The following is a 117,514-nucleotide window of genomic DNA, read 5'->3' on the forward strand; positions in this document are numbered from 1 at the left end:
GTATGTGGAAATAGTAAGCTGTTAAATGAAAAGATCACAGCATAATATCTAAATCATTGGCTTCAAAGGAAATAAGGCACTGGAGCTACTCTTAGTATACTTAGAGTAAAAACTAAACAGAAAACTTGCACAGATAATCACTCTAGGATAAGGCTATTTAACTTTATCCTAGAAATTGTAAACATATATGCTTTTCACATTGCACAGTTAAGGGACTCTTAGGGAAAGTTACAAGCTTTGGTAAAATTATTTAATACAATATAAAGCTTTCAATTTTATAGAAATACATTGGAAGAGTGATCCACTTGGAAACTGCCAACCTCTATATTTTGGACCCATTCATTGCATGGGCTACTTGCCTCTCATCTGTAGCTCATTTAACTGCAAATCAGGCAATTTATGTGTCCACAAACAGAAGCTTGCTGTTTGTGTATAGGAGTAGGGTAAATCCTTAAACAGAAGCCTAGGGATGATCTTTGTTAAGGTGCATCTTACGTTGTATCAGATCCTCTGAACTGCTGAAAAATAGCTTCCTTTTACTGTAGACATACAGATTAAATTAAATGAAGTAAATTGTATTCAAGAAACTCCAAGTAAGAAATTTTAATATTTTCTTCCCTGCTTTGCCTAAGAAATTTCAGACTGACTCCATCTCAAGTGTCATATAATTTGCTCTTTTTAAAAGCTGTAGCACTTCCCTGTATTAGCATAAACATTGAGTTACTACCAGCTTCATAGAGTATCTTTCTTTCCCGAGGCAGCTGGTGATGGTGACCATGCTTCCCAGTTCAGCATACAGAGTTGCCCTTTTAAGTTTCTGAGCAAAATTGTTACTTGGAATCTCAGATGTCCAACTTCAAGTATTTGTCTTCTCATATAGCTGTTATATAGAATTAAATCTGTTTTTCAGGCTAAAATTTCATAACTGTTGCAGATGTGTACTGTAATACTTTGTTACCTATAGTTTCCAGCTAAATAATGCAACCAAAGTTAACCAAAGTTAAATGAAGTCACATAAACAATAACTTGTGACACAAGATCCATGTGTCAATGGTCATTCATAATTAATGCATCCACTTAATTTGTATCAATAACTAAGTGGCGCTGGTGGTCAGACAGTAGTTTTTTTCTTGAGTTAAAATATGTGGAAGGAAAATGGGAGGAAAGTTGACTTCTGATAAATTTAACCAGATGATAAAAGGCAATGTGGGCATATTTGACAATGGGGTATAAAATATATATGTTAAAACTGAATGATTGGTGTTATTACACGTTTCAGAAATTAATTGCATGTGTTCTGATGGCCATTAACAAAAGATCTTGAAGATGTTCTGCGAGGTTATATTTGGATATTTTTGTTGTGTTTTTTAGATGTATAGTTTGTAGTTTCACTTCTGTGACTCACTTTTAAAAACTCAGTTAATGTAGTCTATGAATCTGGAATTAAAATAGAATTCTGTGATTCTGTATTAAATGGCCGCAGTGATGAAGTAAGCCTGTGGTATGACTGAGTTTGCCTTCCTCTGTCAGTAGTGAAGGCAACACTGATGGCTGCCAGGTGGGCAAATTGTGACAATATGAAAAGGGACGCTAAAAACCAACCCTCCTCCTTGGAAAATGAGAATTGTCTGGTTTGGGCTGAAGCAAATAACTATAGGCAATGGAGACGGTGCTTATAAAACTTAAAACAATACAGAGGCTGCAACAGTCATGCTAACTATGTTACATGGAAGAGTGGAAATAATCTTTCCTAACATTTGAAGGCTGAGGAACATTAAAGCTATTGAAAATAACTGCAGGGGAAAACAGTCTGGCTACAAGGAAACAGGCCACCGAGAGGAGTAACGAAGACTGATTCCATGTGTTTCTGAGGAGAAAGATTTTTCCAGTAGCTTCCCTCTTAGAGGAGAAACCAAGAAAACCAATGCGTAGAGGATTATTTTTAAATATGCAGTGCTCTTTGTTTAGAAATATTCCCAGCTAGACGATTACCTGAGGGAGGCTCGCTGTGCCCGCGGGATCCCAGCCCTGCAGCGGGGCTCTCCAGTTCGGCTGGCCAGCTGCTGCCACAAGCTTGATCTGAGGTAAAATTTTCCTCAAAACAGTGTTCTTTGAAGTTGTGATCCAAAATGAAGGTTAAAGTGAGGTGAGCAACTGACTGCAGCTGAGGTAGCCCCGCAGCTGTGGCTGGGGAAGAGGGATGAGGGCTGAGGTGGTGCCTTGGGAGGGCTGAGGAAGATGGCGGAGCAGCATGAGGAGGGTGGCTGTGTGTTGCCGGGGCGGGAAGGGTGCAGGAAGATCAAGCCTTGACTAAAGGTAGGTGGTATGAGCTGCTTGAGCTCTTTTGGTGTGAATTTCAGCAGGCTGTTTCTTTGGGTTTTGTTCCTTTTGTCGAGGGGAATTTGTAGCTTGGGGAGAGGGGCTCAGGCCGTGAGGAACCTGTGTGGCGAGAGGGCTGAAGGCACAGACGGAGGTGCCTGCGTTTTGAGGGTGTGAGTCCGGGCTGTCTCTGTTCTGAAGCAAAAATCCTCACCAATGTAGGCAAAGTCCCTTGCCCTGTAAATATTGGTGTGAACTTAATGCTCAGGGGACCTGCAGGATGCGTACCAAGAAATAACTTGGTCTTCACTGAAAAGGTCTTTGTCCTCTTGAACAAAAGCTCCTCAACCTGGTATAGTTAAGGGGGTGTGTTACAACAAAAGCACTCTTTTTATTTATTTTTTATTTTACTTTCCTGGAAATCTTTGAAGAAGATCAATAATGACTTTTATTTACTGTAAGCTGCAGTAAGTAAAATTAAACTCTAAGTCACTTCAGCTTCGTTTCTGTAAGACCCTGAGGCCTGTGGGAGCAGAACCTCATTTTTCAAGTTTAAGGTGGCTGAGGATGTTGCTTTTCTCTCACTTTCTGCTTCTGGCACACTCAGTAAATACATGACAAGGCTCAGAGGTTACTGACTTGGGGCCCCTGAGAGCCTTTCCTAATGTTTTTGCAGGGCTAATTCCACCTGACCTCAGGAGTTTTCAAAAATACTAATGGAAGGTGAGTGTTTTTGGGGTACAATGTTTTGGGGTACACCTGCCAATAATGCACAGCAGGTGACTTCCCTCCTCTCCCCTTAGCTGATTCTCAGCAAAATGTGTGCTTTTCAACTTCAGTGTTTCTCATTTGTATTTTGTCATTTTCATAAATATAGCAATTTTCAAATATGCAGATGATCTCCTTCCCCTGAGGAGAGTTGTTGTACAAGTAGCAGGAAAGCAATGGAGAAAAATTAAAACTTAGACTTTATTTTAGCTTAACATTTGCAGCCTTACTAGTCTAGATCAATGCTGCTGTCAATAATTCCCTTGCATGATTTCAAGTGAATAGCATGTAATTACTTTTCTAGAAGAGGAAAATTTTATACTGAACAAAACCTCAATTTAATCAGTGGTTTTAATGGCTACATCTAGTAGTTGTTTTGTCTCCTAGAGAAGACTTGCAGAATTTCATATCTTGTTTTAAAGTGCTCTGTCACTATACTTGTTATGCTAAAACGTATAACTAGAAGTTACAAAGATTCAGGCTTATGTATATTTAGCACCAAAACACCTAAGCTGGAATGATCTTCTAGGAGAAGGGAACTCTTTGTCTCAGACCCCGCAAAATGCAGCAACTACAACAAACCTCTGTAAGTTCTCTGAGCTTTCTGCAGCGCTGCACAGTTGGCATGACTTGCCAAATTAAGCACATCTCCCAGGCAGTATTTCAGTGGTGACTCAGGTGGCTGGGTGCAGCTGGGCTCAGGAAGATTTTTTGGATTCTTCTTAAACTAAGAGGGTGTTTCTCTATTTTCCATACAGTGGGCTGTGTGAAGTGTGACTATGAAGTGTTTGGTGTGGGTACGATGGAGAGAATGAGCAGTGGGACAGTGTGCTTCCTCCCAGGAAGTCTGGGAAAATGGATGGGTAGTTACTTAATGAGAGTTTCCCCCAAATTACTAGTTCTAGTCTTTATTCTTTGTGCGTGTGTGTATAAATGCAGAAGCTATTGTTTTGTTGGGAATATTGATTTCAGGATTGACACTTGAAACTGGAAAGATTTTTAGAAAACCTTGGTGGCCTCAATATATTTTGTTAAACCAAAAAAAAAAAAAACAAACCACCCCACTAAACAACTCCAAATTTCTAGATTTACTGTCTGGCTCACCAGTATATTACAGAACAACTGATTTGGCTTTTTCCATGAAATTGTGTTTTACATTGACATTTTTTTTTTTAAAAGGGGGTTGTGTGTACTTAAGTATTAAACAGATGACAGAACACTACAGTTAAAATCAGTAGAATGTAGACTCTTCCCATAGCCTAGAGCATGCTGACAAGCTTGCAGTTAAAGGTGGTTGAAAGCTTCTGCTCATAATGATTTTTGGTGGAAATGCTTGTTTCCCAAACTGAAAAGTTTTGCTGAAAATAACTGGCTAGCTGCTTGGGACAAAAGGGGGGAGAGAAAAGGGCAATATCCTCAGCTCTAACTTAAAATGGAATTTGTTTAGAACGATATGTAATTATTCATATGTAATTATGCCATCCAGAGGGACCTCGACAGGCTGGAGAGGTGGGCCCGTACCAACCTCATGAAGTTTAACCAGGCCAAATGCAAGGTCCTACATCTGGGTCATGGCAATCCCAGGCACAAATACAGACTGGGCGGAGAATGGATCGAGAGCAGCCCTGAGGAGAAGGACTTGGGAGTACTGGTGGACGAGAAGCTCAATATGAGCCGGCAATGTGCTCTTGCGGCCCAGAAGGCCAACCGCGTCCTGGGCTGCATCAAGAGGAGCGTGGCCAGCAGGTCGAGGGAGGTGATTCTCTCCCTCTACTCTGCCCTTGTGAGACCTCACTTGGAGTATTGTGTCCAGTTCTGGAGTCCCCAACATAAGAAGGACATGGACCAGTTGGAGAGGGTCCAGAGGAGGGCCACAAAGATGATAAGAGGGCTGGAGCACCTTTCCTATGAGGACAGGCTGAAAGAGTTGGGGCTGTTCAGCCTGGAGAAGAGGAGGCTCCGGGGTGACCTTATAGCGGTCTTCCAGTACCTCAAGGGGGCCTACAAGAAAGATGGGGAGAGGCTGTTCAGGAGGGCCAGTTGTGATAGGATAAGGGGTAATGGTTTTAAAATAGAGGTTCAGGTTGGATATTAGGAAAAAATTTTATACCATGAGAGTGGTAGAACACTGGAACAGGTTGCCCAGAGAGGTGGTGGATGCTCCATCCCTGGAGACGTTCAAGGCCAGGTTGGACGAGGCCCTGAGCAACCTGATCTAGTTGGAGATATCCCTGTTCCTTGCAGGGGGGTTGGACTAGATGACCTTTGAAGGTCCCTTCCAGCCCTAACCATTCTATGATTCTATGATTCTATGATTCTATTCTTGTTAACAAAATATTGTAATATACGAATAGTGCTATATACAACTTCAATGATGTTTATGCAGAAATATCTTTGGGATTTTCTTATGTCTTGAGAGCAAAATTTATAATAATTATAATTAGCAGAACAAGTAGCAATAGCAGAATACTAGAAACTTTTCTCATACTCTTCTACTATGTTAAAAAACAACTTAAAAAAAAAAAATCCAGAAGATATCATCCTCTCTGCCACGACAGTTTGGCTGCTGTTATGTGACGATAGATTTGAAGCATTCTGTGGAGACAGTCTTAAGCACTAGTGAACGCTGTAACGTGAAGGTCACACCTAGTAACATTTTTGATACTGATAGCAATGTGAATGACTTCAGTGGATGAAATGCTCCTGTCCTTCCTGAGCTGTACCATCTTCCATTTCCCCAGAATAATCCTGAGAGTAAACACAAGGTTTTTTTTTTTTGTTGTAGAAAATCAGTAGGAATGCAAACATTACATGGGCCAAGGCATAGAAACGTAATTTGCAATGCTGCATTCATGAATGTCAGTCCCTTTACATCCCGGAAAGATTTAGGCTAGATCTATACTTAACCTTATACCAGCAGAGCTGTGAGCGCAGGGGTAAAACATCTCCAAAAACTCTAGCTGCTATATTTCAGGGCATGAGCTCCAAAGGCTTACTCAGGCCTGGGTCAGGGATTACCTGGATATCACCTGCAGATCAGAGACGATGATTTTTAGGCATCCCCCAAAAACTCAGAGGAAAAAATCAACCCATTATTAGGTGGCGGAAATGAAGCTAACTAAGGAGACTTGTCCTTAATTGGGTTTTCTTGGATACTTGTGCTGAGCGGGAAGCCCAGCATTCAGTGGAGCTTTCTGCCCTGCATGGCTGTGGGTGCCTAATATCACAAGGGCAGCTGGTGCTTTAAATAGATATGAATGGCTTTGCTCTTGCTGAACAATTGGAGTGGAAAGTGGGAGAAATAGAGCTTTGAGAATTCTGCTTTTAAACAGGAAAGAGTGCTTATATAGGAATCAGTCCTGCGTGGGAAAATAATTTTTTAAGTACTTTTTTTTAAAAAAAAACAAAACTGTTTCGGGAAGCCTTTTTAGTTATAATTCCCAAAATGAGTAGGGAACAACTGCTGTTGACAAGGCTTTTTGTGATCTCTTCTGTTGCTTTTTGAAAATATTTTTTTTCTTGGTTCGGGGGGAAAAACAACAACCAACCAACCACCCATCTGAAGCAAGCTAGTTTACATCCTGGTTCACAGAAATGACCTATAGTCCTGACAATTAGCAATCTGTCTTTAGATCACAGAGTAGGCATGATTTTAATTGGAAAGCTCCTGCCACCTTGTGGCAAGAACTTTCACCTTTCTTGAATCAAAAGAATTACAATGTATACCTGATACCTTTGTAGAACAAATGTGTAGCTAAACAAACAGAAAGCAGGGAGACCAGACGCTTTATTTGGTGTGCTTTACTATTTGGGCATTATCACTTGTAAATATCACTAGTATTTTAAAATAAGCATAATTGAATTTTAAAATAAGCATAATTGAATAGATAAGTTTATTGCAGCTTGTTTTTCTGCAGCTGCTTCCTCCATCTTTCTTTCCAACACGTTACAGAAATTAGTTCTGTGGAAGTAGCATATTGAGCCAGAAGAACCCACAACAACTTTGGTACTTGTATAAAAAGTTGTTGACAGGAGTTGTTGATGGTGTTTGTGTTCATCCTGCAAGGTATCTGCTTTCATTAGGGCATTATTTGCTTTCAACTAATTGCTTTTCAACTTTCAAACGTTCAGCCATAGCTTCCTTCCTAGTGACTACAAAGCTTTTGTGACATCTTGATGTGCTTCATGAAGCCTTTTCTCTGTTCAGAACACGGGAAAATAAAAACTGCATCTGTGAAGATGAAGCAATTAATCTTTGCAGTCCTTCCTGTCTCTTTTGCATTTGGTAATCAATGTCAACTGATGTGGTTCTGTACGTACGTATCCTGAGAGTATATGGCATTGTCTGAAGTGTTTTCACAGATGCTGGTCAAACTAGGGTTGTCAAACTGTGGCAACTTCAGCCACCCACAAGACAGAGCAAGATGGGGGAAAGAGTAGTTTTTTACTGACTTGCTTTGTAAACTCTTTGATTTCCCAAGCTTAGATTAATATTTCTTGCAAGGTCTTATCTGAGAAATATGTTGCAACCATGCTGATTTAAACACAGATGCTTTATCTATGCGCCTCCCATCACCACTCCCCCTCCAAGTGCAAACTCACTCCATTTTAGGACTTGAAACTAGTACTGAGATCAGAAAAAAACAGATGGAATTTAATTTGCAATAGTTAAGACTGCCTGTATTGTTATTTTTATGCAAACAGAAATCTTGATACATGGGATTTCCTCTTCCTAACATGTTGTAACAACTTCTAATTAAAACACTGATGCCTGCACTCAAGAAATGCTAAACTGACAGTCTTGGAGATTGCAATCTTTACATGGAAGTAAGATACCAAGCTCAGATACTTGATAAGCAGCGTTTATAATACTGTGTTAATGGGGGTTGTCCCTAAGCTGTTTCACTGTTTGTGGGTTTAAAGCATACTCCCACACGAAACTACATCCACACCAAATGCTGGAGTGCTATTATATATTGTAGATGATGCTACAAGCTGGGAAAATATAAGGATTTTATGGAGAAACCAAACTGCAGTTAAAAATGGCTGCCACAGCAGGCATCTGCATTTGCAAAACCCGACTTTCCCAACTGTAGTCATATAGAATTTAACCTGTGCTGGTAGGGAAAACACTAGTGCTTTGGATGTGTAAGTACTGAAATTAGTGAAGCTGCTCTGTGGCCAGAACAAGCCTTCCTAGCGTGAAAAATAGTTCCAACGTGTAATGTTACCCCTCTGTGTCCTGACAGCAGCTGGTATGAGTGCAAGTGCTGCAGTTATTTTACAGCTTCTCAGCTTGCTCCAAAATATGTCTGAGGTGAATACAACATGATCTAAACGTACCGAGATAGCTATTATCAGGGAGAGGCAGTTGTGTAACAATATTCTGGACAATAAAGATCGCTCTCAGGATATTTGTTAAGAGAACAGTCTGGCCAGATGGACTCTGCAGAAGAATATACATCACAAATGCCACATTATAAGAATTATTATACACATACAGCTGCTAAGGCTCTTCCAGGGCTATTGGAACAAAAAGACAGAAGAAACCTGACTTTGGGTCAAAAGAAGAATTTGGCTTTCAGCAGCTTTAAAAAAAATCAGTTACATTCTGAATCTGCAAAGAGGTGAGCTGTTAAAAATCTGAGCAGGAGCTTGGTGGCTCAGCAAAAATTGTTTTTGAACAAGGAGTTTTGGCGAGCTTAATTTTCTTGGAGGCATGCAAAACCAGAGTTTTAGGTAGAAATCAGATCAGAGGTGAAACTTGACTTTGCAAGGAGGGAAAATAGAGGAAATAGGAAAAACAAGTTGCAAGCAATGATGGTTATGTGATATTAGTCATTTTGGAAGAAGAGGACGAGAATTTGAAAAGTTGAAAGTTAACAAGGAAACATGAGCTAGAACTAGACCACAAGTGGGAAAAAGAATCTGAGCTTGTTATTTGCTCCTTTAAATTAAGCTCGGGAGATAGTTTCCTGACATAGGCATAAAAATGGACCTGGTCTCGATCGAGCTTCAGATTAGGTAGAGGCTATTTTCTAGAAAAAATATTTGTCTTTTCTCCTGAAATTAAGTTTGTAACATTTGAGGTTCTTTAGTCCACTTGAGTTGATAGTAAACGTTTATAAGTGAAGTTCACCAAATTAGGCATGTGTGGCAGATTTCCAAGTGATGTGGAAATTTCTATTTAAGTTTTTCAGTTACTGGGAACTTGAGGATGATGACAGATGTATGTTCCAGTTAACCCATGACTTGCATAACAGCTCTGTGAGAGTTTTGATTGTGAGACTTGGTTGTTTCTCTACAATGGAATCATAAACAAAGGATGATGCCCTTTTGGCTTTCTGTACCCAGTATGAAGTAAAATAAAAATTACGATAAGCAAACTTTACTTCTTGTGAAACTGCAAGATCGTGTTTTTGCACGTATTTCTTTGTTTCCAAACTGTCAGCTCTCACAAAGGGAGTGAAAAATCCTGGTAGGTTCAGGGACATAAGTATAGTTAAAAACATTACCTGTAACCTGTGAGTGTTTTGACCTTTACAAATATCACACAATGGCACTGGAAGTCCTGATTAAAATCCAGAAGGTATAGTAACAAAGGGCAGACATTTATTGGCTTAGGTATAGTCAATGTGGCCAAACTGGGTCAGCAGTAAGGTGCATACTGGTACCTATGTTTACTGTAAGTTCAAATCTAAGAGATGCTTCTCAGAGCAGGTTAGCAAGAGGATGAGAGGCAACCATTACAGACTGCAGCAAGGGAGGTTCCAGTTGAATATACGGAAAAAAATAATAATCGCAATCTGAATAAGCAAGCACTGGAACAGGGGCCCGAAAAGGTTGTATAATCTTTTTCCTTGAAGACATCAAAACCTCCACTGGACAAGGGCCTGAGCAACCTGATCTGACTTTGAAGTTACTTTAGCGGGGATCAGGTGGCTGAACTAGATGACATCGCACCAGAAATCCCTTCTGACCTAAATTATTCTGTGATGAGGGGCACCTCTTTCTAAGACAGTATAAACAGAGCGGTGTTAAACACATCATATGTTAGTTAGCAGATGCACGATGGACAGCAAAAACAGCCTGCTGCAAGAGGGAGGAAATGCCGGGTTTTGAACACGGCACAGCACAAGGCTTGTGGGTTCCTGGGCGGGCGGCAGCGGAGCTGAAAGCTCTCTCACAGATCTGACATCTCTGAAAGCGGCAATCTCCAAATGCCTGTTGGGTGTGAAGCCTGTGATGTGAGCTAAGAAACAGAGGACGTTTCTTGGTTGCTGCTCTGATGCCAGGAGGACCTGGTGCCAAGCTTTAGCTGTTGTACCCACTGCAGTGGAGTGTGGATTTCGACTCCGCTGCATTTTCCTAAGAAGGTAACCTGCTCCAAGGAGCCTTTCGATAAACAAGAAGCAGCTATAAATCTCATGTCAACTTCCACTTTTCAACTCTGCTCAGTCAGCATGGAAAAAAGCTGTGTGGGTTTTGTATTTTAAATGTTGTTTAAATGGGGGTGCCTAATATACTACGTTCTTAATTTTGTGTAGCGCTTGCAGTACTCCTTTGATTTTTGAGAACTGATTTCTGAGTGATGAGATACTTAGGTGTCTTTTCTTACCTAAATAATTTCAAAAGCAAACAAGTCTTACTGTCAAAGTATAAAGAATATTTTGAACGAAACCTAGAAGGTACTTTTATAGCAAATCTATAGGAAATTCCTGTAGCTACCCAGAAGAGCATTTCTGCACAAATACACAGAATGGAGATTTAGTAATTTATAGGTAAGTGTAGTTTCTATTAGCAGCGAAACCGCTTGAAGAACATATAGGTATACTTACTACTTAAAAATCTTCCTGAAAATAGCTACAGAATTAATATTGATGGGATAATAGTAAATATTTGGACCAAAATTTATGATGTGTAGCAGTTTTATAGCATCAGAACAGTGTTATTGTGTGAACAAGGCTTGCGACTTGCTCATTAAGTATTTTGAACTGACAGATTATGTGGATTTCTGGAATAGCAGTTATACTGTACAATGCTACAGAGTACATAATAAGCTATAAAATGTTAGTGTTCCCTTTAGAGTCATTTTGTCAGGATCTGGCAGAGTTCCAGAGATACAGGTTGCAGATCTGATCTATATTTTTAGTTTGAGTAATTTGAAACTGAAGAATGCCTGCATAAACTGATTTGCCTTTGTGGTGCCACCTTGCCAGAATTCTAATGCTTGGGCAATTTTTTGACCTTTCCTTTTTAATGTTTTGCTTGCAGAGCTGCCACAAACAAATGTAACATTTTCTAGATTAGAGATACAATGGTTTTTCTCACTGCAGTAACAAAGTCTGTATTTGTGGTAAAAAGAAACAACTTCTAATTGCTATTTATCCTTCACAGTTCTGTAGAAGTGCTGTTTCACTAACGTTTTTGAGTCCCATAAAGCATGTGTATTTCTGATGCATGTTTATGGAAGAAAAACTTCTCTAAGACTGCACTCCCATCTGAGGAAGATTTTGAAGATGCTTGTGTTTCTAGTAATTGCTGTCCCTGAAAATCTTTAATTTGCATGCCATGAGCAGAAGAAAACAGAAGTACTCTCTTTTAGATCGGAAAAATGTGAGCGGCACAAAAAAAAAGCACCTGTGGTGTGTTTGAAAATGCTCTCTTTTTAAAACTGTTCATGGCCACCTGTACTGCGAGTTCTTAGTTGAGTATGCTGCTTAACACAGCTATGCGGGAAAGGCAGGTAAACTCCACTGTGGCCCGAGTGCTCAGAGGCTTCCTTGTGCTGAAGCAAAGTTCGTTCCTTCCTGTGAGAGCAATAAGAAAGTAATAAGACTGCATCCGTTACGGCAAAACTTGGTTGTTAATGCTCAGTCATGGTCATGCTTGTGGCCTTTGTCTGTGTCTCTCACTATTTTGCAGCATTGTCTTTTGAAAGCAGTATCCAAACATTTCTGGAATATTAGAAATGTTTTGGAACTGGGCAAAAGCCCTGCTGAAAAGAATGGGTCTGTCAGGAGTAGGGGCTGGAGGGGACACAGCTTTCACTGACCCTGGAATGGAGAAGAGCACCTGTTAAACAAAGGACAGGAGCATGGGACAGGAGGCCCAAATGGGAGGCCAACCAGCTGTTGGTGGGGGAAGGAATTTCAAGCAAAAATTGAGAAAGATTTGAAAGACGGTCTTGATGACAAGGTGAATTTCAAAGAGATCGATATTTTTTCTTAAAAACATACTTCATAGTATGATGCATGTGTTCTGCTCCTAGAAGTATGTGTAATATTTATGCATTACTGATTATGTTTATTTATTATTTGGGAGAATCCATGCTTTTGCCAGCAATCATCAGAGAAGTTTTTACATAGGGTCTTGGTCACCTTGTGTTTTCTGCGCTGCTGTAACTAAGCTGCCGCCATGATCTGAGGTAGTTAATCCAGAGCTACACTAGGATTATCTACATGAGCTCTCAGCATAACGGGACTGGGAGGGCGGTGTGTGAACCTTCTTCATTTTTCAGGATATGGTACTATCTTGAGCTGTGAGCTCTATTTTATTGCACTTCATATATTTGGTTGGGCACAGTAATTCTACAAATTCGAGTCTTAAAGTAATGACTGTCGTGAAGTCTTTTAATAAAGAATAAGATGGAAAATAAGGACTTCAAACGGGATGAAAGGAATGCCGTTCCTAACTGAGATTTGCTGCACTTAAATAGCAGCTGTTTACTGAACCTTCTGCACTGAGGTCTGGCCTGCCTGCTGGAAAGGAGAAGAGGGGCCAGGCAGCTTGCCCGTAATTCCAAAGATGGTAAATGACAGAAGCATGCAGAAAATCTTTACTTTTTTTTTTACTGTGAAACTTTCCACTGAGATGTATCTATTTTAAAAGAGCAACCCCCCCCTTTGTTGCATCCTTATATGGCAGATATGACCATCGTGCTTCATTGTAGCTCGTTCTCCCTGGTGTGGGAACACTCAGCGTAATGTACGTTTTCTCAGCATTCATGTTCTATTGATAGTAACTTCCTAGCTGCTCATTGAGCTTGGAGAATGTAAACCAATGGTAGACGCTAACTAGTGTGAAGTAGTAAAGCTTTATTTCTGCAGCGTGTGTCTGCAAAGACTCACTCTGCGCCTATTGCAGCTCTCCGGGGACTGTCATTGTTTATTTTGGGCTGGGGGCTGATGGGTTTTCTAAGTCTGATGCCCCAAAACTGCTGCACCTATCCTCTGTGCAGAGGTATGGTGGGGATGAAAAGCAGTTATGCTGTCAAGGAGAGATGCAAAGGTAGATATGGAAACAGAAGTTTTGGCGTGGAAGAAGAGAACGAGCTGCATTTTGCACCTCCCTCCTTACCTCTTCCCCACTGTATGTCTCTGTGTGTTGTAAGCCTGTGATGTTTTGTGTAGCTGGAGGGGAGCTGAAAGTCAGAAGGAAGTTTTCTCTTTGTGCTCATTGTCCCTTGCAGTGTTACATATATTTCTTTGGGACAGACTTTTGGTCTGTGGGGGACTACGCCACAGTGCTTAACTCGGAATGGGAGAGACGGATTTCAGTTCCTGGAGCAGCATGAGACTGCCTCTGGGTTTGTCTCCTGGGGAATAACTGTGCACTTTGCTTTACGTACCCCAGGGCTGGGAGACAGGAGCTTGGCAAGAGAAGTAGCGGGCTGTTGGGCCTGGTTTACTTTATATCCCCACCGCATAGTACCTTCCATTTTTCTGCATGAGGTTAATTAAAATAAATCGACAGAAGGCAAACTGCTGCCATTTTAAATGCATATAAGATTTCAGTAGGATTCTGTTTATCTTTTCTTTTTGGAAAGTGCCCTCTTGGGTAAATGGATTTTGTTGAAAACAAGTAAGAGAAGGATATCAAACACCACATCATAGTAGCACAACAGGGCTTGTAGTTTGAACATGGATTTCGCCGTACCTAGATATAATATGTAAGCCCATGTACCTGTGAGCTGCCTCATTTTTTCCCGAATACATAATCTATAAATGCTCAATTTCTTTGAGTAAAAGTGGTAGCAGAGACCAACTTGTTCAGCATTGACACATCACAGTTGTTTCCAATGACATTCCAAATATTTTTCTGCTGAAGGCAATATTAAAAAAAAAAGATAGAAAATGACCCTTCCACTAATTTTTTCTCTGTATACAAATACAAAACTGTGGCAATTAATAAAAGCAGAAAAATCTCCCACCCAATCAGTCAATGTGGGAAGAACACAGAAGGTTGCCTTGGTTATTGTGCAGACATGAGAGGAATAAGAGCCTCCTCTATCAGCTATGGTTAGAATCCTGGAAAAATTAAAGTATTGCCAGGGAGTCAATTGTGCGGTGGCGAAGGACAGTCTGAGAGTATCATCCCAGTCTTGGAAAGTCTGGTCCTTATTCTGACCCCAGGAGAAGTAGAAGGGCCTGCAGCAAACCGTTCTTATGAGAAAACCCAGATGTGTGAACTTATGACGTCATTTGATCCCCATATTGTCCCTAAGGGCTTAGCCAGAAACTCTTTTAAGTTTTGCACACAGGAGAACAAACTTGGAGTCTGTCGCTTCTTTTATGTTTGTTAATGAATGAGAACATAGACTGTTAAGCATCTGTGAAGTTTGAATCTATTTCCAGAGTGCTTTCCTCTGTGTAGCCTTAGGCCTCTGTACTTCACAAATACTCTTTATGCTATTTCTTACATTATGTTTTTCTTGTAGGAAACATTAAGGGATGAGGATTATTAATTTTCTGTAGATAGTGTCCCCTGGTACCATATTTATATTGAATCTTCATTTGTGCCTGCGTACTACTGTCTTTATTTAGCTGTCCTAGAGCTTCTTTCTGAGATCACTTCAGGGCTGATTTTAAACCTGCTTCCCCATCTACACTCCCTTTTGTATAAGCTTGTATGTTCCTACTGTTTGAAAGCACTTCATGCCAGATAGTCCCATAATTTAATTCATTCCCGAATCTTGTGAAACAGAAAAAGCCTAAGCCAGTTCTTCAAAAGAGAAATTTTTGTCAAAGTTAAGGAATTTTTTTAGAATAGCACTTTGCATCTTTCTAAACCCAAGTTGTGAGGTAATTTCTTAACCTTTTTTTTTTTTTAAAAAAAACTTTTACATTGTTTTGATTTAAAGGTAAAATACATGCAAAATGGATTAATCTTTATTTTACAAAATCTTAATTGCACAGCTTAATTAAACTTATACTGGCTTATTAAATATAATTCCTTTGTGAACATATTTACATTTTATTAGGCATAGGCAGGGCAAATAAACCAGTTAACTTTTCCCTTGATTTACACTCCACATATTGCAGATGGCAGGAAAACGGTTTAATATATAGACTGGAAAGATAAGAATTTTAATAACATGATTTTCACTGTGCTGCTTTTCAATATCCTGGTTACAGGCATACTCTTATTTTGGCTTTGATTTTTATAATCAAAATGTTCTAGTAAAGGGAAGAAAGAAATGTTTAGAACAGGATGTGATCAATAGATAATTGGCTTAGCATGACTAGAATTTGCATCCAATGCCACCATCACCTATGGATCTGCCATGAGATATCTATGGCTTTTTGGATGAATATGTGGCTTTATATCAGGAAAACATTACCTGGGTTGTTATGTCCACCTCCTGTTGCTTTAGAAAATTTGCTTGAAGACAAGAGAAGCAAAGCATGCAGGTGAATTGCCATGCCTATTTTATCATATCTTGGATATTTGCTATTCCTCTGCAGACAAGGAATACATAAAAACAACTTTATTAGTAAAAATAAACTTTTTGCTGCCAGAAGAAAGCTTATAAATGTAAACTTCACTGACTCAGAGTGGAAAACAGATGAAAAGTCAATGTTATTTTTCTCTTTTTTTGTTGTCTTTTGGAAAAATCTGAGCATTGGCTCTGCAATATTAGAATTCTAGCCAAGCTTCTTTGATTTGAAAGAATTCACAGGGTACATGCATCTAATTAATGAAGAAGGTGACTGCTCCTCAGCTTTATAAGTAATGCTGCCAGTAACTCTGAATGTGGGGAAAAAAAAACCCTTAGCTTTTCCCTGCAAAGGTATTTTCACCTCCTAGCAGATTTTATATTTACTGTACATAGAACAGGAGCTATTTCTAATCTGTTTGTAAAAATGCTTTTTGACTGACACCTGAAAGGCTGTTGTCCAAGTGTTTGAGTACTACATTTTAGAAAAGAGTTGGGAGTGCTTAGATTACTCTTGAAGTTGTTGCCATACCCATTTGCTCATGGAAATAAAGTGACCGTTTCAGGTATGGCACATATTGTCCCTGCTAAGGTATGGAAAAGTGTTCGATTTCAATAGCTTTCTTCTGAAAATACTCTGAATTGCTGTGTGTTTTAACAATACAGTTTATGCAGAAGCAGCTGATTTTTGGAATTTCTCAAAACCAGTTTCAGTGTTGTTTCAGTATGAGATTTCCCAAAAACAACACACCAATTAATGTAATGAGGAAACTGTTTTTTTACTCTGAGAGCTGCTTTTTGGGAGGTGTGATTCCAGGGTCTGTCAGGCTCACCCTGGCAGCTCTGACTGAGGAGTTGTTTACCTGCAGTAGTCAGCTGGTGGCAGCAGCAGAGTTTAAGAAGTGGTTATATGTGCAAAAACACAATATTCGGAGACCTTAAAATCTTTGGGAGAAGGTAGCGGGTTTACAGTTTCTGCTGCTCCCTTCCCTTCTGTTTATTCTTCTTTCTTTCTTCTTTTTCCTCCTGCAGAATTCACACCAGCCTTACCAGAAGGAGAGGCACTTCAACTCTGACTGTACTATTCAGCCCCCAACCTCTGCAGACTGGAAATTTTGCTGTTTCATTGTCATCAGCAAATAATCGTGACATCTCTTTGTTTTAGCAAACCGGAAAACGGAAATGAAGATAAATACAACAAAGTTTTTGTGGCTGTTGATGTTGTTCTCTGATACTGTGACATTCAGCTATGAGAAATCAATGAGAGAGAGAGCTATTGAGCTGATGCAAGACGCACGTTTAATCGATGGGTATATAAAATACGTTCAACTAAACCCTCTTTGTAAATCTTGACAAGTGAGGAGGAAATGCTAAACTGTGTTTGGATCAGTAGAGACATAAGCTGTTACTAGCAGGTAGCAGTTAGTTACTGTTGCAATGATTTATCCAGAAGGAATTCTGGTTCAGAGGGTACTTACAGAGGATCAGGTTATTCTAAATGCATTTGTGATTTTCTGGTCAGGTTTCACTGTTGCTTCCCTTTCCATAATATCCTTGTCTCCTTCCCATAATTTAATGGCGCCTTTCATTAGCGAACACTTCTGTGCAGAGCTAGAAAGCGGGCATCATACCTTGAAAGAGTACCCTTACAACTTAACGGAATGATGTCTGTGGTGAGTGTATTTTGACCTGGGAACACAAACACTGATTATTCCAGCACAAGAACCACTGTTTACTCTACCACAAGTACTCGCTTCCAAGGAGCGTGGTGGCTGATTTCAGTTCTTCCATTCCCTCAGAAACAATAGGGAGAAAAACATACAGAAACACAACAGCTATAAAAATGGGAGAAGCAAATAAAGTTTCTTGCTGTCCTAATTAAGAAATAAAGCTTGTTTGCAAAAGAAGACAGACTTTTATGCATATTTCACCACAAGGACTATTAGCAATTAATGGTCTAAGGGACTATAAGCAGTAGAAGAAATTACGTGTGGGTTAGAAGGGGAACAATTGATTTCTATCACAAGCCCTATTTTTTTTTTTTTTCAATTTTAGCCACAATGACTTTGTACTGCAGCTGAGAATATTTTACCAAAATAGACTCAGTAGAGTCAACTTGAGAGAACTCGACAAGACCCACACAAACCTTGCAAAACTTCAGGCTGGTTATGTTGGAGCTCAAGTATGTACTGCCATGGTTGTGAGTCTGAGAACATATTTTTACGTTTAACTCCTTTCCAGTCACAAAAGTATTCCTTGCCTTGGTTTTGGCTCTTCCTGTAAAAAAAAACCAAAACAACAACAACAACAACAAAAAAAACACACAAAAAACAAAACCAGAAAAAAACCCAAAACAATGAACTGAAAAGCCACAGACACTCTCCCATAACATTTGTGTTTCAAAAGTTGGTGTTTTATAATCCAAGTACACTTAACCAAAACAGAGGCATTTGATTTGTGCTAAATAAATTAAATTAAACTTACATCTGCTTTCCCACGTGTGCTGTGGAGTAGCTGAGCCTGTCAGGAGGCTTTAATCATATCTGGAGTGGATACTCTTGCCTTGCATCGTAACTCTTCCTTTGGGGGGAAAAAACTATAGTGGCAACTCCCTTGTAAACTGTAGAAAATTATTTTGGTCTGTGCTCACTATTAGGAAATGAAAGTTTCCAATTTGGAAGAAGTTATCTAATTTACTTGTCACTGTCTCTTTCAGTTTTGGTCAGTGTATGTTCTTTGCAGCGCTCAGAACAAGGATGCTGTGCGTCTGACCTTAGAGCAAATTGATGTTGTCAAAAGGATGTGTAACAGCTATGAAGAGCTCGAACTTGTGATAACTTCCCAAGGTGATGCTCTTTCTTGTAACAGAAATTTTTTAAATGGGATTGCAAGAGGTATGTGCAAAAGACAGAGAGCTGCTAGAAGGCAAGTTATCCTGGTATAAAGGGTAACTCTAATTTCAGTTATTCCACTGAACCACAGTAACTGACTCTGTGCACAGTCCTGGCCCACTGCAATAATGAGAAAATTTGCCACATAAGCATGCATTAGCATTAGCTCCTGTTCTATGAAAATGTCAGTGATCTGCTTGCAATTTACAGTAACAATTGTTGCTCAGTAGTGCTGGCTTCTTATCTGCCATGGAATTACTTCAGAGTTTTCTTCCTTTGTTGTTTCCAGGTATCTCTGACAGTAGAAGGATCGCATGTTTGATTGGAATAGAAGGTGGTCACTCCATTGACAGCAGCTTGGCAACACTGAGGATGTATTATGACCTGGGTGTTCGTTACATGACTTTAACACATACCTGCAATACACCTTGGTAACTAATGTGCATGGTTTTGTGTGACCGTCAGATGCAAAGTGATGGCAGCTCCAAGACAGGGAAAATATGGATTCAGACACAGAGTTCGCCTGTGAAAGTCTCTGAACCAAGTCAAGGATAATAGGTTTTTGTGGTTTCACGTTAAGTGTGATTTACACTTGACATGTGCCAAGTGGGAGACTGAAGAGTCTGTTATGTAGTGCTTGTCATGCTGACAGAATGTCCAGAAAATAGTTATGAAAATAAAAAGCACCATTTGAACAAGATACATATTATGTAGCTCGTTATCCCTACATTTGGCTGTGTGACATGGTAATGATTTCTGTTGCGTGTACCATCAGAAGTTTCAGTTGCTGACACTGCAGTCTCCAGAATAATATGATGTTTCTCCTCCCTCCCTCCCCTTTCCAAGGTCTGAATCGTCATCTAAAGGAATACACAACTTTTATCCTGGTGTTACTGGTCTGACTGCATTTGGCCAAGTAAGGATCTCTTTCAAACACTAATCTAAGCAACCTCTCATGCAACTAACAACTTCTGGCCTTATCTTTTCAAAAGCAATTTGTCATTAAAACTGATTACTGAAAGTTCTTGATAGTTAAGAAGCACTCTGGGTTCAGTCAGACCAAATTCCCTGTGATGTTCCTTAGGGTAAAAGAAGTGCTAGATTTAATTAAAACGATTGTTTCAATACAGTATGAATTAATATGCGGAAGTAGTGGGATGTGAATACAGTTCAAATTACTTATTTTAGATTGACTCATTTTTCTTAGTTTTGAGCATGTGGTGGTATGCTAGTTAATTGTGAGAGAATAAATTACTATTAAATGAATAGCTAAATAGAAACCCATACAGGCACAGCATGTTTATCACTAGCTGACAGCTGCAGAATATATTTATCTGTTTACATATATCAGCTAAATGGTTTTCTTTGAAGAAACTTAATACTGACACTGTTATCTTTAAATCTATTTTAGGAAGTGGTAAAGGAGATGAATCGGCTGGGGATGCTCATAGATTTATCTCATACTTCATATTCCACAGCAAAAACTGCACTGAATATCTCAAAAGCACCAGTAATTTTCAGCCATTCCTCAGCATTTTCTATTTGTAACCACTCAAGAAATGTTCCTGATGATATCCTCCAGCAACTGGTAAGCAACATGGTTTTTGGTTTTGTGTTTTTTAGGGGAGTTGTTTGGTTTTGTTGATTTTGTTTTTTAGTTTTTTGTTTTAATGGCCATGTTTGGCTAGTCTTAGGCAAACTTGTGTGTTCAAGCCATCGTGTTTACTTTTCACCTTCTCATCTCTGAATTGGCTTTATAAGCCAGATCCCTGAGCAGCAAGTTACATGTTAAATTTTGAGATGTTTTCTTTGACTTGCGTTTTGTCTTTGGCTACAAAAATGAAATGTTTGCAAATATTTTGAAATTCCGGTTGAGTTTGTGCGACGTAGTCACTGGACTTCTGCTGATGCAGACTGCGTGAGAATGTAATGAATCCAGGGTAAAGGACTGAGAGGCAAAGCCTTGTGTTGCCATCTGAGCTTTGACTTTGAGCATAACAACAACACTTTGAGTGTTGTTATGCTCACTGGTGGATGGAAGCAGAAGGATATGTATGAGACGTCTGTGAGGTCTGCAGGACAAGAGTGCCCCACTCATCACCTGTCTCTTCATATCTTTCAGAAAAAAAACAAGGGAATTATCATGGTGACTTTCAATGCAGATGTACTGGCTTGTGGCAGAAAAGTTGTTAATGTTTCTACCCTTGCAGGTTTGAAGTTAATATACTGTAGTCTTTGTGGGTAGCTTCTGTCTATTTCCTGGTGTCTGTGTCATTTTTGAGATCATGTAAATTCTACTGCTTGTTGATTCCCTTTCACACCTTACCCCAGCTCTAGGTATTTTTGGAGTTAATATTCATTAAACAATAACAAAAGGTACAAGGTGTGTAGCTGGAGGACGTGATGCTCCCAAATGGAGACAAGAAACATTAATCCCAAAGTAGTTGCTACTTTCTGGAAAACATCTTAAACTTTTGTAATTAAGAGTGGAAAACATAGGTATGTAATGAGTAATGACAAATCTGTTGGTATATGTAGGCTACTTGTTGGGAATTAATGTGCTGTGATGATCATGTCTTTTTCCTTATTTGCATCAGTGTAGCTATTATTCTGAAGTTTGCTGCCTGATATGCTTAATAACAGATAACATCTAGTTAAGCATAAGTAAATATCCAGAATAGTCAACTGCATTATTAAATTTCGACTTGTATTATCAAGATGTCTTTCAACTTTTTTTAAAAGGATTTGATTAAGAATCCATGATTAAGGAGAACAGTTGTCTAGTGCCAATATGTCTGAATTGTATTATTTCTTCTTGCCAGATGCTTAGATATTGTTCTCTTTGACATTTTCTTTCAGATCATTTTGACCACATAAAGAAAATCGCTGGTTCAGAATCGATAGGAATTGGTGGTGACTACAGTGGGGCAGAACGGTTAGTAAAATCGCACATACATTGACATCTGCTCCTTAAATTATGAAAGTTTTGATTCCTTTTGGGGAAAGATGAAGGCAGACTAAAAGAACTGTAGCAAGTTGTCTTGTGATGTGTACATCTCTGAAAGAGAGGCACAATGATTCAATTTTGGAACTGTATGAAGCAGTGCTACAAACGTGGAAACGGATCCTAATGCCCTGTGAACTCTGCAATTATGTGTTCCAGGCAGTGCTTTGCACATGTAAGAACAGTGATCTCCTCCGGAAGCCAAAGATGAACGACAGAAAAGCTGCCCCAGTCTTTAGATGGTAAATGGGTTAGCCCAGGGAGATGCTGCAAAACTCTTTCCTCCACTACTACTTTCTAGTGGAGAAAGCCTGAAGTGTTTTCGGGCTGTGAAACCACTCCTGCTCTTGGGGCTTGGGAAGTGTTTGAGGCAAGCAGAGCACGGTGAACAGCCTGAAACATAACCTCTCCCGTCACTCCTAGGCTAGTGTTCTTACAGCACAGGAAATAAATGCAGATTGGGTGGCATTTGCTAGCATAACCCTAAAATTTTTTTTGCTTTTTATCTTTCTGTTAAATCTTCACTTCGTTTTTTTTCCCCCTGAGGTCCGACACTAGGACATGAAAGTCACAGTCAGACTCACATCTGTAAAGTAAGACCACAAAACCAGCATGTCAGCTCCCATGAGAGTTGGCTAATCACAGCTCTTGAAACTGTAGTCTCCAATATGAAAACATAGTTTGCAACAAAAGGACACATTTCATTGCATGCATTTTCACAAAAAAACATCAGCTTAATTGGTAGTGGAGCTGTTAAGGTCCTAAGTTCTTGTAGAAAGTAATGGCACGGATTTCTTGAGCTATGCTTATCACCACACCTCCACAGAAAAGAAAAATAACAGAAAATATTAGTTATCTCAAAACAAAGAGTAAGACTCACGGAAATACAATTTAAAACAGCTGTTTAATGCAAGTTTTGCAGCTTCTTACTTCTAATTCCATTTTATTCTGATAAGAATTAACACAAAGCAAGTCAATTTTACTTATTGTAATTTCTTCAGGAGGGTTCTCAATAGCTTTCTTTTCACTGCCTAAACTGCTGAATTCAAAACAATATTATTATTCTAATTTTGCTTTGGAAAAATTACTTTGTAAACAACAGAGTACACAAAATTGTCTGCTACTCCTTAGCTCATCACGAGTTTGCAGGTTTCCTTTTGTTCTCAGTTACTCAAGTGGATTGCACCAACTCCATCTGTGTTGCAGCTGTTTCCTCTTGCTCTAAAGGCCAGATATAAAGAGTGGATAATGCATACATGAGTTTGTTGAGTTTTTTTTATTTTGTTTTAATATCCTCCATATTGTTGTTCTGCCTATACACAACTGCATCTTCATTCCAGAATACACAGTTTTGTTCTGTTAATGGGATCCTCTGTGCAGAAAAAGCCTTTCATTGTGTCCCAGTCCTGCTTCTGTTCACGTTAGTTGAATACTTAATTATTTTTTTTAAATTCTCAGAGGAAAAATTGGATCCAAAGTGAGCTCATTCCAAATGTGAATATGTGCAAAAGACTAATTTAAAATCTTTTTCTATACATTTTCAGTGACATGTGTTGAATGCTCTTGTGTGACTCTTGCCAACAGTTTCCCTGAGGGATTGGAAGATGTTTCTAAATACCCTTCTTTGATTGAGGAACTTCTTAGAAGAGGATGGAATGAAACTGAACTGAAAGGAGTCTTAAGGGAGAACTTTCTCCGTGTCTTCAGAGAAGTGGAAAATGTAAGATTAAGAACTAAACTGAATCTTAATTCTTACTAAAAGGGAGAGAGGAACTATGGGTGCCTTGCTGCTTTTTTTATCCCCCTTCAATGAGAGCAGTATGAGGGAATGCACTTAATGCAATAATTCCAAATGCTGGGAAAGAAACCAAGATGGCAAAAGAGTGTTAGCAGAATAAAGGAAAGTGAGAGAGGGTGGACAGAGCTCTTTGGAACATTTTCTCTCTGTGGTAATCTGATAAATACACATCACTGACTTCTAAATAGAATCGCTCAATGATTTGGAGAAACTGCGGACGTACCAGCGTCACAGTCTGGCTGTGTTTGCTGGTGCAGTAAGGAATGCTGACTCCTACAAATCGATTTAATTCTTGTCATGGGATTGGGCTGCTATGCAAAAGGCTCCTACCATGACCAGATCACTAACAAGCCATAAACACAACAACTAGATCAGAACAAGCTTTAAGTGTAAATGGTAGAAGCTAATCCAGAAGGATGAGGGAAGAGAAGAGGAAAGGAGAGAGACTGTATGAGAGTAAGGACCTGATAAATGATAACTTTTTCAAAAGCCTCTGTTGAAGCTTGCAAACTGCTTGCCTCCTATTGTTTTTGTTTACAGGGATATGTAAGTAGATATTACACACAAAGCCTTACAGACAACATGCATTTCACAATTATCTTTTTTCCAGTCGCCTTTTTGGGGTATGTTAGATGAACAGAAATCAGGGAATTTTGTACTGTTCCAGTTAATCTGTCAAAATATCTACCTAATCCTGAGTTGCACAGGTGGCAGACTGACATTATGAAGAGGCTGAAATTCATCACACCTAAACGATCTGTGAGATTCAGTAGGTTTTTTCCTTCTAAATTAGAGATATTTGAAACTCTGTCTTGAGACTGTGAGGTGACTTTGGGGAAGAAAGCTCATGAGTGAGTTTGCCCAAGGTTTTCCAGCTAATGCATCCATATGTGGAGGGAGCCAAGACAAAGAAGAGCCAGACCTTATGACTGTAATGCATCTGTACTGAATTCTGGGAAGTGTTTCCGATGTTGATTTCCTCACATTCAGATGTGGTTTTGCAGTACAGTTTGAGTTGTTTCACTTGAAATAGCGTTGAGTTTGCTATCTGCATAAAGCTTTTTGCTGTTGTGCCAATCTGGCTTTCAGGGGCAACCTTTTGAATTTTCCTAGGTGCGAAACGTTATTGGACTAATGGATGTAGGAGAAAGTGAAATTCCACAGGAAGAAGTACAAAATTCCTGTCGCCTAGACCTACATAATTATCGACTTCAGACAGCCAGGTCCTCTGGATTTCCTTCTGTGGCACAACCTTTTAGTCTGACGCTTGTAATTGTATCATATTTAATACTGTATTATGAATCATAAGACCTATGGAGTCTGAATAGAGATACATGGAGTAATCTGTAATGCAACTAGTTATCTTTTCTGGGTTAATATAAAGCTATGCTAATTTTTTTTGACATAATTTCTATAAATTCACCTGCATACTTGAAAGCTAATGTAGATTTTAAATGTTGTAGCAAAAGCACTTAAAATTTGAAGTGATAAATTCCAGTCACCTTGGCTAAACCATGACCAACATTGTTAATGAAAAGTATTTATATCTAATGAATAAATTCTCTAATACATGACACATGGTTTTGATACCCATATTGTGGCGCTTGGTATAAATACTGGAGTCCAGAATCAGCAGTTCCACACAAGAACTAGAGAATATCATTAAGACAGCTGCGCTGAGATGTTTTCAGATACTACTTCTTGTTAAATCATGCAACTTTCATCATCAGTAGATGGCTTAGTCAGAGAAGACCACCCCCCTGGTAGATGTAGAAGAGTGGTGTGGGTTTTTTGTTTGTTTTTCTTTTTTATTTGTTTGTTCGGGTTTTTTTTAAGATGATAAGAAAGATGACATGGCTTTTTCCATTCGGATTTCATGCCTACCACTAGCTTTAGGGATCCATCCTGCAATACTAAACTCTTATTTTTAAACCCTGACCAGGACAGTCAGCAACTGGAGAGTTACTGAAGGGTGGAGGTAGGTGTCTTGCGTTCAGGTACTGATGACCAGGCAATATCACAGATAATTTTCTATAATTTGGGGACTGCTTTTTGCTACATGTTCATGAAGCTCTGAGCAAGAATAAGCCGGGACAAAGCAGGAATTCTGGCTACTCAAAGGGTGAGATTTTGTTCTGATATTTTTATCGCAGTCTGAACAGTATGAAATGAGTATTTAAATAAAAATTTTGTTAGAATGTTTCCCAGCTTTGTGGAAATCTTTTTCACATTTAAACAATGGTCTTTATCAATAACAGGTTTTATTATTTTATTTAAAATAAATTAAAATATTATTTTATTTTTATTTCAGCTGGCTAAAACAGACCGTTGTCAAAGGATTCATAGGCATGAGATTAGAAATAAATCTTTTTATTATAAATCTGCCATTTCAGCCTTTGGAACATGTTTTCAAATATACAAGGTATGTGAGGTTAGAAGCTACTCTTATACAGAAAAGCATATATTGCAATAGGCCTAGTCTTGGTTGGCTAATATGGCTCAAACCTGGAATTTTAACCAACTATCCTGAAATTTATGATGAAATTGTAAGATGGCAGCACTACACCTTTGTAGGACGGTTTCCCAGGGCTTCCCAGCCTTCTCATGCTACTTGCTGTTAATTGTGATTTTTATCTCATGATATGTGCTTTTATTTATGGATACGACATTTACAGAATTTAGCGTTAGTATAGAACAAAAGAGAAGTCCTGTAATTGATCTAAGGACAGCATTCATAAACACAAAGTATTTAACAACTGGAAGACAAAACTAAACATGAACAGAATGGAAAGAGAAAGTCTGTTGTTTTCTAGAGTCACTTGAGACTGTTCTTGCTATCCATTTCTGCATTTCATGAACAAGTAGAGTTTCTGGAAGAAGACTGTTTTTTTATTGCTTCCAAATGAAGCTTCATTAATTCTCCTGTTAAGGTGGTCTCCTTGATAAGTATATTCTGAATCTACTACTGCCACTTAATGAATTCTTTACAAATCATGTTGAATAATCTAGTGGCATACGAACTTAAGTTTTTAAGAACAGTTTCTCAGGAAATACTGATCTGGGTTATGCATCTACAATGAGGAATTACTGCACTGACTCTGAAGTCTTGCCTTCTCATATTGCTTGTCTGGTATCAGAACTTGTTTTACTGGTCAAATGATGAATTCCATAGAGAAAATATTTACTTCCTATCCATACTTCTGCTAATAGCTTCATAAGCCATTGGAAAACTGCCATCCATGATCTCTTTTCACAGAATTAGTACTGTGATTAGTAACTTCATTACATATTTGAAATGTAAGATGCTTTCTTATTCCTTACAGCTTTTTTCTTTCTGTTGTGTTGTCACTTTCCTGCCCACTAATTTCTACTTTATTTTTCCATACTACAGTGTGGATAAAAAATATATTCATTTTCTTAAAGATACGGATAACAAATTTTATATGACTGATTCCACCTTACTATAGATATTTTTAGTTTATATCCTTGTTTTATCTATAGTGTATTGCACTTATTTGTTTGACTGCTTTGTGCAATGAATAATTTGTAATCTTGTGGCAAAACACATACATGAAATTTAAATAAAATATTGTTTGACATTGTGTATAGATACTGGTGCAACCTCATGAAACAATGTAAATGTTCAGAACTCCAGGAAACCCTGAAAGAATGCTGCAACTCTGCTGCAGAAGGAAGGCCGAAATATCATGAGGGCTCTGGGTCTGCTCTTCACAGGGAAGGTAGCCTCCTCCATGACAGGCAGAAGGAAAGTCAGGTAGGTTTAACCCTAGAGCACCCTGGATGTAGGCAGTCAGCCTCATCTTTACTCAGATACCTCCTAACCTGTAGGGAAGTCCAAGCAAGTGCCTATGGAAAGTGAACATGGATGACTCAGTCACTGCAGCGAGTCCATGATGATAGTGTTACCTGCAGCAAGACACTTGGTCAAGCAAGTCAAGTCATAGAGAACAAGGCTGATGGGGAACTAGACAGGTTGCCTGCACCAAGGTTAGGATAACCTCTACTTCACAGCATTTCTCACAGATGTGTGATGATCCGGAAGTCCCTTTTTCCATCACTAGTTACGATGTTAATTCAGAACCATTCAAATAAGTTGTTTGTGTGAAACCAACACCAGATTACAACATCGTCAAGCAAGACATGGAGTCTCGTGCATCGTACAATGATTATGCATATGATATCTAGTTTGTCTAATAGATGCAGTTAGTTTATTTTTCTTAAATGATCAAAATCACACAGCTTGAAACATGGTAGAAAGACATATGATTAGAATTCCATTTCAAAAGTAAAATCATGTAAGATATGGCTGTGACTGCTGTCAGGAAAACTATAGTGACCCTTCAGTCCGAGTGCTACTGTCTCCAGTCCCTACTGACAGCAGCTTGTAGTAGTAGTCACAACACTGCATTTCCAACAGCTCATGCATTTCCAACAGCTCAGGCATAAAATGCACTCTGATTTCTGCCTCCCAATGGAGAGGATGATTCATCCTGAAATTGAATGCCTTTACCCTGCACCAATTAATAAGAGCGATTTGCTTTGGTAATTTGAAATGCATGCTAGCTCAACTGACAGATTGTATTATGGCTAGCGTATCAGTGAAGTGTCAGATAGAATTGAGATACCAACTTTGTAATAAGCTTTCTTGGCTGCCAAAAGGAAGAATGCAACTCGTTATTTACCTCTTCTAAATAATGAGTTGTGCTAACATTAATTCTGAAAATAGTTATTCCTATTTCTGTAAATCTCAAAGTCAAAGTGCTATAAAGTGCTTTAGGCTGATTTTCTAAATACGATCCAAGTTAGAGCTGGTGGCAGCTCATGGAATGCCAGTTACCCCTTGAGGATACTTTAGTGTGTACTGACTAGTGAGGATAACTGTTTTGTGCAGTTTTTAACAATCCAAGGCTCATGCTTTCACATGTGTGACATGAACAGCCAAAAACTACAGATGTAATATTGATGCAGACTATTGATTTGATTCTAAAAGGTTGATGCCAGTGCCCTTCCCCCAGTACTATCCTTTTCCAGACTAATGGGCTGTAGCATCCACAGAAATAAACAACTTCAATTCCCACTTGTCTCATTAAGTGGTGACGCTAGAAACCAAGCCTAAAATGTCTATTGCTGGTCTAACATATACAACTCATCTGTTTTGTAAAATCTGAGTCGTTCAGTTCATGTATGTAACTCCTACTCAGCAGGCGACTTGTTTGGATCATGGAAGGACTTTCGCATATTTTACTTTAGAGATGGACTACTGAACTATACTGGTGCTCAACATCTGCATACCTTCTTGCATATCATTGAGCTGATCAAGCAATATGCCAGCATATTTCTATGCTTCAAGGTCAGTAAACATCATGCATTAAGTCTAACCACCTATATGAATATAAGTTTATTAACTTCTGACTCATCTTAAACATAAGGTTCAATGGGCATCTGCGCCATAGAACCAACTTTGAAAAGCCAGATACCATTGCATCTCCATTACTTGCTGGAGTAAGGTGCAGTGCCATAGCAGTTTATGCCAGTGTCAGCTTTGGCTGCCGCAGTCCTACCCTGTTTCTTGGCTTCATGTTGTCTTCCCTGTCCCTGGTGACAGCAGTGGTGGTTTTGTAACTATGTGGTAGGCTGGTTCAGGGAGCTGATCAAGCTGAGAACTGTTTTCTTCCCTTGAGTAATGGGTTTCCTTTTGATCATGTCAGTAACTGGGTTAACCATGTTCAGTGTTGGTGGAGGGGAGCAGCAGAAAAGCAGAGACTGCAGCAACTTGGATTTCTTCCACTTGCTATTGAAAGCAGCAGTTCCTTTGTTCACTATTCTCTGGATTTATACATACGGAAACGATCAAATTGTTTCTAATTCTGAAAATGTAATATGTCTAAACTCCAAAAAATTAAATAACTAGAAGATTCTTCCCATTAACAGTGGCTTTAATTTGCTCTTAAGATTTGTTGGATTTAACTCACAAACCCAGACCAGTATGTTAGTGGATCTGCTGAACTGATTTCAGAACAGACTGGGATGCTGGATAACCATTCTTGGGAGTGTTTTGGAAGGCTTGAGTCAGTCAGAACTATTTTTTTTTTAATCTGCTCTTGAGCTTTGTCTTGATATCTTACCCGCAAACCTTACATCTTCACAGAACAACTAGAGATGGTGGTGGGTGTTTGGTGCTCTTATAATTTTCCTTTTTTTATCTTTTGAAACCAGAGAAATGGAAAAGCTTTTACTAACCTTCATGTTTAGTTATAAATTCATTATGTAATTTATGTCAGAGGAAGAACAAAATTTGTGGAAATAAGAAGCATTTTTGTCCTATTTCTATATTTCACAGATGTCCAGGATGATTGAGCTAGAACCTCTCAGTCACTTGGTCCAGTATTACCAAATGAGCTGTTCATAGCGTGTTTCACTTCCTGGCACTCAAACTGAAAAGGTGGGAATTCTTCCCCAAATGTCTATACTGTTTGAGAAATTAATAGAACCTGTGAAGTTTTTTTTTTTCTTGCAAAGTAAAAGCAACAATCCACCCTTCTTCCCTAAAGCTGTAACCTCTGAGAGATATTAGACTTGGTCCAGCTGCTTCTGTCATGAGTCATCAAATCATATAAAAAAAAAACCACACACCAAAACTTGAAGGAAACAAAGTCCAGCATTTAGCTTACATCACAGAAATGCTGCTGCTTCTAATCAAGGCCGTAGTCTTAAAAACCAGAACTCAAATGAGAGGGCACTTAATTTTGCTGTTTCTGTTGCTTCTCCCGAAATTGTTTTGTAAACTGCACTAATACAGTTCTTTCCCCTATGTAATGGGTATTTTCCCTGAAGCCCTATCTCAGCACCTCCTCTCACTGTTTTCATAAAGCATTTCTTTCACCAGTTCCACAATGAAAGAAAAGCACAGAGCCCAGGACGCAAGAGTTCGAGTTTCCCTGTGGGTTTTTGTTGAGAAACAAAATAAAGATTATAACAGCTAAGATTAAAACTGAAGGTAATACAGGTGTTGTTAGACAAATCAAAAGAAGATCCCTTTAGTCTGCAGTATAAACATTTGAAAAAGTTGAATACAGCTTTGAAAAGTCCATTTGGATTAACTTTTCTGAGTTTCTTCCTGTAATTAAACTCAACATCTAAAGGATCTTGTCTAGGCCTGTGCTCAGTTTCTTCTTTGAGCCCTTTATTAAAAATTAAATAGACGATGACAAAATGTAACTGAACTTAAAAAAAAGGAAAAAAGAAAACACCACAACAGACCACTAAGTAGTATTTTTCCAGCATCTTAATCCTACCTTGAAAATTACTGCAATGTTTAACAAGTTTAGTGGAGAAAACTTTGATCCAGTTCTTATTTGAATTTACAGCATCTGGTTGGGAGCGGGGGGAATCTCAAAGATTAGTAACTTTTCAGTCTCTAAAGATGAGATTAAGGTGTCTGTAGAAATGCCTATTCCACATATCAAATATAGTTATGAGTAATTTTACAAGTGAGGCAGAACTTCCTTGAAATAAATAAATTTTGACGAAAAGTGGCACCATAGTGTCCTCTTGTGGTCTTTTAATGTCTAAGTTGTGACACATTTTCTAGGAGAGCAACAGCAAAATTTTCAGTTGCCGTTATTGTATGAGCTCCTGTATATCGTCACCTTTTCTTGCCTTATGTTTCTCCCGGAAATGGCATATGGAGGTTTGCACGTTGCATCTCCCGTAAGTGCTTACTGCTCTGTCCCCAGTTCCTTACACGTGGGTATACGTATTGTGGGACTCTCCAAAGGACTTCTTTCAGCAACTGCTTATCTTTGTCATGGGTGAAATAGATCTTGATCTTTGTTAGTGAGAAATCTTTCCGGCCAGGTTGTCAATTTCCAGCCTGCTTTGTCCACAAGGCTGGTGTGATCCTCAGATGTGGAGAAGCAGGAATGTGCTGAAAAAGGAAGTTCACCATGGTAAAATGCTGGCCATGAACTTGCAGAACTTCTGCCAAGCCTCATGCCCAGGGAAGCTGTACCTTGGCAGTGGCAATTTTTGTTTTGTTATTTTTTCTGATGGTCAGCTCTGGGCTATTTGTCACCCAGGTTCTGCTTCGGTGGAAAAAATCTTTCAAAACAATAAATAATATTTATGGATCCACTGCTGTGCATATCCCAGCCTTTCTCTTAACACAGTTTTAGATATCTGTATTTATGCTTTTAAAAAACATGTTGACTTTAAAAATGGCAAGTATTTAATTCTTCCAGTTATCAGGGCTTTGTGCCTAACTGTATGGGCGATAACTGAGCAAGGTTTCAGTTTCCCAGAGATTTTTTACTATGTTTGATCTATGCTGTCTATAAATCTACAAACCCCTTCTCTAACTGACAACCCTATTTCTCTTCTAATTGGAATATATTTTTTTTCTGGGCGATTACCCTGCTACTAACTCAATGATCCAGGATATCTCAAAAATACTTTTCTTGTCTTATGGTTTAGAAATTTAGAAGTTTCAAAGCATAAGTTCATAGACTGTCCCATTGACAAAGAGAAGAGAAGCATCATACTGATCTGTATTAACAGAGATGCAATATGATTATAAGCTAAAACATCTGAATGTAGGTATTCTACTCAAGAAGTTTCATATATTTTGGATAAACACAGTTACAGATGTTATCTCTCAGGCTTCTAGGGCAGTGCATCCTGTGCATATATGTACGCAGGCCGCATATTGTGCCTGGGGACATAAACATTACAGTCAACAACAGCGCAGTAACTGGGCAGGTTACTCCATCAATGAGGCATTTCAAAGTTTCATTTACAGAAAGTTAATTTAAATTTTCTACAAAGCTTTTTGAGGTATCATGTTGTTATAAAGCACTCCAAACAATGTTTGGGGGCAATACAATTTTACAGATTAATTAAAAAAACAGTGATTTTCTGAACTGTAACTTCTAACGATGACACTTTTTACTTGGCCTTGGTTTTCCTATTTAGAAAAAATAAACTAGTTTATTTAAAATTAGGCATCTCCCCATGAAATTTGGGAAGTAGGGGAAATAAGAGAAGCTGTCCTCAAACACAGATGCTGGGTCTCCCTATCTGAAAACAAATGGCAAGTCGCGTACATTGAGAAGAAGCTGAAAAGATGTTACTTTTTGTTATTTGATTGAGGTTAACATCATATCTTGCATGTCCATAAGCTAATAATACTCCAGAACTCGTTTACAAGGGCCTTCCAATGTGTGTACTACATCCCTTTGTCAGGGCTGAGGCAGGCTGTTCCCTCTACTACATCCTTAAAAGCGATCACTAATGCTGGTGTTAATTCTGTGTTCACTTTCTCCTAGGATGACTGTATAAGCACCACATGAGATCCTGTGAATTGCTGTCTGTCAGGGAAGGGATTAAACACCTTGCACGAGTAAGTCAAATCTGTTTCTGCAACAGCTGATGTGATGTGCAGCCACTATCTCATGCTGGGCTGTAAATGCCAGAGCTGCTATTTTTTAATGCTTGGGTGGTGTCACCTGTAATAAGTGTTCACGGCAAACTTGACCTTGCTTGCCTGGCCTGAGGATTTATATCGGGCTCTTCGGCAGTTTACCAAACTATCCTTTTAGAAGACTCGGAGTTTCTCATACAACCTCTTTCTTTGAGTCGAATGGCAGAGTTGTTTACTGTGGAAGCATACTGGCCTTTCAGCTGGAAGCTTATACCGACTTAAGGTAGTTCACAAATACCCAGTGGCTCACTAATTAAGAACTGAACTGTGTCTTTGCTTATATGATTTGTAAGCAATAGACAACCAATTTAAAAAGCAGTTCCTGATTGTGTATCAGAGAGGAGATCATGGATTTGCTGATTTCACTGATGCTGTTAATGTACATTAGAGTACCGAAATTCAGGCCTTTTCTCACCTAGTAAGCTGTGATTCTGCTAGGCTGGTCACAATGGTTTTTGCAGTAAAACCACCAGGCTTTTTCTCAGAAGTGCAGTTTTCTCTATTGGCATGTGGAGTGTGTAGAGAGAGGGGAGAAAAAAAAAAAAGGAAATTAATGTTATTCTCTCTGCTCTTTCTTTTGTTTTCACTGACCAGTCTGTGCCCATAATGAAACCTTAATCCCAAATTCCATTTAGCTTTGTAGATAACAGGTAATTTTCATCTCCATTATTTAATGAGAGGTAGCAATGTTGTCTCAGGTAAATGCTGTAATGTTGTAGATCATCTAGTTTCATTCCAGCCTCATATTCACATCAGACAACTTTTAAGTTTATGATGGCCGCTCATACCATTCAGAAGCAATGATCAGTATTCATGGAGGGGGGAGTCAATCGCTCAGGTTGAAATTTCACTTCTTTTACAAACCAGATGCTAAAACCCAAAGTTGTTATGGGTAGATAACTTCTTATCTTTAAATACAGGCTTTCTATAAGTCAGTGAAGAACCATTGTCTTTAGACAACATAAATTTTTTGCTTCAGCAAACGTGAATAGTTTCCTAGGGCTAAATTCTCTCCTAAGACATTTGGATATCGTTTCCATTCTAGAGAGAGGAGTTGCTAGTGTGTGTGCATCAGCTTGATTTTTATTTTTTTTTTTCCCCTCATGAGGTACAATTTCAGTGCCATTGATTTCATGATACTAAAACATTTTGTGGTGGCATAGATGCATTTTTTGGTGCCTAAAGAAAGACAGCTCCTTGCCAGACCTGCTTTTAAAAGCAAGATAATAAGGAAGTGCCCAGTTTGTCTTCTTCCTGAATAAGCATGACTCCAAAAACATTAACTCTTGAGACTTATTTCTTATAATCCCTGTCTTCTTTTTCTAGGACAGCTTACTTAGACCAGACACGCTCACTCAAAAGCTTTATAAAGTGGAAAACAGGAAAGAAGAAAGCAGAAGACTAAGCATGAACTAACTTGCTTAATGGTGAGTTATCATCTGCCCTTTTTCTAGATAAAATTATTTGCCGCCTATAAATTAATACTTAATTTTCCTGTTTTCTTGGTGGACTCTAGCTTATTAGGTCATATGTATTATCAACACTAATGAAACATAATTCAATTAAAGAGGGTTAAACAGAAAATGCTACTTTTTGGCCAATTGTTCCACTTTCCACCGGGGAGAAAAATATATTGCTGGAGATAAGACAGTGGACCAAGTGGTACACTAGGATGTTTCCAGTCTGTCAGAGCTAACGCTTCTAAAATTAACAGAAATGCTTTCTAGATTATTAAAATTGGCTTAACTTGCCCAAAGAAATTGCTGGTAAAACTTTACAGACCCTAAAATGGTTACTGGGGAAAAAAAAAAATCTCGCCCTAGTTCTTCAAGATACCATGAGTTTTGAATAGAGGAAAATGTGGGATTTAACTCCTCTAAACTGATGAGGCTGTTACTGAGATACACATGACCACAAGAAGATCATTGTTTCCCTGAACAGAGCAAAGAGAGCAAAGTAAAATGTAGGTTATATGAAAGCACAGGAGTCTTAGAAGTCTTTCCACCTGTCTGATTGATATTAAGAGGTGTAATTGCTCTGGCTTTCCCCAGAGGTGGTCTACCAGCAAGTTTGTGTTAAGTGAACTGAGAGACTTGTACTCCACAGCATGGATCCTTCTTGTTTATTTCAAAACCCAACTAATTAAAAGTAGACTTATTCAGTTCTCATGAACAAAACATTCTCCCTCTTGTTTGTCTCTCTTCTGCTCGTTACACGTTTTTCTTTCTCCCAGTGACCTCGGGCTTGCTTTGTCAAAAAGGCTGGACAAATTCAGAAACCTCAGATAGGTTCTTGGGAGCACAGGAAATGTCTAGTCTTACTCTCTTCCTCTGCACTGAGCTTTATAACCTCCCATAGACTCCTATGCAATCTGAAGACAAAACTTATATCAGTACTGGATTTACTTGTCACTGTACACAGATTTCTTGATTAAGGAGTGCTTATTCAAAAATCTACAGACTAGTTTGAGCTGATATTCCATAGTAAGATGCACAGACTGTTCTCTAGAGCTCTTTTCTTACGATTACTTAATGCATTAAAAAGGGATTCTTTTGCTTTCAGGGCTAGCTTTCAAACACAGACAACAAATAGCATTGTCAACTATGAATTAAATTAGTTTAAACTCCACGTGAAGGCAACCACACACGAAATGAAGGCCAAGATAACCCATTGCTAGCACCAGCTTTTTCAAACGTGAAGGCAAAATTGAATTTTGCTCCCTCGGGGACAAGAGGTTGAGAGGCAGGCATGTCTCGGGCTTTATGGACCTGATGCCACCGAGGCGGCCGTCCCGGCTGCTGGGAGGGGTTGGCACCCCCCACTGCATCCGTTGGTGGGACAAAACAATGGTGCAACCCCGGCTCCCAGGCCCCTGCCTGAGCAGCAGGGCCACAGTGCATCTGCCCTGGCAGTCTGCTGCCTTAGCAACTGTCTACTTTGCATATAGCTAGAAATACCCTTGGCTCCAGCCAGCATTCAAATTTCCCCAGCTACTGTCTTACCCTGCGCTCCCCCCACGCCTTCTGGGCAGCCATCTTCCTGTTTCCCTCGGGCTCGCCGTTTGCCACGGTATTTCTGGGGGTTTCACGCGGCCAAAGAGAGCGAGCAAAAGAGAAACCACCCCCCCGACACCACAAGCACAGGAAGCGGGGACAGCTGCCGCATCTGAAGTTAACGATAACTCGCATAAAAACAAAGCCGCTCTGGGGGTGACAACACGCCTTTCATCAGTTCGTTGTTGATCAGCCGAAGACCAGGCTTTAGCAGTCTGCTGGGGACGTGAGAATTTTTAATTGGCGCGCTCCGCCGCTTCAAACGCCAGCAGGGCTGCCGCTTCACCTGCCAGCGTCTCACTTGCTCCCGTTTTCCCCACGCGAGCCCTCCTGGGGTTTCGCGACCACCTGGCCCCTGGCGAAGCGCACAGCACCCCCCGACGCCGGCAGCCGCCAGCGGCAGCACCGCTTGGGGGCCGCCCGGCCCCAGCACCGAGCATCGTCCCCCCCGGCATGGGCGCGGCGCGCCAACGCCCTCTCCGTATCGCTCCGGCCCAGCAGCTGGCGGGGGTCGGGGGCGGCCCGGGGCACGGCGGAGGGAAATTCCCTCCCCGAGGCGGCCCGGTGGCGCAGGCAAGGGAGGGCCGCGGGCGGAGGGGGTCCGCCCCTCCCCGCCCCGCTCCGCTCCCAGCGCGCCGCGACTCCCGCCGCCCCCGGGCCCGGCTGCTGTCACGATGACTGCGGGAGGAAGGCTCCCCCTTCCCCGCACCGCCTCGCCGCCTCCGGCCCCTCCTCCGCGCCCTCGCTGCTGAGCGCGCCCGCCCGGCGGAGCGACCCCCTCCCCCGCGCCCGGTGCTCGCTGCGGGGTGGCCCCGGCCTGCCCGCCCGCCGGCCCCGGGGGCGGCAGCCGCCGCGCCGCCTCGCCGCCCCGGCGCTCGGAGGGGAATGGGTGGAGTTGAGGAGCGCGGCTTCCTGAGAGGAAGTGACCGCACGGGGCAGGAATGCGCCGCCGGCTCCGCGCCGCGTCCCGCCTGCCTCGCTGCGGTGCCGCGGGGAGCCCTCGCCGCCCCGCCAGCCATGCCGCACTTCACCGTGGTGCCGGTGGAGGACAAGCACCGCGCCGAGTATGACAGCGTAGAAGGGCTCAGCTGGGTGGACTACCGGGAGCCGGCCGCGGCGCCCGCCGCTGGTGACTCCTACGACACCGTCAGCTCCGACGGTGAGCGGGCACGGCTGGGGCGGGGGGGCGGCAGTGCCGGCCGCTCCCGGGGGGGCCCGGGGCGAGCCTGGCTCCTCCGCTCCGCTTCGCTACCGCCGGCAGCGGTAGACAAAGGCGGGGACGCCGGCAGCGGCTCTTGGGGGCGGCGAGAGGCGCCGCGCCCGGAGGAGGAGCCGCCGCCGGGTCCGCCGGGGCGGGCGGCAGCTCCGTTGTTGCCAGGGCCGCGACGCGCCGCCGTGGCGGGGCCCGCGGGGAGCCCAGCCCGGCGCTGTCGCCGGCTGTCAGCCCTGGCGGCCCGGGCCGAGCGGCGGCAGCGCAGCCCGCGTGGCTGCGGCGGGTGCCCTGGGGATGCGGGTGGACGGGGTGTCCGGCGGGCGCACTCGGGGATCCGCCCCGGGCATTCCCTCCGCTCCGCAGCCACTTGTTGATAGCCCGGGGTGCAGCGGGGCCGGCACAGGGGGACGGGTGTTATCGTTGCTCCCACAAACTGCAGTCTCCAGAGGTGATAAAAGTACGTGGAGATACGCTTGAATATTTTCAGTGCTCTACTATCAAAATAAACCGGTGATCAAAAATTCAGTTAAATTAGCTGAATCTCAGGTTCGATTTTCTTATTTATGTCGTCTTAAAAAATGCGCGTGCCCAGCTAGATCTCCCTCAAAGCGGGCCCTTGAATACTACAGCATGTGTATTGTGTCTGTGCAGCTTTCACGACTGCTCCTGCTAGGCAGAGCTGCTTTTTGTTACTGGTTAATTTATTCCAATTATAGAAGAAGATCACGTAAGTAGGAGGGGATTTTGGGTGGTGAGAAGTATGTTCTTCAATCAGGCAGCTAATATCAGTGCTCAGTCTGCCCTGGTGTTTTGCTGTGACTTTTAGATATAAGTAATTTTAAATACAGTGAGTGTCTCTAGTGAGAAAATGAGAGGCACTTAGATTTGGAGAGAAGAGTAGTTCTAGTAAATGGATGGTTTAGTTAGCTCTTTGTGGCATCAGTTTCTTTTTTCAGCCTTGATTATGCTTGGTCTTGTCACCTGTAAAAAAAAAAATCTTCCCATGGGCTCAGCTGGTGAATCTGACTTGCCCTCTGTGAATCATGCGTGACTCTAGGCAACAAAAGAAAAATCAGTAAACACCTGACCTGTTCTTCCTTGCCTGTGCAGTCAAACTTTTCAGAATGCAAGTGTTGTTGGATGGACAGTAATCCCTGAAGGGAGCCAGCACTGCTCAGGCCTGTGCATAAGGAAGAGAAAAGGGTTAAATTGCTGAGTGATACTCAACTATCATGAGATCAAGGTCCAGTTCCTGCCTTGTCGCCTTGTTCAGTTCTCTGAATCTGTGCTTCAATCTCCAATATGTAACATTCTTTTTTTTCTTTTCTTTATGAGCATAGTTTTCAAAGGAATTTTAGATTTCATATATCAAGTAGCTTGCATAGGCCTCATGTCCATTATGTCAGTTCTTTCCAGTTCTAGCATGGGCATTTTGGAATGATGAAAGGTAGGTGCTTTTCCCAGCTTGTCTGTTACCACACATGATTTGAGGCTCTAGACCTACAGGCTGTGCAGGGCCTTGACTTCATTTTGTAAAAAAGGTCTGTTTTACTCTTGGGTTACTTAATGTACAGTTTAAGTGTATGAAAGTAACAGATGTTTTTCACCCATCTCAGCAGTTTGAAACCTTGTGGAGTTGTTTTTCCATTAGCTAGCTTTGGCCATGGGTTGGTAAGCTTGATTTGTGGAAGCTACTGCCGTGTCGGGTAAAGGAAGGTGAACTCAAACTGCCTGTCATTTGGATATGAGACTGCCTGTAGGATGTGTGCAAGCACACTTCCAGATACTCAGCTCCCCATCACAGTCTATTAGTAGCTGGCAAGATGGGATCTCTTAGGTACTGCTGTTCTGACTGCAGCACAGAACCATGCTGCTGGAAGTTAGCTGAGTCTTTTTATTTTAAAACTGGTAAGTATCTAGTAACATTGCTATTAATATATGGTAGTTAGTTCTGTTTCTGTTTGAACTATAACTGCCTTCTATTTTTTAATTTACTTTCACAGTAATTAAGTGTTGTTTCATATCCTCAGGGTGTATGTATAAAGATAGGCCATCTTGCCTACCTGTACTGACAAGCATGCTCTCCCCCACTAGCCTTTTCGATCTCTTCCTAGGTTTCTTGGGTTTATGGCTCTGTGGAGGGGAATCTGAACTCCCTTATGATATTCCTTTGGTTCTTGGTGCTTCTTTTTACATCCTATGCAGAGTATCAGAGCCTCTCATAGTAGGGATTCACTGATAATATGTCATGGTGGAGATGGGAAGCTCCTGTTGAAGACAGAGTGTCTCACAGCTATTTAGTGCTGGCTGGAGTCTGCAGAGTGGAGGAAGCCGAGTGACTCTCCAGAGCCTTCTGTGGCAGCATATTACGGGGCTCATGGAGGGATTTGTTGGTGTTAGTGATGCCCCTGATTCCAGATAAAAGGTAAACTTTGTTTGACGTGAGTGCACAGTTTCAGTGTTTTAGTTTGTGGCCCTATCAAAGTGCATGCAATTCCTATTGGCACTGCATGACTGCACACAGAGCTGCCTGAGCAATGCCAGTTGTTCAGTCTTTCCGAACAATCAAGTAGCACCACCACAGTCAGTATGAGGTACTGGTTGCAGTTGTTCTGGTGAATCTTCTCCAGGGAAGATTTTATTTTATCAGCTTGCTATTCAGAACCTTATTTAAAGACTTCTTTGGATTGCTCAGTTTGATAGGAGATGAGTTAAAGTGACTCAGTAACAGTACGGCCCTTCAAGCGTATGATCTATCATGGTAATGTAACTGTTCATAGCTGGCCTGTAACAGTGTGCAAAGTAGTGGCTTTGCTGTCCAGTGCTCCTGGCACAATCTCTTAGGCTCTTCCTTATGATTCTGACAGATTCTTATTTCACTCTGACTTTTTCACTTCAACCCTTATTTGTCATAGCCTTGTTTTTGAATATTTTTTCTGAATTTTGCTTTATTTAGGACATCAAGTGATATGGTGTCATCTAAACACTACATATGTGAAACCATTCTGAAATAGAATTTGTCAACTATTTCCATAAGAAGACGTTAGTCAGTGTGCAATAATTTTGCGTTCCCAGATAGGTGCTTTCTTGTGAATAAAATGAGCCTTTTTTTTTTTCTAAGCAGGTTCCATCAAATGCCACTGCTTGTAATAGTTTTTGACATCTTCCATTTAGAAAAAGAAGTACAAAGAATTATCCTGTGATCCTATGATAAACATGTGAGCCCTGCTTTATGGATCGGCAGGGATGAGAAATGTGTATTTGGCATCTCTTCAGTCTTTGAAATACTGCCAGCATGTTAGGTTGAGTACACAGGGTAAGAAGAGGGACAGTGGGGCCTGAATAGTGTTTAAAAACACCAAATAAACTTTGCTTTAACAGGAATCTCAGCTCCACAGTGATTGTGCACCCTGTTAACCAAAGTGCAGCGATGTCCTGTGGGAAGTTATTTATCTTCCTGTGACTTTTGTTTGTGGAAGTGAGACACTAATCAGCTTGGTGTCACTAACCAGCTTTGGTCAGCTGCCACCCTTGGTTTTTGCCAATGAATTGCTCTACTTATGTTCCAGTTATCACATGGCTAACTTTCAGCTCCGAGTTTTCTAGCTAGACTCGAGACCTTTTCCTCATGCTTACAGTCTGCATCAATATATATAGCATCCATGTGCAGCAACAGATTATGCTGATCATTTGCAATAAGCTATTTTTGAGAAGATGGGTAAAGTTCTGGTGTGATAGCAGTGCACTTCTACTTTAAGCTTCTTCCTGGTTCACTGCTTTTTAATATGTGTCGACTTACTAGTAAAGGTTTTAAGTCTTTCGCAAGACTTGAAATAAAGCTCACATAAATATGTCTGAAAATACTTTCAATAGGGATACAGAAATCATTCAAAAATTCATTTTCAAAGCGATTAGTTCTTATATGTAGGTGTTTTGTCGAAGTCCAGAGATAGGATAAAATTAGTCATGTAGTGAATTAGATACTACAGCTAAATAGGAGTGACAGAAACACGTGTCCAAATGTATTTTAGGTTATCTTAAATTCAAGAGCTTCTGCTAGCAGCAAGTGATGCTCTTACAGTAGTCATAGCACGATATTTTTGCGTAACCTCTGTAGCACGCGCATCTTCAGCATTTTTCATGTTGCCTCAAAACTGCAGAAGGAAGTCCTGGAGGAGTTGAGGCAGAAGCTCTGGATTGTTGGGAAGGAAAGGAAGTAACCTGAGAATAGAAATGCACTGATGTCACTGAACTGTCTCTTCTGGTGATTTGCTTACTATTGTCTTGCTGAAGATGGTACGGAGACTACATCTTCTTCCATTTAGTTGCATTTTGATGAGGAAGGGTTTCTTTTCTTTTCTGCTAAGCTTGGTGTGTTTCCCTCTCTACTGCGAAGTTTAATGTGTAAATTTGAAGATATTAAAGTTGTCCTGTCAGTGCTACCTATATCAATATTTGTTTCTGTTGCGAGACACTTGTAGGATACACAGCAATGTTTATAACTTGAAATGCAGATCCTGAAAGGAGTCCTAGCAACATGGTCATCCTTTTACAGTCCTTTTTTTTTTTTTTTTTTCTTTTTTTTCTGTTTGTGCAATTAGCACAGCACTGATAGCAGTGCCAAACTCTAGAATACTGTTTTCAATAATACAGGTGCATAGATAAGTGGACTCTTGCTTCAGATAAGGAGAGATAAGAGTGCAGTATGTGAAAAATGAGAGTGGAGAAGTGCTTTGTGACATGATTAGCTGTTTGTAACATTTGGGTGGCTGAAGGAGATGGTATACACTTTCTTTATAGCCTGTAAGCAAAGGAATTTTTCCAAGAAGCTCATTTTAGTGGAGTCAAGTTTCTTTTAGCAGCATGCAGTTTTGTAAGGTTTAATTCATCTATAAAAATGCTTATCTAGGAAAAGAAAAAAGTTCATGTTACTGAACAAACTGTTACTTTTGCTAAGCATGTCTCTCATACCTCTTCTAATTTGTGCAGTGATTAAGACAGAGCTGGAGAGGCTGCAGCTGTCCGGTACCAAGGGGAGCTTGGTGCCAACTGCTGGTGGCCAGGAGACAGCTAAATATAGAAAAACATGGGCCTTTTTGTGGGTTCTCTGGTATTTCAGTTATTTGGAAAAGCTCTGGGAAGGACCTTTGTGATATGTCTAAGTGATTTGAAAGCAACTCCTGTAACCGTGTATGTGTGGTTCTGTGTGTTGCAAAAAGCTAAGAGAAGATAAAAAACAACCAACCCTCTGCTGGTCTTTCGTAGGTGCTGATTTTTTGTGTTTTGGAGAACACCTGTATTAGAAGGCTAAGCAGTTGCCCATGAAAAGACATGGACTTTTCCATCTAATTCTGTGTGCAAATGCTCGCTCCTTTTGACTTGCTAGGTGCCCATTTCAAACTTGAGTTGAGGCTAAGTTTGGGGATTTTTTTTTTTTACATGCTGAAGCTATGTCTTTTATTCAATCTCTGCACTTTTCTAAAGAAATTAAAATAAATATTTGAGTTTCTTATACTGTGTTTGTAGTACATATCTCTGTCGTTATAAAATTGATCTCTGTGTGTCATTCAGTTTCCCCTTGCAAATTTCTTCAGTGTTTCACTTCCTTAAAGAAAATAGTGACATTTTGTTTCTTTTCCCAACTGCAGCAAAATTGAAGAATACATTTTTGCATGCTCTTCAATGTAAAGTTTAAATTTGGCTTTTGCTCTAAAGTTATGTAGAATGGAAATTAAGGTACTTTGCAGCCTCATTGACTAGGAAATGTAGCCAAACATAATAAATGCCGTTCACTGAAGATAAAGAACAACCACCACCTTAGGGAAGATCAAACTCAGTGATCACTGCTTTCTTTTTAAGTGCATGTGACAAAATGGGGGACACCCAGTGCCGCAGAGAGGGAAAAGCTGCATTTGGTGAGTTTTGTCTTCCAAGACCCAGTTACAGATTTACACCTCTTCTTGACTATGATGTAACGAATTATTTAATGTGCAGACTGATTTATATTACAGAAAAATTGCTATCATCACCATTATGTTGGAGCAAGATTTATTTGATCAAAGGGTTTGTCTCTTCAACCTGTTGGTTCAGGTTCTTTCTTAAATTCTTTGATCTGTGACCTGAACTATGGAGAAAAAAAATGCACCTTTTAAAGACACAGTCTAAAGCCTATTGATATTACATTTTAGGAATGTTTCTGATGTCGTTGGTAACCTTTGAATTTGAAATTTTGAATCTTTTTGTTGTACTAAGCTGATTTTTATTCTCACAGATAAGAAAGTTTCAATATTTTTTGTTGTTTGCTTTAGTAAAACCACTTTCTTAATTATTAGTTTTCAATAGGCATCTGTTTAAATGATGCCAAGTGATCCCTCAGCAATGGGTAGTACTGTTCTTGTTTTTTCATTTGAGCTGCTTTGGATGATTTCTTTCAGTATACTTGGATTTTGTCATGCGTGGAGAACTGTACCTCTTTCACAGTGGCTGCTGTAGTGAATGCTAAGCAAACAACATCTTTTTAAGCAAGCTAAGTAACGAAACACCATACTCAAAAATATTAGTCTTTTAGCAAAATCAAATATTTGACATATATTTAATATGTTCTGTCTTTAAGTATGAAAGTCTACATGACCAGGAAAAATACAGCTCTTCTAATGCATGTAGGGTAAACTTTTCTGGATTTTGGATATGATAGCATTTTGTATACTGCTGTGTGATACAGGTCACCTTTCTTCTGCCATTCTCTGCACACCTATCTGGAGGATATTTTGTAGGCTGTCTACTGCCTGTTTGTCCTGAGTGAGTCTTATTGTTTCCCCAGACTCAAACTGTCACTTCTGAACCATAGAAAGAGGTTACTGGAGTTAAAGGAGTAGCATTTTCCCTAGTAGGTCATGTGATAGGGCTTCAGATTTTGTGGTAGGTATTAGGTTTGGCCTGGAAAAGAAGACTGTTTACTTTCTGGTAGTCTTAATTCATGTCTGAGCAACAGAGGTATAGGTTAGAACAGTTCTGGGAGTACTTTTTTTTTCAAAATTTTGTTTCTATTAAAGGTACTTGGTGGATTTTTTTCTTAATCATCTTTTGATCTTCATTCTGCTCTGTAGGACAGAGAGGTGGAGTTCAATGTGCAGAATAAAGCACTAATTGCCCCAGAAGAGCTTTGACTCAGCCTATAGATGAATGTGGAAGGTTGATAACTTGGCAGTTTCACCAAATTAGCTATGCTTTGCTGACTGGAGACAGCCTAAGACTTGTCAGAAATGTAAATGAAATGGCATTTTATTGAGCAGAAGATGAGAGGCCAGTGCCAGGCTGGGCTAGGCAGCTGGGGCAAGGGGTGAGGGAGGAGATTGCTTGTACTGGTAGGGGACAGTCATCATCTCACCTTCGTACTGGTGGTCACGGTGTTCTGACAGGAAACCAGGAAGCTCATTTACTTAGAGCACAGCTTAGCAGTATTTGCAAAGGTATTCAGATTCTGTGGTTGCCTAATGTCCTCTCAAAGTTTATCCCACAGGTCCATATCCTTGAATCCAGAATGCTTAATTTGTCCCCTTCTCCCCGCTCCACCCGAGTGACCTGCATTGTCCTAGAAGCCCAACTCTTTTATTGATTGACACGTGGTGTATGATATAATTAGGATGCAATCCATCGATTACTTTGAAAATTGGAGTCAAAGCTGATGTTGGAAGCTGGCTTGCAGGGAACTGTAGCAGAGGTTGTATAACAAGATCCTGGGAGAGATGACGCAGAGCTCTGTGTTTAGGGTAGAGGCATGCTGTACTATGTATAGGTTCAAGCTAATTATGCCTGAACAAAACTGTATGTGTTTTTTTCCTACAGTCTAATTGCCAACCTTCATTTTCATCTCCTACCAGTAGCCAGCGATTTCTTGTGTTTATCTGAGGGATTTAGAATATCGTTGAATCATTACACATACCTCCTTATTGTGAAGCAGATTAGAGCATCCAAACTTGCCTTTCACTTCCATGTCAAAGTGAGAAAAGGATTTTTCTCGTGTGCCATTAGAAGCTGCCCATTTGCTGAGTTAGGGTAACTCCTAAGGAGGGCAAACCTGTTGAGACTTGCTCTTGCATACTTTCAATTGCTGGTTGCTGCAGTAAAACACAATTTTTATGCCCTGGAGTATAATTGTTTTTCAAAAAATTATCTATACCAGTGCTACTTTGTGTTACAACCTTGTCTGTGCTTGCAAGCTGAGCAGCTCGAAGCTTAGTTACTGTGTGTAAAGTCCACCTCTGGATTTCCCTGTAGGAGGTCAGTTCTGAGTCAGGTCTTAGAACAATTTCGGAAGACGACGTAGCTGCTGCTGTCTCTGATGGAGGGCAGCACATTGCTGTTTCTCCTCTGCCTTCTACATTTGCATTAGGAGCTTTGCCTTCCTCATCCACTTCTAAGTAATGTAACTGACATCACTTTTACTACTACTTGCTATACTATATGTTTGTATCCAGAGTTGATGTAAAGGACAAAGGTAGAGGTTCTTTAAGAGTCTTGGAGGTCTGATTTAAGAACCCGCTGCTCCCAAATATTTTCAGCTTTCTTCTGTAAGGTTTTCACTGACCAGTTTGTGATTTTACAATATGAAGTGTTAAGCAGCAATACCACTTGTCTGTCTCTTCCCAATAGGATCACTTCCTTTCCCTTGATTCGTATTGGTCTCCAGGGCACGGCTGTTTCTAGAGCATTACAAGCCAACCTTTTGACCTTATCCAAATTCAGTTCCCACATGGATATATATTGGCTGCTTTGCCTAAGCAGATTCAAACTATTCACTTTCGGTGTGGCTATATGTTCCAGAGAATATGGTGGCAATGTCAAGGATTAATTTCAGGGACATTGCAGCCAAACGTGTTGGGAGATGTAGAAGTTAGATTTGGTAAATCCCGATGCTGCGTAACCAGGCAGTGGGATGGCTGTCTGCCTTGTGTTAAGATGTCTTTTGGCATACGTGCAGGGAGCTTTAAAACTCTAACTCAAGGCAAAAGACAGAGTAATTTAATTGCAATATTTTGCCTTCGCCCTTTCAAGGCACTGTGTTCTGGACTTTGTGGTAGAATATGTTTAGCAGTAATAAGCTCGCTGTTACCTCTCCCTGAGTTTCTTCTCACTTAGATTTTGTTGCAGGTACTTGATTTAATTCCTGACTGGTGGAGCAGAAGACAAGTGGTCTAATGTTGCCCATTGCTCCTTGAAGAGTTACTGTAAGCTTATGTGCTGTACTCATTTTGCTCTGATGCTCTTGCGAACTGACGAGCTTTTTGTAAAATGAGGATAAAAGCCACTGTGGCTTCTCCAGATACCTGACGTGATTTTGGTCTGTGCTGTGTGTTGCACAGCGTGGAATATTTTGTGCTAGTTTGGAAGACCTGTAGCTTTTTACAAACGTGTGTTTGAATATACATATTTTACAAATACTGTGGTTTGTTGCTTATCATGTGCAATATTAGAGCACTCTCCATTCTCTAAAATGTTCAGTGGGATGGAGTCACAAGAGACTTGCTCGCTTGTGCTTTCTTTAAGTATTATGACTGGAGTTACAGTGAGTTTTGGCTGTTTGTAGCACTTCACACTGAAAGGCCAACTCTTCATCCTTGGAACATATACAAGCTTCACTCTTTTTTGTCTTTTTTTTTTTTTTTTCCCTTTTCTTTTGTCCTTAGTTAAAAAAATCTCTCACACACTTTGTTTTCACATGAAACAAAGAACTTCTCAAATGTAAGAAAAATCTGATATTCAGCACTTTCTGTATGAGTTAACTGAAAACTAATAAAACATGAAGGGCTTCACAAAAGCTGTAACTGATTGCAGATGTCTTTCCACTGTCTTCCAGGAATGGATGGTAGATGTCTGTTAATGTACGTTGTATAGTATGCATAGAAGGTACATACATTGAAATTTTCAAAGTATTTAAACCTCCTTTTTCTGTTATTTTCTGTATGTCTGGAGATATTTAGCACCTTGACCCATTTATCCTCTATTTCCACTTGTTCCCTGTAGAAAGTTCTTTGAGCTGGTGGCGATATTGATTTAGTGGTCACTGTTCCCATTTGCTTGTTCTTACTCCATGGTTTATGCCTGTACAATTGTTTCTTTGGCACATGTTGAGCTGGAGAAGGGAGCAAATATGTCTGAAATTGTGGTGTGTGTTGTGGGGTTATTTTTGGAGTTTGGATTTTTTTGTTGTTCTATCATGTTTCTTACTGCACAGCCATGGCCAGCTGAATAGGTGTAGGGCTAAAAAAGATTTTCTGTATTTGAAATCAGAGAGCAAGGTGAATTGAACGTCACATGGAATCCACGTGTTGGTCTCGTAGATGTATGTTGTTGTTTCTCAGAGAAAGTGAGAATATTTTACAGCAAGGTAAGAGGCTTTTCTTGAGGCAGGGAAAATGCTAGAATGTGTCTCCCTATATTTTGCTACAGGGTGTGCTCTATCTAAGGTGCCTTCATGCATGTGAAGGGATGGAGTTTCAGGGAGGATAGTTGTGAGAAATGATTTGGAGTTGTTCCACATGAAAGAACCTCTGAAGTGGATTACAGTGAAGTACAAAGGTTGTTTTTTCTAATGTGTTTGGTTTTTTTTTTTTTTTAGCTGGCAATGACAAGTTATATTAGGAAAGCTCTCAAGTGATGTGAGTTCCTAAATCCAGTCTCTCAAAAGTGACTTGGCATCTTTAACTACATAGGCATTCTTGGTGATTGCACCTACTGTATAATGTAGATAAGCCTCAGTGTGGTGTGTGCTGGTGTCCAGAGGACCTCCTTATGGATGAGTGGGATGGAGGGGGTTCTCATAATTATGAACTGCTTAGAATCATTTAGTTAGTGTTTACTTATATATCTTATATAAACCTCCACTTCATCATGCTGACGCCTTTTTTTGGTGGTCTTGCATATGATTGGTCCGTTAATGGGTAATCGTATTAAAAAGTATTGAAGATGGAAAGAAATACATCACTGTTTCACTTGAAAGCTGAAATGCCTGGAGGGCTAGCGTCACAAAGCTATACTTTTCATGGCATTAGCAGGTTTAAAACGCTGTCTGATTCCACACTGAGCAAGCAGCAGATTTGTGGTATACACTTTTCTGAATAAGTGTGCAAACAGCTGGCAATGTGCCTCTTAAACATGTCTGAGTTTGGATTTCACAAATAGCATTTTCAGTAAGATCTTGACATTTGTATATTTTCTCAGTGTTGAAGGATTATAACGCCAGAATTATATCAGTGTCGGTTTAGCTTTCTGTAAGAAACTCTCTTGCTTCCTGAAAGAGATCAGTCCCATTCAACATTGCGGCCAGCGGTCAGTTTGTCAGAGGAGGTGGAAAAAAGTCCTTTTGGGAATACAGCATTATTGAACTTGTCCGATCCTCAGGACTTCACAGAGAAGGCATTTACTAAAGCATGTACTAAGAGCAGAAAGAAGAATAATGGTAAACCAAATTACTGAAAATGGCAAAGAGCTATTGCTAAAGGGTAAGTACCTCATGTTGATATTAATACCTACAAAGGTTTATAATGTTCTGAAACTATTGCTGAATCTTACCTGAAGAATAAAATCATTGCACTTTCCGAAACACAGGATTATTAAATTGCTGAAGCCCTTGACTTGTTTAGTATCAGTCAACTTGACTGGTAAAGGTGTTCTCTAATCTAGTTTTGCTGAGTACAGTAGAAGCCTGATAGTAACTTCACACATGCTTATCTAGGGATAAATCAAAGATCTGTGCTTAATTGTACGTGTACGCTTAATTCCGTACTCTGGTGCAGCCCGACTGTTGCATAGGTTATTGTCTAGGAAAGCTTAGGCTGTTTCTTTCATGCAGAACACAAACAAATGCAGTCTTAAGAACTTAGAACTGTTTCAGAGGAACTAATGTATTATCAACAACACAGCTTTTTAATAAAACTGTGCTTTGTTTGTGTCACTTCTGTAGATGCCAAAGCTGTTGCTCATTATAACTATGTACATGGTATGTACAGTGTAGTGTGTAATGCATTTTAAGAAGCACACCTTTACTTGTTGGGTAAATTCAGTAAACTCAAAACTTTAATGGCAGTGTCAATTTAAGTGAAGTAAATGATGTTATGTATTAGTCTTAAAATGGTGGATAAACAGATTATCTTCTTAAAATACTCATGAATGTCATTAGTTTGGCCTCTAAGGTGCAGTTTCTGATTGAAGCATAAATCTGGGTCTGGCATGTGAGAATTCAGTGTTGTCAGTGTAACTGATAGTTTGAGCCTGTGTTTGAAGTACAGAGCATCTCTTTGCTGCCTAAAAGCTATCCGAGTAAAGATCTGTCCTTTCATTCTGCTGTTCTTTCCTCTCATACAACCTTATTGTTGCATGGGTTGTTATCTAGTGCAACATTGGCCTTTATTTTCATAAAATAGTGGGTCAGCCTGGAGTCTACAGCTCATGCTTTCTGCCACCTTCAGTGGAAACGACCTGGTAGCCCAAGGTCTTAAGTGATGAACTGGGATTAACAGATTTCAGCTAGCTATTTCATTACCAAGGCCTAGTTTGTAGTGTGAGTGAGTTTTATCTAACTCGATGCAATGCTATTTATTTCCTGTTTCTCCTGTTTCTGATGTAAATATAATACTCCTGATAAAAAAAACAAACAAACGAACAAACCAACAACCAACATCTAAAACACCCCACCTCACCCCAACCCTGAGAACTTAGCAACATTTTCAGAATATTTTTGAGAACTATTTTTTCTGAGCTTGGAGTGTCACTATCAATTTTTTGCCACTGCAAAATAACAAAATTCTTGTATTCAGTTATGAAAAACTTAGAAGTTGAATCTTAAATCATGACTTTCTATTTTTGTATGAAAAAAGTGGTTTGGATAATATTGACTACTTTATAGCTAAAGTGAAAATAAGTGTTCCTCATTATCAGATTTCTGATGTCAGCTGCCTGTTCTGCTGCCATAAATGAGGTTGTAATCAGAACTTTCATTTTAGAAATGCTTCGTGTTTCTGGCTAGCTGTGTGTTGTCCATGGAGAAACAAACGTTTCTAATAGGCTGTCTTTTTTTTAATTATTATTATTTTTAAATAAGATCTCTACTTTGGATTGTTACTGATGTTGGATTAGGATTTTTGCTAAGCAGTTGAAAGGGAATAATTTAAGAAAAGAAACAGTATCTGATTTCTGTTTATGAAATTTATATCTAATGATCTCTGCAAAAAAAAAATTGTAAATTGAATAACTTGTTATAGTGTCCAGAATGAACCAAGAAAGAGGTTTCATCACAGTTCCGAGAACGAATAAGAGTTTTGTTTAGCCTAGCCACCTGTGAGGAACCATGTAAATAAAGTATATAAGCAGATTTAGAACGTATTTGAAATCGAATTATCATCTACATATTTCTTAGGTTATCTTACTGTGACAGTCTCTTGATGTACTTCAGCAATACTCTTGAATGTTTTGCTGCTGAAATGTGGAGAAATCAGGGTTCTTGAGCCACTAGCAAAGGCCAAGAAATTTATTAAGGGTTTTCTGTTCTTCAGCAATAGTCAGTTCCGTAAAACTTTACTGCTGGTGGACGGTGAGAAGAATGCTATCTGAACATAGCACAGCCTTTTGGAGGGAACCAAGTTTTATCTCACAATTCAGATGTTTGGGAGAGTAGTACTGTTGTTAACATCTGGAAAGTACTTTCTCAAGAACTGTGTTAAAACAGTTTCCTTTGTAGAAACAAACAAACCAGAACCCTAAAGTGTAATAAAAATGGACATGGGCAGCTTTTTATATAAAAACTTTATCCTTAAGGCTGTGAATAAATTCTTAAAAAATAATGTGACTAATAAAATTACCTGATTATGCAAGGAAGAAATATCCTACCTGAAAATAATTTCTGTTTGCAGCAATCCCGTTGTTCCTCTAACTTTTTTTTTTTTCCCCCTGTAGAGTACCTGTCTTCCGTGTATTCATTTGCTTCTAGATCTTGTGAGAACAATAAGTGTAGCGTACCTATTTGGTTTTGTGGTCATAAAAATCAAACGAATTCTGGCCTAATTACCAGTTCTGTACAAATTTCCAGAAGTTCTTGACACATGAAAATCTGGAAAAGCATAAATAAATCGTAACGGAACTAACTTGATTTTCGAAGTGGGATAAATTTTGTGTATCTTCAACCATCTATAAATTAGGTTTTTATTTAAGTTAGGTCCTCTTTAGAGATAATTTGCAGCATGCCAAGATGCATGTACAGGAGAGTCACTCCAGGGATCTGATGATCTAATTGAGCCACCTCTTCCTGAGTAAAAAGTGAGCCTACATGATTAGTCGAATGTAACTGCCTGCTCTTTGGGTAGCTGAAATTAGATTAAAGGAAGCCCTCGCCAGCTGCTTGGATATCAACTCTAATTTCTTAGATTCCAGTGTTATTTGTAGATGGAATATTAAAAGTATGAATGATTTTTTTTAAAAAATCAAAGTCTAAGCTAAAATAACGTTCTCTGTGCATGAAAAGGACTCTGTGTCCCGAGCTATCACAGGCTTTGTGGCCAGTGGTGCTTGTAAAATAGTGTCCGAATGACAGAAAAAAGTGATGTTAGCTGCTATACAGTCTATTTCATTACAGTTTGGTTTACTATACACAAAGGAGTCTGTGCATGCATAGTACAATTGCCAGTGGGATATTAGCTCTTATGCTGCTCTAGAAATTAAATTACATTGAGGGGAGGGGTGTTGGGCAGTCCTTCGAGCTGTTTTTTTAGTAAATGTCTGCCGTTTGTCAGTTGTAAAACGGGTTTCTTCCTTTGTCAAGCCTAGCGTTTCAGTTCTAACTCTAATTTGTACTCTGATTCATGCTAAAATTCATTCAAGAAATTTAGCCCCTCAGTTAAGATTTAGCTCTTGACTATTTCAGGCAGGGAGGATGATGGCAATTCTACAGGTCGTAGCCATATCTGGAGCTTTGTCCAGCTTGCCTGACCAGAAAAGCTTGTCTGAAAGTCTGTGTGTTCCTCTTGAGATACTATGAGCGTGGTGTATGTGCCTCTACTAACTTGCATTCAATTAGCTCAGATGTATGCCTGTAAAAGCAAAGCGGCATAAGTGTGTTATCAAAGTTCATCCCTCTTGGAATCTTTTTTTTTTAAAAAAAAATGTTTTAAGCCTTACTGAAGCTTAGTTAGCTTTACTACATTTTTCACTTCTCCTTTTTATCTGTGCTGGCTAGACTAAAGCTAGTCGGAGTATGTCCATCTGTGCCTTCAGCATGCCTTAACTTGTCAGGAAGATAGAGCCTCCATGAGAACTAGGTGAGTGTCTCTGAGTTAGTCATTTCCAAATGGAAAGATCTGAAGTTGTTTTAAGATGTAATGATTTCCACGTATTTTAACTGAACATGATGAAGTAGAGGAGTGGTGATTTTCTTTAAGGGAGTTCAGAAACTGACAATAGAGGAGAATAAAACCTTGACAGGTCGAGTCATGCAACTGCTTCTGCCACCTTCTCACAGGGATTATTATTTTTTTTAGTCATCTGACTTAGTAGACTCTATCACCGTGAAGCTTCCTGGTCTTTCTTTATGATTGTCTTGCTATGCCTAATTGTTCAGCTTTCATTTATCCTCACTAATCTGTCTTTCCTATAGTTACTTTAATGTATGTGTTTTGTCTGTAATTCTCTCTTAAGTTCTGGTTTTTGTCCCTCAGTAACTAAAGAAAACACGATGGCTTGCACAAAAGATTTGCACTTGGCGTGTTTAAGCAGTGAAACTGTGTGTCTCTGGCCTAATCCCCTTCCAGAAGGAAAGCAGTAATGCTGGCCTCTGTGTTCTTAATCTTCCTTTTTTTTTTTTTTTTTTTTTTTTAAGTAAAGACAAGATCAACCTTTTGGAGAAGAACAAAATAAAACCAGTCAATAGAATGTCTGCTACAGTTTTGCCACACTTTTTTCTTGGCAATTAGATAAAAGTTAGGCAAAAGTTTTGACATGTATGTATTGGTTTTATTCTGTCTCCTGGACTTGTGAGTTTGCATGTATGGGAATATGCACACTTAGGATTTTTAGATTTTGTTCCATGGACTATCTTTGATGTTTTATGGAACTCAGGTGATCCACACAGTGGTGAACCTCGTTCTGCAGACCTGTATCCGTACCTGAGTAGAGGAGCTCTAAAAAGTTCAGGGAACTATGATGGAGATGTTTAGATAAATGGTATAGTCATAGTGGTTGCTGCAAATAGAATTATTTGATGTAGAAGAGAACTGGCAGCATTCAGAAATAAAATGTCTTAATTATTGAAAGATAACGAAGACTGAGAAGCGATGAAACAAGTGAAAAGGAAACATTAACCTACTTGGAATATAGCTTGTCTGCCTCAAAAATTGAAATTAATTAGAGACTAAGGCAAATAAATTATTCTCTGTTGCAGAGTATATAGCTCCCTCTTTAAGAAATGTTCCTTGCAAAACAATCTTGCATGATGAAAACCAACACCACATAGCTACTGTCCAAGACCAAAGACTTGATAACTAAGGATGAAGACAGGCTGAGTTGGGGTTGTTCAGTCTGGAGAAGAGAAGGCTCCGGGGTGATCTTAGAGCAGTAAGATAGCTGCTATAGCACCAGTTCCTAAAGGAGGGCCTACAAAAAAGCTGTAGAGGGACTTTTTACAAGGGTAAGTAGTGATAAGACAAGGGGCAGTGGCTTTAAACTGAAAGAGGGGAGACTTCAATTAGATATTAGGAAGAAATTTTTTACATTGAGGGTGGTGAGGCACTGGAACAGGTGGCCCAGAGAAGTTGTAGATGCCCCATCCCTGGAAGTGTTCAAGGCCAGGTTGGATGAGGCTTTGAGCAACCTGCTGTAGTGGAGGGTTTCCCTGCTCATGGCAGGGGGGTTGGAACTAGATGATCTTTGAGGTCCCTTCCAACCCTAACCATTCTATGATTCTACAATGTCAAAAACCGTATGTGGTGTCACAAGGTGGTGTTTGCCCAGGAGACTTCGTGCTTCAGAATGTAAATTGTCCTTATGTGAAGCTGGGGCAAGAGTTCCCCAGAATAGCTTTCCGAGGTCACCTCAGCTCTCTTCCAAAACCGGTGGAGATAACAAGCTCTTCCAATGCAAGTAAGTCGCTTTGAAGCTGCTGGTATTGCTCACTGGCAAACAGAGTATGCTAGACAAGTTTTTTATGGCTGTCCGTGGTATCTTGTTTTGTCAAAGTACATTTGTGAATCTGCCGTATGTTTTACTGATGATATTGAAAACAGCATATGGAAATAGAGAAAATGAGATGAACACTTTGATGTTGTGATTTAGGACATATTTGAAAAGTGGAGATTGCACCGAACTTGCAACTGTGGTGCATGTGATTTTGACTATCGTTTAATTAGCTGTATTTAACTTAGCAATGCAGTACTGTGCTTGATTCGGCACACATCTCCGCAGCACCCAGTTCTTCATATCGGTGAAGTTAAAATAGGATGTCGTTGTACAGAACTCGAATATCAGCTTGTACTGCTTTGCTTCCTGTTGAAAGTGCACCGTGTTTGAGAGGGGATTTAATGTGAAACTTCATTGTATCAGTAGAATCATGTAGTTTGAAAGTTCACTTTTAGTTTTACGTTGTCTGCAGTAATTCGTAATTTGTATGTACTTTTGGGATAATGGAGCTGGTGCTGTGAATGTGGTAAAAAGCCAGCTGTATATCTCCATCATCTGATCTTTTCCACTGAGATGAAAATATGCCCTAGCAATTGCAAAAACAATACTCTATTTCCAGTCACTAGTTTTACTGATTCATCTGTTGCAGTTTGCTTTGTTTGGGTCTCCTGTGTGCAGGAAAATGTATAAAGCAAGCGCACCAAGGAGTTGAATTCAGAGGGAGAGTCTAATGGGAGGGAATTGAGCGATGCTTGAAAATGCAAATGGAGAATGAGAGGAGCTGGAAGCTCTTTTTGAGAGAGAGAGAGAGAGAGAGAGAGCTTCTAAAGAGACCAATTGTGAAAAATTTACTGGAGGTAAAATGAAAGATGTTTCTAAAAAATAGTTAATTTGGAGTTTCATCTTAAGTCACTCGTCTTCGTCAGGCTCAGAGAGGTGGTATGAAGTAATCTTTCTTAACTAAGGATAAGCTATACCGATGAGGGTAAGGAGAGGCTTGGCATTTTGATAGAGCAAAACCAATGTCATCTCATATAAAAATTTGAGATTGAATGTATAAGTTATCTCGACAGGAGTGTGGTTTTATACATAAAAAGGGTGAGAGTAAGCTTCTGTAAGCGTTACAAGCAGAGGAATGCCCATTGTACATTTTGAGACAGTGGTAAACTGCATCTGTAAGGTAAGGTTCCTGATGGAAGAACAAGGAAAACTAAGACAGCAAAGAATTGATTTAAAAATCAGAGATTTAAAAAAAAAAAATATTGATTTTTCAAACACGCAGTTACCAGAGCTAGTATATAGGAAATGAGAAAACAAAACAAAGTTACTCATGACCTTGCTGTGTTTGGTAAGTGTAATGATGAGAAGATACTGCCTAAATTTTTGAAGAATCAAGTAGGCAGTATTTCTGTTGATGTTGTCATTATCGTTTGCACTTGTGTCCGATGTAAGGAGTAAAACCTGTATGGCAGATAACTCCGTTTCCTCAGCAAAAATCGCACATGTGCTTCAACCACGATAGGACAGAATGGCCTGCAGCACAGTTTACAATACGTGCTGCAACAAAATTGATCCTTTGTACTCCTTCTGCCAGTATAGACATAACAAATACACCAAGCAAGTCGTTTTTGCAGATTTTTATTAAATATTTAACTTTGCTGAAGTTGATTTTGGTGCTGTGTATTTTGATGCTGTGTTGCTAAGCTTACTTTTTCTAGTCCTGCAAAAAATTCTACAACGTAGAGCAGTGTGAACATCTCTTACATGTAGATGGGGTCAGCAAATAAGCTGAGCCTACTTGTGCAAGGCAGCTGCTAATTAACATTTTGGTGTTAGTTGTCAGAGCTGTGAGAAAAGCAATAGGCATGTAAACACAGCAGACTGCTATCTACAAATATTTTTAGTAAGCTGAGTGTTTACTTCCAGAAGCTTAAAAGACCTCTGTTGTTTGTGAATATTGTTTTTCCAAGCACCTGTCAGCCATTTCCAGCATATTTGCTTCTTTCCACGCATCCCTTCCCCTCATTAAGAATAGTACTGAACTTTCTCATGATTCTTTTGCTTATAGCAATTACTTTTGTAACAGTACAGTGTATGCTGATCACTGTGTGTAAGGGTGGAGTCTTCTATTTGCCTGTTAGGTCTGTTTTGTAAGTAGATTCAGATTTCAAAATGGAGAGATAATTTCACTTCAATTATATTACAATAATTTAGTGTAGCCTTATTGAATTGATTACCTTAATCATTGAACATGATTCAAATGACACAAAGCTCTGGGGCCCCCAACATCAGAAGGACATGGAGCTGTTGGAGCAGGTCCAAAGGAGGCCCTGAAGATGATCCGGGGGCTGGAGCACCTCTGCTGTGGAGACAGGCTGAGAGAGTTGGGGCTGTTCAGCCTGGAGAAGAGAAGGCTCCGGGGAGACCTTCTAGCAGCCTTCTAGTACCTAAAGGGGCTACAAGAAAGCTGGAGAGGGGCTTTTTGTGAGGGAATGTAGTGATAAGACAAGGAGCAATGGCTTTACACTGAAAGAGGGCAGATTTAGGTTGGATATAAGAAAGAAATTCTTCCCTCTGAAGGTGGTGGCACTGGAACAGGTTGCCCAGAGAAGCTGTGGCTGCCCCATCCCTGGAAGTGTTCAAGGCCAGGTTGGATGAGGCTTTGGGCAACCTGGTGTAGTGGAAGGTGTCCCTGCCCATGGCAGGGGGGTTGGAACTAGATGATCTTTAAGGTCCCTTCCAACCCAAACCATTCTATGATTATATGAAAATACACACCAAAAGATCCAGCTGTTTAATTCCTTGCGTTTTACGTATTCAATGTACAATACTTCTTTAACTTGCAGTATTTTCATTTGAGATAATAAGTTTCTTTTCTTTCACTTCAAATTTCTTTAGTGGCTACTTTTTTTTGTAAATTAAAAAAAAAGTGTTCCTTGGATTGATCCTTTCTTAAGGAGATACTTTTGGAAATCTCTTTAGTTTGTATTGGCTGAAAGAGCAGGGAGTGAAGAGTTATAGGCAAAAGAAAGGAATTTTTGTTTGTCAAGTAGTGTAATGTGAGCCACAGATCCAAGAACTCCTGAATACTGGAATCAATTTTTTTTGTTGTTGTTGTTCCCGCCGCCCCCCCCCCCCCCGAGCTCATTTTATACTATAGTGCCCTTACATTAAGCTCTACTGATCTTCCATGTTATCTTTTTTTTTTTTTAACATTGTTCATTGCATATGTGAATGCCCTGCTTTTACTCTACCTGGTGTTAGGTTTTAACTTAAAAGCATAAGAGGAATCTGAAGAATGCAGTGTCTGAACGTTCAAAATACAATAAGGGTAACAGCATCATGAAGTGAGCATGTTTGATGTCTGGGATTAGTGGGCCTAGTAAAAAAAGAAAAACAACAAAAACCCACCAACAACAAAAAGAGGGGGCTTTGGTTGATATCTGCCTGGATTGTAATAATAGAATCTTGTCTTTGAATTGTTTGGTCTTACTAAATTGACCTAATCTGTTTGGACGTACTGCTCAGAAGTTGCTCTTGGCATTAGTACGATTTCTAGGTGCACAAGAACTGTCTTTTCAGTTGTCACTGTTCTAAATAAGAAATAATTGTAAAAGGGAACATTAGAGAATAAAGGTGCAGATAATGCTGTAGCTGTGGCCCTACTTGTAAATTTTACTTTGAGGTGACTTTTTATTCTATTTTATTGAAAATGGAGGAGTAGAAATAGAAATAACTCTACCTTGAGAGTAACACCTCTGATATCGATAATGTTATGTAACTTGATATACTAAAAAGAAACAGATTCAATTGACCAAACAAGTTTATTCCCTGGGTTTTTTGTCAAGGTTACAAAGCCTGCCTTTCTGCTCTTACCAAAATCTGCTTCTTATTTTCCTTGCAGGTCATGGCAACCATAAAGAAAACAGTCCTTTCCTGAACAGTTCAGAAGCTGGCAAGGGAGGTGATTACTATGACAGAAATCTAGCCTTGTTTGAGGTAATTTCTAACTGCTTTTTGTACTTGTAATGTGATTTGTCATCTTCCAAGAGGGGAGGGATTGTGTTCAGTGGAAGACAGTGTTGCAAAGGTCCAGGCATTGGGTTGGTACTTAACCCTCACTGCACGACAGTTGGTGTGTTTAGGAGTATGTCTACAAAGTAGCAAAATATAATGGTAGCAGGAGTGACCTGAATAACTTAAAATAGTGAAGCTGTGCCACTGTGGGTTAATCAGTGTGGAAAACGGGCATGATTTACTGTGTTAAGGAGGACCTTGTTATTCTGTAGGAGAGTGCCTGAATTCAGGTGCTCAAATTAGCTCGGGCATCCTGTATTGCAACTGCACTATATCAGTCATACCAATTTCTCCCCCACATGCTTTTTTGTGGGTGTATGTCTGTTGTCTGAGGTACCAGTAGGCAGAGGTATCCTGTGTGATGGAAAAGCTCAGATATTATGACCACTCGGGACTGTGAGACAGAGAGGTACGACTGTTTCCATGTGGAAGCAAGGAGGACCAGACTGTCATGTGGGAGGCCAGTTGGAGCCACACCAAGTCCAGCAGAATCCTCCTCCGCATCCTCACCTCACTGGCACTGTGTTAACTGCAAATATATCATGGTGTGCTAAGACCAAGTTTCTAAAAATGTTTGTAGAAGCTCAGGTGCTGGGGAGTGGTGCAGCGGGTCTTTGTATGGCACTGCAGCTGCTTTCCAGCTGGGCATCTGAGTGACAGCTTCACAGCAATACTGGCAAGATGTACCCGGTGTTTCCCATTCTGGGAACTTGGTGTGAGGCAGCCTGAGCTGGCTCTGCACCCTGCTAGGTTGGCGCCTGCAGAACTCAGCTGCGAGGCGTAGAGCCTGGACAAGTATAACTAACCTGCTGCTAGATAAGAACTCGCTACAACCATGTTTTCAGGCAGTGTGCTTGAGCTAAAAGACTCTGAAGCATGCTCCCAGCTGTGGCGTCTCCTGCCTCCAAGTCATGGTAAATCCGTGATCAACATAAACTCGCTTGCAGATCATGATGAGTTAGCCACTTAGGACATGACTGCTGTTAGTCACATGCCCGCCACTTTAATAACAGAGTATACCACACCAGGGCTGCAGGCTCTTTCTGTACTAAAGAGGAGGAGGAGGAGCAGGTAGCATCCCTAAGGCAATGCTGCTCAACTGGACAGGAAGCATGCGTTGCCTCCAACCTTTTCAAAAAGAAATCATAATCAGGTTTTGAAAGATGTGAACTGCAGGTGAAATCAGAGGAAGGAATGTGAAAAGGGACATTTGGGGTCAGTTTCTGCCGTCAGCTACAAAGCGCGTAATGCTGCTGATCCTCCCAGAAACTGTGATGATACAGAATATATGACAGAACTCCAGACAGTGAAATCTTTTTTAATCGTTTTTTATTTCCTGTGTAGAAAGTTGGTTCTCTTTACCACACATTACTTAATGTGCAATTAGCACGAAAGACATTTTAATTTCAAAGAGAAAGGGAAGGAAATTATTTTGTTCTGATTTTCTTTTTCTGCCTAGAACTTACTTTCAGGAACAGAAGTTAGGTGGGATGAATGTAAAGGTGTGAGGCCCCTGTACATGTGGCTTTTGGGATTTCTTCTCTAGATCCACATAAATTAGATTACACAGAAAAATGTAATAAAATTATCAGAGTGCATGCGTGCCTACAATGACCAGAGTTTAATCACTAAATCTGTGATTAATTAATCAATTTAGCAACTTGACCTTTTTAAAAGCGTATCTGTTGATGTAAGCTGACATTAGACATACATGCAAGGTACATGTTCATTTTCTTACAGTCCCATGGCTCAGATGACTTTTTTATTACTGTAATGCATGCTTTTCAGCACCTAAGGAGAAGGGTACAGACCTGTTGGCATAGCCTTTTCCTGTCAGATTTGCCCTCCTTTCAGAAAATTATATCCTGTCATCAGTGGTTCAGGTGCAGTGAAATATTCTGTAATTCCCTGGATGATTTTCCTGGTGTGTTCCCTGGCAGCCTCAACCATGCCAAGGAAGGCATGACCTCAGCTGCTCTTCATAAATGCTGTGAACTGCAGAAGTTGACTAGTTGTCTTCTTCCACAGGAAGAACTTGATATAAGACCAAAAGTGTCATCTCTGCTTGGCAAGTTGGTCAACTACACAAATCTTACCCAAGGTGTTAAGGAACATGAAGAAGCAGAAAGTACTGATGGCTCGAAGAAGAAAGTATCAAAAGTAAGTAAAAAGTCTCTCCGTGGCCAGCTGATGAATGAGATGATTGCCTGTATGATTTCTGGGGAGCTGAACTCCTTTCTGCTTTATCTTAACATCTGTCAGGAGCCATGACAGTGTTGCAAAGAACAACATAGAACTCTGTAAGTAACCAGATGTTACCAAGGAATTGGGGCAGATGTAGTGGTTAAGCACTGTGCACTAGAGTGCAGCTACATGCACTTGGTATGGATTTTGATAAGGAGGATAATCAAATAAACAACAAAACAAACCCCCCAGCTTTTTCCTAGTGCCGTTTGAGTTGCTCAGCAGTATCTGACACATCTCTACAAGCCTGGTAGGTATGACACAAGAATTGCAAGAGACAACACCCTTCTAGAGTGGTGGGTGGAGGTCAGATTGGACACCCTGGGGCGGCTCAGGTGTCATTCTGGTGGTAGGCACTTAGGCAACTGAATTCTGCCCCAAAGGATCTGCATTTAGATGGTTAGCCCATTTGGGCCGGCCTTGTAATAACTAGGTAGAAGGTGGGGTTTGTTGGTAGTGAGATTTCTATCAGGAGGGCTGTGTTTTGACTGTTCTACTTAGTGCTCTGGCAGTCAGGCAAGTGTTTCAGTTAGTGCTAAACCCTCAAGTGGTGTGGTTGCATTTTATGGCACTTGCAAGCTTAGCAGTTTGTTTGCAAATTTTGTCAAAAGAAGGTTTTCCAAAAAACTAAGATAGCACTTGAATTCAACAGATTTTATAGTACTGCCCTGTCAAAACTTGAGCCGTTTCAGAAAAAGATGGCAGTGATAATGTTGAAAAACAGCACATTGTTCTCCGAGAGAATGCATGTTACCCCATGCTGAAAGCCAGATTCCAGCTCCCTGACTCACTCCAGTTCCTTACTCTGCACAGTTTTACACTGGGGTTAACAAAGTTGTTTAGTCAACACGAAGCGTAAAATTGAATTTTATCTGAGACCACATGCACTGGCGTGCTGTAATAGTGTGGTGAATCTGACAACATTACAAGACCGAGCGAAGGTCGTCTGGGTGCAGTAACTGCGTTCTGGTACTATAAGCTTACATTAAAAAAGTAATTTAAAACATTTTAACTGTGAATTTCTTTTATATGGTACTTAGTGTTATACTAATTGCTGAGTCTTCCTGAAGCTTTTATCTTTGCATTACTAATATGAAATGTCAGCTGCATCTCTGTTTTAGCATGCTTTTGGTGGGAATAATGTCAGGCGTCAGCTGTTAAAATGGTGCTATTGCATAATCTAAATTAATTTTCAGCCTCTTCCTATCAAAAGCAGATTGATTGTTACCCTAACAAAGATAGGACAGAGAGGGATAAAATGTGTATAGTCCTTACTATTTTGAGAAAGTTCCGATCGCTTTTTCTGTTTATTTCCTTATTAATTGCCTAACCAGAATACTGGGGTAAGATGCGGTCTAATCTGAAAGCTAGTCACTCACTTCCCTGTGGGAAAAAGAATTGGGACAATTTGGTGATGGGTCTGTAGTGTAAAGTTGATTGAAGCAAATGCAGTATAGCTTTGTAAGGTAAAAATGGGGCAAATAACAGGAAACTGAGAAGTTGTTTAAAATTCCTGGTAGATTAACATGTAAGGTTTGGTGCTAATATTTCTACATCTAGGTGTGATTTATGTAAACACTTCCGTGTTTTCAAATTGTTTACTGCCATAAAAGAGAACTGTTGTCCTTGTTAAAGCTTCTGTGGTAAATTAGTTTGGACTTAGTACTGGGGTTGTCCTGAATTATGCTTTCCTGTGTCCCAAAAGTGTGTGTTTGCAGGCTTCTCAGATGTTTTTTGTAGAATGGGTTTAGTAACCATTCCAAAAGTGACAATATCATCCTGTGTTAATACCTCAGTATTTTCTGTGTAAACACTGCAGTTCCTTAAGTGACTCTTTGCCTAGCATGTCTGTCTCTGGGATAAATTACATCAGCTGCAATATCATAACTGTAGTTTGAATTTCTTTTCCCTCTCTTACCATAAGCAGTATGAAATTTTAAACATCTTGTAGACTATAAGAAGGTTGAATATTAACTCGGCCAATAATTATAACTGTTAAAACCTGGAAATTCAGAAGCAGTAACTGTACAGTGCTACGAATTGAAGATATCCAGAAACTGTGCAAATGGAATTCTTCTATACATTTTTTTTTTAATCATCTTTGAAGTATAAATCAATGCACTGCTGTTACCTTATTCTTCCCATTTGAGCGTTGGTACAGAAGCAGGAATATCCATCCGCCCCAGCACGTAGCAGGTTCTGTTTTTAAGTGCCGGAATTGTTAACTGACTCGTTGCTGAATGCTATACTGAGTACACTCAGCAAATACATACCCAGTCAGTGTGACAGAAGGTGAGCTGCCTGTCCCGATGTGTCACTTGCTGAAATTGGCAACTTGCAGACGAGAATTGGTGCAAGGAGGGTGAGCAGACCCTAGATCTGGTATTCAAAAATTGAATGAAGAAAGCAGTCCTTTCAGTAAGGGAATATATAATTATCTGAGCAAGTAAAGGTCTCTTGGCGAACACCTTTTTCTGACCAAGCACAGCCCTGTCTGCCAAATCATGTCTATTCAAATAAATAAATAAATACGACAAAAAAATAAACCACAAAATCCCAAGCCAACAAAAGACACAGACACAAAAAAGAAAGGAAAAAAAAAAAAAGAGAGGCAAGGCAGTTGTGTGCACATGAAGGGGCCAAGTCTCCAAGGAGCAGTATGGAAAAAATGTAATCTCTCTTCCCAAGTTTAAGCCTAAAGGACTAATGAACGATGTGCTTTAGCTTGTGGAGATCATGGTTGTCAACACCTGCTTTCTACAGTGACAGGACCAAACGAAACTGGAACGTTTCTGCAAGCTCTGGAAAACACATTGAGTGACTATCCCCCTTCTAATCTCTTGGAATAATTGCTGCAGTGTTTGTGCAAGATGCAAATGAAGATCAGGACAAGTTCAGTGCAAAATGGCTTAATATAAACGTATTACCCTGTTTCAGCATTCCCATTAAATATTCTTGATAGTGGCATTCTGTGTTAGATACACGTCAGATAAAATTGACGCTACTCCATGTAATAGGGTAGAAATTGGGTTGCTTTTTATCTTTTCTAAATACAGTCTTATATTAAAGCACTTAATAGATGCAGGGCTATAAAAATATTCCCTTCTCATGATGGGAAAAATTAGATTAACTATTTTAGTTCATGTATCTTTAATAAGGCTGTTCCTTTTAGTGCTGCTGTCTGTCCTCGTGCTACAGAGCAGCTACAAGAGCTGTCATTACCCATCCATGTCCCTGAGCCCTGCAGCCAAGTGCTTTGACAGCCCATCACACTGGCACAATGGAAATGGTGTCCTTCAGACTCAGATCAATATTTGTATCAATTATGTGTCTGCAGCTGATTAGAGCGAACAGAAACATGATCTGCATCACTGAGACTGTTTTCGAGATGTTTCTGTCCCTTCTTGGTTGATCTAACCAGCGTTCTTCAAAATGTCTTTGTGTTTTATTTCCTTTTTGCAGTGTAGGGAGTTTGGGTTTGTTGTTTTTTTTTTTAGTTTGGTAGCTGTTGAGACTGAACATAATACCCTTCTTATTTCAGATTGCATTCTGTTGAAACTTCAGCGCTGGTTTAGTATCACCCACTGGTTTTAAGATGCTATAAAAAAAGATCAAGTCACTGCAGATTATGGGTGTTAAGTATTTCTGTGAACAAGCTGGTTCAAGTAGTATTTGTGGATCATTCCTTCATACCAGTATTTTTTTATTCCACAGAGTAAGAAAATCCAGAGTAAACTTTTGTGCCTGAGGTACACTTAATGATACCGTGGCTTGGGTTTTGTCTGCGGTCAGACACTTACGTGTTTTCTAGGCTGCTCTGCTCTGCAGCAGTCTTATACCTGTACAACTAATGCACAATTCCTCTTCCTCTGTGGCTGAGGCTGGCTTATACCTTGATAGACATAAGAGGCGCTTAAGAGGGAGGGGGAGATGATGATGAACAGTAGAGCAAAGCTGCAGTGGCCATATTGGGCAGAAGATAGGAAAGAGCTGAGCTACGGTGAATTGTTATGTGAAGGAAGCGGGTGTAGGGAGATGTGTAATGGGCAGGCAGAAACATCACCTGCTTTGATAGTGCTTGGAAAACTGTCATATAGAATATATAAAACTGCTCCATGTGCTTCTCTTTCATAGGAGCAATAGGTTGGGCTTCTTTCCTTTCCCCAGATGCCAGTTTTGACAGTCTCTTAGAAACTCCTTTACCTCTGAGATACCCCCACATCTGATAAATTCAATTGATGCTGGCTGCTGGGATCAGAGATGTTGTGAGGGGGGCAACTGATGGAAGAATGGTCTGATAGATGATAAAATTACTTGGAATGCCTTTTTAAGAGAGGCAGAGTACAGTAATGTGACAACAGGAAGCCCTTATGCAGGGCAAAATCTGCCCAGTGCCTGGCAACATTATTTAGTCCTTTCTCAATTAATGTTTATGCAGTCGAAGACAACGTGACTCAGATGAAGATGTTTGAACAGAAAGTGTCTAAACCTCCCTTTCTTGAGGAAGCAGGTACACTATAAAGAATACCCTGAGAAGATCTTCCACCGTAGCATCAGAACAACTTGTTTAAAAATCCTTACCTTATGCTGATCAGGGTACTTATGTACAAGTGTCATTTCTGTTAGTATCAGAAGACAACAATTCCTTTTGTCCTCATATATAATCTTGACAAAGCTGATCAGGTTAGTCCTCTAGGATGGTAATTTTTGTACAAATTGCAGGTGATGTTTTAGGGGTTTTTTTTTTTGTACTGTGGCATTGGAACAGCTGAGCAACAGCTCTCTGCCCCATTCTGATAGGTGTCATGGGGTAAGTCGGTTGCAAACCTTCAGCATGTGGTTCTGTTGCCCATTTTACTTCAGGAGGTTCACCCAAGGTGAAGTGTGTATTTGGAAATTTTTGTTGATCTCGTTTAACTTTAGTCACACAAGGAATTCAAAGCTGGCTTCAAAAAATTCAGTCAGCAATTCATGGCATTTCTAACACAGATGTGTTTGGATCATGTGCTTAGACACAGTTTTCTTTCATCTCTTGCAGGGCAGATTCCTAATGCAGATGATGAAGTTTTGAATTGTACCATGTAATTGCAAGTTGAAGCACTAAATTCCTAGGTTGCTTATTTTGACCTGGTGATATTATAACCATTTGATATTTCTAGGATTTTGCTTTGTGTAATAAAATATACTCTTGACTTACCTTAGGTAACTACATTTTTCCATAGTGAAGACAAGGCAAGAACGAAGTTTTCGACAGCCAATTTATTGCTTTAAGAGTACTGTGCTTGTCTTAAGTATCATTGCTTGTGATTCATGACTAATTTGTATATAAGGGTACATTACCTATTTATTTTTGAATTTAGTTAATGCTATGTGAAGTCAAATTTGAATAAGTGTTGTCACCTCCCTTTAATATCCTTCTCAGATGGTTGTTCTTGGGTTTCTTTAAATGCTGTCTTTCTGTAGTATGTTTTGGAATTCAGGTTTGTTTATAGAAAGAAGTATGAAAGTATATATGAAAGTTTTATGTGAAAGAAGTATGAAAAGGGATGAGCCTTTGAGAAGTTACACTCTCTATTCCCCCTGTGTTTCAGCATTCTGTATAATTTTAAGTGCAAAAGAAAACTTCAGAAAGCAGGAGCAATGAAATGTCTTGGCAGGAAATCACAGAGATTTGGGCCTCTGAATTGCTGCTAGTGCCAGGCGTGCCAATGCAGGGAACGCTTCTGTATTCATTGAAATAAAACCCTTATCAGTGACGTTTTGATATCAGTGGTTTGGGTCTGACTGTCCTCTGGCAATAACTGTTTGGGCAAAGGAGAATTCTACAAGATACTATATTGAATGGCAGTCATGCGCAGTTCCTGTGAAGTCACGTAACTAACTAGTATTTTCTCAATCACTCTCAAATGTAATTCAGAGTCTGGTGCTAATATTTAACACAAGAAAGGTAGAATCATTAGGTTTACATGGAATATATAAAATGAAAGAAAATACATTATGCATGTCTCCAGATTAGTTCCAAATATTTTCTAGTTGTAACATCACAAAAGTATGTTTTCCATGAAACTAATTTGTAAACTCTAGGGAGTAAAGTACTTACTCGAGGTCTGCAGCACTCAGTGGGTTTCATTCTAGAAACCCTATGGTTCTACAATAAAACACACATATGTTCTGTTGTTAGCAATTGGTGTTAAATGCTGAGTATAATTTCTTCAAATGTGAAGATGTGATAGGCTCAGCGTTTTGTTCAGAAATTTGTGGGTTTGGTGTTTCTTTGGAAGTCTGGCGTAATAGTGTTTGTGTGTGTGTCTACCTCAGGTTTCCCATATTTCTACCATTTGAAAAACTGAAGTTGTAGGCTTTTTCGGTTATCTGTGCTTTGAATAATTCCAGTTAATGAATGTGAATAAACTTTTTTTTTCAGTCACCCAGCATGGGCACCCTGATGGGGGTTTATTTACCATGCATGCAGAATATCTTTGGGGTTATTCTCTTCCTTCGGCTGACTTGGATGGTGGGAATGGCTGGAGTTCTTCAGTCCTTCCTGATTGTATTACTTTGCTGCTGCTGTGTAAGTATATAGGTAAAATAATGCAAATGACGTAACCTCTGTGAAACTATTGAGAAACTTGGAGAGGCTGCATTGTAGATGCTTGTGTAAAGAAAAGCCAGATTTATGCTAGACACTTCTGCTATGTTTGTAGCCATGTCATTTCTTTTTTTTTTTAACACCTTTGGGTTTTTTTTTTCCTTTTTTTGGCCAGTATTTCTAAATTGGCAAACTGTATCTAGTGTAGATAGTCTTAAAAATGGTGTTTGTTCAGCAAGCAGCTGTTTTCTGTGCCTGTATCAGGTCATGGCTGCCTGCATTGCTGGACTAGCCTTTGTTGGGATTTCAGCTCTGCAGATGGAGACACACCTGTGCTTCTTTATCTTGCTTTGTCTGCAGACACCCATTATTTGACCTGATAAAGCAGTGGTCATCTCTCAAGCAAAAGTCTCAACAGCTTGATGATTAAATTCCTCCTACCCTTGTTTTCTTTCAGAACCTGTCAAGACAGAATAAAGAGAAATATTGTGTCCTATATGCAGTGGCAGCTTTGCTTTATTAAGAGATAAGTTATGTTTTAAAACATGTTGTTGATACAATTGCTTCCTTTTCCTTGTTTTCTCCAGACTATGCTGACAACCATATCGATGAGTGCTATTGCCACAAATGGTGTTGTTCCAGGTAAGTGTAGTTAGCAAAGTTCTCATTTGTGTTTTGAAAAAAACCCAAACAATACAAAAGTTGCTATAAGCTGTTAATGTGGGTTTTTTCTAGAAAAATTTGCTTAAGCTGGGATACAAAGCCTGAATTGACATATAGTATTTCTTCTTAGTATCAATTAGGCTGAAGATCAATTGATTTGGTTTTTAGTTACCCGTGTGCTAATAAAAAGATACTTCAATTGAACCTCCACAAAAGCAGATATGGTGTAATTTTATTGTATTCTTGTCATGAATATTTTCCAGTTTATAACAATAAATAAATAATTATTTTACTCTCATATTCTTGTCTCATAGCTGGTGGCTCCTATTTCATGATATCCAGGTCATTAGGCCCAGAGTTTGGTGGAGCTGTAGGGCTGTGCTTTTATTTGGGAACAACATTTGCAGGAGCGATGTATATCCTTGGTGCCATTGAGATTTTATTGGTGAGTAGTACCAGAGTAGTCCTGCTTGTAGTCCTGCTTTTAAGACAAATAGTATTTAGAAAATACCGCAGTGTTCTTGTCCCATATTTGTATACACGTTTGCAGGTAGTGACCAGAAGGTCTCCAGTTTCTCAGTGCCCAATTCTGTACTGCTAGTGCTTCCTTTTGGAAGTTGCACACTGGTTATCCAGAGTGGAAGCTCTCCTGAAAACACAGATGGAAGTATGACTTAATCAAAGACACATGCTCATCATTGATAAGGTTGGCTGAGTTGTACTACTGAAATAGAATGGGCTTGACTCTTCCTATAAACTGAAGATTTCTGGTGAAGAGCATGTTGCAAATTGGAAAGTGATGTACTTTTCCAGTATAGGTACAAGACCACTACAGTGATATAGACGGAGTTCTGTTCCTGTGTTCCTTCAGCTTGCTTTCTTTCTTCTTCTTTCAGACCTATATTGTGCCACAAGCAGCAATTTTTCATCCATCTGGTGCCCATGATGCATCCAGTGCTATGCTGAACAACATGAGGGTGTATGGAACTGTATTCCTCATCCTAATGGCAGTGGTGGTCTTTGTAGGTGTGAAATACGTTAACAAATTCGCTTCCCTCTTCTTGGCCTGCGTAGTAATATCCATCCTGTCCATTTATGCTGGAGCTATCAAGTCCATCTTTGATCCACCAGAATTTCCGTGAGTATTATTTCTGGATGGCGGTATAGCTTTGCCTGCAGGTCTGGAAGGTGGGGTTCAGTGGAAGTTATTTAAAAGTTGTGCCTAATAGATTGTCAAAGCTACGTTTTTTTCTGTGATTTACTTCAGATTTTTTTAGCTGTATATAGTGACAGTGATAGTCGTCTGCATGCAGAACTTATGGAATAGAAGTTTCTTAGGCTAAAATGAATGCATTATTAAATTCTTCAGCTGTTTCGGTAGAATGAAGTCTCATGGTGGGTACACAGATAGATGGAGGCTGACATGTCTCTGCTTCCTGCAAAGACAATCCAGTATCTTAGCCTATGGCTGTAGAGTTAAATTTTAGCAGGAATTTTGCTAGGTTATTTGTGACAGTCCTCCTCAGTAGGAAGCAGTTTGGCAGATCTGTTTTCCCCAGGCCAGTTAGACATGATGTGCTGCCTTCGTGACTGGGAACTGTGGTGGTGTGGTGCAGCTGCTTGCAGAGAAATAGGGCATCTCTTAGGAACGCGGGAGGTGCGATGGTGGGGCCGTGCTGAGGCCCCAGTGAAACTTCCCCTTGGTCTGAAAGCAAATTAGTCTGCTGTGTGTAGCTCTGCTCTGAACACAACAGTTCCTTGGAATGTTGGCAGTTGAACATGTAATACAGTTTCTTCAACTCAGAGCTGGAGCAGCAATGATGTGGATGCATGTGTTTTACCAGAAATGCAGTGTTTCCTGATGCTGCTGACAAGAGATGAATGGAATGGAAATAGAGGAGTTGAGTCTGCAGAATTATTCTTGTCTTACAATGTTGTGACCATAACTAAGTACTTGCAACTGTCAAGTGCTCCCTTTAGATATTTAGGGCCCAATGATTATCATGTTTTACAACAGTGGCAGGTTTACAGCAGTTAAAAATCAAACAATGTCTCTATCTCCCCCTCATTGTCTCTTGGATTGTTCTTGAATATTCTCCTTATCTTTCTTCTTTGGGCTGTATTCCTTTTTCTTTTGCTGAAGTAACCAGATGCTGTATTTATTTTTGATTCTGGGGTGAAAGGCTTCTCTGAAGTTACAGTTCACAGGCCTGCAAACAGAAATGGCCCTGTCACTTCTATTTTCCTGGCTTTAGGGCTTGATGAGAACGGTGAAACAATTAAATTTATTAAAATGGAAGAAACTATACTGTTTTGGGTTTTTTTTTCTGTGGATGTTTTCTGGCACTGGGAAGAGAAGCTGAATGAACTTTTAGTGGCAGCAAGCTGTTATGTTGTATCACCATGTCTTGTGGAACCATCTTTGGAGAATGGATGAAAAATTTTCAGTGCTGGAGTAATCTGTATTTGTGGTTAGGTGAAACACAACAGGCATAAGAGGATTTTAGCGATTATGCATAATACCTTCTGACAAGAAGAACCTTTGCTTATTGTGATTGAAATGTATGTTACTAATTCTGAAGCTAAAATGTCAGGGGTCATTTGAGTGCTACTGTGCAGAAACTGGGATGGTGCAATTCCAAATACCTAGTAATTTGAGTGCTGATATTCTTCAGGTCTCTTCCACTTCAGTAGTTCTGTTTAACTAAAACCAAAAATATTGCCTAATTTTCCCTTTCATTGCTTAAAGTAAATTTACCAAACTCAATAAATCGCACTGATGTAGCTTTTTATACCTCTCTCAAAATTATTGAAAAAGTACCTTTATACTTCTGACCCTTTGAGGAAACAGATATACAGTCTTTGTCCTGCTACTACTGTCTTTTTGAAGCTGAGAACTGATGTAGCAGGCTAGAGCCACTTGAATTTCCATGATATGAAGGAAGAATTATGGGGAAGAGTGGATTTAATTTTCCTGGTACCACATAATAACACTGGCTTTCATGTTTCTCTTCCAGAATTTGCATGTTGGGCAACAGGACTTTGTCAAGAGATCAGTTTGATGTTTGTGCCAAAACCATAGTTAAAGATAACATTACTGTGGCCTCTAAGCTTTGGGAGCTCTTCTGCCACAGTACAAACTTGACCACTGAGAACTGTGATGAATATTTCCTAATGAACAATGTCTCTGAGATAGCAGGAATTCCAGGAGCTGCTAGTGGCATTTTAAAAGGTATGATAGAATGTTTTTTTTTTTTTTCCCCTTGAAAAGGAGGCATGCTAAGCAGTTGAAATGAGTTGAACTGTTTCCTGCTGGTTAAGAAAGAGGAACTGAAGAAATGTAATTTCAGTGAAGAAAATTATTTTCAATACAGAAAACCAAGCCTTACAATCTTTAAAAGGAGTAGATGGCACTTTTCTCCTGATATAGTACTTGTCTGCTCTACAGTTGATTAAATTTGCAAGTAAGTTGTTAAAATTTTTCAAGACTGCGTACCTATGACTCTCCATTTTAGACAAGTTAAGGTTATGTCCTGAAGTACTTGTACAAAACCAGTATATATGTATACCTCCTTCTTTGCCCATTCCCAAATATCATATCCTTGAAAGAATTCATTATTAAAATGAACTCCACAGAACAGTTGCTTTGTGCAGGTGCTGAGTGCCTAAGGTTCCCATTTTCACAGGAACCAGTAGTCTAGGTTTTAAAATGGACTAAGCATTTATTAGTGAAATTTCAAATGCAAACCATGTAATTCTGTAATTCTTCCACTGTCTAAAGAACAAATCAGTTTATAACCAGAAAGCTGGTCAATATTGCTGCTTTGGATTCTCCGAGCTGCTATGTGTGGGTATGGTGGTTCATGAAAAATATTCAGTGTGTTTCTTGGGATTAAAATAGGTATGAAGTTTAAGAATGTTATGTTTAGTAATATTAAAGGATAAAAAGTGCTTAGACTTCTGTAGGCTATTCATATGTATTTACTGATTCTGTTACAGATTCCCTTGGAGGCATGCAATATAAATTTTCTTTCATGTAACTTATTTATGTCTTAATTTGCGTTGATCACTCAATTGCATGAATTGCATTTGTAATCTTCAGTCGTAGACCCATTATAATGAGAACAGGTTTGAACTGAAACATGCTTTTCTTCTCTGTGGTGATCTGATAATAACATTGAAGACAACTTATGGAGCAATTATCTGGAGAAAGGAGAGATACTGGAGAAAGCACATCACCCATCTGTTGATGTAGCAGGCCAGAAGAACAACCTTCATCTATATGTGCTTTCAGATATAGCTACTTCATTCATGGTGCTGGTTGGCATCTTCTTCCCTTCAGTGACTGGTGAGAATACTGGGATGAGAGGGCATCTTGTGTCTTGGAGCTTTCTTCTCTTCCTTGATCTTACGTCCAAAATGTATTTTCAGGTATCATGGCTGGTTCAAACAGATCAGGGGACCTCAAAGATGCACAGAAATCCATTCCTGTTGGAACAATTCTTGCTATTGTCACCACATCACTAGTCTGTATCCTTTTAAAATGAGTAGAGGCCTGACCCATTTTGAGTGACTCAGATGAATGACTGTGTATCTGATTGTGGAACTGCTTTCAGGTGACTAAATTATCAGTGGGAGAATGATTGGTCAGTGGAAAAAAAAGCACAACAGTCCTTGAGCTGAAAGCATCAGAATTATTATCCTGTTGTTTTCCGTCCTCCTTTTTGTGTTGAGTTTTTTGCTTTGTTGTTTTGCATTTCCGTTGCTTTTCTTTGCTACGCAGTGGCGTATGGCTTTTCAGGCTGGTGGAATACAGGTATATTTTTTTTTTTTAAGATGCAATGGACCGTTAAGATGAAGGAAGGCTTTAAATGGGAGAGATCATAAATTTCAGTTCCTTTAAAAAAAAAAAAAAGGGCCTTTTAGTTTGAGTGACATTAAGGAATATATACTTTCTTGAACATTTTAGGGCAAGATAAACTGGAGTTAGAAATTAGAGCAGATGTTCCCCAGACCTCAAGTGGGTGTGATTTTGAGTTTTTTTGGGGGGGAGAAGTTCATGCGTGGAGTCAGCTGCTCACTGGTACCAATGAATTGATGTATTTATTTTTAAGTCAGTGAAAAAAGATCATCTTCAGTCAGCTTACAGGACTGTATTTCCCCCTCTGCCTTGATTTTTAACACAGTCATCTTGATTTAATGCTAGTCCATGATTCTTAGACACATCCCCAGCTGACGTGCCTGGAAGCATTACAAATGCTGCGCTGAGTCGTGAGCCCCACCTTGCTTTGGATGACTCGTTGTTTCCCACCCGTTTCCACTGAGACTGGAGCACCTCATATGCAGAATATGAGGATGTTCCTCAGACCAGATTTCTAGGTGCTGAGTGTGCGTTCAGAGGAACAGCCTATTTGAAATTGCTGGGTTTTGTGTGTGGTTAAACTCTTCAGGACTTAGGACCACAGGAGCTTTGCTCGAGAAAGACTGTCTTAATCTCTTTTCTCCTGCTGGAGAAGGGATGAAGCCAAGGTCTTGCAGCTTCATCTAGCTGCCAGTGTCCTAAACTACAATTTATCAACATAGGACATTAAGAAAAGAAAGAAAAGGCAAAAGACTATTAATATGAGCAAAGACTTCAAAACTTATTTGTAAGAGCTTTCTGAATAAGTCCCACCCAAAGGGCAGCTGGCTGAGATTGGTGACTCTCCTGGAAATTCTGCTGTTCTGAACCTGTTTTTTGGCAAACCTTGCCAAGCTGTAAATCAACGATCCCATCTCACTAGACTCAGCTTATTAGGAGCGCAGCTGTTTCCAGATGTTCCTTTGGGAAGTGACCCTGTACCAAGAAGTCTGCATTTCCTGTGAACTTAACAGATATTAAAACAGGTCACAGACGTAACCCCCAGCTCTAGTGTTTAAATGTTTGCGGTTCCAAACTTCTTTGGCGATGGATAACTTCGTAAGTAGATACTGATACGCCACCCAGTGGAAAGCTTACACCATAACTTTTAGGAGTGATCAGTGTTTTTCCCCTTCTGTTACTCTTTGTATTTTACAATCACATTTTGAGATAGAGGGTAGAGTTTAGGATTTAATCATTCATGTAAACTTAAATCACAAGATCAAAAACTTTAGTGGAATGTCAGATCCAAAAAACCTGAACTATTTTGTACTCCCCAGTGCAGTAATAGTAGAGTTTAATAACGAACCCAAATATTCGAAGGCTTATTGGTGATGAGAATGCCATCAGAGATCACAGAATGAGAAGGCATGAGGTAACGGTTTGCTATATGTTCAAAATAACTTCAAAGGAAATAGTTTCATATGTAAAGGTCAGTTTAATCTGCTAGTATAGAACAGAAATGGATATTGAAATACCTTTCTTATCTTCAGACACAAGAGAAGGAGAGAGAAATCTCCTTTATCGTAACATTTAAAGCTATCTATTTTAAACATTGAAACTTAGACTAATAGCTTTATCACTTTAATGTCTCACTGCTCATATATACTTTCTAATATTAATTTAGTCACCAGCTTTACCATGTGCTTAGGAGATGCTGCAGGGCAGATGGCATAGGACAGAGGCACATGTTGAACTTTCCACAGTACTTTCGATGGTTGTTTCATCTGCCACGTCTAAATAAATCTTACTTCCTTAGCACATTGTCCTCCAGACTTCAGTTGTGTATTATTGTTTGGAGCCTGCATAGAAGGCGTAGTCCTGAGAGATAAGTAAGTTTTACTGCTCTAATGCTCTCCTTTCTTTTTTTTCCTTTTTCACAAGGAAGATGTGTTCTTTCCTCTGCTGCTTCCCCCTCCCTTTTTTTTTGACTTTTACTTCTGGGTGCCTTTTAAACCATATTTGTATGCAAATTATAAACAACGTTTTAGCAATCTTCTTGTATTTGATTTGATAGAGATTTTCCATCCTATGTCTTAACTCCTTCCTAATTACCGAGTTTGGCAAAAGTACTCTTTGAGAACTGTTTTCTGCCTTCATTACCATCTGAGGTACTGCCACTGATTTTTGTAAAAGCACTGGTGACGTCAATAGTGTGTGCCAAGGAGCTGAAATTATTTCAGCCTATGATATATTAGCAGGTAGTTTGCAAAGTGGCTCTAATCTCTCTTGCGCTTGCTGACCACAGTCCCCTAAGTCAACAAGCAGTGTAACATACGTCCCCTGACCTATGCTGAAGACAGTTCTTAAAAGACAGGCAGACAGCACTCATCTGTAACTCTACGTGTTGTATTGCTCATAGTGGTATTAATAGAAATAAATATTTCCTCATAGTATTTGTGATTATTTTCTTGCATAGAAACCCAATCAGACTTCTGTAATTGGACAAGATTTGGTATTTGGTTACCTCTGCCCTCTGGTTATTGGTTATCAAACATTTCCGTCTGTAAACCCAATAACAGTGTTCCCAGTACTAGAGTCTACCAGTGGTTTTTCTGAAAACTTCCTTCACATTGATGGACTCTTTCCAGAGGACAAGCAATGAAGTGCTTGTGAACAGAATTGTCTGGAAAAAAAAAAAAAACCAACCAGCAAACCAAACCAACCAACCAAAAACCCCTGAAAGTGTTCTGTGGAGATATCTGATACTGGATTGTGTTGGGTGTTTTAAACTTTTTTTTTTTTGTTAGGAACTGCGTCTTTCTAGGTGAAAGTAAAAAATAATATTGTGATGATAATGTAAGAGTTTTATAATATATAATCAAAAGAAAGTTTTTAGATTGTTTAAATCAGACTGCAGACACTTCCTACCTGTGTATTAAAAGTAACTCAGATAGTTTATTACTTCCTGTATTGCCTAATCAAGAAAATACATAATATTTAATATTTAAATGACATCTTAAAACAGACCAACAAAACCAAGCAATACTCCTTTGAACACGAATGTCTCTCTGTCCGTCTCCGCAGGTACGGCGATGCAGTGAACAAGAACTTAGTGGTGGGCACCCTTTCCTGGCCCTCGCCGTGGGTCATCGTGATAGGATCCTTCTTCTCTACCTGTGGAGCAGGTTTACAGAGCCTTACCGGAGCCCCCCGGCTGCTGCAGGCGATAGCGAAGGACAACATCATCCCTTTCCTCTGGGTTTGTACATGTTAAAAAAACAAACAAAAAACCCAAAAAAACCCGTTCTGTATATAGTAACTAACCAGCTCTTGGAAATCTGATTTATTTTCCCTAGTTTGCCCAGCGTTGAAGTGAAGGTCGATGGTTTTTATTTTAATGCTTTGTTTTCTTTTGGTAAAAACAGAATATTTAAAAAATAATTTGAACAGACATATATGGTAATTTTATGAAGAAATCTAAGATCTAATTCAGTGAAGCATAGAAAGACATTAGAATAATTTGACTCCTTGCTTTAGATAAAAAAGTATGTAGGAAAATTACTATTGTTTTTTAAAATGCAGTATTTTGTTTGTTAGAACCTTATGAAATACTTGGAAGATATGCTTAATATTTCTATTTCTTCAGGTTTTTGGTCATGGAAAAGCGAATGGTGAACCGACATGGGCTCTTCTGTTAACAGCAATAATTGCTGAGCTGGGAATCCTTATTGCTTCGCTTGACATGGTGGCTCCAATTCTCTCGATGTAAGAAACAAGGTGGCCGCTGTTTAAGCAGGAGGGGAGGGGGTGGTGTGAGGCAAAAAAGCAATACTCTAGACTTTCGCTAATTTGATTGTCTTTCAGAACCATATCTTAAACCAGTAAAGCAAATTACTGGAGCCTGAGTTCCACTTTTATTATTTCTGCGAGATCTCTGATGTCAGACTCTACATATAAATCTAGCTGTTTCTGCTCTGGAGTATTCTGTCAATAAACATGTTTTTAGTATGTTATGATTTTGTTTAGGAAAATGTTATTTTTATCACAGAATGAAGTGTTGATAGTGTTGATATTGCAGATAGCTCTAACTTGATCCGATTAAAACTGTTCTAACTACTTTGTACTGATAGTTCAGGCTAGTAAAAATCAGAGGGATAGGCACACGTGACGGGGCAGCTGTATTTTGACCGTAAATCATTCGTGTGGTTATAATTGGAGGCAGAATCTAAAAAGTGAGTGCTAAAAGGTTTTGCAATGTTTTTGCTTCCGCAGGTTTTTCTTGATGTGTTACCTCTTTGTTAATCTAGCATGTGCAGTACAAACTCTGCTTAGAACTCCAAACTGGCGGCCCCGATTTAAATACTATCACTGGTAAGCAAAAGGCCAGCATGCTCATCGCCTGCTGTGCAATCTACGGTGTGCGTTTTAGAAGAACCCTCTTCATGAGGGTTGTGGGCATCTTTTATTTCTCTAGATATCAGTTCTAGACAAGAGTTCATCGATGTAATATTCATAGCGGACCAGATTCAGATATTTCATGGCATAAGAGTTTCATTCCGACAACAGGATACTAAAACTGCTGGGGACTGGGGAGATTCATTGGAAGCTCTACTTTCACTGCCAATTCAGCACAGACAATTTAAAGAAAAAAGAGCAAGAGAATAATTGACTTGGTTTTAAGCTTTTCTAGCCCACTACTCACTAATATATTTGTTTTTTTGTTTCAGGGCCCTCTCATTTTTAGGCATGAGTATTTGTCTGGCACTGATGTTCATTTCGTCTTGGTATTACGCTTTGGTAGCTATGCTTATTGCAGGCATGATTTACAAGTACATTGAATACCAAGGGTAAGTATTAACTGGATAGAAGAGGGTAGGAAGGAAATTGGATCTATTTCTTATGAATTATCTCTAGCCTTCAAATTTGGAGTAGGAACCACCCAGACATATGACTTGGAGGGCTTCCCTTATTAGTTCATTTTTTTTCATTGTGTTACTGTGTCAGTGCTAAACAAAAGTCCCTGAAGTGTTTTATTGTTAAGCCTCTAAAGGTGTTTGGTGAAACTCGAGAGTCACAGATGCCCTGGTTGGGATCTATCCTTCTGCTATCGCATGTAATTACTTCAGGCCCAGAACACACGAAGGCAGACATCTCATTCCAGTTTATCTGGTGCAAAAGTGTGTCTAGAACAGTCCCTGAAAAGCTGAATCTGCAAGTTAGGTTGCCTGAGATTGTTAATATTTGATGGAGACAGGCTGTATATTCATATGTATAGCATATGTATATATGCTGTATATCACTGTGCCTGTATAACTTAATTTTAACACATTGGTATTGAAATACCTGATGTTTGTTTATGCTTGGGAAGCATTCTCTGTAGTGGTGTGTTGATTACAAATAAAACACAGAACGGTGCTGTTGTGGTATGTATTTGACTGAAACATTTGCATTTCTCATGTGGCAATATCACATACATACCTGTACAAATAATCAATAGACATGCGATGCGTGCTGTGTGTCACATTATTAAATTCATTATCAGGTAATGATTTCTCTATAGCATGACTGCAAGTGTGCAATTAAATGCTCATGAAACCATGTGTTGGCTAAATTGTGTGTTCTTCACAGTGCGGAGAAGGAATGGGGTGATGGCATCCGAGGTCTTTCACTCAGCGCAGCAAGGTACGCCTTACTCAGGCTGGAGGAGGGCCCTCCGCACACGAAGAACTGGAGGTACTCATTTTAGAATTGTACTGCCATGACTATCTACTTACACTTCAGGAATTGAACTCGATGCATCCAAACAAAATGCTTTTGGTCTGTGTGAATGAATTTAAATGTCCAGAATATTAAAAAACACCTAAGCATTGGGTCTGAGGTAAGCTGCCCTGTCACTGCCCAAGGCCTGCTGTGTGGGCCCTGTATGCACAGACCTTTCATGTCCTTTGGATCTTTAATTGACCTCTGAATTGGTGAATGCAGAAGCGGAACTTGGGGAAACTGTGCAGATCTCTGAGTACAGAGGTCTGGAATCCCATGATAATTTGCACTGTGGGCACAAAGAAGTCACTGCTATCATTCAAGGATTAAAATTGATGTGTAGCAATACCTTAAGGGACAGAAAGCAGGCGGGATCTGTGTTTAGATGAAAATATTCATGTTTCCCAACTGTTTGTCACAAGTATCCAGCTAGATCTGGAAGGACAGCCTTACAGTATGAACACAGTGTGCTGTAATAGTACTTACTGGAGCCTTGAAAATCAACCACATAAATAAAAGGCTAATGCAAGCCTCTTAAGCTAAGTACATGAACAGGTTTTATTACTGTCAAAACAATGCAGCAGAAGAATTCCCTCAGTGCTTCAAATCTACTTTGACTCAAGAGAAATAAAGTATTAATTAAAACCCCTCTAATGCGTGAGATACAGAAAGAACGTACTGTTTCAGAGTTAATACTCGAGCACAATTAAAGTGATGAGAGAGGCAGTTTTTAGAAGTGTTTTTGTTGAAGCCTTATTAAAAAAAAACATTTCCTTTTTTGTATTTTCTCCAGGCCTCAGTTGCTGGTGCTTCTGAAACTTGATGAAGATTTGCATGTAAAATACCCTAGACTGTTAACATTTGCATCTCAGCTCAAAGCTGGTAAAGGTTTGACTATCATAGGATCAGTGATCCAAGGGAATTTCTTGGAAACTTACGGAGAAGCCCAGGCTGCTGAACAGGTTGGTGCCTCAAACAAATTCCTAAAGTAAGAAGGAGTGAGTGGGCAGATAACATGAAAGTTTCGTAACCATACATGGAACAACGCGTACCGGTAAGGCTTCTGCGGAGCAGGGCTGGCTGAGTGGCACTGCAGCTGTTGGGTAAAGGGCTGGCAGATGTGTTTCAGCTGCCAGTTGTGCCTTGGGAGTGTGATAAGATCAATGCTTGCAACTTGTATAAACAGCCTTATTGCGTAAAACTCTTCATTTATAAGAAATAATTACTGTGGAAGTTCGTGTATGCTGATTAATGGAGGTACGAGGACTATTTAGTTTTCTGTGCATACCAAGAAACATTGCAATAACTTGGTCAATTATTACAAACTTAGCAAATATGCTGTGTCTCTTTCAGTGTGGTGACAAGTTTATCACAAAAAGCATTGAAGGATGGTCATGAAAATATGTTAATAAATCATTTCATCTTCCTCACTGTGTAATATCTATATTGTATCAGCACATCACTGTTTCCTTCCCTAGAGGCTTTTTATACAGGAAGACTGTTATAAAGGGAAAACTCATTCGTAGGCCTAACTTGGTTTAGTTTTTAAACACATAAAGGGTCTGGTATTCTTGGTAGGTGGTGGGGGGTTTGGTGCATGTACTTGTGAATTGAGTATGATAACACAGAATGTTACATAGAAATCTGAAACTGAAAATCCGAATGAAGTTAATTAACCTTAGGTTTAAAAAGGTAGTGGTTTAGGATTGGAAAATGGAAAGTGAGATAGTAACACAGATAACACTGAAAGTGAGATAGTAACACAGATAACACTAACTGCTACTAGGAATAAAAGATTATAGCACGAACCAAAAAACCCTTATCCTAATCTGTTAGAAATTATTATGTTTGGAAGGGAAGTATGTGTGTTTTAAATAAGTATTATACACAATCAGTGGGTTTTATTAAGGAAAGTGGGTGAGTGGAACTTTGCTTTGAAATGTGTTTTCCTGGTTCACACGTTCACAGGTAATTTATGTTTTAATCACATGATAGAGAAGTACATGGAGTTCCTTTTGATTGTGAGGTTTTTGCTTGTCTGTCTTGCAGACTATTAAGAACATGATGGACATTGAGAAGGTGAAAGGATTTTGTCAAGTAGTTGTAGCCAATAAAGTTCGAGAAGGAATTGCCCACTTGATCCAGTCCTGTGGACTGGGTGGCATGAAACATAATACTGTGGTTTTGGGCTGGCCGTATGGCTGGAGACAGAGTGAAGATCCAAGGTCCTGGAAGACATTTATAGGTGAGCTTTAAAGGTTCTATGGGATCAAACATTCTGAACAGAGATGTTTATTACACATATGGTACACACAGGGGATTTTAACAGAATCTTTGATAAATTGGTTTTGATTTTCAGCTTGTTTTTTCTAGGAATTAGATAAACATAGGTAAAAGACCTATGAAAGATCTTCAAAGATTAATCTAGCAGCTAAAATTAGTCTGTCTAATGAATGCTTAAAAAATTATAGACTAGAGAGATACTGGTTTTATGGAAAACTATAGGTTTTTTCCCTTGAAAATCTCTGTCTTTTCACCGGTCCTGATCTATCCATCTCTCTTCACTACTGGATGTACTCTCCTTGTGTATATCCCTCTCCTTCCCCTCTGGTTCAGTTACTTAACAGTCAGATTAGAACAGAGCAGATGCTTTCTCCTCGTACTTAGCTTTGAGGATTTCTGCTTTTATTTCAAACACGAAATAGGGCTTGTGTTCCTGTGAGTCTGCTTTATCCTCGTTTTGTCATTTAGTCCAACCTGTCTGTGCAAGCCTTGCTGTGCATACTTTTCTTTATGTGAGCCATGACTGTTGTGGTTTGCTGACATTTGCTTAGCGAGTAACTTTTTTTTTAAAAAAAAAACACAAACAAAACAACACCCATAGATCACTCTTGCGGAATTGGAAGTAACTGTCTGTTGTTCCCTTTTGGGCAGGTACTGTTCGCTGCACAACCGCAGCCCATCTAGCTCTGCTGGTTCCCAAAAATGTGTCTTTTTACCCCAGCAACCATGAACGTTACAATGAAGGCAACATCGATGTGTGGTGGATTGTGCATGATGGAGGCATGCTGATGCTGCTTCCTTTTCTTCTCAAACAGCACAAAGTAAGGAGCTGGCAAAAGAGTGTTGGTCACTCAACTGCTTCTGCGTGCATTAGTTTAAAGAAACAAGGTCCAGTAGTGGAGCTTGTATTGATAAATGAGAGTGGATATATTGATACGTTTCTGTTTCGTACAGCGAAAATATTATTGGTTCAAATACTGAGAGTTTACATTCCCTCACCAGGTTTGGAGAAAATGCAAAATGAGAATTTTTACTGTCGCTCAGATGGATGATAACAGCATCCAGATGAAGAAGGACTTGGCTACTTTTCTCTATCAACTCCGAATAGAGGCAGAGGTAGAAGTGGTAGAAATGGTAAGGGATTTGAGCCCGTGTTTCACTTTGTGATGCAAACGGTGGTGTTTGGTTTTAACTTGATTACAAGCCCAGTATTTTTTTTCTTATTTCTGCAGCACAATAGTGATATCTCGGCATATACTTACGAGAGAACTCTTATGATGGAGCAGAGATCTCAGATGCTGAGGCAAATGAGGCTGACAAAAACAGAGAGGGAAAGGGAGGTATGTCATTTGTGGGTGATTACTATGGGCTGCTGAGGTGGATGACACAAACTGCCTTCCTGGTAGTGTTTTATATAGCTGCTGCTTAAATTTAAGTCCTGTGTTCTAAAGATGTAAGGTAGTGTAGCTTTTGTTTCCCGAAATTGCATGTAGTCATGGAATAGCCTGGCTGTACTTGCAAAACCATGCTAGAAATTATTTGTTTTGGGGGAGAACGATGGCAGCATGTATGCTGTAGAAATGATTTGTGTGCTTTCCTTTGCGATGTAAATGATACTCGATGACTTCAGGATGTAAGTCTCATCCCTTTCTTGACTTTGTTTTTCCTTATATGGTATGTCTGAGGTTTGTCCCAGTTTATAGCATATCCTGTTTTCCTACTGAAGATTTCCTTCCAGTTTGGACTGTTAGGACATGTAGCTATGAAGGGTGCAGATGATCTAATTTTTTTGCATGTGTTTGTCCAACTGTTTTTTTGTTGTCAGTTTTGAGTCAGACTTGTCCATTATTTCAGACCATGTCATGGTGTGAGATAGACCGTCATCTTTTCTTGTATAGACACAGGCCTCTGTTAGTCCAAATTCTGCATGGCTTACACCCACCAAAACTGTTTAAAGTCAGTTTGGTATGTAGGATTATTGGCTAGGGCAGATGCTTGGTGACAGAGCTGTCCTAAATGCTAAACTGACTGTACAAAATAAAGGATACAATGGAGCAAAAAGTCTTTCAATGCTTAAACAGAACCAGAGAATGTAAAATAAAGTCTCTGAGTTCACTGTGTCATTCACGTGCCCTCTAGGCTCAGCTGGTAAAGGACAGACATTCAATAGCACGTCTGGAGAGCCTCTACTCAGATGAAGAAGATGAGGGGGACCCAGTTCCTGAGAACATCCAGATGACCTGGACAAAAGAGAAATGTGATGCTGAGAAGCGGAACCGAGGCAGTGCTGTGGGAAGCTTTAGAGATCTCATCAGCATTAAGCCGTGAGTCTTGTCAGAGTCAACAGCTCGCACCTCCTGAAACTCTAAATGTGCTCTGCTTTTATTTTGTCTCCTAATCCTTGGGTTAGACTTGCGCAATAAACACTGGGACCTGACTACTGAAAAGACAGCAGTTAGCCTCCTGAGAAATCTCTAACCAACTAAATGTGGCACACATCCCTCAATATTTTACTTGGCATAGTCAAATTCTAAGTTGGAGCTGTTAAATCTGATTATAACTTTCCTCCTCTCTCCCAGATACCTCCACAAAACACACAATTAAAAACCAGACTGATAATTTCACTGATGTAATGTGTAGTGGGGATGTTTAACACAGCAAGGAAGAAGCTGTGGAGATGGTGATGACTGACTGTGAATAGACTGTGTGCGATAAAACCTTCTAAGACAGACTTGCTGTTGAAGGACCACTGGCATGTAACAGCAGCCTCAGTGCTGCCATGTGTGTGCCCCTTGAATAGCTGGAAATAAAGCTCTGTTTGTGGCTTTGTATAAGCACGTATGGATCTCCTGTGACCTCTTTGATGTACCACATTGTACACGAAGAGTTCACTGTCAGCTTTGCATACTTGGCAGGCTTCCAGATTTTTCTTCTTAATAAACGAGTGAGAATTCAAATCTGGTCTAGGATGAATCATACGTAGTTTATATACTGTAGAAATTCTGCTGAGTTTGGTGTTAACTACCTGTACTTTTTCCTCTTCCATGCTTTCAGAGAGTGGGAAAACTTGTAAGTTTGTTATTTAACTTAGAAGTACATTAAGATGGTTGAGAGGGAAGACTTCATTTTCTCAACTAAAAGCAGGAAAACTGTACGTGATCGTGGAAGAAAAGAGAAGGAGTTAGAGTTTGAGCAGTGTTTGCCAAGTTTTTAAAGGGAGCAGGATTAGCCACTTAAGCTCAGAATTATTACAAATATCACGAAACAAACTGCAAGAGTTGTCCTAACAAGAACTAAGTCAGGATAGAAAACAATTACAGGTCTGAACCTATTTTCTTAAGCAGAGTATGACACAAAAGCTGGGAAACATTACTCATTCAGAGAAGCTCTCGTTCCACAACGCTGCTATGATGGTATTTCTGGCAGTTTCTGGACACTAAACAAACCCTTTCTTACAGCCTACACCTTCAAATCAGTGGGGAGCTGCCAACTTTAAATGTCACTTTAGAGAATACCAAACCTTTAGTTTTCAATTACTTTTCCAAACTATACATAGTTAATAACAGTATCTTGTTTCTGGTGCTGGTTTCTTCCTCACTTCCTGTAAACATAAACTGGCCTCTGTGTTGTCCCTGGCTTTCTGAAGCTGACGTGGTGAAGATAGAGAATGTCCTTGCTCTGAATTAAATAAGAACATGAAATAACAGAGACATAATTCAAAGTGGATAAATTGTGTTGTTAGCATAATAAACATTATTCTTACCATTGCATCTTCTATTTTCTGTATCCATAAAATATTTCTTTGCAAACCTAAATATTTGGAAGAACAGCAAGGATACTGAAGACTTTCACTCATAACATGTAAAGCTGAATTAACAGCGTTACCGATTAATATTTGATTCATTTCTGCTAACACTTGGTTTTAATATATTAAAATGAAGAAAAGAAGTGGAAAATCCTCAAAGCTGCAAATATGTTCTCCCTTTGATAAGTCTCTTTCTGTATTGTTCTTCCTTTTATGTTACTAAAATGGTTGATTTCATGTAGGAAGGAAACATTCTCTGGTTCAGAGTCCCCAAAGGATCCTTTCCAGTTCTGTTACTGCATGAATTGATGTTGAATTGTGATGATCTATTCTGAATAATTAACCCTGTTATCTCTTAGCCTGGATTCTCAAGGAGCGGAGGCTTATGAGATCATGGTGCATCTATTCTCTTCTCTCCTGTAACTCTTGCACCAAGTGGCTACTCAGATTTGAAAGCATAATTGAGATTTTAAAGATACTTGGGTCATAAGTTTTTCTTGCAAATAGCCAGGCAGAGAAGTTGATTAGTTTCCAGCTGAAAGAAAGGTTAAAATCCCTGTTATACACCAGGAAAGCCCTATAAGCAGGCATGCATCCAGCTATTTGTAGGCTGCATTCCAGCCTACGAATCGGTAGGAAACCAGGCTTTCTCTGGAGATGTCAACTGCTGTTCAACACAAAAATACAAGGGCATGCATGGGAAGGGTGGACTCTGCGCAATGGTGCCAGTCTCCTACTCGCTTCTGATGGGTCTCTGAGAAAGAGTTTTCCGGTACTGAGTCCAGAGGGGTCTGTGCTGTTGTAGGAGCGAGGGGATTTGGAGGGGGCTGCCAGAAGGGAAGGCTCTGCAGCCACAAGTGTCCATGGTCAAAGAGCACGTCTCCTTGTGCAAATGTATTTTAACTTCTTATGCAAAGCATCTTTATAAAATATGCTTCTTGAAGAGCAACATAACTTTGTAAACTGGAGACTTGCCTCCAGGGATCTTAAAATCGATGGACTTAGCAGTACCTGAAGAACTCTTGTGAAATGTCTTTCCTATCTTCATCATTAAGTTTGAAAAACTTTACTGTGTGTTGAGCTGACATTTAACAGGGTATTTAGGACACGTAAGGTATGCTTTAAAGGGCCTTTGTAATCATTCAGTTCAGAGGCATGTTTCTAACAGTAAGTCTGAATGTGCTTCTTCTACAGGAACCAGTCTAATGTCCGAAGAATGCACACGGCAGTGAAACTAAATGAAGTCATTGTAAATAGATCCCATGATGCCAGACTTGTTCTCCTCAACATGCCTGGTCCTCCAAAGAATACTGATGGTGATGAAAACTGTATCCTTTCAGGCAAAGCCTGGTCCACATGGAAGATCTTCCTTTAATCTGTGCTCTTGAATTCATTTTGCCACAAATGCTGTCAAGCTGTAGTATGTGACGAAGTGTCTACTGAGTGGAGGATACTGGCTTGTGGCTCTGACGTAGCAATTTCTTAAAGCATAAGTTGCCACTGGTTGCTCTGGGAGCCTTGTAGGTTTGAAATCAGTCTTGTCCAAATTCTCACCCGATTTAACTTATTTATTTATTAAAGTTAATTTAATTACATTTCTAATTTAGTTCTCAATAGCAGATGTAGCAGATGCATAAGAAGGCATTCACAGAAGCCAGCGCTCTGGGCAGGGCAATGTCTGAACTCGAGTGAAGGAGAGGGTCTGTCTCAGGCATAGCTCACACATCAGAATTTGGGAGCTTGGATCCAAGTGTGATGCTCTGGGCAAGATTAAAATTCAAACCCGCAGTATTTAGGGGTTTAGAGGGATACCTGCACCACGCCCCTAAGCAAGGCCGGAGGATGAGTGTTGTGATCTGGTGAGCCTGCTGGCACTGCAGTTCTCTGTCCACAGCTGCTCTTCAGCCTGGGTTTGTACCATGGAATTAGCGAGCTTTCACTGGCCTGTGCTAAAAAACGTATGTCACAAGTCACCAATTACAGACCAAATGATTGTTTTCTCCTAAATCTAGATAGTAGTAACGTCTGTTTCACAACACTGTGCTGGCCAAAGAAAGGATAAAAGCATTCCTCTTAGCGTAAGGGGGTTTCAGCCACAGCTACTACAGCTCAGGAGAGATTTTAAACTGGAGTTATGGGTGAGGAGGCTTATTCCTTCACCGTTCCCTGGAGGGGCTGAGCACTGCAACTGAAAGACGCTCAGTGTTCATGGAGAGTGGCTGGGAGGGAGTGTGACTGTGTAACCTGGTGCCACCAGCATCACTGGCAGGCTCAGCTTTGAGCAGTGGCGGGTCCGTTTTGGAGCCCCCACCACGGGGGCAGCCCCTGGTCTCGCCTCACGGTGTGCCCCTGCAGCCTCCCCACCACCAAAGCCTTCCCGCAGAAACCCAATCCAGAGGCTAATCACTGTGTAGTTTGGTTTTGATGCTTCTTTTGTCCTTAACTACTGAAACAGACATGGAGTTTCTGGAAGTCTTGACTGAGGGTCTGGAGAGAGTATTACTTGTTAGAGGAGGTGGCCGAGAAGTCATCACAATTTACTCCTGATTTAGTACAAGCTTCTCACGCTGGTCTACGTTTACCTTCTTGGCCATAACAGACATTCCAGTTTTAAATGGAGAAGAAAAAAAGGTTTTTGGCTAACTTTCTCGTCATCCAGTCCTATTCATTGTCTTTCCATTTGCAACATACATATCTTTTGGGATTGCAGTATTGTTGCACCATCCAATTAGCAACATAAGTTAATTGTGAAGCTGCCACATTATTCAGTTTCTGCTTTGGTACTCCAGCATCTGTGCATGTAGTCTTAACACTAAACCTATTTTTAGTCAGCACTGCTGTGTGCAGTATTTTTAGTAACTGTATGTAAAGTTAGGACATAAAAGCCAGTTACTGTAAAAAGATTTTAAAAGCTTTTTATATTAGGTTTGGGAGATAGAATTACATTATATAGCAGCTAGTTTCTGCTGAAGTTCAGCTAAAAAGCATTTTCTAAGAGCACACTAAATTCTAAGGGAGGACTGAAAAAGCTTTGTTTTTCTGGGTTTATTTCCAGAACAAAACTCTCAGTATTGGATAAGAATTTATACTTTTAATACATTTATCGATAGAGATTTAAATAAATTATGTTGATAGTATTGAAATTATGTATGTAGCTTGCTACAAATTGTGTTGCTTCTGAGACTTGAGGTTCTGTGAGGCCAGATCCCTATTTATTTTTGTATTTATTTGTCAGAAATATTGGATACGCAGATGCAGGCTGTTTAGGATAACAGAGATCTCACAATAAATTTTGAATCATCAGTGGATTGAAGGACCAGTCCTGTGCGGTTCTTCCATGCTTTAAATTTCTTGCAGACCATTCATCAAAGTACATTGAGCATGTTGGAGTCCCGTGTGTAGAGCCAGGTGCTACGCTGCACGCACAGCGATGGGATTGCACTTGCACAAGTACAGGGACCTGCTGCTTCTTTGTATGCTTTGTGCCCGTAGAGGAGAGAGAAAGAGGACAAGAAGACCTGTATTAACCGATAAGTCTCTGGAGATTTTATCAAGCCCGTTGAGTTGTACTTTATGTACAGAACATTCGTATTTTTTCAATAAAATGTTGCATACACTTTGAACCTGTTCTCTGTTCTGTGTGCCATGGTGAATTACCCAGGAACACCCCGTCTGTCCGTCCCTGCGCAGAGCTGCTGTGATGTCATTTCTGCGCCATCAGTGCCGGTAGATCCACTGTGAGGGGAAGGTGGTGGAGAGGAGCCGGTGCTCCCCCAAACAGTGCATGTACTGCACTGTGGAGGTGCTGGCTGAGCCTCTGAAGCAGCCTGGTGGTGAGACTTAGTGAGTAAAGGCTCCTGGGTCTGGAGTTGCTACCATACGCAATGGCCAGGTAGAACTCCGTACCTGCAGACTCTGAAATGCACACCAGCTGGTACCCCCTCGAGATTTCCAGCTGTCTAGGAAAACCATATTCCCGTACAAGGGACAAGTGTAGCTAACCTCTACGGGATGGATTAGTAGTATGGGAAGAAAGGTGGAGATTGGCCCATTTCTCTGAACCATGGGCTCTTGCTAGTTGGTGCACTAGTTCTGTCATCCCTGTCGTAATAGTGCTCCTGGTTGTTTCGCTGATAACAGCGTGGCCAATTTGTGAGACACAAATCTGAGAAACTATCCAGGGTTCTGAATAACAGAATAAAAAAATGCTTGTTTTAAGAGTTTTATAGTTAAAGCCTAAGGACGGTACTAGTGTGTGCAAGATCCCTGCAGGACAACAACTGGGAAACAACTCTAGGGTGTGCTCTCTACTGGATATTTTTTATTTCGTGTTTTTAACACCAGTCCTTGATTTTTTTTTTTTTGTTTGTTTCTTTTGAAAACCAAAATTCATTTCACTCACACTTCAAAACCAGTGGAAAGAATAAAGCTTGATTATTTGTAAATAGTGTGCTATTAGTAGAGAGGTCATTTTTACATCTTCGGATGACTGAGTACTAGTATGCAAGTGTACAGTAATCATGACAGTTACAATATTTACAAGCATTCTTTTGTAGAAGCAATAAAAAAAGTTTGTGGAAACTTTTTTATTTCTCAGACTTGCAGGTCTAACTGAGTTTAACTTTCTTTTACTAAATGTAAGCTTCTAATATAAACATGCTGATAAGTATGTACCCTTATTCCTTACGAAATTTTGTGCATTTGGATGACGTAACACCACCTCACAAAAGGATTTCAGTGCCATCTATTACCTGACCCAAATAACCTGCTTGTGGCTTTTATTATGTTTTTAACATCAAACCAAGCAAGTGAATGTCCCTACAGATGCATTACTTAAGGTTTTTCAGAGGTGATTCCACACAGTGTGGATTAAAAATCCCCCTAACTCAGCATTGTGTGGACCCTAAGGATTTAATAGGCTCCAATTACGTATGACATCTCTGTATACAGAACGATCAAAATAAGTTCCTCTGAGACTTGGCTTACGTCAAAGCACCGAGTCTAGTGGTGCACAGCAGTGAACACTGGAAGTGGCACGGAAAAGGTCGCGTAAGGAAAACATCAATTAAAAAGGTAATTCCTAGTTGAGTCAGCTTCTGTGAGGGTAAGCGAATGGTCATCTTCCATTCCTGTCCCTGCTTTAAATCCTCGTTTTGGTAAGGAGCTGAGAACTGCATTTCAAACACAGCGTGGAGTTGATTTAAGGGCTTTGTATGTGGGTATAAAGAATCAGAACTGCTGTGGTGCAGTTTCAGTAATGAGTTATTAACGAGCTCCTGCTGTAGCACAAAGATGTCACTTGGCTTTCTCTTCACCTCCAGAACCCTCGCAGTCCGAAAGCCGCGGAGCAGCCCTTTTCTGTTCCGCGAGGAGCCGCGCGTCCCCGGTTGGTTTCCCGGCACGGGAGCGCTCCGCCCGGCGCGTCCTGCCGCGGCCCCGCGCTCCGCCAGGGGGCGCCGAGCGGCCGGTCGTGTCTCACGGACGTTTTCCGCCTGAGCGGGACTTGGGTCAGTTCTGGATGCACCGGCAGGAAACGAAACGCGATCAGTGAAAAGCTTTCTCTTTAAACAATGTCCTCCCCCGTTTCTCATTCTCTCGTCTGCGTCATCCGTAACGATGTTTGCTTCTTCAGCGGCTCCCTGGGGACGGGAACAACTGCCTCGTGCTGCGCTCCAGAGGTCAGAAGTTCTCATTCCGTTCTGGAGTAATTATCCCCCCGCACAGTCGCTGGCCCAGGTCTGTAGGCAGATGCTGCCAATACAAAGCGCCGCTTTCCCCTGGGGAGAGGTACCCATCGCTCCGGGTCTGCCGCACCAGAACTGCCGTGCAGTCCAGCAGTTTTTGAAGAAACTTTCCCACCATGGTCACACTTGGGATTCCAAGCTCAGGCAGCAATTTGAATGGAAGGTGCCCTGTCAGTGGACAATCGGCTAAAATGGAGTTCATGGTTGGCAACTTCTGTCTGAAATTCTCTCTCCACCCTTAAAATAATGCAGGCAGGGCTCTGGCTGTTGGGAGAAGTGTGACAAGGGGAAGGCACCTGCCAGCTGGGCAGATACTGCCAACTCCTGGCAGGCCTGATCCATAGTCATTCCTTTGGACAGTTCCTGAAGCAAGCCTGTTCGGTGCTTCAAGCGCGGAACAGCCAGTGCACTTACTGCATGTGATGGGCAGAACCTGAGCTGAGACATGGGTGAAAGGCTGAGCAAACAGGACAATCTGAAAAGCAAAGGGGTACCTGGCTGGCACTGAGTGGCCACAGGAGGTGTCCCTAACTTACCTTTGCACAGGGCTTTGCCTGAGGTTCTCTTTCACTTCTCTGAACCATCTTGTGGGACTCCCAAGACAGCTGTCAGTCCTTGACACCATGAGGTCTGAGGCTCTCCAGCTTGCAATGATTTCCCCGGCAATGTCAATAATAGATGTCACTACTGAAACAGAAACGTGGCAGGACACATCCATGGCCCACAGAGCTGGCATTGCTAACAGGTTAGTAACAAATTTGGAGACCTCAGGCAGAGGTCTCAACCTTTTGGAGGTCTGTGTTGTGCAAGTAGGCCAGGGATTCTACGACATTGAAGAAAAATGTAAGAGGGAAAGGATGGAACTGTACGCTGCACAAATCTCATCTGTTATTATATAAGTAAACAAAAATTGATCTAGCTCACCAAAGAGTTTTTACAGAATTGCTAGAAGAGGAAAATACCAGCTGGGCCACTAATCTTCTAGGTGAAGGCGGTCAGGATCTATAACAGGATATTCTGGGTTAGCTTCAACAGGGACATGAAAGCAGCAAGCTACAATTTTGGTGGGTTAAGTATCCAATCCTTGGATACTGTTCATCTGTTTCCTTTCACCCAACCCAGGAGGTGCCTATGTTTCTGCTGTCAGATACGGATATAACAATTTAATTCTTGCTCAACATTCCTCTCAGCCCAAATCTAGGGAATTTCTTGAAAGGCTTTGAATTGCCGTAGCTTGCCGCTGCTTCTGGCGGCAGTCCTGCCTGCCCTCTCCCGCTTTTTCTTGTGTCATCTACCTCTGCCCGTTTTGTGCTGGCACGAGCAGTCACACAGCCATGCAGCAACAGGATGGGACCGTGCCTTTGGGCAGCAGTGACAAGTTGTGCCCACTTAAACTCCTCTTTGATTGGCAGCACTGGATGTGAGATAAAAGTGAAATGTCTGGCAAAGTCAGTTCTCATAAAATGCTGTTTAAGAAGAACCCAAGTTGACAATTCACCACGTATTTTGCCTACCAACTCCAAGATGGGAGATGTCCTTTTGATGTAGCTTCTTCTCTTTCCAATAAAGTGCGGCTGCCGGGAGGACACAATACTGTCCGTACACCTCCAAACATAAGGCCATCTCCATGGTTCTAAGACAGTGAAGTATTGGAGGGATTTGAACCACAGCTGTCACAGTGCAGGGAGTGCACCACGTACACTGGAAGGTTCAAGAGAAAATCCAGCTTCCTATTTTTGTAAGACAGGGTTGGCCTGTCCTTGGCACTTCTGCAGGAGGTCGGGGCAGTGAATCTGAGCGAAGGTAGATTCCTCTTTCCCGACCCAGACGTTTAAGTTTCAAAAAATGATACCTTTGAAAAGCTCTTCTCTTCAGCAAACTGAAACATAAGGGTGAGGTGAGCCTCTCTCAACAAATGCTGTTGTCCATGTCATTTAGTACAAGAGTATCTGCATCTGTTGTACAGGCTGTGGCTGACACTGAGCAGCTGTGTACGATGTTGTCAATGCCAAGATGCAGAGGCCTTCTCCAACAACCTCGTCCTTTGCATTGTGCGTCAGCAAGAGGCAAAACCAGCAGCCAAGCAGAGGGTGTGAATGAAAAAACAGTTTGTAGAAATAGAAAAAGAAATAAAGAACCCAAAGTCAATAAGCTTATGAACCAGTCTTGATTATTGCTCCTCAGTTTGTCATAATCTGCTTGTGGGAGTGCATTTTTGGTTGAGTCTTTCAACTGTCAGGCAGTTACTACTTCTACAGAAGACCCACTCTCAATCTACAAGCAGCAGTAGGAATTGTAAGGATTACAGCTTAAAGTCCAGAGGCATAAATTCTAAATTCAAGACTTAATACAGGTAACAAGGTAGCAAGTCATACAAACCTAGTACTTTGCCAAACTTGCCTGCTTCATGTAGCCAAATACACAGGATTCTTGTTACACATCTGAAACAATTTCCTGAGTGTAACAGTTAATTTCATTCTGCTTTTAAATTTACAGCTGTGATTAAATACCTTGATTTGCTTTCTGTTAGATTAAAAAAAACCCAGTTAATAAGGAATCAATTGCTGAGGCTTTAAAAAAAAAAAAAAAATCACAACAGAAACATTAAAGATCTAAATGGAATATGTAAATAGTCTCCATCAAAATAAGCTGGCTACAATTAGGACTGAATGTATTTTTAGTTGGCTCCTTTCATGTCCTCCACCAGAGGCCATACAAGCTGTTCCCACACTATAACTCTTTGTGGCTTATCTGCTCTTTTCTCTTTCAAGGACAAGCACAATTCGCTTCCTCAGAGGCCAGCTGTGCAAGGGTGAAGCACGACCCTCTTCACTGTTTATGGGCTGTAAACTAGCACGACTCTTGTCGTGTCAGAGTGGCTTCGGCTCTGTTTTTCATAAAAGTGTGTTTGGTTGGGCTCCGTTCATTACCATTTTCAACAATTTGCTTGCGTTGATGGAGATATTTCTCACCTCAAAAGAGCCCATTGAAGTGGTCAGCCAGGCCAGCCAACTCAAATGAGCATACTGAAAATAAAAAGCAGATGAGCTTCACTCCAGCTTGTCTTTTAGGTGGATTCAGTTCCACTCCTATGCCCTGTTTTTCACACACTAAAGCTAAAGCCGTGTTAGATTCTGCTGTGATATTGTTCCCAGAAGTCTCTACAATGTATGTTTTTTTTTTCTCAGATTTTAAAAACAACTCCTTTTAAACAGGCAGGATTTACTCCTTGTGTCTGGGGACAGAACACTCCCTTAATCTGCTTTTTTCTTTCTGCCAGCTGTTATGTCAGCAAGGAATGGAAACTGGCATAAAATCCACATAACCGGGAAAACCAGAAGTGTTTTACCTCAGCACCTGTGCAGTCAGGCCATGCATCTTAAGGACACACACTGAGCACATACCATTGATTTGAACGTCAGCACGGCTACATTCTAACGTGGCTAGATCCCATTCTGACGTTTCCATCTTCTGCCGTCTCATGCACAGGATTCCTTCTGGCTTCCTGCACCTTAGGTGCCACGGCAGCCCAGAACGGCTGCTTTGGAACAAGTAGGTTATTCTTTCTGCAACAGTTAGAGATCTTTCACTCTGAAGGCTCCTTGACCATGTGATGTAAACATACATGCAAAGTCAGGGAGATTGATTGAAAGCACCGCCTCCGACCCAAGGCATGTCTCAATTGTTAATGCACAGAAATAAACACCATTGCTGCTGAAAACTGTGCAGGACAGATCTAGTGACTTGAAAGGTGTCTCATGGCTGTAAAGACTAGTACTTGTTGGAGAGGAGGTGGAGGAAGGATAGGTATGTGAGACAAGAATGCCAATTCATAAATTTTAGGCCACATGCTCTCTAAGGCCATGAATTTACACCTCTGCACTCTCCCCTCCCCTTTAGCTTTCATCTAATGCCCAGAGTGGTGGTCATTTTCCTGAAACCCTCATTTTGCATGAAGTTAGAACAAAAATGACAGTAGAAGTGGCGGAGATGCTCTTTACTATTATTTCTGATCTACACAGAAGTAGTAAGTGAAAGAAAACTTACTGGGAGACTGAAGTCAGAGGTAGTCCTGTTTGTGTTAATTTGCCTCTGTCAGCGAAGTCTGCAGAGAAAACAAATCCTGTTAGAACTCACAGGGCTTGTTTAATTGGACATTTGTGATTATGCCAAGAGTTTATTCTAGTCAGAGTATGTGTGGGGTGCCCTATTTCATATTGCACTTGAGTGCTGTAGGATTAAAAAATGAATAAATTAATGTGTGTGATTTTATAGCTAATACAGCACAATGCGCCAACATTTACCAAGTTACACTTAGTGTCACAATCCAGTTAAAGAGAGGCAGATTTCGGTGCCGAGTCCGTAAGGAGGAAAAAGTCCTTCCTGTAATCTCTTCAAAGTCTAATGCGATTAAGATATTGACCCTTCTCACACCAGGCTTAAGTATCAAAATCTAATTACAATCTCGTTACTAACCATATGTCCACAATCAAATCCTGGGTACTACAACTTGCCCGTCAGTATTTTTAGGGAAACTTAATAATGTCTTTAAATTGGGCATACAGTGGCAAATCTTCTAAGAAGTGCAGAAGGCAACTTAGAAAAAAAATTTAGAAGTCGATAGTCCTACAGATAAAAGGTTTAGAGGGAAAAGTCTATATATTTTAGCCAAGTAGACCTTCTCTTTATGCTGACATTTCTTTTGCTTTAAGATGTATTTCACAGATACCAAAATTGGCCAAGAAATCGATCTCCCCTTTGCAGCCGAAGAATTAGACATGCTTCAACCCCAGATGTCTAAGTGATTTTCTATACTGGCATCATCAAAGAAACCCATGTCAAACACTCATAAAGAGACTCCAAACCTGCTACATTAGGGTACCTAGCCTGTGACATCCGAAAATTTCTTGGAGATAGTAGAGCTCACAGCAGTTGTTGAACGCCACAGGAAACAAGACTCGGATGTCATCATGCTAGCCTGGGCCAATTTTTCAGTTAAATTTTGGAGTTTAAAATGAACACTTGATGTTCAGTTCAAAAATTAGAGATTACTCCAAATGCAATACTGCGAGTCTCAGTTACTGGATTAAAATGGAATTTGGATGAAAATTTTGCAGGCTGAGGGCATCTCCACAGGTTACCTGTACCACAAATAAAACGAAAAGGAAACCTTAACCAGGTCCAGGTACCTCTGCTAAGCCAAAGGAAGAGGGTAGAGCTTTTCTTGTATTGAACTCCTCTCGTCATCAGCATTACATCTGAAAACCTTAGTTACTAGCACAAACACATGGCTCCCCATACAGCTTGGTTTACCATTGAAAACCAGGCAACAGCAACATAAAAATCCAGTTTCTATTTCAGCCAGCAGGTCTCATAGTCCTGTGTCCAAATAGCCATTCTTTTCAAAAGGACAAGTAAAATATGCTAGGTTTAGTGTCTTCCTTGTGGCCATGTCAGGAATGTGAAATAAACCACGTATCCATCATTGCCTGACGGACCGTACATCCTCAGGGAGAAGCTGAGATTTCTCATCTCTGCCCTCAGCAAAAAAAGCCTCTGACTCCAACACAGATGGCATAGTGGCCACTCTCAGAACCTGAACTGACTGAAGTAACAGAGCCTTTCTGCAGCAAGGAAAACCCCCATGCTTTTTGTTTGTTGCATTTTTTTTGGTAATAAATGTTAAACATGTTACGAATGGACACAACTTCCATTAATGTGACTGGGAAAGTGACATTATGTATGTCGTGTCTCTAGCAGACTCTTTAGCCACTTCTAAAAGCCTTCTGAATTCTGAAAGAAAATAAGGATGTGCTCAATACACTCATGTTGTGTTTCTCAGGACATGCCATAGGAATAGGAGCCCTGGGAATTTATGTAATTTCTTGTTCATGACTGGAATTGTGCAATTAAATGTTGCTCATTCTTCCACATTTCCAATGTGTTATTTATGTGTTCACTGGCAACTCTGTGAAGTTTCATACTTGAACCTCTGCTTTCAGAAAGCAGTTTGGTTTTCCCTGAATCGATACATTTCAACAAAAGGTCTCTTACACAGAACTTGCCAGATGCTCAGCATATCACTATGATCAAATGTAACTAGAGACAGTCAGTAGTGCCACTCCATTGTGGCCCATTTGCCTGGACACCTCTGTTAGACCTATCATATTATTGAGTTCATTTCTCTTTCAGCACCGACTCAATCATGTTAAGAGAGGGGCTCTCTTTCCTCAGTAAAAGGCTGATCCATCTCCACTCCACATTTTTCCTTGTTGGGCCTCCAGCATTTCCTATCCAGTACTTTTTCCATATCATATGTTAGCACTCTTTCTGAGATACCAAGGCTTACAGTCAAGCCTCCACGTTGCCCTCTGCATGCTATTTGGCTAGCCTCCAGCTACTTTAGGTGTTTTGGACCATGAGAGCAGCAACACTCACCACTGGGTTACTACTGGTGATCTGGAAAGGAGTGTTGAATATCCAGAGAGGGCAGCTGAGGGCACCACAGGTGATGCAGAGAACAGTAACGATAATTAGCTACTTGGGGTTTCTAATAGGCCAGGAGTGACTGCCACTCATGTCTGCAGCCTTTCTGGTGAGTATTAATATCACCTGTGGAAAGAAGAGTCCTGTTTTCCCAAGGCTGGGACTGGATTGAAGTTTCTGGCTGCTGCAACTTCTGACTTGGTTAAAATGGAGTCTCACATATACTAGAGCTTCCTCCCTGACAGTGAAGTCCTTGGGAACAGCGTGGTGCCGTATGCCAGCAGCGTCTGACTGGGGTTAGTTGTTTATCTTTCACTGCTTCATCTCTTGGGAAGTACTGGTTGTTTCTGGGGCTCGTAAAGAACTATTTGCCTCACTGTTTCTTAAGAAAGCAAATTCTGCTTCTCAATGTGTTGGCTTCTTTGATGCTTGGAGGGCTTATGATTAATATAATTTGCGATTTTGATTGTTCTTTGATACTCAGAAGCCCTAGTGCTCTGCTGCAGGTATCTGTTGTCATTAAGGATTTTAAGCCATTTATGGTGCAGTGCTCCAAATGCCTGTGGGAGAATTCTGCAAGACTACATCTCTTGCTCAACAAATTTGTGAGAGGTGTTTTATGTAATACATGTGGTGTCCATGACTAAAGCTGTTCCTGATTTCTACCCTATCTTGAGTACTCTGGCCTTTTGAAGGTCTGAATAGCAAGCTGTTGTCAGAGGTGCAACCGGATTCTTGGAGTAGCTATACTGTCTCTATGAATGTCTGTCATTCTTCTGTCTTTTTACAATAAACTCCCTAAGAACCACTGTGGGGACTGCTTGTGCCATCTCACATGCGGGTACCCATAGAAAGGAGTTTGACTTTAGGGATTGTTTGGAGTGAGTTAACAGGCATGTGTAGCTTGACTATGGATTAGTAACTGCGGAGGAGGCAAGCACGTTTAATGCCTATAACTCACATGGAAAAATCCAGTTCTTCTACTGACTAGTTTATCAGCAGCAAATATGGAAATGGGATCTGTGGTGTTCTTTCTGTTTAGTCAAATTGCTTTTAAATATGATTATATGGTCCTGAAAGACACGACCAAGTTCCTGAAAGAGCAGCTCTATAAGGAGAGTGAACGTGTGGAGAAGGTCCTCAGGTATCAGAAAAGAGAAGGGCAACATATATACAAGATATCTTGTAGGATGGCGAGGTAAAGCACTGCTTTTAAAACCTAAGATCTTCACGGCAATTTCATAGGAGAACTAACTGGGAATGGTATAAAGAAGAAAAGCTGAAAGCCTCTAAAGTAATCAATAAAAAACTCTTCAATATAAAACTCTTTCAAATAGTTAGGATTTTTTTGCCTTGCCACTAAGATGTGAAGTCTAGTTCAAGAACTCTTCTCAAGCCTTCTAATTTCTAACCTCAATTTATTCCTAGTTTATAGCCACTTGCTCTCATAACAAAACTGCCCTTTAGTTTAAATAACTCTTCACCCTCACTAGGGTTTTTGCTCCTGGCAATATTTATAGATTACAAGAGTCCCATTGTTTTGCTTTAATTCAGCTGTTTTTTCTAGACTGGCAGAGGCAAAGTTGGTACAGGAGAGTTTATGGTCTGTATTAGTTTAAGAAGAAGAAAAAACATCAACAATAAAAATGGGAATACTGACTTTACTGAGATGCTAGCAGCAATTCACTCAATTCATCCAGTGCTTGCCAATGCTGTCTGACATAATACCGCAGCATGGAAAAGCAGTAAGGAATATTCACCTCATCATGCTGCTTGTGAGCCTTCTCAGCATCGTGAGTTTTCCATTTTTCCTGTGATTCTATCTTGGACTTCGTTGTCATTGCTACTGTTCTGTTGGGACTTATGAAAGAGGTTTGACCAATGAGGGGATTACAAAGAATTTTGAGGCACAGCTTGTGTGGAATTTTGTGTTCTCCTACCATTTGGTGTTTATAAAACAATGACAGTGTGTATTGCTAAGAAAGATACACATGTAGAGTACCACAGCTAGGTGAGTAAAGATAGAAACCCTTTACCTCCTCCTAGAATAAAAGATTTCAGCCCTAGCTTTGAGCCAGCAGGCCATCCTGACAGCAGAGGGAAAAATGTTCCCTCATTATAATGAAGCTGAAACACTTTGCCTGTCATTCTCACAATGGATGCTGTAATTATGAATGGGAATGGAAAATACACTACATACACGTCACAGGCCATGACTTAGGCCCAGTTTTCTGTGAATGCAAGCTAACAACATATGTTCTCGGTCCGCTTTGTCATGCAGGAATTGGGATACTGGAAAGGTGGTAGGTCTTCCACAAAGAACAGTGGACACTCCCTGTGGTGACACGACCTCTTGGACTCTTCAAAAGTCAGGGCTGTACACAATCGTAGTGCATCCCTCCACCTTCCAAAGATGCATGTTTTTCTCACTCTCCTTAAGTAGTATGGAAGAGTCTTGGCACTAGACAGGCCTTCTAAAAGTACAAAGCCTGCTGGTTAACCTTCTGCCTAACTGATGGAACTGGACAGCAGTCTGCCCTACCTGCTAACAGTGTCTTCAGCTGACAGCTGTTGCTTAGAGATGTGCTGTCTCATTTATCTAGCTGACTTTTCCATGACTTCTTAAGTGGCCAGAGTCACGAGAAATAGCTGCTGAATTAAAGAAGACTTACTTCACATAGTATTTTATAACATAGTAACCAGCAGTCCTTTGCTTGACTAACTTCCAAACGTTTATTTGGTAATCTATTCCCATGTTAGACCATGTGCAACACTAAGGAAGTAAAAGGTGGCAAATTCTGGCTAAATACTCAAGTCCTGATTTGTCTTAAAAACATCCCTACAACAACAAACAAGCCTCAACTGTTTTTCCAACAGTGAGTAAACTGTACAAACAGTCTCGTTTGTCTTTTGTGCATACGATGAAAAAAAAATGTTAACTGCTGTAACTTAATTCCTTCAGCTGAATCAGATCAGATGAAAAGCACAGGGAGGAATCTACTTTAGAAACGGAAGGCTCAAGTTTTCAATGTGCTGTGCCTGCAAGAAAAGGAGAAACTGCAGAATATATCTGCTATAACTTGGTACTACTTTCTCTTACAATGTCTTATTCTCTATTCAAGCTGCAGTGAGCCAAGGGGACTTGAATTTTCATTCTAACTCCTGAGACACAGTAGATCACATGAAATGAATGTAAATTCTAAGGGACTTCAGCATAACAACTACACTTACTGAATGAAACTTTCCAGCAGTCAGAAAACTTGCCAATATCAAGATCAATAAAAACGGGGGTATATGACCACACACCATGCCCAGAGTACTCACCTAGAGTCTACTGTGTAGACAAAGCATTTCATACCATGATAGGTGAAAGCAAAGCTGTTGCGTAGTTTGAGAACAGAGCAACAAACTGTCCGAGTGGAAGCCACTGTCAGAAAGCAAGCTCAGCAAACGAGGCTTTATTCTGTTTGAGCTTGGGCAGAGCTTGCTTAGGCAAGTGGTACTTCAGCATACGTACACCCTTGTGACACTGTTAAAAGGATTATCCATACACAGATATTAAATGGTGGTCTTGCAGCACTGAACAAGGGCTGTCGTCTTTAATCAGTTCTAATAGCTTGTATGTAGCTGCAGCTCTGGTGGCTGTAGACTTTCTCAAAACGCTTGTCTAAAGAATAACCATGCTAGAAGGTATCTGTATAGGAATAAATATAACCTTAAGTTCTCTTGCAAAGTTCATTCTTTGAGGACATTTGTGATATTTTAGCACAAAATACTTTGAGACTAGATACAAAGCAAACAGCAAATGCAAAGGTTATCTTAGTTCCAATTGTTTACATGGAAAGACGTAATAGGAATTTTCTAACTTGCTGCATTTACTGACTGCTTATAGGTCATAAGCAGTAAAAATATTTTTCTGAAAAAATCAATAGTGTTTTTTGCCATGAAAATAGTCCAGAAGTTTAGTTAGTAAGAGGGAAACTGTAATTTTACTTTTGCTGATATTTGAGGAGAAGGACCTTACCAAGTTAGACAATTGTACTAATGTCACTGGTGGATTCCTATGGCTATTTCTAAGGGCTATTTCTCATCTTCCCTCCACCCTAAATGCTAGAGCTGATAACCCAGGCAGGCCTGTGGGCATTAAAAGAGAAGGTGGAGGGGACTCCTACTGCTTTCCAGTTTTCTTTTGCACTGGTAAACGGCATTTGCTATAGGCATGTTACCTGTGAATCAAATTCCAGATACTTAAACAGATGGTAGACATTGACCTCTAATTATTTATGACAAGAAGTTAGACAGCAACATTTATGAGAACAACTTTAACTGCTAGGACCCAGATCTCATTCTTTTTGTCCTCTCCTCTCCTTTATTTGTCACCTCTTGCTTTTTACAGTGGTGGGAGGGGAATACCCAGATACCGTCTATATAAAGATCCGTAAGAATACCTAGAATTTAAGAACTTAATTTTTATTTGAGACACCTTTGGGGCCTTCCAAGGATTCTTCTATGGCAGTTACATATGACATGTTACATGATTTGAAATGCAACTAATGATAGCTGTTACTGAACAGGCTAAAAGTGTGTATAAGTCTAGATTTTCACTATAAATGAGGCACAAAGACACAGTTTTGAACACTCTAAGGCTGTGGCAGATCTGTTTGCTAGGTGACTACTTGTGTATCAACAAGTTTGAGACACAAATAAACATTTAACTTCCCACCTGGTCAGCTTCTGCAAGCTCAGAGTCATTGCTCAGGCTATTATCCCAACGGGATAGTTCCCCAGGGAACAAGTGATCTGGTGTCTCCAGCCGCTGTGGAAAGCCAGCATGGAGACAGGGAAGCTTCCTGCACCAGCGTCAGGAGCGCTTGCACTTCCCGGCACCCACGGGCCGCTCGGTTCCAAGCCCACCCCGCAACCCGCTGCCAGCCCTGCTCGGACTCACAGTCCGCTGCGTCCCTCCGGCGGGCACAGCGCGGCCGGACGAGGCGGCGCCAGGGCGCGGCGGCGGCATCGCTGGCCAAGGCGGCTCCGCGGGGAGAAAGGCGCTGCCGGGGGCGGCCGGCGGGAGGGCGAGGCGGACGCGTGGCGCTTCGTGCTTCCCGCCTCCCTGGCGCCTCGGCCGGCGTTATGGCCGCCGACACGGGAGCGGCGCCTCAGGCGCGGAGCGGCGGCCGCCGCCAGCCTCCTCACGCACGGCGCGGGCCGCCTCGCGCCGAGCTTGCCCGGGGCGGCGGCGCGCGGCCCCGCGCACGCGGAGCCGGGAGTGGCGGGCCCGGCGCGAGGCGGTGCGAAGGCGGCCGCTTCCCTCAGGGAAAGGCGCGAAGGGGGCGGCGGCTCGGGGAGGCTGAGGGCGCGTCTCTGCCAGCGGCTGCTGTCTGCTCATGCAGGCGGGCCCCGAAGCTTCCTTGCCGGGCAGCACGCGTCCCCTGCTGCCCGAAGGCTCTTGGTCGGTTTTGTGGCTGCCGGAGGGTCGGTGAGGAGCGAGGGGCGTTGGGCTGTGAGTTCCTCCCCCGGCTCTGCTGGCTGGAGGTGCCTCAGGGCGGCACAGAGAGCCCCTGCCTTACTGGTGACGCTGGGGGAGAGAAAGCGTGTTGCACACTTCGTACGGAAGTGCTCACCTGAAGAGAAACTGAGAAATACGCTCTGAGCTGCAAAATACGGTAAATAAGTTGTGGCTTCAGTTCGCAACATGCAACCGTAAGTGAAATGCTGTGCTGCAAGAGAAAATGGATATGTTACTGTGATGCATCATGGAGCTCCCCTCTTCCTCCTCATGTAACGGGTGTAACTTCAGCTACATCAGATACAGGTTTTAATTTTAAATGGGTAGTTGTCTTGCAAGGGGCAGTTGAGTTGCCGAATCTCGTTTGGGGCAGTACTGCTTGCCTGCTTCATTGAAAGTGTTTTCTTGAAAACTGACCAGCAACTGGCAGGTGTGCTGGTGCAGTGGCAGAGCTTGGGGAGCAGTCCGAGACGGCAGCTGGGCCAGGGGTTTGCTCTGCCCTCGTCTGCTCATCCGCTCTGCAGCGGGCACTGTGAGGGAGTAGTTTCACATGGTGGCAAACACAAAGGTTTGGTGCCATAATAGAAGATTTTTAAAAAATTATTATGGTTATTAACAAAGAGCGGACTTGTGCATGCAGTGTAACTTTTGATAGATGGAGCTCTGGAGAAAAACATAAGAAGAAAATAATATATCCTAATCTAGGACCTAGGTTATTTTGGGGTGCGTGAAAGTGGAGATGGCTTATCACTGAGCGCCAGAATCTAAAACGTAGCTCTAGGCAAGGATCTGCTAATATACTTGGTTGTAAGCTAGTTCTGACTCGATCACCTGTGAACTTCAGCTGAAAAATTCTGTGACTGTATAAAACTTGATAAGTACTTCAGTTATTTTCTATTGCAATGAGACGAGCAGCCTTTTAGTTTTGAGAAAAACTGAGCAGATTTTGTTGTGTGTTTTGTTTTTTTTTCTTATCCCACCTCTACCCATAGAAAAAGCTCCTTATTTTTTTCTAGCTAGCAAATCATATATAGTTTAGGTTACCTTTAAGAGATGAGAAATTGGGATTAGGATCCGGGCAAGTAAAATCTGAAAACTTTGAATGGTAGGATATTTGTTGTGTGGTACTCTTAGTGGGTTGGTACAGTTTTCCCCCATTTTTTGAAATCATGTTGTGAGAACATGAATTAACCTTCTACATATTTCTGGTCAAAAGTTATGATTGCAGGGTTACATGTATTTTTTTTTTATTCCCGTGATTCCATAGGAGGTATTGTATTTGGAACTGTTGTCTTTTTATGTAGACTGTTGTCCTCTAAAAATGAGACATCTAAACTGCTTTTTGTATTTCTTTTAGTTTTACTGCTGAGACCTCGGTGAAATTACCCTGAGATAAATTTTCAGGCTGTTCAAGGAGCAGCCTACGACCTGACAGAATCAGAACTTCCTACAATAAGCATGTCATCAAGGTAAGCCTAAAACATAAATTTGAACAAAACACCTACAGCTGATACTGCAGAAACAGTCTTAAGGGAGGTATGGATTTAATGTCTTTTTTTTTAAAAAAATATTTGCTGCTTGCAATTAGGAGCCCTGCTGGGATAGTCTGGTTTGTTTTACTGGTGTAATAACACTAAATTAATTTAATCAGGTATATTACTTACTACAACATGATGGCTTTTCTGAAATCATTCTGTCTGAGCTTTTCTGGCATATAAGCAGTTCTACTGGAATCCTAGCTAGTTTTCTATGAAGTTGATGACTAGTAAGTCTTTTTGACTTTGTTTTGAAGCATTTAATTGATTGCCCTAAGAAAATTATATAGGGAGTTAGTGCTGTTGACACTCAGCTCTTATTTTCTTTTGAATTGCTTTTAAATCTGGATTTAAAAGCTTTTAAGTATGACATTGGCATTCTGCCAATATTATGGTTTATAGAAAAAGCCCTTGTAATGGTTTTGCTTAATGACAAAAAGTACAAGATGGAGCAAAGCAGTGTACGTTTTCCTTGCCTTTAATAAATGTAAATATCACCAAGAAAAGCGAATGTCAGTGTGCCAAACACAACAGATAATTGTTTTCTGTTCCAATGTAAGCATCTGTCCTTAAATAAGAGTAGCAAATGTACCACCTTTCTGATAATGGGCAGTTAGACTCACCCAGATTGTTCAGAGAGTGTCAACAGACCGCTGCTTCCTGCTGTTTTTCAGATGTACATTTGGTGGTGTGATGTTGTCGTGTTACACGCTTTTAAAGTAAGAAAGTGCTGGTTTTACTGCCTTGAGAATTGCTCTCGTGCTTAGTAATTACTTGGCAGTTTGGATTCTCTCCATTGCTGATCTGGTAGTGTGGTTTGAAGCTGACCTACTGTGCTTACCTCAAGGTACTCTGTCCTCGATCGTTTCAAGAATGGCAGTGTGTTGGCCCAGAAGAGTGTTGATTCCTCCCTCAGCTCACACAGGGATTCATTTGTTAGAAAGTACTGACTGTTAATAGGACTTTAGCTTCCCGACTTTGACATGTCGTTGCTCAGTCTTCTGGCTGTTCCTCCAAAACCAGTTTTTCTTCTGCTGACACTATCTGCTTGGCTCCTGATATTTTCCTAACTGAAAACGTACCTCTGAAGCTTCAACTAATGCTTTTTTTGGTGTTACGTTTTGAAAGTGAAATGACCTAGAAATGTGTTAGCAGCTAGATACTTCAACTGCCACATTGTCCCAGAGAAATGTCTGAAGAATAGGTGCGGCTGGAGCATACCCTAGCTAGACACTGGAAAGGAGAATACCATATCCCATTTGAACTCGAGGAGAAGCTCTAGCAAGACAAGCAGCAGCAGTTCCAGCCAAATTAAAATCAGGAAAAACAGCATCAGGAAATTAATTAATTACTAATTAAAAAACTGAAAACATTTCTGATGCATTGAAAATGCTTAAGGAAGAACTTTACCCCAAATTACCTAAAACTTAATTGAAAATGCAGTTTTCTGCCAAAAGTTTTGTCAGAGAATTATTTATCATCCCTCGAAGATACAAACATTGTACCTGCCATGTGAGTAGAAGTAGACTAAAATGATAATGCTGCTGTAGGTGGGAAGTATTTGGGTTCCCTGTAAGGCCTTGTATTCGTTAATTATGTGGTTAGGCAGAAGTAAAATAGAAGTGAATTGTGGCTCCTTTTTCAAAGAAAGTAAAGGGAGACAAAGGTTTTAAATAAATGATTCCAGAACACTCAGCATTAGAACTTTTACTGTGGGCATGGATTCAAATTCCTGCTTTTCTAGATGTGGAACAAAGAGGAGTAACTGTAAGATGAGTGCCCTACTGCTGGCTATAGTCGCTGAGTTAGTGTTGGCTTCATTAATTCTGCTGTCTTTTAAAATTTGTTTTTGAAGTTTTAAATTTTTGTTTGGATGCAGAACAAAACTGTAGTAACTGCAGCGTTTTGGTTAGATGAATTCTTATTTTCATGCCAGACATTACTAAACAACACTTAAGTTTTAAAATGTTCTTTTTTTTAACTATACTACATTCTAGTGTTCTCTTCTAGATTTTGTCCAAGCTTGCAAATCCATAGCTATGAAATACTCTGAGGAAAGTTGCTTTTTTTCTTTTCCTCCTTTTCTTTTGCTACCCCTATCCTACCTTGTGAGCTGTTAGAAAGCTCATGAAAATACCTGCTCTCTTGAGATTTCTAGTCGTTCATATAAGCAGCCAAATGTTCAAGCTTATATGTTAAATCAGATCCAGACCTTTTGAAGCTCACCTTCACAAATTGAAAACTGAACTGCCATCAAAAAATTCACCTTTTTTCCTTTATTTTAATAGCAATGAAGTAATTGAATCTTGTTCCCTGCTATATTATGCACTATTTATTAATTTCACTGTGTATTGGGCACTAGATTCATGCCTCTTCTGCCTCAGAGAGGAAAAAAAAAAATACTGAAAATGTGATTCTCTTCACTCTCTTCAGCCAACTCAGTTGCTAAGATAACAGTACTGTTTCCCTGGACTGAAAAATGTACTTATGAAGATATCTTGAGGATCCTGTAAAACTTGATAATGTCTTATAGGTGTTTTATTGTAAGGTGCTGCAAATTCCTTCAACTTCTTAAAGTACAGCCACTTTGAGATAAATTTGAAACAAGGTGTCTTCTCTGTCAGTGGAAAAGGGATATTTATTTCAGGTCATTGGTTTGGGAGAAAGGAAACTAGCACGTTTGGTATGGTTGCATGGTGGTATTTCATTATATCTTGATGTTCTACTGCTTGAAATCAAACTAGTCTCTGATACACTCGCTTGTTACCCACAATTTAATTTTTTCCTTTCAAGAAAAAGAATGAAATTGGGCAGCATGTGTCAGGTGCAGAAATCAAACATGATGCTAGTAGGTTCTCTAGGGAGTTAAGTATTATCACAGTGATTAGGAGATCATCATTACTGAAATGTGATGTTAGAATGCTTTATGGACAGTCTTGCCTGGAAGGCGTGCAAGACTAGCATTTGTAAAAAAATCAAGTTCTACTCCTTTCTGCTCTGTTGGTGGCAATCTAGAGTCTCTCTCCCCTCTAAACTGTTCACAGCTCTGTGAGAGCAAGGCAGTGGAAAATCAGTTTTTGAAGAAATAAAATGCCCTAGAAAGAACAAGGTATAACAATGATGCAGAACCATTAAATGTGGTCTAAGATCTTGAGAACTGAGACTTCATCAGGCTCAGTTCCATAGCTAAAGAGATTTCATGCTGTTTTATGAGTTGACTGCTATTCAGCAAAGAAAAAATTAAACAATTGAATGTGAAAGCATTAAGGCTGTGATACCGGCAGTGGTCATTCATGGATGAATGCTTTGAGCTTGCACGTGACAGGTGCTGCGTTGAGCTGTGGTCTGTTCCTTCGTTTGATGGTTTCTCGGTAGCTCTCCCTGTTGCTCTTCATCTGGGATGAGTGGGATAAGCTGTATCCTGCACTGGAGTTGTTTTGTTTGTGTAGTTGGACTGAAGATTGAGTGAAGAGATAGGACAGAAAGGGCAGTTAGAAGAAAGTGTAGGCAAAAGTCAGATGCACAGGAGGCAGTGAGGCTTCCTGTGTTAATTTTCCCGCTGGCTTAGCAGAGGCGATGGTGAGGCTCAAGACCTCCTACTGAAAGAACCTCTTTGGAGGAAAGTGTTTCCTCCCAGTGTCAGATTGAACACTCGTTTCATTTGGTGCCCCGTGTGTTCTGTTTGTTGTGGCTTGAGTCAGTAGGCCTTTCCATTTAGCCAATATCGGTGTTTGTAACTTCTGCTGTATTTGGAGAGCTGAGCTCAGAGTCAGCCTTCATGTGTCGTTTGTTATGGCACAACAATTCATCACCTCATTCAAATATTAGGTTGTGTGGCCTCAAAAACAAGCTGTGCACTATGAAAAGCTTGTATTAAGTAGTTAGTCTAGATTGTGCCGTGCTATCCTTGGTGCTTTAAAGTAATTTCTGAAGTGTAGTATCACAGGAGCATCTTGTAGTGACTTGGATTCATTTTTCGTAAATTCCTGTTGTGTTGATGTGGTAATTTCAAAACTAGCTTGTAAAATGCTGCCATGGCCTCACTCCACTGCAGGCTGCAGGTTCCCACCCCTGCAGTTCACCGCTGCCGTAGTTTTCCGTTGAGGATATTTCTCTGGGAACACCCTTGAAGCAAGATCACTAAAGTCATCAAAATTAAACAAAAATGAAATTTTTGGAGGGCTGCAATCTGTGGAGGATGCGTGAGACAATGACCTGCAAGCTGGCTTTACAGGAAAAACAAATCCTGGAATGTGGCCTAGACTCCCCACTGTGTACTGACGGAGACGCTTACAATATCATTTTTTCATTTGTTCTAAGGCACTGAGATAAGGTTATCCTTATTATGACTATAGGAAGGAGGCATAGCTACAAGCCTCAAAGGAGTGTTACTTGTGTTCTCTATCCAAACAGACAAATATTTTAACTCCCAATCTGTGGAACTCACTGCAATAAGGTGTAGAAGTTTGTTTGAATTAGAGGTAAGTGTGCCTCTGATTTGCAGTACGCTGGAGGATGTGTGAATTAGATGGCTACAAGAAAATACAAATCCTCCTGACAGCAAAAAGAAACTAGTAGATGATAGAAGTTAGTGGGAAGAAATAAAGCCCCTAACTGCCTATGTGACATCTCCTGCGATTTTGCCGTTGGTCAGACTGCTGGGATATCTTGAATTAGGAAGAGGTCTGCTCAGCGAGGTTATAGGATTAGCTTTTTTTTTGTGCATTACTGTTCAAAGCTACTTATGCATTGGTCTGTTACACTGCTTACTGTTTTGGCCACTCTGTCCACATTTCAGTTAAAGGGCAGTTTGTTTTCTGCTAGAATGAATGCATCTCTCACTTTCTCTGCTCTTTCTCCTTAAGTGGTATCAATAGTTTTTGTTGGCAGTAATAGATTATCTAATATCGATCATGATCCAGCCAAGGAGTTGATGGTTCTTTAGACATCTCTCAAACTTCAAATTCTTTTCTAAAGTTTTGTTTTAAATGTACGTTTCAAGTTCATATTTGGGCATGTAGAAATGACAGTTACTTAGAAATGACATGACTAAACCAAATAAATTGAGCAATTATTTACTCTCAACAGGAGTGTATTTTACTACTAAAAAAAATTCAGATTTTTTTTTTTCCAAACTGCTGATGGATTTTGGCCACAAACTGGTGTAGCTGCTATGGAAAATTCCAGGAAAAGGTGTAAAATGATGAGTGAAAAATGTCAAGGGTAGTATTTGTTTAATGTGATTTCATTCATACGTTTATATCAAAAAATGTCTCTTTAGACCATCTGGGAGTTTTACTGTTGAGTCATGTTAGCCCTTTCCTTTTTCACATTTACTCCATTTTGTTTGTACTTCCCAAATCTATTTTATTTTTCTCATTTTCTTTTACCCTGCTGGTTTGTTCTTTCTTGGCTTTATTTTTAATTAGTTAAACATAAGTGGCCTTTGACATAGCAAAGATTATGAAAACAGTGAGACACTGGTTACTGCTTTGAAAGAGTAAGGCAAATATTTTTGTGTGTTTGTTCTCCTTTGTCTGCTACCTCTCTCCTGGGGTCGTATTGTCAGTGAGTGAAGTAAGAGCCACTTGAAGGGGGGTGGGAAGGGAGTTTATTTGGAATCTTACTTAGTTTTCTGTGTATTATGGCTAGAGGCCCTAATAAATCTTAGTTCCATTGTGTTATGCAAAGCCATAAATGTGTAAGGAGAGCCTCTGAAGTTTCCAGCATGGAGCATTGTGACAGACCGGACCTGGCAGGGAGATGGAATTTTGATTTTATGCATGCATATCAACAACCAAGGATTTGGACCCAGCATCTAATCATGTTTAAGATCTCATGAAAATTTATTCTCTTACAATGGGAGCTTCTATATGGAAGCTAGCCTACTGGAAATTGTGCTTTTTATATTCATTTCAAGGTCACAGAGGGAGACAGTGACATGAGGTCTGAAAGTATTTCCCAGCTCTGGTGCCAGTCCAGCGCTGTAAGCTTGAGAATATACCCTTTCACTCACTTCAGACCTCTCATATCCAGTACCAGCTGCGGTCAGACTGTACATGTTTGGGCTCCATTTGAGATTTGTGTTGTATTTAATTTGAAACTGTGGCATTCTGTGATAACCAGAGGTGGTGGCAATTGAGATGGCCGATTCTGTTGCAAACGGGCAGTACAGCTCCCTGAATACCGAAGGCATGCACACTGTTCCCTTGCCTTAAAATAGAAGTCATTATTGAGATTCTGCTAGTTAAGTAAAACCGAAATGTTGTCAAAAGAAACACACAAAATAGGCAGAGAATCCCGCATCTGTCTGTACATTTCCCTGTCATGGGAACCAGTTAGCCTCAAAGAGGTTTGAGGTTATTTCCTTAGACATTTATCAAAAGATGGAAGATCTATACTTGTGTTGCCTTGCTAGAGGAAGCTGTTTGGGAATTAACCATTGCTACCTGTCACAGGGGAGAAGCATTAAGTGCCTTGTGACTTGCATGTAGGAGTCTTTACAGGTTGCCCAGAGAGTTAGTAGCTGCAAACATTCAAGGTCAGGCTGGACAGGGCTCTGAGCAACCCGATGTAGTTGAAGATGTCCCTGCTTATTGCAGGCGGGTTGGACTAGATGACTTTTAAAGGTCCTTTGCAACCCAAACCATTCTGTGATTCTATGATCTTTTGAAATTGCCTGCTGAAATGGAACAGGTCTGTGTCAAGTGACCACAAAAAGACTAGTTTTCCTTGTCTGAGATGTAGATTCCTCAGCTCTGAGAGGTATTACATTTTAAGCATCGCTGATGGCCTTCCACAGTTTGAATACAATGCAGCATGCTTTACAGAAGACGGGAAATGACCATGTGCCCCAGAAAATAACAGGATTCACATGCTCTATATGTGAAAGTGTACATGAAACATACAGTAGATTGCTAAACTTGGAGGTTTTCGTTCATGACCATCAATACATACTAATCTGTTTTGTACTTAGTCACTATAGTCATACACGTTCAGTGAAACAGGAAAAGTCTTCCAGTGCCTCTGTTTAGAAGTGTTCACGCAGTATGTGTTGGGCTTCACATTACTATGCCTGGAAGAATTATTTTTGTTTATGTAGGAAGCACTTCTTCAAGGAGTGCTTGTAAGCATATGTCTCCAATGTGTCCAGTTGCCAAGGACATGCCTTTTTCTATTTTGTAAGCAGGTATTGAGCAAGGACTGTTGGCTAGAAGCAGAGTGGGGAGAGAGAGGAAGAGCTTTAATGCAGTCAGCTGTCACTGAGTTTTCTGGGACGGCACATCTGTGGTAAAGGCACTTCTGAACTCTTGGAAAACTACGTTACTTCCAATATGGAGTGGTTTGCTGTTTTTAAGATAAGCAAAAATCACTAATTTTGGCCAAATTATAAGTAGTTTGAGCAGTCTTCTCCTTGGAGGTCTATGGACTTCCTTCTGTTCCTTGGAATGTATGCAACGCTGCTTATGCAGAACAGTTCTTAGCATTGGAGCCTGTATGACCATAAGAATTAACTCGTGTAGTATTTCCAAGAGCTGCTTGTTGGTATTTCCCAAATCACTGACTTTAGACTCGTGCAGTTTTCAAGCATGGTCAGTATTGTCCTGTTTCTTCCATTGAAATGAAGGAAAACAGAGACTGAGTTTGGAATGAATCCTTTTGGAAATATCACTGCACCATGGAGTTGATGGTGGTGAGACTACTACCAGCTTGGTATTAGTCATGCACAGTTGTAATTCTGCACTTCAGAAGTGATGTGATCTAGACAGAAGGAAGACAGTGATGACTCTGTCATAAAAGTTACCAGAAGGGCTTTGCCTTGATTCGGTCTGGCTACCATAAAAGAGGAAATGAAATCATCTATGTTTGGGGCATACATGCTTGAATTTAATTGTACATAATGTTGTCTTGAATGAACTGATGAAAATTAAAGAAATTCCACAAATATGAATTAAAAAATAAAAGGACAGTGCTTTTTAAATGATAAAAGGCTTCTGCTATGGTGTTGGGGATATAAAATAGTTGATGTTTAAAATGTTAATAGTTTCGGCATGTACCGTAGAGTTCTGACATTTTAGCAGTGACTATTGGAGTTTTTACTTGTTTTAAATGCCTCACTTAAACTCTTTTAGCAAATTTTTGGCAGTCTGGTCCTCTTTGAAAAGTGGTATCCTCTTTTGGGACTACAGCTATCAGGGAAACAGAGCTCTTAATTTTGATTGTTACAGTCAGTGAAATAAGATCAACCATATAAATATGGGCACTTATTTCTTACTGCTTGCACTTGTATTTTGCTCTGGGCAGGAAGAAAACCTCAGCAAGAGGAAAGTTTTAAAGTTTTTTCCCCCCTGAAAATGCGATGTGTGTTAAAACCTTTCTTTAATGGTGAAAAGTAGTAGGCTGGGCCTTGGGAGTTCTCGTGCCTCCCTGAATTTGGCTGGTTGGCTGGCTTTTGCAAATTCCTTCCTTCTCTGTGCCTTATTTCTCAAGGTTTAAGAAGTTAAGTGATAATTATATTTTTTTAAAAAAGCGTATTAAAGTTAGTGTTGGGAAGAAATTAATTTTTATGACATATGTAGAGACTATAGAGGCTTCTCAAGCTATTTTAGAAGATGAGTGCTGTGGTTTATCTATTGAGAACTTAACCTAATACTCAGTACTAATTCATTGTTTATGACCACTAATGAAGGGCTTATATTGAAAGTTTTTCTTATTATAATATTAAATGTAAATGACACTGAGCTAACACTTCAGTCAAGAAGATGCTGGGAAACAATTAATTAATTCAGTGCCATGCTCATTTCCAGTGTGTATGCTTGTTTCACATCTACTTCTAGTACAGTTTCTATAGTATCTTTATACTTTATGGGTACCTGAGTGCTCATTTTAGCCCAACAAAGTAAAATGTCTGGGGTGAGAATCTATTCCACAAAGTTTCATATCTACAGCGTGTGCACAGTAAAAGGAATCCCCATCCCCATTTTCATATGCGGAAGTGAAGCAAAGTTGAAGAGAATGCCTTTTGGCTGCAGAAAACTGCACATTATGGCTTGCCAAAGTATACTTATTTAACATAAAACTTTGCTGGGCTGTAGCTTTTTCTGTAGAATGAGGAATTCCTGTTAATGCATAGTATATTTTGGTTGTCGATATTCTTGGCTTTCTTCATGAAAGAAGCAGCATAAGCTGTTACTGCTATTTATAAAAGCACTTTGTGACCCTATCTCATACTGTTGAACTGTAAACAGATTGCCTGCTAGTTTTTTGATCAAAAAAATTAGCATCGCAGCTGAACAAAAATGGATAATGGCACCTGACTCTTTTTATAAAAATACCAATTTGGTTAAAGTTCATTGATGTAGAAATAGTCTAAAAACCCCTCATTAGATTCCTTTTATAACTTCTGAAATACTATGCTTAAGTGTTTAGTTTTTTCTTAAATGTGATTTTTAATGTGTCCTGGAGATTTTATCTATTTTGTTGTGATTTAGAGTTTTTTCAGAGCCTGCTAAGGCTCTGGGAGTCCTGACTGTGACACTGCCAAACTAACTGATTTGCTTCACTTAAGTTGAAGGTCTGATTGGGATCTTCTGGCTTCTGTACCTGCAGAGATGAATCTAAGACTCTTTAACTGTGCTCAACTGATGGGTTTATATTGCATCTTGCAATATTTCAGTCTTCAGAAGGAAATCCCCCCATGAAATTGAAGTTGAGATTCTTTTCCCTTTGAGGTGAACACTATTTGATAAAGGGCCTGTATAAGCCATCTCTAATTATATGGATGGAAGGATTTCTAATGATTTATATTCTCTGGCATATCAGTTCGTTACGTATGTTAAATATTGCACCAGCAACTTGAATTAAAAGGTGTGTGAATGATGGAAATAAACACCATGTTTCAATTTTACCATTTAAATGATGTTAGCAAATGGAAGGAAACAACATAGGACAGCAGCCAGCTGCTTGTTTTCCTGTTCAGACTCAACAGAAGCACATGTAACCCAAAATGTCTAAGCAGTCCCTTGATTCAAGAGAATCTAAATTTATTCCATGTAATGGAAGACTCATTCAGTCTTCTCTCTTCTGCTGCTTCGACATAGAGGAGCTGCTAAAGAAAACGAAATAAACGTACTTCTGAAGACTGTTAGTCTGAGCAATACCACCTGTTTGTTTTGAGATCTTTTGGTTCTTTACTTTTCCATCATCAGGGCCAAGCCCTCTACTGAACCCAAATGCATAGTCTATGGCAGAATGTTAAATAAAATTCATAATTTCTAAGGGTTTTACCCCTGCAAAATAGTAACTACATTCATGTGTGTGAGGACCGTATGTGGGAAGGGCAAGAAAGTTTGACTTGTGTTACTGAGGTCTTAGCCTGACATGGAGAGCTGTTATCTACAAGAGACCTTACCAAAACCCGGTTTGGTATTTTATTTCCATCTTTCCTGTTCTGCTAAAGTACGTACATTAAGATTTTTTAAAATAAGTTTATTAAATACATGATTTGTAATTTTGATTCAAGATGAGAGATTCAGATACCTGTTATGTACTCCACACCCAGTTGGCAATAATAAGATACATGTGCACATTTATGGACGTAGTGCTTAAAATAATCTGTTATGGGTTAAGAGACACTACATGAAAGGGTGTTATCTCTGACTTAGCTGTGACGATATTTTTAAAGTAATGTTTATCAAACTTTGATCCGTAGATTGATAGCCATGTTTTGATAACTTCTTAGTTTTGTCTGCTAAGTTATGAGATAAGAGTTTGAAATCCTTTGGCTTGGCATAGTTTCTTTGCTATTGTTGGGACAGGAAACTGTGCTATTACAATTGGGCATGTAGCTGGTTCCAAGTTCTAACTATATAAAAAGATTTGAGACTCCCTGCTATATAAAGTTCAGTATGAAATGTCTTCCTTTGGTGACCAAAATCCTGTGTTTGATGATATGGAGCTTGCCATTGGTGTAACTGGGATCAAAACTAGGTATGTCCTCTGAGTCCTGATAAATGGTCTCTTTGGGAAAGTACTCTCTTGCCAGAATTGTTATCTAGGGACGGAGAGGATGTGGGGAAGATAAATCTATGGAAGCTGTGATACAAAGTTCTGGAATAGTCGAGCATGCTAAAGCGATTGGCAAAACAGAAGGGTCTATGTGTGGTGGAACATGCTAGACGAGAAGAAAAATGTAGTGGAGAGGTCTGAATGGGAAAACAAAATAAGTATAGCAGTAGGCAAATAGTTGATGTTCATGCACAAATCTTGAAAGGGCTAAGGAAAGTGAAATGAGACCTGAAGTGAGACAGTGTCCTGGCTTCTTCAGAAGAGACTGTTGGGAGGATCTGAGTGAGAGATGAGAATGACAAATGACTCTGATTTGGCCATCTGGATGTGCAGGGTGAAACGCACACCGACAGTGAGCCACCTCTCTCTGAGTGGAATCAGTGGAAGGGATCAGAAGCAAATCTTGACATCCATCCTGTAATTCCTTTGGAAGAGAAGGGAAGCTATGTTTGTACATTACTCAACAATAGAGCACTATGGCCTCTGCCTCTGAAATAATCTTAAAAATCTGTAGAGATACCACCATTCCTGTGCCATGTCATAGTTCTAGTTCTGTCTGAAATTGTACGTAACTGGTGGTAGGATCCCTGGAGTGAAAACTCTGTAACTTTGTGTATCTTTCTGGCAAACTCAATTAGTCTGCCTCATTCTTGGAGGGGAAAAAACCCTTGTAGTATGCCTTCTGCACTGACCGCAGGGAGAACAGGAGCTGGCAGAGACACTGTGTGAGTGAGGGGCAGTCTCTGCATCTCGAATGTCATGGGAGGAAGGTCATTCAGGCCCTTTTCTCAAAGAAAAAGCTGTAACTGAATCTTTGCTTCATACTGTTTCTCTCTTGATGCTACTATCCCTTACCTTTCCAAATAGCTTAGAAGCCAAGGCAGCTGTGCTGCACGGTAGATGTGAGTGCTTTACGGTTCTAAGGGTAACAGATATAGATGGAGATGAGTAATTTCGTTGGAACACACTTTTATACATGCTGATTAATTGTGCTGTGTCAGTGGCCTTGAAATGCTGCTGGAGACGCTGTGGTGCCTGCAGGTTTTCCCAGCAGCTTTAGTCTCTCTGTGTCATGGAAAGATTAATGCTCTGAGACACATGACATAAGGGTATAAGCTGACCTCATATGCCCCATGATGACTTTTGGAAGTGGTAGATAAGGTTGTTCTCCAGCTTTCTTATTTTTAATGAGCTATTATCTTCCCGCAGGGTCCTACAAATACTGTAATGACTTCTCAGTAATGCATAGGGGCTAAAAAGATGTCCTTGTATGGTAATCTCTTAGATGTGATGCAGCTTTCAGTGAGGAGTTAATATCGGAAGATTACTGTCACTGCTGCAGTGGATCACACAGGCAAGTTTACTTTTTTGTCCTTGGTTATAAAATCTAGAAGGAGAGCAAAAAAACTTGAAGCAAAGCTTCTGATGAGATTAACACCTACATGACCTACTAATGACAGGGAAAAGGGAGTGTCAGCCTATTCCTCCAGCCAGAAAGAAGTGAATTCAGCAGCTGTAATGGATTCTTCCTACTCATGTTTTCAGAAAGCCTAATCCAGAACAAACCCTGCAGAGCCAAAGCTCTGGAGCTTTGGATGTTCACCTTTGACTAGAAGGCAAAGAAGAAGCAGCTTTTTCTTTGGAAGGCCCTCTTGGTGTACTAATGAAATCATTCTGCAGGTGACACACCATCAATAGTTTTCTTTGCTTAGTTTTCTCTGCTTCCTTCAGTTTTCTTTTGAGAAGATGTTTTTAGGGATGATTAAGTGGCTCCTTTAAGAATAAGGATCTGAAAATTAAAGGTATATTTTCTGGGAGCCTTATCTATTGATCTTCAATACAAATCCATAGCCTCCCTTTGCTTTTCTACAGAATGAGTGGAAAGGAAAGGGTTTGGAGAACTAGTCACAAATTTTACCATGTTTTAAACTGTCCTAGAATGGCTTTCCCCAGCAGAACTATTTACAGTCTGCGGTTTGACAGTGCAAATTACTTTTTTTTCAGAAGGTGAAACTGCCAGTTCCAACTCTAGTTGCTATGTAGTATGCAGCAGGTTCTGCTTACAAAGACTCGTAAAACTGAGGAAAGTTTCAACATGAGGGGACTGAATGTTGAAAGAATTCTCATTTCAGAGCATGGTGCTGTCTTGTTTAAACCTGTCTTTTTGCATTTTTCATTCATTTGACTTCAGTTTGAACAAAATCAGCCTGTGTTAGCAAGTTTTTTTTGCTTAGTCTTTTGTGTATTTTCATAGCCATCATATTCCTTTGGTGCAAAAGTGCTTATTTCCATATTGAAATCAGGATGTAAGGCTTTCTTCATTCGAAAATATATTACAAAAGATTTGAAGGATATGGATTGTTGTCCATTTTTAAGTGTCATGTGTCTTTGCAAATCGTATAACATCACTTGATTAGATTTTGTCTGTCTTTATGGATGTAGTGTTAAAAGTTCTTCTCAGAACTAAATGATATTATTTGTGTGAC

At 40.3% G+C, this 117,514-nt stretch overlaps 2 protein-coding genes and 1 long non-coding RNA gene across 10 annotated transcripts; all 3 read left to right on the forward strand.

Moving 5' to 3' along the window:
• Positions 1–10,259: 10,259 nt before the first annotated feature.
• LOC104376576 (dipeptidase 2) lies at positions 10,260–25,697 on the forward strand. The gene is made up of 11 exons (XM_009983181.2): positions 10,260–10,463; positions 16,838–17,115; positions 17,861–17,987; positions 18,522–18,651; positions 18,986–19,127; positions 19,543–19,612; positions 20,108–20,284; positions 20,819–20,906; positions 21,556–21,631; positions 23,285–23,420; positions 24,612–25,697. The coding sequence occupies exons 2-11, from the start codon at positions 16,988–16,990 to the stop codon at positions 24,804–24,806; spliced, it is 1,269 nt and encodes a 422-aa protein (XP_009981483.1). The 5' UTR covers positions 10,260–10,463; positions 16,838–16,987; the 3' UTR covers positions 24,807–25,697.
• Positions 25,698–32,885: 7,188 nt separating this feature from the next.
• On the forward strand, positions 32,886–34,941 carry LOC147527750 (uncharacterized). Its single transcript, XR_015222563.1, has 3 exons — positions 32,886–32,916; positions 34,324–34,424; positions 34,821–34,941. It is a non-coding gene; the product is annotated as an uncharacterized LOC147527750 (long non-coding RNA).
• A 1,994-nt stretch (positions 34,942–36,935) lies between these two features.
• Positions 36,936–88,310, forward strand: SLC12A4 (solute carrier family 12 member 4). Of its 8 annotated transcripts, none has more exons than XR_015222562.1 (25): positions 36,936–37,209; positions 58,328–58,422; positions 60,529–60,660; positions 67,169–67,315; positions 67,921–67,975; positions 68,311–68,441; positions 68,893–69,134; positions 71,014–71,228; positions 72,180–72,344; positions 72,428–72,526; positions 74,671–74,728; positions 75,924–76,098; positions 76,486–76,604; positions 77,112–77,210; positions 77,567–77,686; positions 78,468–78,572; positions 79,393–79,561; positions 80,649–80,844; positions 81,534–81,703; positions 81,885–82,016; positions 82,115–82,222; positions 83,022–83,206; positions 85,882–86,015; positions 87,143–87,318; positions 88,045–88,310. XR_015222562.1 is itself a non-coding variant. In XM_086620705.1 (25 exons), the coding sequence occupies exons 1-25, from the start codon at positions 36,936–36,938 to the stop codon at positions 87,232–87,234; spliced, it is 3,432 nt and encodes a 1,143-aa protein (XP_086476831.1). In that variant the 3' UTR covers positions 87,235–88,310. The 8 variants fall into 8 exon arrangements, 7 of the variants coding, with proteins under 7 accessions (XP_086476831.1, XP_086476830.1, XP_086476835.1 ...); XM_086620705.1 differs by adding an exon at positions 83,937–83,951 and having other exon boundaries at positions 87,143–88,310; XM_086620709.1 differs by adding an exon at positions 41,557–41,559 and having other exon boundaries at positions 37,055–37,179; positions 87,143–88,310.
• The last annotated feature ends 29,204 nt before the right edge of the window (positions 88,311–117,514 follow it).

Source organism: Tauraco erythrolophus, chromosome 15 (assembly GCF_009769465.1).
Source record: "Tauraco erythrolophus isolate bTauEry1 chromosome 15, bTauEry1.pri, whole genome shotgun sequence".
NCBI lineage: Eukaryota > Metazoa > Chordata > Aves > Musophagiformes > Musophagidae > Tauraco > Tauraco erythrolophus.

Excerpts from the sequence above, each read along its gene's own strand:
- LOC104376576 (XM_009983181.2), top strand. The coding sequence starts at position 16,988 with ATGAAGATAAATACAACAAAGTTTTTGTGGCTGTTGATGTTGTTCTCT. Across the intron at positions 17,988-18,521 it reads CTGGTTATGTTGGAGCTCAA|TTTTGGTCAGTGTATGTTCT; the intron begins GTATGTACTGCC and ends TGTCTCTTTCAG. Across the intron at positions 18,652-18,985 it reads ACTTGTGATAACTTCCCAAG|GTATCTCTGACAGTAGAAGG; the intron begins GTGATGCTCTTT and ends TGTTGTTTCCAG.
- SLC12A4 (XM_086620705.1), top strand. The coding sequence starts at position 36,936 with ATGGGTGGAGTTGAGGAGCGCGGCTTCCTGAGAGGAAGTGACCGCACG. Across the intron at positions 60,661-67,168 it reads CGAAGAAGAAAGTATCAAAA|TCACCCAGCATGGGCACCCT; the intron begins GTAAGTAAAAAG and ends TTTTTTTTTCAG. Across the intron at positions 67,976-68,310 it reads CACAAATGGTGTTGTTCCAG|CTGGTGGCTCCTATTTCATG; the intron begins GTAAGTGTAGTT and ends CTTGTCTCATAG.